Raw genomic sequence first — 144,179 nt, forward strand, 5'->3', positions numbered from 1 at the left:
GTCTACTTGTCTCGGACGTGATGCCTATATACATGATCATACCTAAATATTCTCATAACTATGCTCAATTCCGTCAATTGCTCAACAGTAATTTGTTCACCCACCGTAGAATACTTATGCTCTCGAGAGAAGCCACTAGTGAAACTATGACCCCCGGGTCTATCTTTATCATATTAATCTCCTACTAGTTAGTTATTTCCTTTACTTTTTACTTTGCCTTTAATTTAATTTGCATCTTTATCACAAAAATACCAAAAATATTATCGTATCATATCTATCAAATCTCACTCTCATAAGTGGACGTGTAGGGATTGACAACCCCTATTCGCGTTGGTTGCGAGGATTTATTTATTTTGTGCAAGTACGAGGGACTCGCGCATAGCCTCACTATTAGGAAAACGCTACCAGTAACGTAGGTTTTTTGTATAGCAGTAGCGCGCTACAGCTAAATTTTAGCAGTAGCATGTTTTTTACCCCGCGCTACCGCTAAAAAGTTAATAGTAGCGCGTGCAACCCACGCTACTACTATTCCTAACCCACGCTACTACTATTCCTAAGTACTAGGAATATGATTCTTCCCCCGCGCTACTGCTAAGTAATTAGAAATCCAAAAAATAAAATTTAGATGCAATATTCATGGATACAAATCAGGACACATCCATGGCAAAATAAATGAAGGTCACAGAACCATTTTAACACTTACATTCTTACTTAGCACTTGCAGCGTTCATGGATACAACATTGAACATCTCAATTCAAAGAGATCACGAGATCCCATTTATACTTCAGACGCACACAAACATCACCGAAAGGTAGGTACCTTCCCTAGCGTTCCACCACCAACCTAAGTAGACCACTTCTCTAGATGTATCTACCAAGGCGTCGAGGTCCTTCAGCTGGGCAACCTCCAGACAGTGGCGTCAAGGTACTCCACCTCGACGACTCCGTACGGTGGCGTCAAGGTCCTCCACCTCGGCGACCTCCGGCGCCGCAATCACCTGGACAATCATCTCTGACGCGGTCGCCGGGCTTCACAGCGAAGTCCGTCTCCGAGTGGTTGAAGAGCACGATGCCCACCAGGTCGCGGTAGTCCACGTCGATCACCCCTGCGCCCACGTCGGGAAAGTGAAAACTTGTTAGTTCGGGTACTTGTGCAGACCCAGTAGGGCATTTTCTTCATTTATCAGTCTCTTTTAGTCTATTATGAATCTTCGAAACGGAAAGACACCTACTAAATGCATACCCTAGCTATACGTGTTCATGCTATCTTGTTGTTTTGGTGTATACAAGAAATTAATACTTGTGTATTTGAGCTATATATGCTTGAAATATTTGACGGTTAACATTCTGTTCTACATTTATTGTTACATGGATAGGGAAATAGACAACCAAGGAATTCAGAAAATCAATTCCCACTGCTTTTCAAAACAGGGAATAGGCGAAGTCTATTTTGAATTTCGATATTCCATGCCAATTTCAAGTATATATGCTACCATGTAATCTTTGAACGTGGATCAAAATGAGATTTCAGGCTTTGTCAACCTTACCATGATCAGTACTAAATTCTCTAGGCTGCTCAACCTCTCCTTGTAGGCAGCATTTCTTTCACCTAGTATCCCGTTGTTAAGTTTGGAAAGAAACCTGCATACTTTCAGATAGTCATCCATATCCTGAAGAAAAAAACAGTATACATTTTCAGTGACTCACAATATATCATCGAATACTGCTTTGGTTTACTCTAAGAATAATTGCTACAAGACTCTCTACATACATACATACAGGCAAAGCAATTTTCACCAAGAATCAGCTAGCAGTCTAATATAATTCCCTTTCCAATTACTCAAGGAGGAACTGATGAAAAGACAAGTTAATTAGCTGGTACAAAAATTAAACCTTTTGAGATGGACGGATGCCCTCTTCACTCAGATCTGAAGATGGACGGATGCACCCAGTAGCTTTGTCGCAGACGACGACGGAGGAGAAGATCTCTGCACAAACCTTACCACTCCGTTGCTATCTTCTATCTGTAAATGAAAACAGACCTTACTTATCAGAGAAGCAAATGTGAAATTTTTTCAGATTAGATGTATTCAACAGAGACACTTCAATCACAGAGCTCAATATCTACTAGCTTAAATTCAAATGCTTTACTCAAGATTGAGATATCATACAGGACTCTGGCTGTACACTAACTACTCTGTGTGGTTTCCATCTAAGAAACTATCTACAGAGATAGTAAACGACTAGTCAGAATACGTAAACAACAAACTTTATACTAGAAGAGCTGCCGACAGTTACAGAGCCATTCTTCTTAAGTTAGTAGGAACCTTGCTGTTGCAGCGTATTTGGGGGCATTGGACATGGTATCCATGCCACCGGCGACGACGGCGTTGTTGATCCCCGGCTGAATCGACCACAAGCATGACAACTATAAGGAGCAGGCCAACAAGCAACAACATAAGTATAAGGTTGGTAGTCAACCATGTGGCTACTCTGTTGAAGGTAGAGAGCTACTACCTCTCTTGCACATGGAAGCACTAAGAAAAATAGCAAACGAACCCCACAACCAACCTGCACGTGGCAGGTATTTCTTTGTGTGAATCTACACGAACACACACATGCCTAGAAAAGCAACAAGTAAAAACCTAAGAATCAGAATCAGTACAAGAAGCATGGAAGGGCGTTTTCTCCTAATATAATCGACAAGATGAACACAAGCGCACTAAACCAGCAAGAAATTTACTGGGTTTCATGAGCCTTTTCCTCTTCACCCCGCATTATCGGTGACGATCTGTAGAACCACATGAATTGCTCCTACGCATCAGCGAGCCTGGGATCAACGCACTATGCAAAAAATAAACTAGGTGGCAGTGCACTAGATCCCTACCAATGCAGTAATAAAATAACACTGAACAGATCATGAACAAAACTAGTAATCTTTAGATGACACAGCGGAGCGAGCACATCATCAGGGGCTTGCAATCAATCGATCGGCGCTCGCCACCGTCAGGCCAAATCAGTTGTGACCCCACCCACCAAAGCGGGAACCGCAGTCCACTAGGCCGACTCCCCGCCGACGCCGACAAAGGGAATCGACGGAGATGGACGGGGAGAGAGGCAGGGGAGCAGCGGCGTGCGTGCTTGCGTGCTTACCGCTGCGGCGCGGAGGGCCGGACCGCGACGACGACGGTGACAGATGGCGACGGGGAAGGAAGAGACGACGCCGCGCAGAGGCCGGGAACCCGGCCTTGGCTGCTGGAGACGCCGAGCAGCAGTTTCCCGTGTGTGCGGGGGCCTCCGGTGGACAGCGCAGGAGAGGAGGTTGAGGAAGGGGGGACGGGAGGCCGCTGGTGCAGGGGGTCTCGATCTAGATCTGGCTCGGGGTGGGTGGCGTGGGAGTACGTGGAGTGGACGGTTGGTGGCATAGTAGCAGCGCGGTGTGTCTTACGCTGATCAATTTAGGAGTAACATCACATACTCCAATACAACTTTGCTTATGTGGCACATATTTAATAAAGAAAAATGTGCTTGTGGTAACTAGTTAAGTTACCGGAACATCACACATTTCAAAAAATAATGAGTCTATAACTTAATAAATACATTGTTGCATGACACTACATAGATGTTCCTACCCACTATGGAAGTAGTAACATAGTCTAAGGAAGCGTGTAAATTACTAGCTTATGTTCTTGCCCATTGTGACCAGCCTCACCTGCGCTACAACTATTCATATAGCAGTAGCGCAGGTTTTATACCCCACGCTATTACTATTATCTGATGAGGGGGCGGGTGGAAATCATTTAGTAGCAGCGCAGGTTTTTTATGCCCGCGCTACTACTAAGTCATACCAGTAGCGTGTTTTTTCTGCCGCGCTACTACTAAATAGCAGTAGCGCGGGCCAAAAAACTCACGCTACTACTAAATGTCTATCTATAGGGGTTTTTCTAGTAGTGCCTTCTACTGGATTGATACCTTGGTTCTCTAAAACTGAGGGAAATACTTACGCTACTTTGCTGCATCATCCCTTCCTCTTCGAGGAAAACCAACGCAGTGCTCAAGAAGTAGCAAGAAGGATTTCTGGCGCCGTTGCCAGGTCAGGTCTACGCAAAAGTCAACATATCAAGTACACATCACATACCCTTATCTCATGCATTACATTATTTGCCATTTGCCTCTCGTTTTCCTCTCCCCCACTTCACCCTTACCGTTTTATTCGCCCTCTCTCTCTATCCTCCCTCTCTTTCTCTATTTGCCTCTTTTTGCCCGCTTGCTTTTTGTTTGCTTGCGTGTTAGTTTGTTTGCTTGTCATGATGGCTCAAGATAATACTAAATTGTGTGACTTCACCAATACCAACAATAATGAATTTATTAGCACTCCGATTGCTCCTCTTACCGATGCTGAATCTTGTGAAATTAATACTGTTTTGCTGAATATTGTTTTGAAAAATCCGTTTTCCGACCTTCCTAGTGAAGATGTCGCTACCCATCTAAATAGCTTCGTTGCTTTGTGTGATATGCAAAAGAAGAAAGATGTGGATAATGTTATTGTTAAATTGAAGCTATTTCCTTTTTCGCTTAAAGATCGTGCTAAAACTTGGTTTTCGTCTTTGCCTAAAAATAGTATTGATTCATGAAACAAGTGCAAAGATGCATTTATCTCTAAGTATTTCCCTTGCGCTAAGATCAGCTCTCTTAGAAACGATATTATGAATTTTAAGCAACTTGATCATCAACATGTTGCACAAGCTTGGGAGAGAATGAAACTAATGATACGTAATTGCTTTACTCATGGTTTAAATTTATGGATGATTATACAAAACTTTTATGCCGGATTGAATTTTGCTTCTAGAAATCTTTTAGAATGGGCCGCGGGAGGAACTTTTATGGAAATCAATTTAGGAGAAGCTACTAAACTCCTAGATAATATTATGATTAATTATTCTCAATGGCATACTGAAAGATCCACTAATAAAAAGGTGCATGCGATAGAAGAAATTAATGTCTTGAGTGGAAAGATGGATGAACTTATGAAATTATTTACTAGTAAAAGTGTTTCTTCTGATCCTAATGATATGCCATTGTCTACTTTGATTGAGAATAATAATGAATCTATGGATGTGAATTTTGTTGGTAGGAACAATTTTGGTAACAACGCGTATATAGGAAATTTTAATCCTAGGCCTTATCCTAGTAATCCCTCTAATAATTACGGTAATTCCTACAACAATTCTTATGAAAATTATAATAAGATGCCCTCTGATTTTGAATCTAATATTAAAGAATTTATTACTTTGCAAAAGAATTTTAATGCTTTGATTGAAGAAAAATTGCTTAAGATTAATGATTTGGCTAGGAACATTGATAGAATTTCTCTTGATGTTGATTCTTTAAAACTTAGATCTATTCCACCTAAGCATGGTATCAATGAGTCTCTCAAAGCCATGAGAATTTCCATTGATGAGTGCAAAAAAAGAACCGCTAGGATGCGTGCTAAGAAAGATGTCTTTATAAGAGCGTGTTCTCCTAGTTCCTATGAAAATAAAGATGAAGATATTGATGTGTCCCCTTTTAAATCTTTGTTTTGCAATATGAATCTTGATAATGATGGGACTGAATATGATCCACCTTTACCTAGAAGGCGTTCCAAGAATTCAGAATTTGTTGATCTTGATGCTAAAATTGATAAAAGTGGGATTGATGGAATTAAAACCCTAGATGTTGCTAAACCCACTATTATGGATTTCAAGGAATTTAACTATGAAAATTGCTCTTTGATTGATTGTATTTCCTTGTTACAATCCGTGCTAAATTCTCCTCACGCTTACAGCCAAAATAAAGCGTTTACTAAACATATCATTGATGCCTTGATGCAATCTTATGAAGAAAAACTTGAATTGGAAGTTTCTATCCCTAGAAAACTTTATGCTAGTGTTTCCACGATTCCAAAAATTTTATGTGATTTGTTAGGTTTACGTGATTTTGATAATTTCTCTCTAAACTTGCACCTTGCGGATTTCACTATTAAGAAACCTATGGGAAGAATTAATGATGTTCTTATTGTTGCAAATAGGAATTATATGCCCGTAGATTTTATTGTTCTTGACATAGATTGCAATCCTTCATGTCCTATTATTTTTGGTAGACCTTTCCTTAGAATGATTGGTGCAATTATTGATATGAAGGAAGGAAATATTAGATTCCAATTTCCATTGAGGAAAGGCATGAAACACTTTCCTAAAAAGAAAATTAAATTACCTTATGAATCTATTATGAGAGCCACTTATGGATTGCCTACCAAAGATGGCAATACCTAGATCTATCCTTGCTTGTTATGCCTAGCTAGGGACGTTAAACGATAATGCTTGTTGGGAGGCAACCCAATTTTATTTTTATTCCTTGCTTTTTGCTCCTGTTTAGTAATAAATAATTTATCTAGCCTCTGTTTTGGTTGTGTTTTTTGTGTTTAATTAGTGTTTGTGCCAAGTAGAACCGTTGGGAAGACTTGGGAAAAGTCTTGTTAAACTTGCTGTAAAAAACAGAAACTTTAGCGCTCATGAGAACTACTGCCATTTTTATTTGGAAAGTGCTATTTAGTTAATTATTTTTGCAGATGATTAATGGATAAATTCCTCACGTCCAGAAATTTATTTTAGAAATTTTTGGGGTTCCAGATCTTGCGCTAGCTACAGATTACTATAGACTGTTCTGTTTTTGACAGATTCTGTTTTTCGTGTGTTGTTTGCTTATTTTTATGAATCTATGGCTAGTAAAATAGTTTATAAATCGTAGAGAAGTCGGAATACAGTAGGTATAACACCAATATAAATAAAGAATGAGTTCATTACAGTACCTTGAAGTGGTCTTTTGTTTTCTTTCGCTAACGGAGTTCACGAGATTTTCTACTTTAAGTTTTGTGTTGTGAAGTTTTCAAGTTTTGGCTAAAGATTTGATGGATTATGGAACAAGGAGTGGCAAGAGCCTAAGCTTGGGGATGCCCATGGCACCCCCAAGATAATCTAAGGACACCTAAAAGCCAAAGCTTGGGGATGCCCCGGAAGGCATCCCCTCTTTCGTCTACTTCTATCGGTAACTTTACTTGGAGCTATATTTTTATTCGCCACATGATATGTGTTTTGTTTGGAGCGTCTTGTATGATTTGAGTCTTTACTTTTTAGTTTACCACAATCATCCTTGCTGTACACACCTTTTGAGAGAGCCATACATGATTTAGAATTTGTTAGAATACTCTATGTGCTTCGCTTATATCTTTTGAGTTATATAGTTTTGCTCTAGTACTTCACTTATATCTTTTAGAGCACGGTGGTGTATTCGTTTTATAGAAACTATTGATCTCTCATGCTTCACTTAGATTATTTTGAGAGTCTTAAATAGCATGGTAATTTACTTAAAATCCTAATATGCTAGGTATACAAGATTAATAAGAAAATTTTCTTATAAGTGTTTTGAATACTAAGAGAAGTTTGATGCTTGATGATTGTTTTGAGATATGGAGGTAATAATATCAAAGTCATGCTAGTTGAGTAGTTGTGAAATTGAGAAATGCTTGTGTTGAAGTTTGCAAGTCCCGTAGCATGCACGTATGGTAAACGTTGTGTAACAAATTTGAAACATGAGGTGTTATTTGATTGTCCTCCTTATGAGTGGCGGTCGGGGACGAGCGATGGTCTTTTCCTACCAATCTATCCCCCTAGGAGGATGCGCATAGTGCCGAGGTTTTTGATGACTTGTAGATTTTTGGAATAAGTATGTGAGTTCCTTATGACTAATGTTGAATTCATGGATTATACGCACTCTCACCCTTCCATCATTGCTACCCTCTTTGGTACCGTGCATTGCCCTTTCTCACATTGAGAGTTGGCGCAAACTTCACCGGTGCATCCAAACCCCGTGATATGATACACTCTTTCACACAAAAACCTCCTTATATCTTTCTCAAAACAGCCACCATACCTACCTATTATGGCATTTCCATAGCCATTCCGAGATATATTGCCATGCAACTTTCCACCATTCCGTTTATAATGACACATTCATCATTGTCATATTGCTTAGCATGATCATGTAGTTGACATAGTATTTGTGGCAAAGCCACCGTTCATAATTCTTTCATACATGTCACTCTTGGTCCATTGCATATCCCGGTACACCGCCGGAGGCATTCATATAGAGTCATCTTTTGTTCTAGTATCGAGTTGTAATCATTGAGTTGTAAATAAATAGAAGTGTGATGATCATCATTTTCTAGAGCATTGTCCCAAGTGAGGAATTATAAAAAAGAGAAAGGCCAAAAAAAGAGAAGGCCCAAAAAAATGAGAGAAAAAGAGAGAAGGGACAATGTTACTATCATTTGCCACACTTGTGCTTCAAAGTAGCACCGTAATCTTCTTGATAGAGAGTCTCTTGTTTTATCACTTTCATATACTAGTGGGAATTTTCATTATAGAACTTGTCTTGTATATTCCAACAATGGGCCTCCTCAAGTGCCCTAGGTCTTCGTGAGCAAGCAAGTTGGATACACACCCACTTAGTTTCTTTTGTTGAGCTTTCATATATTTATAGCTCTAGTGCATCCGTTGCATGGCAATTCCTACTCCTTGTATTAACATCAATAGATGGGCATCTCCATAGCTCATTGATTAGCCTCGTTGATGTGAGACTTTCTCTTTTTTTGTCTTCTCCACATAACCCCCCTCATTATATTCTATTTCACCTATAGTGCTATGTCCATGGCTCGCGCTCATATATTGCGTGAAAGTTTATAGGTTTGAGATTACTAAAGTATGAAACAATTGCTTGGCTTGTCATCGGGGTTGTGCATGATGAGAGCATTTTTGTGTGACGAAAATGAAACATGACTAAACTATATGATTTTGTAGGGATGAACTTTCTTTGGCCATGTTATTTTGAGAAGACATAATTTCTTAGTTAGTATGCTTGAAGTATTATTATTTTTATGTCAATATGAACTTTTGTCTTGAATCTTTCGGATCTGAATATTCATGCTACAATTAAGAAGAATTACATTAAAATTATGCCAAGTAGCACTCCGCATCAAAAATTCTGTTTTTATCATTTACCTACTCGAGGACGAGCAGGAATTAAGCTTGGGGATGCTTGATACGTCTCCAACGTATCTATAATTTTTGATTGCTCCATGCTATATTATCTACTGTTTTGGACATTATTGGGCTTAATTATCCACTTTTATATTATTTTTGGGAATAATCTATTAACTGAAGGTCCAGTCCAGAATTGCTGTTTTTTGCCTGTTTTAGGGTTTCGAAGAAAAGGAATATCAAACGGAGTCCAAACGGAATGAAACCTTCGGGAACGTGATTTTCTCAACAAACAAGACCCGGGAGACTTGGACCCTACGTCAAGACACGAAAGAGGAGGCCACGAGGTAGGGGGGCGCGCCTACCCCCACCAGGCGCGCCCTCCACCCTCGTGGGCCCCCTATTGCTCCACCGACGTACTCCTTCCTCCTATATATACCTACGTACCCCCAAACGATCAGAGACGGAGCCAAAACCCTAATTCCACCACCGTAACTTTATGTATCCACGAGATCCCATCCTGGGGCCTGTTCCGGAGCTTCGCTGGAGGGGGCATCGATCACGGAGGGCTTCTACATCAACACCATAGCCCCTCCGATGAAGTGTGAGTAGTTTATCTCAGACCTACGGGTCCATAGTTATTAGCTAGATGGCTTCTTCTTTATTTTTGGATCTCAAAACAATGTTCTCCCCCTCTCTTGTGGAGAACTATTAGATATAATCTTCTTTTTGCGGTGTGTTTGTTGAGACCGATGAATTGTGGGTTTATGATCAAGTCTATCTATGAACAATATTTGAATCTTCTCTGAATTCTTTTATGTATGATTGGTTATCTTTGCAAGTCTCTTCGAATTATTAGTTTGGTTTGGCCTACTAGATTGATCTTTCTTGCAATGGGAGAAGTGCTTAGCTTTGGGTTCAATCTTGCGGTATCCTTTGCCAGTGATAGTAGGGGCAGCAAGGTACGTATTGTATTGTTGCCATCAAGGATAACAAGATGGGGTTTTTATCATATTGCATGAGTCTATCCCTCTACATCATGTCATCTTGCTTAAGGCGTTACTCTGTTTTTAACTTAATACTCTAGATGCATGATGGATAGCGGTCGATGAATGGAGTAATAGTAGTAGATGCAGGCAGGAGTCGGTCTACTTGTCTCGGACGTGATGCCTATATACATGATCATACCTAAATATTCTCATAACTATGCTCAATTCCGTCAATTGCTCAACAGTAATTTGTTCACCCACCGTAGAATACTTATGCTCTCGAGAGAAGCCACTAGTGAAACTATGACCCCCGGGTCTATCTTTATCATATTAATCTCCTACTACTTAGTTATTTCCTTTACTTTTTACTTTGCCTTTAATTTAATTTGCATCTTTATCACAAAAATACCAAAAATATTATCGTATCATATCTATCAAATCTCACTCTCATAAGTGGACGTGTAGGGATTGACAACCCCTATTCGCGTTGGTTGCGAGGATTTATTTATTTTGTGCAAGTACGAGGGACTCGCGCGTAGCCTCCTACTGGATTGATATCTTGGTTCTTAAAAACTAAGGGAAATACTTACGCTACTTTGCTGCATCATCCCTTCCTCTTCGGGGAAAACCAATGCAGTGCTCAAGAGGTAGCAAGGTTAGACATAACTGAAGACTAGAACGCGGACATGAAATTAATGAAAGAATGCTGGGAAAGGGAATGTCAGGGGTTCGTGCGACATATGCCAAAGGATAGCTTATCATGGAGGGGGCTAATAAGACGTCGCCGGTGCCAGGAAATGGGATGAGGCGAAGACATGCACGCCGACGGATCTTACCCAGGTTCGGGGCTCTGCTAGGAGATAACACCCCTAGTCCTGCTCTGCGGGGTCTCCGCATGATCACTAACTCAATAAGAGTGGATACAAGATTGCTCCTTGAGCTGTTTCTCTGGACAAGGAAGAAGAACAAGGCTAGCCCTAGCTCCCTCTCTCTCTATGTGTGTGTTTGTGTTTCTCTAAGAATCTGAACCCTTTGCATGGGTGCCTTGGGGGGTTTATATAGGCCTACCCCCAGGGGTACAATGGTAATCTGACCGGGCGTAGGCCCAGGCCATCAGTGTCTCTTGTGGCCGGCTTCTCCACTGGCAGCTGGGGCCTGCCGACTAGTGGGCCCCGCCGGCTGTCTTGTACTCGGCCAACAGGACGCGCCCACCGCTTGCGGGCCTTGCCGGCAGCTCATCACTATAGTTGTGCTTCTAATGACGCTTGCTTCGTCGGGGAAGGTGTGGCTACAGTCCCGCCGCGTGGTGGTCATTTACTGTAGCCATTCCCTATTTCTCCTGGCTGACGGTGCACAAACTCTTAAGAAGGGGAGGGCCGCCTGCTGGAAGCCGGCCTCTCCCCTAGACGGCTAGCTGAGCCTGCCACCTTCTGGCTTTCCATAGGATGGTAGGACCCGCCGCCTGCGGGCTGTACCGACAGCCCGTCGTGGGAGCTAGGCCCGTTCTATCTTGGGTAATGTCATGGGCGGAGGGGCTACAGTGCCGCACCGCGCGGGAGATCACCAGCCGGTACGACGCACTGTAGCCACGACCCGCCCTGGATTCGAGGGTGGCAGGCTTCTCTGTAGCCACGCCTCGTTTCATCGCATTCATGGTGGCTCAGACTTTGAGGGCGTTTGGGGCCGCCTGCTAGAAGCCGGCCCCTCTGGGTACAATTGCTTAGGTACAATTCCGCAACTCCTACCACCACTTTTCCACACTCGCTATACTAACTTAATTGTTTATTTATCTAAACAGCCCCTAGTTTTTATTTATGTTCTCTTTATTATCTTGCGAATCTATCCTACAACACCTACAAAGTAGTTCTAGTTTCATACTTGTTCTAGGTAAAGCGAATGTTAAGCGTGCGTAGAGTTGTATCGATGGTCGATAGAACTTGAGGGAATATTTGTTCTACCTTTAGCTCCTCGTTTGGTTCGACACTCTTACTGATCGAAAGAGGCTACAACTAATCCCCTGTACTTGTGGGTTATCACATATCTCCCCCAAGGCCGCCACCTCCCACGTGCCGCCAACACCATCTCGCCGCCGGGGCACCAAAGCTTCCCACCCCCACCTCCCCGACCCCCATCGCAAGAAGGAAGCCGCCTCGCCGCCCTGGCCAGCTCCTTCATCCTGACGTCGGCAAGCTCGTCGGACGCTGGCACGCTCGTCGGACGCCTACAGGCCAGCCACCTGGTCCAAGGGAGGCACGCCTCCCTTCGCCGGCCGGCTCCTTCATTGACGCCCAAACTGTCGGTACAAAATGGACTCGGCTGACGAGTTCTTTTTCCATAATTTCCTTTGTGACTCTGATGATTCCTCGTCCGATGAGGAGGAGGAGATCTTGGTTGTCGTGTTGGTCCATCGCCACCTTAACAACTAACGGCCATTCTTCTGTGGCTCCATCTCGGAGCACCTTCTGGCATTGAATCGCAACCGAGAGAGCGGTCATTTCCTTCTTTGGAAGGACTACTTTGACACAACCAACCCGCTGTTCAGACATTAGAAATTCCGGCGGCATTTTCGTATGAGTAGGCATCTTTTCAACTGCATTAGAGAGGGAGTGGTCGGATACGATGACTATTCCGAGTGCAAAGAGGATGTCGTTGGAAAGGTTGGCTTCTCATCTTATCAGAAATGCACTGCAGCCGTCCGGATGCTTGCATACGGGGTGCCCGGTGATCTCATTGATGAGTACGTCTGTATGAGCGAGACTACATGCCTAGACTCCATCTACAAGTTCTGCAAGGATGTGATTGATGTGCTTGGCCCTGAGTACTTGAGAGAGCCGACTCTCAAGATACAGTCCGCTTGTTGGCAATGAATGCCAACAGGGGCTTCCCAGGGATGCTTGGCAGCATAGACTGCATGCATTGGGAGTGGAAGAACTGTCCTTCTGCTTGACAAGGGCAGTATAAGGGCCATGTGAGGACTTGTACTGTCATACTTAAGGCCGTGGCATCACAAGATCTCAAGATCTGGCACTCTTTCTTTGGCATGACCGGATCACACAATGATATCAATGTGCTTCGGCGCTCGCCGGTGTTTGCAAGGCTTGCCGAGGGCAACAACTCGTCGTTGAATGTTACCATTAACATTCATAACTACGACAAAGGATACTACCTAGGTGACGGTATCTAACCTTAGTGGACCACTATTGTGAAGACAATCCCCAACCCTATCGGAGGGAAGAAGAAAAGATTTTTCCAAGAGCAAGAGAGTGCTAGGAAGGACGTCGAGCGTGCCTTTGGTGTTTTGCAATCTCGATGGGGCATCGTTCGGTATCCTACTAGGACTTGGAGCACGAAGAAGCTGTGGGAGGTGATGACTACTTGTGTGATCATGCACAATATGATCATAGAAGATGAGCGTACGGAACGTATGTATGATCAAGGACTTCAGTTTTAGGGTGAGAATTTTGTGCCTAAGCATAGAGGAGCGGCAACGTTTGAACAGTTCACCTAACTTCATCATTAAATGCATGATTGAGAAACTCACATGCAGCTGCAAAATGATTTGGCGAGCATACGTCAGCTCATGTTGACAACCAATAGATGAATTTTTTTATTTGGCATGTAAAACTATGAGACAATTTAATTTTTATTTGGCTTGTAAAACTATGCTTTATTTGGTTGTGAAACTATGCTTTATATTTGGTTGTGAAACTCTATATTTGCTTGTGAAATTGGTTGTGAAACTCTATATTTGCTTGTGAAATAATGCAAAATATGTGTGTATTTGTTGAAAGAGGGCGGCCAGCCGGCCATGCCGGCAAATATGGCTCGGCGCGTTGGACACACTGTCGACTCAAATCAAAAAGAAGACGGACACTGAGCGGGCGACTAATCCAAACAAACAAAAAGTGAATAAAAACGCCGTTCATTTAGATTGACACGTTGACGACGGCTTATTTTTTAAAACTGAAGAACGGCAGTTTATTTTTTAAGCTACCAAAAAAACCAGCCTAAAAAGCAGTTTGGCAGCGCCTAAAAAGAAGAAGCTTTAATACCACGCTAATTGCGTCGGGCATGCATCCATGGATGCGTGGGCTGGGTGGTGTGCTTGGCGCATGCATGCATGCATGGGTGCATGCGTGGGGCAGAGAGCGGGCACGTGAGAGCATCTTCAACAGCCGCGCGGTGCGAGCATCTTCAACAACCGCGCTATGCGCTGCGTGTAAAAAATTACTTTGCCGCGCGCTTTTGTTTTGTTTTGCGAGGCCGGCAGCGCTGGCTTCAACTGTCGTGTTAAAATGCAGCACGTAAAAAATGTAGCGCGCGTAACTCACTGGGGCATTGTATATGTTGCATTTCAGACACAAATTGAATTTGAAACCTTCAAAATGCAATGAACATGACATATAAATTTCACACAAACAAGTTGATGAATGAAAATTCATGCCCACAAGTTCATCCAACCAAATTCAAAATGCAAACCAAGTTCATGACACAAACGAAAGACACATCAAGCCTCGTCCTCTTCTTCGTCCTCATCTTTGGAAGACGATTCTTCCTCCTCCGAAGATGATTCTTCCTCCTCCTCCTCATCGCGCACTGCATCACGTGAAACTCCGACGGTGTTGGCAAGATTTTTGACAGCATTTTTGTGAGAATGTGTGTGAGGAGGCACACCGGAAGACATTCCTCCCATCGCGCCGGCGGGGGAGGGGTCGCGGCTATAGAATGGGGTGAGCGGGGTGCCGGCGCGTGCGTCCATCGGGTCAAGTTCGCCGGCGCCGGCGTGCGCGGGGCGAAGGCGGCGGGAAGGAGAGAGTGCGGCGCGAGCGCTCGTGTGTGCCGCACGCGGAAGCCCGCGCCCCAAATACACAGCGCGAGTTGACGTTTCGGACCGCGTGCCCAACTACATATGCCGCGCGCGCGGTTATTGCACGCCCGCTAGAGCTTGTCTACAGGTTGCGCGCATGCTAAAATGCAAAATTTGCGGCGCGATGCTTGTTTAGCGCGGCTGTTGGAGATTCTCTGAGAAGGTGAGCTGCTTGTCGTGTTTTGACTACAATGTGCCGTTAATTTATTGCAAAATAAATCGAACGTGTATTGGTTTTGCTACTTTGGTTCATAGGTCTAAGAGTAAGTATTATAGTAGGCTTATAACCAGTTTACATGACAATTTTACGTACGTGAAGAAGAGAGACATAAAAAGTGAGGGTAATGGGCTCTCATGTAAGACTATCCACAGTGGAAGTAACATAGGTAGTAATATCACACATATCTAAATAAAATAGATGATATAACAAGCAATAAATGGATAAAGAAAGAAAAGTGGTAACATAGCTAGTTACTAATAGTATGAGCAACATAACACATATCAAGGCAAGATGAGTATATAGCCTAATAAATGAAGTGTTGTATGTTACCACACTTATGTTACTCCTCACTATAGAGGTAGTAACATACTTCCTCCTTTCCGGTTTATAGGGCTCAATTCAAAAATCTCACTGTCGGTGTCAAAACCGGCGGATCTCGGGTAGGGGGTCCCGAACTGTGCGTCTAGGCCGGATGGTAACAGGAGGCAAGGGATACAAAGTTTTACCCAGGTTCGGGCCCTCTTGATGGAGGTAAAACCCTACGTCCTGCTTGATTAATATTGATGATATGGGTAGTACAAGAGTAGATCTACCACGAGATCGGAGAGGCTAAACCCTAGAAGCTAGCCTATGGTATGATTGTTGTGTATGTTGTCCTACGGACTAAAACCCTCCGGTTTATATAGACACCGGAGAGGGTTAGGGTTACACAAAGTCGGTTACAATGGTAGGAGATCTACATATCCGTATCGCCAACCTTGCCTTCCACGCCAAGGAAAGTCCCTCCCGGACACGGGACGAAGTCTTCAATCTTGTATCTTCATAGTCCTGGAGTCCGGCTGAAGGTATAGTCCGGCTATCCGGACACCCCCTAATCTAGGACTCCCTCAGTAACCCCCGAACCAGGCTTCAATGACGATTAGTCTGGCGCGCAGATTGTCTTCGGCATTGCAAGGCGGGTTCTCCTCCAAATTTCGTGTACCTGTTGAATAAAGTCCGGTTTCTTGTAAATGTTGCGCTCCTTGGTTTCTACGCCCAATAATGGCCGTCTCCCACGTGTCAAACGAATACGAAAAGTCTGAGTGTTTTTACATCCACACCCCTAGACGCATAAATGAGCCGCCTATTTAAGGGGACGAGGATTTAGATTCAAACCACACCTTCTTCCTTCCGCGAGTATTCATCAGAGCGTATCCGACAGAGGTCCATTCCATCATGGCCGGCCGCCGCATCTCCTCCTCTCGCCCTTCCAGCTCTCAGCTTGGAGATTGGAAGAGGTGTTCCGTCCCGCACAGCGAGCTAGTGGAGCTCCAGACCAAGGGATTTCTTGTTGGGGAACGTTGCAGAAAAACAAAAATTTTCCTACGGTTTGACCAAGATCCATCTAGGAGTTCATCTAGCAACGAGTGATTGGATTGCATCTACATACCTTTGTAGATCACGCGCGGAAGCGTTCAAAGAACGGGGATGAGGAAGTCGTACTCGACGTGATCCAAATCACCGGAGATCCTAGCGCCGAACGGACGGCACCTCCGCGTTCAACACACGTACGGTCGGCGTAACGTCTCCTTCTTCTTGATCTAGCAAGGGGGAAGGAGAGGTTGAGGAAGATGGCTCCAGCAGCAGCACGACGGCGTGGTGGTGATGGAGCTGCAGTACTCCGGCAGGGCTTCGCCAAGCTCTATGGAGGAGGAGGATGTGTTGGAGAGGGAGAGGGAGGCACCAAAGGCAAAGGTAAGAGGTCCTCCATCCCCCCACTATATATAGGGGGGCCTAGGGGGGGCACCGGCCCTAGGAGATGCAATCTTCTAGGGGGGCGGCGGCCAAGGGGTGGGGGGCTTGCCCCCCAAGCAAGGGGGCGCCCCCTTTAGGGTTTCCCCCACCCTAGGCGCATGGGCCCTAGAGGAAGTGGCGCCCCAGCCCACTTTGGGCTGGATCCCTTCCCACTTCAGCCCATGGGGCCCTCCGGGATAGGTGGCCCCACCCGGTGGACCCCCGGGACCGTTCCGGTGGTCCCGGTACAATACCGGTGACCCCGAAACTTGTCCCGACGGCCGAAATAGCACTTCCTATATATAATTCTTTACCTCCGGACCATTCCGGAACTCCTCGTGACGTCCGGGATCTCATTCGGGACTCCGAACAATATTCGGGTTACTGCATATACATATCCCTACAATCCTAGCGTCACCGAACCTTAAGTGTGTAGACCCTACGGGTTCAGGAGACATGTAGACATGACCGAGATCGCTCTCCGGTCAATAACCAACAGCCGGATCTGGATACCCATGCTGGCTCCCACATGCTCCTCGATGATCTCATCGGATGAACCACGATGTCGAGGATTCAAGCAACCCCGTATACAATTCCCTTCGTCAATCGGTATGCTACTTGCCCGAGATTCGATCGTCGGTATCCCAATACCTTGTTCAATCTCGTTACCGGCAAGTCACTTTACTCGTACCGTAATGCATGATCCCGTGACCAGACACTTGGTCACTTTGAGCTCATAATGATGATGCATTACCGAGTGGGCCCAGTGATACCTCTCCGTCATACGGAGTGACAAATCCCAGTCTTGATCCGTGTCAACCCAACAGACACTTTCGGAGATACCCGTAGTATACCTTTATAGTCACCCAGTTACGTTGTGACATTTGGTACACCCAAAGCACTCCTACGGTATCCGGGAGTTACACGATCTCATGGTCTAAGGAAAAGATACTTGACATTGGAAAACTCTAGCAAACGAACTATACGATCTTGTGCTATGTTTAGGATTGGGTCTTGTCCATCACATCATTCTCCTAATGATGTGATCTCGTTATCAATGACATCCAATGTCCATAGTCTGGAAACCATGACTATCTGTTGATCAACGAGCTAGTCAACTAGAGGCTTACTAGGGACATGTTGGTGTCTAAGTATTCACACATGTATTACGATTTCCGGATAACACAATTATAGCATGAATAAATACAATTATCATGAACAAGGAAATATAATAATAATGCTTTTATTATTGCCTCTAGGGCATATTTCCAACAGTCTCCCACTTGCACTAGAGTCAATAATCTAGTTACATTGTGATGAATCGAACACCCATGGAATTCTGGTATTGATCATGTTTTGCTCTAGGGAGAGGTTTAGTCAACGGATCTGCTACATTCAGGTCCGTATGTACTTTACAAATATCTATGTCTCCATCTTGAACATTTTCACGAATGGAGTTGAAGTGACGCTTGATGTGCCTTGTCTTCTTGTGAAACCTGGGCTCCTTGGCAAGTGCAATAGCTCCAGTGTTGTCACAGAAGAGTTTGATTGGCCCCGACGCATTGGGTATGACTCCTAGGTCGGTGATGAACTCCTTCACCCAAATTGCTTCATGCGCTGCCTCCGAGGCTGCCATGTACTCCGCTTCACATGTAGATCCCGCCACGACGCTCTGCTTGCAACTGCACCAGCTTACTGCCCCACCATTCAAAATATACACGTATCCGGTTTGTGACTTGGAGTCATCCAGATCTGTCTCGAAGCTAGCGTCGACGTAACCTTTTACGACGAGCTCTTCGTCACCTCCATAAACGAGAAACATTTCCTTAGTCCTTTTCAGGTATTTCAGGATATTCTTGACCGCTGTCCAGTGTTCCTTGCCGGGATTACTTTGGTACCTTCCTACCAAACTTACGGCAAGGTTTACATCAGGTCTGGTACACAGCATGGCATACATAATAGAACCTATGGCTGAGGCATAGGAGATGACACTCATCTCTTCTATATCTTCTGCTGTGGTCGGACATTGAGCTGAGCTCAATTTCACACCTTGTAACACAGGCAAGAACCCCTTCTTAGACTGATCCATATTGAATTTCTTCAATATCTTATCAAGGTATGTGCTTTGTGAAAGACCTATGAGGCGTCTTGATCTATCTCTATAGATCTTGATGCCTAATATATATGCAGCTTCTCCAAGGTCCTTCATTGAAAAACTCTTATTCAAGTAGGCCTTAATGCTGTTCAAGAGTTCTATATCATTTCCCATCAAAAGTATGTCATCTACATATAATATGAGAAATGCTAGAGAGCTCCCACTCACTTTCTTGTAAACACAGGCTTCTCCATAAGTCTGCGTAAACCCAAACGCTTTGATCATCTCATCAAAGCGAATGTTCCAACTCCGAGATGCTTGCACCAGCCCATAAATCGAGCGTTGGAGCTTGCACACCTTGTCAGCATTCTTAGGATCGACAAAACCTTCCGGCTGCATCATATACAATTCTTCCTTAAGGAAACCATTAAGGAATGTCGTTTTGACGTCCATTTGCCATATCTCATAATCATAGAATGCGGCAATTGCTAACATGATTCGGACAGACTTTAGCTTCGCTACCGGTGAGAAAGTCTCATCGTAGTCAACCCCTTGAACTTGTCAATAACCCTTAGCGACAAGCCGAGCTTTATAGATGGTCACATTACCATCCGCGTCTGTCTTCTTCTTAAAGATCCATTTATTTTCTATGGCTCGCCGCTCAACAGGCAAGTCAGTCAAAGTCCATACTTCGTTTTCATACATGGATCCTATCTCGGATTTCATGGCTTCTAGCTATTTTTCGGAATCCGGGCCCACCATCGCTTCTTCATAGTTCGAAGGTTCACCGTTGTCTAACAACATGATTTCCAAGACAGGGTTGCCGTACCACTCTGGTGCGGAACGTGTCCTTGTGGACCTACGAAGTTCAGTAGCAACTTGATCTGAAGTTTCATGATCATCATCATTAACTTCCTCTCTAGTCGGTGCAGGCACCTCAGGAACATTTTCTTGAGTTGCGCCATTTTCCGGTTCAAGAGGTAATACTTCATCAAGTTCTAATTTCCTCCCACTTACTTCTTTCGAGAGAAACTCTTTCTCTAGAAAGGATCCATTCTTGGCTACAAAGATCTTGCCTTCGGATCTGAGGTAGAAGGTATACCCAATAGTTTCTTTAGGGTATCCCATGAAGACGCATTGTTCCGACTTGGGTTCGAGATTTTCAGGTTGAAATTTCTTGACATAAGCATCGCATCCCCAAACTTTTAGAAACGACAGCTTAGGTTTCTTCCCAAACCATAATTCATACGGTGTCGTCTCAACGGATTTCGACGGAGCCCTATTTAAAGTGAATGCGGCAGTCTCTAAAGCATAGCCCCAAAAAGATAGCGATAAATCGGTAAGAGACATCATAGATCGCACCATATCTAATAGAGTGCGATTACGACGTTCGGACACACCATTACGCTGAGGTGTTCCAGGCGGCGTGAGTTGTGAAACTATTCCACATTTTCTTAAGTGTGTGCCAAACTCGTGACTCAAGTATTCTCCTCCACGATCTGATCGCGGGAACTTGATTTTCCTGCCACGTTGATTCTCAACCTCACTCTGAAATTCCTTGAACTTTTCAAAGGTCTCAGACTTGTGTTTCATTAAGTAGACATACCCATATCTACTCAAGTCATCAGTGAGGGTGAGAACATAACGATAGCCACCGCAAGCCTCAACACTCATTGGACCGCACACATCAGTATGTATGATTTCCAATAAGTTGGTTGCTTGCTCCATTGTTCCTGAGAACGGAGTCTCGGTCATTATACCCATGAGGCATGGTTCGCATGTGTCAAATGATTCGTAATCAAGAGACTCTAAAAGTCCATCAGCATGGAGCTTCTTCATGCGTTTGACACCTATGTGACCAAGGCAGCAGTGCCACAAGTATGTGGGACTATCATTATCAATCTTACATCTTTTGGTACTCACACTATGAACATGTGTAGCATTACGCTCGAGATTCATTAAGAATAAACCATTCACCATCGGAGCATGACCATAAAACATATCTCTCATATAAATAGAACAACCATTATTCTCGGATTTAAATGAGTAGCCATCTCGAATTAAACGAGATCCTGATACAATGTTCATGCTCAAAGCTGGCACTAAATAACAATTATTAAGGTTTAAAACTAATCCCGAAGGTAAATGTAGAGGTAGCGTGCCAACGGCGATCACATTGACCTTGGAACCATTCCCGACGCGCATCGTTACCTCGTCCTTCGCCAGTCTCCGCTTATTCCGCAGCTCCTGTTTTGAGTTACAAATGTGAGCAACCGCACCGGTATCAAATACCCAGGAGCTACTACGAGTACTGGTAAGGTACACATCAATTACATGTATATCACATATACCTTTCGTGATGCCGGCCTTCTTGTCCGCTAAGTATTTGGGGCAGTTCCGCTTCCAGTGACCACTTCCCTTGCAATAAAAGCACTCAGTCTCGGGCTTGGGTCCATTCTTTGGCTTCTTCCCGGCAGCTTGCTTGCCGGGCGCGGCAACTCCCTTGCCGTACTTCTTGAAGGCTTTCTTACCCTTGCCCTTGAACTTAGTGGTTTTATTCACCATCAACACTTGATGTTCCTTTTTGACTTCTACCTCTGCTGATTTCAGCATTGCAAATACTTCAGGAATGGTCTTTTCCATCCCCTGCATATTGAAGTTCATCACAAAGCTCTTGTAGCTCGGTGGAAGCGACTGAAGGATTCTGTCAATGACCGCGTCATCCGGGAGATTAACTCCCAACTGAGTCAAGCGGTTATGCAACCCAGACATAGTGAGTATGTTCTCACTGACAGAACTGTTTTCCTCCATCTTACAGCTGAAGAACTTGTCGGAGACTTGATATCTCTCGACCCGGGCATGAGCTTGGAAAACCATTTTCAGCTCTTCGAACATCTCATATGCTCCGTGTCTCTCAAAATGCTTTTGGAGCCCTGGCTCTAAGCTGTAAAGCATGCCGCACTGAACAGGGAGTAGTCATCAGTACGTGCCTGCCAAGCGTTCATAACGTCTTGTTCTGCAGGGAGAACAGGTGCGTCACCTAGCGGTGCTTGTAGGACATAATCTTTCTTGGCAGCTATGAGGATGATCTTCAGGTTCCGGACCCAGTCCGTGTAGTTGCTGCCATCGTCTTTCAGCTTGGTTTTCTCTAGGAACGCGTTGAAGTTGAGGACTACGTTGGCCATTTGATCTACAAGACATATTGTAAAAATTTTAGACTAAGTTCATGATAATTAAGTTCATCTAATCAAATTATTCAATGAACTCCCACTTAGATAGTCATCCCTTCAGTAATCTAAGTATAACATGATCCGAGTTAACTAGGCCGTGTCCGATCATCACGTGAGACGGTCTAGTCAACATCGGTGAACATCTTCATGTTGATCGTATCTTCTATACGACTCATGCTCGACCTTTCGGTCTTCTGTGTTCCGAGGCCATGTCTGTACATGCTAGGCTCGTCAAGTCAACCTAAGTGTTTGCATGTGTAAATCTGTCTTACACCCGTTGTATGTGAACGTTAGAATCTAACACCCGATCATCACGTGGTGCTTCGAAACAACGAACTGTCGCAACGGTGCACAGTTAGGGGGAACACTTTCTTGAAATTATTATGAGGGATCATCTTATTTACTACCGTCGTTCTAAGTAAACAAGATGCAGAAACATGCTAAACATCACATGCAATCAAACAATAATAGTGACATGATCTGGCCAATATCACATAGCTCCTTTGATCTCCATCTTGGGGCTCCATGATCATCTTGTCACCGGCATGACACCATGATCTCCATCATCATGATCTCCATCATCGTGTCTCCATGAAGTTGCTCGCCAACTATTACTTCTACTACCACGGCTAACGCGTTTAGCAATAAAGTAAAGTAATTTACATGGCGTTTCTCAATGACACGCGGGTCATACAAAAAATAAAGACAACTCCTATGGCTCCTGCCGGTTGTCATACTCATCGACATGCAAGTCGTGATTCCTATTACAATAGCATGAACATCTCATACATCACATATATATATATCATTCATCATTCATCACAACTTTGGCCATATCACATCACAGAACACTTGCTGCAAAAACAAGTTAGATGTCCTCTAATTGTTGTTGCAAGTTTTACGTGGCTGCAATAGGGTTCTAGCAAGAACGTTTTCTTACCTACGTGAAAGCCACAACGTGATTTGTCAACTTCTATTTACCATTCATAAGGACCCTTTTCATCGAATCCGCTCCAACTAAAGTGGGAGAGACAGACACCCGCCAGCCACCTTATGCAACTTGTGCATGTTAGTCGGTGGAACCAGTCTCATGTAAGCGTACGTGTAAGGTTGGTCCGGGCCGCTTCATCCCACAATACCACTGAAGCAAGATAAGACTAGTAGCGGCAAGAAAGTTGACAACATCTACGCCCACAACAAATTGTGTTCTACTCGTGCAAAGAGAACTACGCATAGACCTAGCTCATGATGCCACTGTTGGGGAACGTTGTAGAAAAACAAAAAATTTCCTACGGTTTCACCAAGATCCATCTAGGAGTTCATCTAGCAACGAGTGATTGGATTGCATCTACATACCTTTGTAGATCATGTGCGGAAGCGTTCAAAGAACGGGGATGAGGAAGTCGTACTCGACGTGATCCAAATCACCGGAGATCCTAGCGCCGAACGGACGGCACCTCCGCGTTCAACACACGTACGGTCAGCATAACGTCTCCTTCTTCTTGATCCAGCAAGGGGGAAGGAGAGGTTGAGGAAGATGGCTCCAGCAGCAGCACGACGACGTGGTGGTGATGGAGCTGCAGTACTCCGGCAGGGCTTCGCCAAGCTCTATGGAGGAGGAGGATGTGTTGGAGAGGGAGAGGGAGGCACCAAAGGCAAAGGTAAGAGGTCCTCCATCCCCCCCACTATATATAGGGGGGCCTAGGGGGGGCGCCGGCCCTAGGAGATGCAATCTCCTAGGGGGGCGGCGGCCAAGGGGTGGGGGGCTTGCCCCCAAGCAAGGGGGTGCCCCCCTTTAGGGTTTCCCCCACCCTAGGCGCATGGGCCCTAGAGGAAGTGGCGCCCCAGACCACTTTGGGCTGGATCCCTTCCCACTTCAGCCCATGGGGCCCTCCGGGATAGGTGGCCCCACCCGGTGGACCCCCGGGACCCTTCCGGTGGTCCCGGTACAATACCGGTGACCCCGAAACTTGTCCCGACGGCCGAAATAGCACTTCCTATATATAATTCTTTACCTCCGGACCATTCCGGAACTCCTCGTGACGTCCAGGATCTCATCCGGGACTCCGAACAACATTCGGGTTACTACGTATACATATCCCTACAATCCTAGCGTCATCGAACCTTAAGTGTGTAGACCCTACGGGTTCGGGAGACATGCAGACATGACCGAGATCGCTCTCCGGTCAATAACCAACAGCGGGATCTGGATACCCATGTTGGCTCCCACATGCTCCTCAATGATCTCATCGGATGAACCACGATGTCGAGGATTCAAGCAACCCCGTATACAATTCCCTTCGTCAATCGGTATGCTACTTGCCCGAGATTCGATCGTCGGTATCCCAATACCTTGTTCAATCTCGTTACCGGTAAGTCACTTTACTCGTACCGTAATGCATGATCCCGTGACCAGACACTTGGTTACTTTGAGCTCATAATGATGATGCATTACCGAGTGGGCCCAGTGATACCTCTCCGTCATACGGAGTGACAAATCCCAGTCTTGATCCGTGTCAACCCAACAGACACTTTCGGAGATACTCGTAGTATACCTTTATAGTCACCCAGTTACGTTGTGACGTTTGGTACACCCAAAGCACTCCTACGGTATCCGGGAGTTACACGATCTCATGGTCTAAGGAAAAGATACTTGACATTGGAAAACTCTAGCAAACGAACTATACGATCTTGTGCTATGTTTAGGATTGGGTCTTGTCCATCACATCATTCTCCTAATGATGTGATCTCGTTATCAATGACATCCAATGTCCATAGTCAGGAAACCATGACTATCTGTTGATCAACGAGCTAGTCAACTAGAGGCTTACTAGGGACATGTTGGTGTCTAAGTATTCACACATGTATTACGATTTTCGGATAACACAATTATAGCATGAATAAAGACAATTATCATGAACAAGGAAATATAATAATAATGCTTTTATTATTGCCTCTAGGTCATATTTCCAACATTTCTCCCCCGGCCTATATGGTCCCGGTTCGAGCTGGACTTGCCACCTATAATGGCGGAGAGCAAGCGGAGAGTGCCCCTAATCCTTCCAAAGGAGAGCGGGTATGCCTTGTCCCTTATTTAATAAGAGGGATCGGATTTCCAATCCATCCGTTTCTCCGGGGGCTACTGGAGTACTATGGCCTCCAACTACACAATCTTACGCCTGCCTCCGTATTGCATATCGCGGGCTTCGTAGCCCTTTGCGAGCTGTTTTTGGGTGTTGAGGCTCATTTCGGGCTGTGGAAAGAGCTATTCTGCCTTGTGCCCCGTTCTAAGAAGGGGTCAATATATCAAGTGGGCGGAGCCGAAGTGTGGCGCATCGCCGGGACCGGATACCTATCCGGAACCCCAAAGAAGGCGTCTGAGGACTGGCCTTCGGAATGGTTTTACATAGAGGACGTCCTGCTACCGGATCCTGTTCGGACCGGCCTCCCTGAGTTCAATAGTGCTCCACTAAAGAAGCACCTAAGTTGGCGTCCACGGAGCCCTCAGAGGGAAAGTGACAAGGACGTTATTTACCTAATGGGCCGGATAAGATTGTTAGCTCATTCCAGACTGACCATGATCGGGGTCATGGCCACATGCATCATGCGAGGGGTGCAGCCGCTACAGTATAGAGGCCACCCCATGTGGGACTTCAACGGGGAGGACGACACCACCCGCTATGGCCGTAAGGGGTCGGATTCGGCTGCGGCTCTAACAAAGACCTTGTCCGCTTTGTACAAGGGAGAAGAGGAGGATTTTCTCCGCGTCGACCCAAAGGGTGGATTTTCTATGTACAATCCTCCAAGCTGGGTAAGTGGTCACATCTTGCCCATCCGTTTTATATCCCCATTGTTAAATATTTAGTCTAGCGACTTCAACGCAGGAACTGCGCCAGGCTGTTAAAGAAATAAACAGCCCTCCTCCACAACCCGAGGACCCAGGACAGTCCCTCGACCCGGCCTCTCAAGAGGATCCAGACGTATCTGTGGAGCTGATTGATGGAGTGTTCCATTAATTGAGCAAGGACAACGCCTTGATGGCCAATACGTCCGATTACCCAGGGCTAATCCCGACCTCCCAGGTAACTGAGATTGAAGCCCCAGTACCCCGAATAGGGGTCCGCCCCCTCGTGTTTTCAGTTTTCTGATTACAACCGAGCTTTGCAGGGGAGGTTTCTGAGACGGGAGGCCGAACCTGCGGCGACAAGCCAACGAGGGGCCGCAGGGCCCCGTGGGCAGAAAAGAGGTGCAGTCCGGACCGAGGCGTCAGCGCAAAGGTATGACGCGCCTCCTTATCCCAGGTGTTATACCTTTAAGGCATATTAACACTCGTGCTCTCTTCAGGAAAAAGAGACCTCGCCGGACTATATTCGGAGAGGCTGCCAATCGTGCCTCCACCAGCTAGGCTCCAAAGCCTGGTCCGGAGGCGGAGGCGAACACAAGGCGCACACCGAACGCTCCTCCGACGGAGGATGTGGACAGGTTGTCTGCCACCAACTCTGAAGTGGAGAGTGCCATGAACCACAGGCGTCACCGGACAATTCTTCGCGACGCTTGTTTCTCCCAAGAGGCATTAGATGCCTTCAAGTCGGGAGATGCGTACCTCCGTGCCGCTCAAAATGGTCTAGCCAGATCCACGGAGCAATATGTAAAAGACATACGGGTAAGAAAATTTTGGTAATTATATATATATACCAGTAGCCCCCGAGACTTGAAACAGTTAGAATAACTGATTTAAGGATCATTTGTTATGCAGGTTCTTACAGAAAAGAATTCCCTACTGTCCCAGGAGCTGGAAGAGTGCAAAGCCCAACTTGAGACCGCACTAGCCGTGGCAGGGGAGCCCAAGGAGACCCCCTCTGGTAATATACACTTCGAAAGATAAGCATTTTGCGAAGCACGACATGGGTGCGAATCTGACAAATGAAATTGCAGATGGCGCCGGATTGAATCCGGAAAGGCAACACCTCCTACGCCAGCTGAAGGCTGGTGAGAAGGTGCTGACAAAGGTGAGGCGGGAGAAGAACGATCTCCAAGATGCCAACACCAAGCTGGGCGTTGAACTAAAGGATGTTCGTGACCAGCTGTTGGACTCCGTTAAGGAGAATCAGCGGCTTCGGCGCGGCATATTTAGTAAGTGCTTGAACGAACCTTTGAAAAAAAGTTCGGCAGGGAAGTCGACTAACAGAGTAATGTCTGTAGGTGTGCTAACAGGTCGTCCTGCAAAGGAGATGCCCGGTTCCATGGGTGACCTTCTTCCCAAGCTCTCGCAACTGCTCGAGCGAGTTCGGCAGGTGATGCAAGGCGTCACCCAGGCCTTGTGGCCATCCATCTCCATGCCCGAAGGTCTTGGAGAGCTTGCGGAGAATCTAAAGGGAGCACGGTGGCGCTTCCGACTGTGGAAGATATCGGCCTGCCGTCAAGGCGCTAGGGAGGCCTGGGCCATCGTGAAGACGCGGTACACAAAGGCTGACCCCAACCACATGGCCGAGGTCGGTCCTGTGGGGCCCGATGGGAAGGAGATCCCTGTAATCTTAGTATACAGCCAAGTAGAATTGGCCGCAAAGTATTCCCAGCAGGACTGTAGATTAGACAGCCTGTTAGATGGTATTGAAGAGGAATACAATCAGTCAGAATGACTATGTAATTTAATTGACATTTATAATGCCTTCTAGCCGGATTGTAGATTGTTTGTCATGGCCGACCTTTTCGCTTCAACCTCGGGACCTAACGGTCTGGAGTGTGTCCGAATTCCCATGCGGTTATATAAGAACTGAGGAATGCATGGAGACCAGGCGTAGGGGTCATTAGTGCGTGAACAGACAAGTGCCCAACTAGTTATGTTATATTACATGGCTAGTAAGAAACATCTTCCAGGGAGAATAGTTCCATTAGGGGTTCCTTTCCCTGGGAGGCATGCCCTAAAGTGCATGTCCATTCTGCGAAAAGAGGCGCAGGAAAAACATCTGGGGGCGTATAGATAATAAAAAAAGATCATCTTTAGTTCACCGACCGAATATTCCCTTAAGAACGCTAGCTTTCGGCTTCACCCAGTCTGAGGTACATATCCGGCTGACTCGGCAGTAACAATCATAGAGGTGCTCCCTTTACCACCTAGCCGAACAATCGGGAACATAGGGGTAAGCACAGGAGCCAGGCAACCCAGCTTGGCCAAAACTTAAGTCATATCGATGCATATCATGGAGAATAAAAGGTACATGCGAAGTGTGACACATGTGTTGGGCATGAAGCCCGTATAAATAAGCTTCTGTTTAAAGAAGCCCCCAGGTTTAATGAGCGCGGATAGCGCGTCGTTTTATGAGCCTTTAAAGGCTATAAGAGAGAGAGAGAGAGAGAGAGAGAGAGAGGAGAAGGAGAGAAATGTAAGACAGAAAGTATGTAAAAAATGGGCAGAGGAAGGAGACGAACACAGAGTCCGGCGCTAGGCATAGAATCTTCGGAGACGGGCTACGTTCCATGGGTTCGGCTCGAGTCGGTTGTCCAATGCATCTCGCAGGCGGTACGCTCCACCAGTCAGGACTTGGTCAATTATGAAGGGATCTTCCCACTTGGGCTTGAGTTTGTCCTTTTTCTTGTCCGGCAGGCGTAGAACTAATTCGCCAACGTTGTAATTTTTGGCCCGTACTTCTCTGCTTTGGTATCTTCGAGCCTGTTGTTGATAGAATGCGGGACGTGCTTTTGCCACGTCACGCTCCTCCTCCAATGCGTCCAAACTGTCCTGCCGATCGAGCTCGGCTTCTCTTTCTTCATACATGCGCACTCGAGGTGAGTCATGAATTATGTCGCAAGGCAAAACTGCCTCTGCGCCGTACACCATAAAGAATGGTGTGTATCCGGTGGTGCGATTCAGCGTGGTCCGCAGGCCCCCAGAGTACGGAGTCGAGCTCCTCTACCCAGTGCGTGTTAGATTCCTTGAGGGATCGCACTAATCTGGATTTGATGCCGCTCATGATAAGACCATTTGCACGTTCGACCTGGCCGTTAGTTTGTGGGTGATAGACGGAAGCATAATCGAGCTTGATGCCCATGTTTTTGCACCAGAGTTTTACCTCGTCGGCCGAAAGTTCGTGCCGTTATCAGTGATGATGCTGTGGGGGACGCCGTAACGGTGTACAACCCCGGATATAAAGTCTATCACCGGTCCGGATTCGGCCGTCTTAACAGGCTTGGCTTCTATCCATTTGGTGAACTTGTCCACCATGACCAGTAGGTATTTTTGCTTGTGGGTTCCGCCTTTAAGGGGTCCAACCATGTCAAGCCCCCAGACCGCGAAGGGCCAAGTGATGGGGATAGTTTGGAGGGCGGTGGGTGGCATATGGCTTTGGTTTGCAAAGAGCTAGCAACCGACACATCGTTGGACTAAGTCTTGGGCGTCTGCCTGGGCCATCGGCCAATAAAAGCCTGTACGGAAGGCCTTGCTTACAAGGACCGAGCTGTAGTGTGATGACCACCGAGTTCGGCATGAATTTCAGCCAAGAGGTTCCGCCCTTCCTCTTCAGAGATGCACCTTTGAAGGACTCCGGTAGTGCTTTTCTTATAAAGCTCTCCCTCGTGGACTTTGTAGGCTTTGGATCGCCGCACTATGCAGCGTGCCTCATTTTGGTCCTCGGGGAGTTCCTGCCTAGTAAGGTAGGCGAGGAATGGTTCTGTCCACGGGGCGATGACGGCCATTATTACATGGGCTAAAGGTGTTATTTCAATGGCAGAGTCTCCGATTGTGTCAGAATGTTCGGTGTCGGGCAGTGCGGCTGGGTCCGGGCTGTTATTGTTCGGCTCTCCTTCCCATACTATAGATGGCTTGAACAGCCTTTCCAAGAAGATGTTGGGGGGGACTACATCGCGTTTTGCACCGATGCGTGCCAGGACATCTGCCGCCTGATTATTTTCCCGAGCTATATGGTGAAATTCGAGCCCTTCGAACCGAGCTGACATTTTTAGGACGACGTTGCAGTAAGCTGCCATTTTTGGATCCTTGGCATCAAAGTCTCCATTTATTTGGGATATTGCGAGGTTCGAGTCCCCGCGCACCTCTAGGTGTTGAATGCCCATGGATACTGCCATCCGAAGACCATGCAAAAGGGCCTCATATTCGGCTGCATTATTGGAGTCAGTGTACATAATCTGGAGTATGTATTGAACTGTGTCTCCTGTGGGGGACGTCAAAACGACGCCAGCCCCTAGTCCGGCCAACATCTTGGAGCCGTCGAAATGCATGATCCAATTTGAATATGTGCCGTACTCTTTAGGGAGTTCGGCCTCCGTCCATTCTGCGACGAAGTCGGCCAAAACTTGCGACTTGATAGCTCGCTGTGGCTTATAAGTTATGTCGAACGGGAGGAGCTCAATGGCCCATTTTGCAATCCGACCCGTTGCGTCACAGTTTTTTATAATATCGTTAAGCGGTACTTCTGAGGCTACTGTTATTGAACACTCTTGAAAGTAGTGTCGTAGCTTCCGGGATGCCATGAATACCGCGTACGCAATCTTTTGATAATGCAGGTACCATGATTTGCACGGAGTGAGGACAGTGGACACATAATAGACCGGCTTTTGAAGGGGGAATTTGTGTCCGTCCGTTTCTCGTTCGACGACGAGCACTGCGCTTACAACCTGATGTGTTGCTGCAATGTATAATAGCATTGGTACGCCAATGTTTGGCGCGGCCAGGACTGGGTTTGTTGCCAATATGGCTTTTATTTCGTCGAGTCCGGCCGTGGCTGCATCCGTCCATTCGAAGTGTTCGGTGCGCCGAAGGAGGCGGTAAAGGGGTAGTGCCTTTTCTCCCAAGCGGGAGATAAAGCGGCTTAGAGCCGCCACGCATCCGGTTAACTTTTGTATTTGTTTGAGGTCCTTTGGGATATCCAATTGTGACAGAGCTCGGATCTTGGCTGGATTTGCTTCAATTCCTCTACCGGATACAATGAAGCCCAAGAGCTTTCCGGCTGGAACGCCGAAAACGCATTTTTCCGGCTTGAGCTTGATGTCGTATGTTCGGAGGTTATCAAATGTGAGCCTCAAGTCGTCTACTAGAGATTCGACATGTCTTGTTTTTACGACCACATCATCTACATATGCCTCCACTGTTTTGCCGATCTGGTTTGCCAGACATGTCTGAATCATGCGCTGATATGTTGCGCCGGTGTTTTTGAGCCCGAAGGGCATTGTGTTGAAGCAGAATGGGCCGTATGGTGTGATAAATGTCGTTGCGGCTTGGTCTGATTCTGCCATCTTGATTTGATGGTAGCCGGAATATGCGTCGAGGAAACACAACGAATCATGTCCTGCGGTAGCGTCGATAATTTGATCAATGCGGGGGAGGGGGAAGGGATCCTTTGGGCAAGCCCTGTTAAGGTCTTTAAAATCAACGCACAGGCGCCAAGATTTGTCCTTCTTTGGTACCATCACCAGGTTTGCTAGCCAGTCCAGATGTTTTATATCTCTGATGAATCCGGCCTCCAATAGCTTTGCTAGCTCTTCTCCCATGGCCTGTCTCTTAGGTTCGGAAAAACGCCGAAGAGCTTGTTTGATAGGTTTGAATCCTTTTAGGATATTTAAGCTGTGCTCGGCCAGCCTGCGTGGGATTCCTGGCATGTCTGAAGGGTGTCAGGCGAAAATGTCCCAGTTCTCTCGTAGGAACTTTCGCAGTGCGGCGTCTACATCAGGGTTTAACTGTGCCCCGATGGAAGCTGTTTTATTGGGGTCCGTTGATGGACCTGGAATTTGACTATTTCGTCCGCCGGTTTAAAGGAGGTGGACTTGGATCTTTTGTCGAGTACCACATCGCCCCTATTCACCGTGGAGCACAGCGCAGTCAGTTCCTCAGCCGCTAGGGCTTCGGATAGTGCCTCGAGGGCCAGTGCGGCTGTCTTGTTTTCGGCGCGGAGTGCTATGTCCGGATCACTAGTGAGAGTGATGATCCCGTTAGGCCCGGGCATCTTGAGCTTCATGTACCCGTAATGGGGTATTGCTTGGAAGATTGTAAACGCTTCCCTCCCTAGCAGAGCGTGATAACCTCTGCTGAACGGAGCCACATGGAACGTGACCTCTTCGGGCCTGTAATTATCCGGCGTGCCGAACACCACATCTAGTGTGATTTTTCCTGTACAGCGCGCTTCCCGACTAGGGATTATTCCTCTAAAGGTTGTGCTGCTTCGCTCAATGCGGTTCCAGTATATTTCCATTTTTTGAAGGGTTTCCTCGTAAATGAGGTTCAATCCGCTGCCGCCGTCCATGAGTACCTTGGTAAGACGAAAGCCGTCCACTATTGGACTGAGGACCAATGCGGCCGATGCTCGGGCTATTCGGAATTTAGGTTCATCACTGGCGTTGAAGGTAATAGGCGTGTCACTCCATGGGTTTATTGTTGCTACTTGGTAGACTTCGGCAAGGCTGCGGAGTGTCCTTTTTCGCATATTATTTGATGCGAAAGTCTCGAAGACTGTTAATACCGTATTGGTGTCTCTGGGGTGGCTTTTTGTGGCCTCCGGAATTAGGAGATCTTCGCCAATTTTGGCCACCTGCCGGAGTATCCAACATGCTCTAAGGCTGTGAGTTGGTGTGGCGTCCTCTGTACTGTGAATTTTACAGGGTCCATTAAGCCATCCTTCCAGTACGGTTCCATGCCCTGTAGAGGGTTTTTGCTTTTTGGTGTTTGACCCGAGTGTCTGGCGATGATGTACCCTTTTATTTCGGACTGAGTTTGTACTCATGGCCTGATCGTCCCAAAATTTTATTTCAGTTTTCCAGGCGCTTTCCATCGCACAGTACTTTCGTACAATGGACGCCAAGTCAGCGAAGCGTGTAATATCACGGCGACTTATGGCGTTGAGGATTCCCTTGTCCGTGCAATTATTGCAGAAGATTGAGATTGTGTCTTCCTCGCGGCAGTCCCTTATCCTGTTCCTAACCAGGAGGAATCTGGCCCAGTAATGATGTACTGTTTCTTCGGGCTCTTGCCTGATTTGGGATAGATCGCTTATGTTCGGGTGGGTGGGTGGAATTAAATCCGAAGCCTCACCCAATCTGAGGCTCAGAGGCTGAGGAATTTCCGAACTCAAAAATTTGGATTCCTGGATGTTGTCTAATGAATCCAGCCCGTCGCCTGACTCTAAGTTCAGGCCTTGAGTGATATCCTCCCCTCCGCGGGTATCCGGCTTGGACGGATCGGGAATCCGGATGTAGCTAGTCCTTAAGATAGATGAGGGGTCGCGGTACTGTCCCTCTACCACGGCAACGTGCTGGGTGACTTGAGGAGAGTTAATCTCTCTCAAATCGGGTTTAGGCCCAATCTGGTCGTAATCCGTAGCGACTCCCAGGGCGGCGATGCGATCCAAGAGCTCGTTTATGGAGGAGAGCTCCATTGGATCTAACTGCTCGGCGAGTTCCGAGCTGACATGAAGATTGTTTTCGATGGCTCGAGAGATCTGTTGGAAATATTCCCTAGAGGCAATAATAAAAGCATTATTATTATATTTCCTTGTTCATGATAATTGTCTTTATTCATGCTATAATTGTGTTATCCGGAAATCGTAATACATGTGTGAATAATAGACACCAACATGTCCCTAGTAAGCCTCTAGTTGACTAGCTCGATTGATCAACAGATAGTCATGGTTTCCTGACTATGGACATTGGATGTCATTGATAACGAGATCACATCATTAGGAGAATGATGTGATGGACAAGACCCAATCCTAAACATAGCACAAGATCGTATAGTTCGTTTGCTAGAGTTTTTCCAATGTCAAAGTATCTTTTCCTTAGACCATGAGATCGTGTAACTCCCGGATACCGTAGGAGTGCTTTGGGTATACCAAACGTCACAACGTAACTGGGTGACTATAAAGGTAGACTACGGGTATCTCCGAAAGTGTCTGTTGGGTTGACACGGATCAAGACTGGGATTTGTCACTCCGTATGACGGAGAGGTATCACCGGGCCCACTCGGTAATGCATCATCATAATGAGCTCAAAGTGACCAAGTGTCTGGTCACGGGATCATGCATTACGGTACGAGTAAAGTGACTTGCCGGTAACGAGATTGAACGAGGTATTGGGATACCGACGATAGAATCTCGGGCAAGTAACATATCGGTTGACAAAGGGAATTGTATACGGGGTTGCTTGAATCCTCGACATCGTGGTTCACCCGATGAGATCATCGTGGAGTATGTGGGAGCCAACATGGGTATCCAGATCCCGCTGTTGGTTATTGACCGGAGAGTCGTCTCGGTCATGTCTACATATCTCCCGAACCCGTAGGGTCTACACACTTAAGGTTCGGTGACGCTAGGGTTGTAGGGATATGTATATGCAGTAACCCGAATGTTGTTCGGAGTCCCGGATGAGATCCCGGACGTCACGAGGAGTTCCGGAATGGTCCGGAGGTAAAGATTTATATATGGGAAGTCCTGTTTCGGCCATCGGGACAAGTTTCGGGGTCATCGGTATTGTACCGGGACCACCGGAAGGGTCCCGGGGGTCCACCGGGTGGGGCCACCTGTCCCCGGGGGCCACATGGGCTGTAGGGGGTGCGCCTTGGCCTACATGGGCCAAGGGCACCAGCCCCAAGAGGCCCATGCGCCTAGGGTTTCAAGGAGGAAGAGTCCTAGGAGGGGAAGGCACCTCCTAGGTGCCTTGGGGGGGAGGGAAACCTCCCTTGGCCGCCGCCCCCCTAGGAGATTGGATCTCCTAGGGCCGGCGCCCCCCCTAGGCCCTCCTATATATAGTGGGGGAAGGAGGGCTTTTCATCCATGCCTTTGGTTGCCTCCTTCTCCCTCTCCAACACCTCCTCCTCCTCCATAGCGCTTGGCGAAGCCCTGACGGAGTACTGCAGCTCCATCACCACCACGCCGTTGTGCTGCTGCTGGAGCCATCTTCCTCAACCTCTCCTTCCCTCTTGCTGGATCAAGAAGAAGGAGACGTTACGCCGACCGTACGTGTGTTGAACGCGGAGGTGCCGTCCGTTCGGTGCTAGGATCTCCGGTGATTTGGATCACGTCGTGTTCGACTACCTCATCCCCATTCTTTGAACGCTTCCGCTCGCGATCTACAAAGGTATGTAGATGCATCTGATCACTCGTTGCTAGATGAACTCATAGATGGATCTTGGTGAAACCGTAGGAAAATTTTGTTTTCTGCAACGTTCCCCAACAGTGGCATCATGAGCTAGGTCTATGCGTAGTTCTCTTGCACGAGTAGAACACAATTTGTTGTGGGCGTTGATGTTGTCAACTTTCTTGCCGCTACTAGTCTTATCTTGCTTCAACGGTATTGTGGGATGAAGCGGCCCGGACCAACCTTACACGTACGCTTACGTGAGACCGGTTCCACCGACTAACATGAACAAGTTGCATAAGGTGGCTGGCGGGTGTCTGTCTCTCCTACTTTAGTTGGAGCGGATTCGATGAAAAGGGTCCTTATGAAGGGTAAATAGAAGTTGACAAATCACGTTGTGGTTTTCACGTAGGTAAGAAAACGTTCTTGCTAGAACCCTACTTCAGCCACGTAAAACCTGCAACAACAATTAGAGGACGTCTAACTTGTTTTTGCAGCAAGTGCTTTGTGATATGATATGGCCAAAGTTGTGATGAATGATGAATGATATATATGTGATGTATGAGTTGTTCATGCTATTGTAATAGGAATCACGACTTCCATGTCGATGAGTATGACAACCGGCAGGAGCCATAGGAGTTGTCTTTATTTTTGTATGACCTGCGTGTCATTGAGAAACGCCATATAAATTACTTTACTTTATTGCTAAACGCGTTAGCCATAGTAGTAGAAGTAATAGTTGGCGAGCAACTTCATGGAGACACAATGATGGAGATCATGGTGTCATGCCGGTGACAAGATGATCATGGAGCCCCAAGATGGAGATCAAAGGAGCTATGTGATAATGGCCATATCATGTCACTATTATTATTTGATTGCATGTGATGTTTATCATGTTTTGCATCTTGTTTACTTAGGAAGACGGTAGTAAATAAGATGATCCCTCATAATAATTTCAAGAAAGTGTTTCCCTAACTGTGCACCGTTGCCACAGTTCGTTGTTTCAAATCACCACGTGATGATCGGGTGTTTGATTCAGACGTTCACATACAACGGGTGTAAGACAGTTTACACATGCAAACACTTAGGTTGACTTGACGAGCCTAGCATGTACAGACATGGCCTCGGAACACAGAAGACCGAAAGGTCGAGCATGAGTCGTATAGAAGATACGATCAGCATGAAGATGTTCACCGATGTTGACTAAACCGTCTCACGTGATGATCGGACACGGCCTAGTCAACTCGGATCATGTTATACTTAGATGACTGGAGGGATGTCTATCTAAGTGGGAGTTCATTGAATAATTCGATTAGATGAACTTTATTATCATGAACTTAGTCTAAAATCTTTACAATATGTCTTGTAGATCAAATGGCCAACGTAGTCCTCAACTTCAACGCGTTCCTAGAGAAAACCAAGCTGAAAGACGATGGCAGCAACTACACGGACTGGGTCCGGAACCTGAGGATCATCCTCATAGCTGCCAAGAAAGATTATGTCCTACAAGCACCGCTAGGTGATCCACCCGTCCCACAGAACCAAGACGTTATGAACGCTTGGCAGACACGTGCTGATGACTACTCCCTCGTTCAGTGCGGCATGCTTTACAGCTTAGAGCCGGGGCTCCAAAAGCGTTTTGAGAGACACGGAGCATATGAGATGTTCGAAGAGCTGAAAATGGTTTTCCAAGCTCATGCCCGGGTCGAGAGATATGAAGTCTCCGACAAATTCTTTAGCTGTAAGATGGAGGAAAATAGTTCTGTCAGTGAGCACATACTCACTATGTCTGGGTTACATAACCGCTTGACTCAGCTGGGAGTTAATCTCCCGGATGATGCAGTCATTGACAGAATCCTCCAGTCGCTTCCACCAAGCTACAAGAGCTTTGTGATGAACTTCAATATGCAGGGGATGGAAAAGACCATTCCTGAGTTATTTTCAATGCCGAAATCAGCAGAGGTAGAAGTCAAGAAGGAACATCAAGTGTTGATGGTGAATAAAACCGCTAAGTTCAAGAAGGGCAAGGGTAAAAAAGAACTTCAAGAAGGATGGCAAGGTAGTTGCCACGCCCGGCAAGCAAGCTGCCGGGAAGAAGCCAAAGAATGGACCCAAGCCCGAGACTGAGTGCTTTTATTGCAAGGGAAGTGGTCACTGGAAGCGGAACTGCCCCAAATACTTAGCAGACAAGAAGGCCGGCAAAACAAAAGGTATATGTGATATACATGTAATTGATGTGTACCTTACCAGTATCCGTAGTAGCTCCTGGGTATTTGATACCGGTGCAGTTGCTCACATTTGTAACTCAAAGCAGGGGCTGCGGAATAAGCGGAGATTGGCAAAGGACGAGGTGACGTTGCGCGTCGGGAATGGTTCCAAGGTCAATGTGATCGCCGTCGGCACGCTACCTCTACATTTACCTTCGGGGTTAGTATTAAACCTTAATAATTGTTATTTAGTGCCAGCTTTGAGCATGAACATTGTATCGGGATCTTGTTTAATTCGAGATGGCTACTCATTTAAATCTGAGAATAATGGTTGTTCTATTTATATGAGAGATATGTTTTATGGTCATGCTCCGATGGTGAATGGTTTATTCTTAATGAATCTCGAGCGTAATGCTACACATATTCATAGTGTGAATGCCAAAAGATGTAAAGTTGATAATGATAGTCCCACATACTTGTGGCACTGCCGCCTTGGTCACATAGGTGTCAAACGCATGAAGAAGCTCCATGCAGATGGACTTTTAGAGTCTCTTGATTATGAATCATTTGACACGTGCGAACCATGCCTCATGGGTAAAATGACCAAGACTCCGTTCTCAGGAACAATGGAGCGAGCAACCAACTTATTGGAAATCATACATACTGATGTGTGCGGTCCAATGAGTGTTGAGGCTCGCGGTGGCTATCGTTATGTTCTCACCCTCACTGATGACCTGAGTAGATATGGGTATATCTACTTAATGAAACACAAGTCTGAGACCTTTGAAAAGTTCAAGGAATTTCAGAGTGAGGTTGAAAATCAACGTGACAGGAAAATCAAGTTTTTGCGATCAGATCGTGGAGGAGAATACTTGAGTTACGAATTTGGCACACACTTAAGGAAATGTGGAATAGTTTCACAACTCACGCCGCCTGGAACACCTCAGCGTAATGGTGTGTCCGAACGTCGTAATCGCACTCTATTAGATATGGTGCGATCTATGATGTCTCTTACCTATTTACCACTATCTTTTTGGGGCTATGCTTTAGAGACTGCCGCATTCACTTTAAATAGGGCTCCGTCGAAATCCGTTGAGACGACACCGTATGAATTATGGTTTGGGAAGAAACCTAAGCTGTCATTTCTAAAAGTTTGGGGATGCGATGCTTATGTCAAGAAACTTCAACCTGAAAAGCTCGAACCCAAGTCGGAAAAATGCGTCTTCATAGGATACCCTAAAGAAACTATTGGGTATACCTTCTACCCCAGATCCGAAGGCAAGATCTTTGTTGCCAAGAATGGATCCTTTCTAGAGAAGGAGTTTCTCTCGAAAGAAGTAAGTGGGAGGAAAGTAGAACTTGATGAAGTATTACCTCTTGAACCGGAAAATGGCGCAACTCAAGAAAATGTTCCTGAGGTGCCTGCACCGACTAGAGAGGAAGTTAATGATAATGATCAAGATACTTCTGATCAAGCTCCTACTGAAATTCGAAGGTCCACAAGGACACGTTCCGCACCAGAGTGGTACGGCAACCCTGTCTTGGAAATCATGTTGTTAGACAACGGTGAACCTTCGAACTATGAAGAAGCGATGGCGGGACCGGATTCCGACAAATGGCTAGAAGCCATGAAATCCGAGATAGGATCCATGTATGAAAACGAAGTATGGACTTTGACTGACTTGCCTGTTGAACGGCGAGCCATAGAAAATAAATGGATCTTTAAAAGGAAGACAGACGCGGATGGTAATGTGACCATCTATAAAGCTCGGCTTGTCGCTAAGGGTTATCGACAAGTTCAAGGGGTTGACTACGATGAGACTTTCTCACCGGTCGCGAAGCTGAAGTCCGTCCGAATCATGTTAGCGATTGCCGCATTCTATGATTATGAAATATGGCAAATGGACGTCAAAACGGCATTCCTTAATGGTTTCCTTAAGGAAGAATTGTATATGATGCAGCCGGAAGGTTTTGTCGATCCTAAGAATGCTGACAAGGTGTGCAAGCTCCAACGCTCGATTTATGGGCTGGTGCAAGCATCTCGGAGTTGGAACATTCGCTTTGATGAGATGATCAAAGCGTTTGGGTTTACACAGACTTATGGAGAAGCCTGTGTTTACAAGAAAGTGAGTGGGAGCTCTGTAGCATTTCTCATATTATATGTAGATGACATACTTTTGATGGGAAATGATATGGAACTCTTGGACAGCATTAAGGCCTACTTGAATAAGAGTTTTTCAATGAAGGACCTTGGAGAAGCTGCTTATATATTTGGCATCAAGATCTATAGAGACAGATCAAGACGCCTCATAGGTCTTTCACAAAGCACATACCTTGATAAGATATTGAAGAAGTTCAATATGGATCAGTCTAAGAAGGGGTTCTTGCCTGTGTTGCAAGGTGTGAAATTGAGCTCAGCTCAATGTCCGACCACGGCAGAAGATATAGAAGAGATGAGTGTCATCCCCTATGCCTCAGCCATAGGTTCTATTATGTATGCCATGCTGTGTACCAGACCTGATGTAAACCTTGCCGTAAGTTTGGTAGGAAGGTACCAAAGTAATCCCGGCAAGGAACACTGGACAGCGGTCAAGAATATCCTGAAGTACCTGAAAAGGACTAAGGAAATGTTTCTCGTTTATGGAGGTGACGAAGAGCTCGTTGTAAAGGGTTACGTCGACGCTAGCTTCGACACATATCTGGATGACTCTAAGTCACAAACCGGATACATGTATATTTTGAATGGTGGGGCAGTAAGCTGGTGCAGTTGCAAGCAGAGCGTCGTGGCGGGATCTACATGTGAAGCGGAGTACATGGCAGCCTCGGAGGCAGCACATGAAGCAATTTGGGTGAAGGAGTTCATCACCGACCTAGGAGTCATACCCAATGCGTCGGGGCCAATCAAACTCTTCTGTGACAACACTGGAGCTATTGCACTTGCCAAGGAGCCCAGGTTTCACAAGAAGACAAGGCACATCAAGCGTCGCTTCAACTCCATTCGTGAAAATGTTCAAGATGGAGACATAGATATTTGTAAAGTGCACACGGACCTGAATGTAGCAGATCCGTTGACTAAACCTCTCCCTAGAGCAAAACATGATCAACACCAGAATTCCATGGGTGTTCGATTCATCACAATGTAACTAGATTATTGACTCTAGTGCAAGTGGGAGACTGTTGGAAATATGCCCTAGAGGCAATAATAAAAGCATTATTATTATATTTCCTTGTTCATGATAATTGTCTTTATTCATGCTATAATTGTGTTATCCGGAAATCGTAATACATGTGTGAATAATAGACACCAACATGTCCCTAGTAAGCCTCTAGTTGACTAGCTCGATTGATCAACAGATAGTCATGGTTTCCTGACTATGGACATTGGATGTCATTGATAACGAGATCACATCATTAGGAGAATGATGTGATGGACAAGACCCAATCCTAAACATAGCACAAGATCGTATAGTTCGTTTGCTAGAGTTTTTCCAATGTCAAAGTATCTTTTCCTTAGACCATGAGATCGTGTAACTCCCGGATACCGTAGGAGTGCTTTGGGTATACCAAACGTCACAACGTAACTGGGTGACTATAAAGGTAGACTACGGGTATCTCCGAAAGTGTCTGTTGGGTTGACACGGATCAAGACTGGGATTTGTCACTCCGTATGACGGAGAGGTATCACTGGGCCCACTCGGTAATGCATCATCATAATGAGCTCAAAGTGACCAAGTGTCTGGTCACGGGATCATGCATTACGGTACGAGTAAAGTGACTTGCCGGTAACGAGATTGAACGAGGTATTGGGATACCGACGATCGAATCTCGGGCAAGTAACATATCGATTGACAAAGGGAATTGTATACGGGGTTGCTTGAATCCTCGACATCGTGGTTCATCCGATGAGATCATCGTGGAGTATGTGGGAGCCAACATGGGTATCCAGATCCCGCTGTTGGTTATTGACCGGAGAGTCGTCTCGGTCATGTCTACATATCTCCCGAACCCGTAGGGTCTACACACTTAAGGTTCGGTGATGCTAGGGTTGTAGGGATATGTATATGCAGTAACCCGAATGTTGTTCGGAGTCCCGGATGAGATCCCGGACGTCACGAGGAATTCCGGAATGGTCCGGAGGTAAAGATTTATATATGGGAAGTCCTATTTCGGCCATCGGGACAAGTTTCGGGGTCATCGGTATTGTACCGGGACCACCGGAAGGGTCCCGGGGGTCCACCGGGTGGGGCCACCTGTCCCCGGGGGCCACATGGGCTGTAGGGGGTGCGCCTTGGCCTACATGGGCCAAGGGCACCAGCCTCAAGAGGCCCATGCGCCTAGGGTTTCAAGGAGGAAGAGTCCTAGGAGGGGAAGGCACCTCCTAGGTGCCTTGGGGGGGAGGGAAACCTCCCTTGGCCGCCGCCCCCCCTAGGAGATTAGATCTCCTAGGGCCGGCGCCCCCCCTAGGCCCTCCTATATATAGTGGGGGAAGGAGGGCTTTTCATCCATGCCTTTGGTTGCCTCCTTCTCCCTCTCCAACACCTCCTCCTCCTCCTCCATAGCGCTTGGCGAAGCCCTGACGGAGTACTGCAGCTCCATCACCATCATGCCGTCGTGCTGCTGCTGGAGCCATCTTCCTCAACCTCTCCTTCCCTCTTGCTGGATCAAGAAGAAGGAGACGTTACGCCGACCGTACGTGTGTTGAACGCGGAGGTGCCGTCCGTTCGGTGCTAGGATCTCCGGTGATTTGGATCACGTCGTGTTCGACTACCTCATCCCCGTTCTTTGAACGCTTCCGCTCGCGATCTACAAAGGTATGTAGATGCATCCGATCACTCGTTGCTAGATGAACTCATAGATGGATCTTGGTGAAACCGTAGGAAAATTTTGTTTTCTGCAACGTTCCCCAACAAGATCATCGTCGGCGTAGAAGCCGAACATGTGGTCATAAGAAAACCACCTAGCCGGAGGTTTGGCCGACAGCCAAAGCTCCCTTAGCAACGGTGCCGTCTTTAAAGACGGGGCGAGGCATCCTTCCTGATGGCGACGACACAGAGGAACTCTCAATGAAAGCACCAATGTCGGTGTCAAAACCGGCGGATCTCGGGTAGGGGGTCCCGAACTGTGCGTCTAGGCCGGATGGTAACAGGAGGCAAGGGACACGAAGTTTTACCCAGGTTCGGGCCCTCTTGATGGAGGTAAAACCCTACGTCCTGCTTGATTAATATTGATGATATGGGTAGTACAAGAGTAGATCTACCACGAGATCGGAGAGGCTAAACCCTAGAAGCTAGCCTATGGTATGATTGTTGTGTATGTTGTCCTACAGACTAAAACCCTCCGGTTTATATAGACACCGGAGAGGGTTAGGGTTACACAAAGTCGGTTACAATGGTAGGAGATCTACATATCCATATCGCCGACCTTGCCTTCCACGCCAAGGAAAGTCTCTCCCGGACACGGGACGAAGTCTTCAATCTTGTATCTTCATAGTCCTGGAGTCCGGCTGAAGGTATAGTCCGGCTATCCGGACACCCCCTAATCCAGGACTCCCTCACTCACCAACCAAGATAGATGGTGAGTGATGAAATAATTTTTGTACTTTGCAAAACCACTCAATTAATGCGCTTGTTTTCCTCAAACAATTGTGTTTACCAATACATTAATTGCAGTGCATGTATACATGAAGCACATGCATTGGTCAATTTTTTTAATACTTGCATGTAATGATTTAATGCACCTTGAAATTTGAACATGTGATGGGAAACAACCAAATTGAGCCTTATAAAACGGAAAAACTAAAATTTTGAGATAAACCTTATAAACCGGAAAGAAGGGAGTAGACTAGTAACATAACACAATGTTACTAGTCTATGTTACTGCCCATTGTGGCTAGTCTAAGAGCGTAGCTATATGTGAATTCCTAGGTCAATACAATAAATATGAAAAAAAAATAGAGCGAAGATGAGAAAAAGTAGTACTTTTATAACCAACCATATAGTTAACCCTATTGTATTAGTGACTATAAGTGATGGCTATATATGATATGGCAATATCATGTAGCCAGCAGTTGGTTGTACTATTAACCGTGCTCTAATAAACTTGGATGAGGAGTACTCTTTTTGTGGTCACTATTCAGATTGTCCGCTACAAAAAACTACTAGTTCTATGAAGTTGTTTTTCAAAAAATTAGAATATATTTCAAAGCTTCTGAAAATTTCTACATGTTCATATGTATTTATTCTGTAAGTGTATAACGTTTCACAAGGAAATGCAGTAACATGCGGTCGACACAAAAAGGACAAATATGTGATTTTGAAAATGATGAACAGTGCACAGAAATGTCAAATTTGTGCTTTTTTGTAGTGAACAGTATGAGCATTTTTCATCTTTTTTAAAAATCACATTTATATATTTTTTAGATCTCACCTTCAGTCCTTTTTTGACACAAGATTTAAAAATTGTTATGTCAGCTTTGTGTCATCCTTGTATTAATTTTAATCAAGTCTTTAAATCAATTTAATTAGCTTGGTCGTGGGACCGGTACTTTGCAAATTTGACAATTTTAACATGTGGATGAAATCATTTCACAAAATGAACTGCCTCTAAAAAAATCACCCAGCTGACCTTTTTTAGTGACGCCCGACACGAAGGCGCCACACTACACTGTGCAACGCCTCACAGATAGGCGCTACACGCCTGGCCAGCGTCGCACTCCGTGTGATCCGAAAACTACTAAGTTAGTGTGCAGCGCCCGAGAGCTAGGCGCCACACTATACAGTGTAGTGCCTAGCCTCTAGGGGTTGCACTAGTGGGTTGCGGTGTGAATGCTAGTCTTTCACATCTCGTTTTTGAGATACTAGGACACTGCATGATTTTTAGCTTTCACATCTCGTTTTTCATTTATATTTTCAAAACTTACTGATTTTCCTTTGCAGAAAGTGCCATGCAGACCTGGGTATACTTTGTACTCCAACAGATGTGAATGCTAGTCTTGTTACCGGCTTTCCGCTTAGTAAGTTACTGAACTGACAAAAACTCCCAGCACTATTAGTTGAATTTTATGATCCTAACATATTATATTCTCAGGTTTGGTTCATGCTTATCTAGCACTCCATAAGAAGCAATGAAGGTTATGGACCAGTCTGCAATGGATCTCAAGTTTGTCGACGTCTGCAAGGCAAGCTCTCTGCAAAGCACGTCTCTCATGATTTTATTTTGTATGTATTCCCTCAATAGTAGTGCCGTTTGGCAAACTATTAATTTATTTTTCCTTATTTGCAGGCAAGTAAGCTGTATGAATCTGCCATTTGTCTTGAACCTGAAATTGTAAGAGCTGCATTGCCATTGGGTCATTGCCAGTTGGTGAATGCCAGAACAAGGATGCAATTTACTTGGAAGATATCTACCAAGATAATTTGCCACGCAGCAAATTAGCTCAACTATTTGCAGCAACAAAGCGAAGAAGCAATAAAAAGGCTTCCATTTCCAAAAAGAAGTGATTTCCAACTATCAGCCTGCCCTATGGTAATCGCTCTTTCCGTCTTGTTGATTTGAAACAGGAAAAGATTCTAGGAGAAAGTGTTAAAATAAAATTTAATGTTAGTTCCTGGAGTCAGGTCTGGGTATGATGTAAAAAATGAAAATTACTAAATCGCCAGAGATACTCATACTAAAATGCATATTATTTTGTACCAATGTAGGTTAGGAAATGACTGAAGAACAGAATGCGGAGATGAAGTTAGTGAAAGAATGCTGGGTCAAGGAATGGTACAACATTTTCTCACTTTATTCAAATGCGAGTTTACCTTGGATCGTGCATATAATATATTTGGTCACATTCTAGCCCTCACAGTTTCACTGCTTCGATGATATTTGGTGACCTAGATTGCTATTTTTCTCAGTATCTCCTAATCAAAACCCCAAGAGTTGAGTGAAGTAAGTTGGTGTCACTTAGATTGGTTTAGACTATTTTTTTGTCCCACCAGAGCCATACATAACAAAACTGAACCATCATTTGTGCAATCTAAATATTTGGTGAGCTTTGTTAACTCTGTATCCATCTAGTCAGAAGCTCTTGAAAGCCAGTCATTCTCCTTTCCTTCGATTGCTGCCCTCTCTGACACTTGTGACTGCAATTCGTACACTGCAATCTTGCATACTTTCCTTCGATTGCTGCCCTCTCTGACACTTCATCATTCACACTGCAATCCCGTGTTACTTATTTTCACCCTTGTGATGAGACAAAATGCAACACAAAGTGCGTCAGATGGAAACATCGTCTCTCGTCAATAATTTCGTTTCTACATTATCATGATTTCTGGCTGATCATAAATTATCACGAAGCTACTGATTGCCCTGCTTCATCTGTGTGACGCCCAGCATTTTGCCCAGGTTTTATGATCCTGTGAGGGCATCTCAAACATGGATGACCAAATTTTCGCCTCCAAATGTCCGCAGACATCCGGGCGCCGGCCATCCAATCCTGATCAATAAATGTCCCCCATTTCAAATGATGGAGCACAAAATACGTATCACTAAATTTCCAAGTGTGGCACATCACATGGAGTAAAAACCTGTCCTCTCGCCCTCGCTGTCCGCCCTGCGGGCGGCTCGGGCTGCGCCGCCACCCCCCATCCCTAGCCTCCTTTTTCTCCCTTCTCCCCGTCGCCGCCGGCCAGAGCCGCGGGGACAAAGCCCATGGTGGTGGCTGGCGGCGGGGGCTCCTTCCTCTTTCGCACGGTCGCGGGCGGCGCTGGGCGGCCTGCCCGTCGGAGGCTTCAGGCGTGCACGGGGCCTGGCGGCGCCGCGGTGGTAGCTCCGGCCGGCGGCGTGCGGGCGGCGGTGGCGTGGTTGGTTGTGTGGTTGCGGGACGTGCGCGTGGTGACGGGGGGAGTCTGCTCCGGATCTCTGTCCCGTTTCCCATGGGCGACGAGGGCTGCGGCGGCGCGGGTCGTGGGCTGCTGCCCTTGCTATGGCCTACTGGTGGGGGTGGCGCGCAGCAGCGGTGGAGGTGGCGCGCGGTGATGGAGCGTGCCAGCCGGATCTGGCGCAGTTTCTCCGGCAGGCGGCGCGGGTTGGGGCACCGGCCCGGCATGGCTGCTGCTTCACGCTTGCGGTGCAGACACGCGGCCACCTCCTCCGCCTTGCGTCGCATGTTCTCGGCTTGGAGGAGGTTTGTGCGCTCGAACTCGGCTAGCCTGACGTGGGGGCGCTGGATGTTTAACTCGCGCTGGCGATGAGCACTAGCTCCAGTGTGATTTTTGACAGATCGAGGGCCCAAGCCTCTACGAGTGTGTCCGTGAGGACACAGGGTGGTGTCACCTGGGTCTTGGCGAATGACGCTGAGCGTTGTGCCCAGCACCGTCGGGGGCGGTGCGCCTCCGCCTCGATTTGGGACCATTATGTGGGGAAATACCCCCTTGGCTCTTGGGTGTATATACACCTGATATGAAAAAAGATAGTATCTTTTTTAGAAGAAAAGTCAAAAATTCCGAAACTTTGTTTAGATAAACTTGATCTTCTGCTGTACTCTTATAAAAGTTTCGCCAAGGAAATGCCAAACATCTTTGTACGAATACAACAAAAGGTTTATTCAAAAAAAAAGTTTCAGATTTTTTTATCTTTTCAATGAGCACTAATTTAGTACTCCCTCCGAGCACTTTATGTACCATATATGTTGAAGCTTTATTTTCTCTTGATGGTTTATTTTTTGGAAAAAGCTTATGTTCACCCCACCGACCACGCGCGCCACGTCCGCCGGCTCCGCATCCGTTGGATCGTATGTTGATCGGACGGATGAGAGCCTTCCTGTTTGCGCGTCACGCATGTCCGTTTTCTAAAACATACCCGTTGTTTCAGAAAAACGACCCTGCAGCTGGAAGCTGTCATTCCCGCAGCAACGTGTGCTCATAGGGCTGGGAGGGCGACGACTATATCTGGGAGGGCAGCGGCGCGACCGGGGCTAACCCATTGCCGTGACGACGACGACGTCTTCGGGACCGGCGGCGGCCGGCGGCAACCCAAGCAGGTACCGAGATCTGTCCGCCGCGCACACTGGTGTGAGACGGGCCAAATCCCGGAGCCCGGCCACCGCTCTTCATGGATCCCTCGCCGAGATCCGTCCACTGCCCCAATGCACAAGTCGTTGTCGCCGAGCACCACTGCCTGTAAGCGCCACCACTTGTAGGTCGTCCTCGCCGAGCACCACCGCAGGTCGTCGTCACGAGCGCATCCATGCCGGATCTCCGCCGCCAAATGCCTCCCGGCAACCGGATCAATGGATCCGGCGAGATCCGCCACGCCGGCCTGGAGCACCATCAACCTCACCGCCGTTCTGGCACCACCGGAACTAGCAGCAGCCACATCACGGCGATGTACGTTCACGTTCATTCCAAGTTTCTGCAACAACAACGTTGTTGCGGAATGACGACGACATGTTACTGCGCGGTGTGGCCGTAGTGTTGTTGCAATTTTTTGGTAACAAAGATGTGTTTCTAATTTTTGCAACAAGAGTTTTGTTGCAGAAAATTAGAGGTGAACAAGTTTTGCAACGAAGGACTTGTTGCAGGAAATTAGAAAAAAAAGGTTTGGCAGCGAAGGTCTGGAATTTTTACAACAAGAGTTTTGTTATAGAAAATTAGAAAAGAATAGGTTTTGCAACAAAGAACTTGTTGCAGGAAATTACAAGAAAAAAGGTTTCACAACAAAGGTCTTATTGCAGAAAATTAGAGAATGATTAGTTTTGCAACAAAGGTATTGTTTCAGGAAATTAGAGAAGAGGGACCGGGAGCTCATATCACTTAATCAGACGGCTCGCGAGGCGGCGGATCTTTTGAAAAGATCCGCCGGCCGACGCCTAGCACTGCCCTCTTATTTTTTTTATCTCTTGCTATTAAGTACTAGTCTAAATAAACCACCTATTATCAACATTTTGAATGGAATAATATATAATGATTTTTTATGTTGTGTTGTAGCTTATCTTGTTTGGAAAATGCCTTAGATCATTAAAAAAAATCATGTTATTTAGCTCGAACTAGGTCGAGACTGACTCAAGATCATTACAAGAGTCATTTTGTACAACTCATTTTCTATATCTTGATCTTGAGCTTTGCAGTTTAATCTTGCTTACATTTTAGTATAAGTTGAGCTATGTTGGTTCGACTCACTTGATCTTTATCTTGACTCCTTTGCAGCCATACACACAGGTTCCCCTGTGCTTTTAACTCCACGTAGAAATTCTACGCAAAAAAAGAAAACCCTCCACGTAGAGATGCATTGATGCGATGCGAAGTGATAGGTCACGGCCTCAGCTGGAAAAGCCTATTTTTTCGCTCAAGAAAAAGGCTGGAAAAGGCTTTGCAGCGGTCGCCGCGCCGGGTCGGACGCCGGTGGCAGAGACGCTGCAGTATCCAGCGTGTTTCAGAGTTAACGCAGGCAGGCGGTGGGGGCCAAGCATTGACGCCTCCTCCTGGGTCCTCGCCGTCGTCGGCCTGGTCGCCGGTGGAGAACTTCTATATGCATCACCCCATCCGAGTGCGGGCTTATGGCGGCCGAGCACCAGGCAGGCCGGAATCATGGTCATTCGAATGGGCTTTGGGATCTGAAATCAGCCACGTCGTTGGCAGGTTGCTGTCAGCCTAGGCCCGCATATACGGTCCGGGATACAGCTAGTTGCAGCGTAGGCGTACATGTTTGGCCCATTGTTCTTCGTTCGAATCGGCATACGAAAGAGAATCGCAAAGAACACTTCACTTTTTCAGATCGTGACAAGTGGTGCACATGCAGCGTGCCATTTATCGCAACCTAGGAGTTTTCCCTTTTTTCATAGATCTATTTATTTAAAATGTTTTATCTCTTAAATCGTGCGTCCAAATCTCGAACCATTTTTACCATTTGATTCTTCGCGTCGAGATCTTCAAAACTAGATCCCATGTTGATAGGTTTTGACGAACTTTTTTTTCACGAAAAAAACCGGGCGAAAAAACCGAACCGGGAGCACGGTTTTTTTCCCTTTCCGAAAGAGGCACGACCGTGCCTCTCGTGTAAGCAAAACCGTGACTCTCGTGTAAGTAAAAAAACAGAAAACACGTTTTTTTCCGTTTCCGAGAGGCACGGCCGTGACTTTCACGTAAGCACAACCGTGCCTCTCGCGAAAAGCAAAACTGCGACTCTCATGAACGAAAAAAACAGAAAACGCATTTTGTTTTTCCCTTTCCGAGAGGCACGGCCGTGACTCTCGCGAAAGCACAACCGTACCTCTCGCGAAAGCAAAACCGTGACTCTCGCGAAAGAAAAAAAAACAAAAAACGTGTTTTTTTCATTTCCGAGAGGCACGGCCGTGACTCTCGCAAAAGCACAACCGTAGCTCTCGCGGAAGAAAAACCGTGACTTTCATGAAAAAAAGAAAACGCGTTTTTTCGTGAAAAAAATTCGAAATTTTTTATTGATCGAAAAGCTAAGAAAGACCGGGGAAAAACCAAAACGTCAAAAAAAACCGAACGCGTGCGGAAAAATAAAAAAACAAAATTCGAAGGGAGCGTCCAGAGCGCGACACGTGCGAATGGCTGAAAACGCGCCAAGCTGATCATTGCGAGTCTTCTGAAGAAGCGCTCGTTAACTAGTTGCTCCCGAATCTCATCCTCCTCCCCCTGATGTTATCCTGAACCCCGTGGGAGAAGCGGCAGCCACAGAACAGCCCTGCCTCTCAACCCCATTCACTCTCCGCCGGACGACGGCGGCGCCGGTGCTGTGCCGCGAGATGTCCAACAATGGTGTTGACTGCAATGGGTATGTGTATTCCGCCGCCCCCCTTTTTCCTTCCGCCCCCCTCCTTTTCTTCAGGTCATGGCCTGCTTAATCCCCATGGCGGATTTGGATAGAGTTGACTGAGGAGCTCGATTTTGTACAGAATCCTTGGTGTTTACTGCTTCTCTCCAACCTGTGGAATCGCAGGACTCCATGAGTGTCGTCAATGGCCAGATGGGCGACGGCGGCGCGACCGCACATCCACGTATAGATCCTCGTCTCTTTCCATTGATCTGAGTTCGTTTTGCTGTGTCAAACCCTTTTCTGCAGGATGCGTGTTCATGCGGCGGTGCTGATTGGTGTTGTCCTACCGGTGAAGTCGCAGGATTCCATGGCATCTCAGATGACCAGATGGGCCGCGGTGGCGAGGGCATAGAGATGTATGGGAACACCGGCTTTGCGGCGTGATCAGAAGCTATAAGTGGCTGGACAAGGAGGTAATTATGGATTAAAAATTCTCTCATCTAGCACAGGAAATGGTTTAATTTTCGGGATAATGCTAGACTGTCATGGTTTTCTAGTCAAAGACGCTTCTTGTTCAAACCAGAAGCATCCGAATTTGCAAAACAGATAGCCTCTTTTGTGCCTTGAATTGCGAAGCTAACTGAGATTTCCTGGTTGTTTGTGTATAGCATACCTTTTTTTGGTCCTGAATTCTGAAGTCTGAACCTTACTGAATTTTAAGGTTGTGTGTTATGAGTGTAGTATACATTTTTGGCCTGATTTCTTAACCATATCCCGGTATTGATTTTCCACAATCAGTGATGCACTCATGGTCATGTGTATTTGTTTGTCTACGTTACTTAATAGATTTAGTTATTTTTATCTGTATGCACCCATCAGTTAGTTAACTGAAATTTGCTGACAGTGGTGCATTATGTTCTTTAACTGCTATACTGAAGCAGCGGATCGAAACATTTAAAAACAATCAGCTCATAAGTAATTAACTAGGACTTGGTGGTTATTTTATTATTATAGTATTACATTTTTGGGCCTGAATTATGAATGTGACTGAAATATCCTTGTTTTGTGTTATTAGTAGAATAGTTCCCCCCCCCCCCCCCCCCCCCCCTTAATTCTTAACCTAACTGAAATTTATTTGCTAGGGTCGGAAAAACACCTGTCGAGCATGAGTGGGGTTTCACTCTGATTTGGTATTGAACATTTCCTTTTCTTTTTTGCAGAGTGAAGTTTCATTGAGAGCTAACCTGCCAATCGAGAGGCATGCCAATAATGTTTACATCCGGGCGACTTTTGATCAATTTAGCTTAGTTATGTACATAGCTGGTGCATATGTGCTGGACGAACTAGAACTGAACATATGTTAGCATTTGGATTTTACAGTGTCCAATTGCTAGTAATGTACATATTTGCTGCAGGTTAATTAGTTGGTCTATAGTACGCGGTGGTAACTTGGTTATCTGCCGCTGACTAATTATCTGATTTGGTTAATTAGTTGGTCTATAGTGCATATCTATTTCTTTTCATCTGATTTGTTTCTATGCCCTTGGCACGACACTGAACATCTTTGGGGAGTAATTTGTTTAGTATGAGGGACACTTTAGACTGCAGATTGGTTTTTGGGGAGGCAGGCGATGATTAGCCAAACGAAGTGTGATTTGTGATGGTAGAATAAATTTTTGGGGAGACACTTGTGGTTTTGGGGATACAGTCAATGGCAATGGTGGACTGAACTTTCTGAACATATTGTTCACCAGGTTGTTATTCAATTTTCATTTAGTGTTAGTGTGATTTTAATCATGTCCCAAGGTGATACCAATTGGATTTTAGCGTAGTGCAGATGCGGAAGTTGCCATCTGGGAATGCAGATTACGAGATGAATGCTAGCCTGCATTTTGGTTTTGGGAGACAGTAAATAGTTAGCCAAACTAGTGTATTTTTCCTGTGATTTTAATTTGTCGTTTTGTCTCTCTTAAGACTGGAAATTCCCCTGTAACTTGATTAAGATCCATTGGAGGATATTTTGGGACTAGGGGATGAATTGACTTTTATATCTGTGGGAGAAAAATGTTAGCTTTGATGTGTACTGCTTAATATTAATTTGTTCAAACTGGGACACTTGGTCATGGATTTGCCTTTGCTAGGATCAGAATGTATGAGTATGACCCTTGTTGTAGGATCTGATGCATGCGATCTGGTGTTATTTAGGATTCCATATCTTGCAGCACGGTTATTTCCTTTCACTTGGATTCACACCATAGTTCTACAAATGTTGCAGGATTAGGATACGGAGGAGAGGGAGATCCCAACTGCTCTAGAGCATATCCAGAGAAGAGTGATGGGCCAGTTGTGGATCCCTGAATGTTGTTCTGTACTATTGTTGTGAACTGTCAATGGTGGTGTGTGTGGATTTGTCCTAGCTCAACAATCTCTGTCGTGTGGATTTGTTGTAGCTCAGCAAATGCTTGTTTGGTGGCTAATATAATTAGTTGCAGTCATTGTTTTCCATGTACGTAGATTGCGTGTTGTGACTCTTATTTGCATGGATTGTGTTTTATTTCTTTAGAACTTTTTTATTTTCTTAAACTTGAATTCAGAAGTGTTGCATTCCCATCAGTCTTGAATCTTGTGTGGACTTGTTGGTCCTCAACTTAATATATGCATTTGGCTTGATCTGAGTTGGCATGCGTGGAGTACTACAGTTTTGTTGTTGACAGATTTTCTTAGATTGATACCATAACTGTTGGTGTGTTTGCTTTACATGCACTGCATAGTTTGGTTTGCACAGTTTCGGGCGTGTAATGTGATGCCTAGGTTAGTGACGAGGTCTAGTGAAGTGACAGCAAATGCCCTGGAGCCTCCCCTGTGACGTGCAGGTGTTCCTGAATGATATGCAAGAAGCAGTGAGCGGCATGGGCTCAGGGAGTGCTCACGCAGTTCCCACCTTTGCAAATGTATCCCCACGGCATGGGCAAACGAGAAACTGATGAGTGGTCGGTTATGTTCTCCAGCAACAATTAATGATCATCTTGGAGGTGTGGTTGAATAATCTAACAATGATGGTTGGTTTGAGTACTTAGACAAAACACCAATACTACTGACCAGCGCTCGGCCACGAGTAAATCAAAACTGACTGTTGTAACGACGGTACAGTAATGTTAAACCCATGTTAATTATAGTACATATTGTCGTCTTTGAACTACTTTGTTTACGTACTTTATTATGGGCATTCACTAACATGAAGATTGGTGCATGTGAAACTTTCACTACGCATGCTGGTTAATTTGCTACTCCCTTTATCCCAAAATATAAGAACGTTTTTAACACTACATTAGTAGATAAAAAACATTCTTATATTATGGGATGGAGGGAGTAGTAATTTTAAAAACTTCAACTACGGCCAATCTCAATTTCGTAAAGTGCACCGGCTTGCAATTCTGTTTTAACTGAGCGGTGTTGTTGTGCACTCGCGTAAACCGAAATGCACAACGTGCAATTAGCATGGTGCTGCCGCTGAGGCATCTTAAGTGCAAGCTACCATTTGTAAATACAAGTGTTTCTTCTGTAAACATGATTAGTTAGGCTCAAAAACACCGGTTGGCTGGATTTTCTATAGGCCTATAGCATGTCAAACTGAAAAAAACTCATTAACAAATGAATCATAATCGTTTTAGCACAAAAAAATCTAACCATGACACGTTTTGTTAATAAAGAAGCATAGCTCACAACCATTTGGAGCTAAGTGAGGAGGGGGAGGTAGATGACAACAGGGGTGGGTGATGTGAAGGCGTAGTTAATTCCAAGACGTGACTTGAGTGTAGAAAGAGAACCACGCTGCACGGCAAAAAGCTGACACACGGCAGTGGGCATCACGTGGAAAACCTAAACTCGCTGATGCTAATTAATGGTTAATATGCGTCAGCGTGCCAATATCGCGTGGTTGTGATGGACTTGACCTTGATGGGCCTAAACCAACACATGTTTCAGAATTATAAAAATTCTTAAGATAACAAATCACGTGCCAGTCTGGTGGTAGTGTATTGTAAACAAAGAAAAAGATGTTAATCATGTTGTAATCCATGGTGAAAGCTGGCAATAAAAACAACAATCGAAGAAGTTGAGCATGCTTAATCCTTGATAACTACTGCGAACCAACGTGCGTGTTCGCTGGACCTGGACGGGAGTGATCCACGTCGACACCTGTGAGAACTTGTGGTGGTCCCTGTGCAACGTCGCTCCACAGCATGCATGCACGACGTACAGGGCTCCGCCCGCAAGGTCCAAAGCGTCGGACGCCAGCAGCTGCTCGTACATGTCTGCTTCGAGTCAGAGCCCTATGGGCTTTTGCATGTGGGTGGGTCCTGACTGCTTCAATACGGACCTAGAAAAAATCAAATACGTGATATATACACTAAAAGCGCAGCTCCACATGAGGGTGTGACGGCCTGGATAGCGGCCTGCCTGGTGCGCGGCCGCTGTTTGCATTTTCCGCACCCCATCCTCTCTTCCCACAACTCAACGACACATCTCCGGCTCGCAACCGCAACCACCTTCGAAGACATCGCGTAGTCAGAGCATCTTTAGCCATTCAGCCCCTAGGGCGTCGAAAAAAAGCTGTCTGGGGCGAGCCGGCGCTAGATTGGCCCTTGGAGACGACCTAGCTTCCAGTCGTCGGTCCACAGGTCCGACGATGTCCGTACAAAATATATGAAAGCTCGGCATTTTTTGCACGAACTCGGCGAAACTTCATTAAAATTTGTAGCGCAGCTCGAAATGCCCCACCACTCACGCCGCCCGTCGGCGTTGTGGTGGCCCAGCAGGATGACGCCGTTGGTGGAGGCAATCTGCTCCTCGCGGCGGCGCTCGAAGTACATCGTCCAGAAGGCGTGGCTGTCGGCGGCATAGCGTGGCTCGTTCCGCTTTTCCTCCGTCAAGGAGGAGCGAATGCGGGCGATCACGCCGTGCCGCCCCTTCGGGCACCGGTGGCACCGGGACGCCGCCGGCGCTCAGCCTCCACGTCCCCGGCACACGCATGTCCGGAGGCGGCGGCCGAAGCCGTTCGCCGCCGCGCCGTCGCCTAAGTATCTCTCGGCCATCTTTCTTGTCGGCAGGAAGAGGGAAAAGTGTTGCTTTCTGCGCCGTAGAGGGGGAAAATGAAAGTTGTGGCGTCCACCGGCGGGGAGGTCGCCTTTTATAGCCGTAGCTGGGCGGCGTCGGGCTGCATGCCCGGCGACGCGTGGCTGGACGCGCCGCGATCACTGCGCCGTCTGTGAGGCATCAATGGAGGCTGAGCGACGCGGCAGCCTTCGCATTGATTCCCGCAGGAACCGAGATAATGAGGGCGACGAAGCGGCGTGTCGCTGACTCGACGAGCCCATCCACTTTCGCGCCAAAACGTCTCGCCCCGGCGCCCCGGGTGTCCCCCAGCACGCCAGGTTCTGCCTGGGTCGGCCAGCGATAATTTCGGCCCAAGCCGGCGAGGAGGTGCGACTGGCCGATTTTTGCGCGCCGGCGCGGGAAAAACGTGTGGGCCCTAGTGGAGATGCTCCGAGCAACACAGCTCCGATGGAGGCGCTCCTGTCAGAGAGGGCGGCGCCGAGAAGCAAGAAAAGTAGCCAGCCAGCCTCCGCCGATGGAGTCCGCCGCCATCCGCGGGGTGCAATGGGTGGTGGGGAAGGCGCTGAGCCTGCTGTCCGACGGCCTGGTGGAGGCGTGGGCGGCCGCCACGGAGCTCGAGCCCAACATCGAGGCCCTCAAGACGGAGCTCCTCTACGCGCAGGCCATGCTCCACAACGCCCGGGGGAGGGAGATCCGCAACCCCGCGCTCGAGGAGCTGCTGCACAAGCTGCGCCGCCTAGCGTACGGCGCCGACGACGTGCTGGACGAGGTCGACTACTTCCGCATCCAGGACGAGTTGGAGGGCACCTTCGAGGCCATCGACGACGACCGTGGGTGCGCCCGCAACCTCGTCCGCGAGGACCGCGATGCTCGACATGCCGTCAGGCAGCTCTGGTGCGCCTCCTGCTTGTCGACTGATCGCGGTTCCGACGGCCGCGCGGACGAGGCGTCCTGCAAATGCGCGCGCCGGCTCGCTTCCCGTGCCCGCACCACCGCTCACGCCGGCGGTGCCGCCGCCAAGCAGCTCTGTTGCGCCTCCTTCTTGTCGAATGCTCGTGGGTCCGAGTCCGACGACGAGAACTCCTGCAAGCACTGCGCGCGCCGGCTCGCTCCCCGTGCCCGTGCCACTGCTCACGCTGCCAAGCAGCTCGGTTGCGCCTCCTGCTCGTCCAGTGCCAGTGGGTCAGACGAGGAATCTGACAACGCGTCCTGTAAGTGCGTGCGCCGCCTAGCCTCCCGTGCTCGTACCACCACCCATGCCTTCGGTAAACGACTCCTCTGCTCTTCTTTTCTATCTGTTCGTGAAGATGATAGTGAGCATGCCCTAGTGAACCAAAGTTGAAATTTGATAGGGTAGACGTCTCTAGGAGAGTGAAATCTATCACAGACGAACTTAAGCCCCTGTGTGCTAAGGTGTCCACCATTCTTGACATGGAACTGTTGGGCTCTGTCATTGCCGAGCTGCGGTTACTGGGTTCTGGCCGTGGCATTGGTAGTGTTACCTCTACAAGTAGGCCCATAACTACCTCGCAAGCTTTAGAGCCTACATTATATGGGAGGGAACCCCAGAAGAACACTATTGTCGAGCACATTACAAAGGAGGAATACATTCATAGTGATCTCGCCGTCATTCCTATAGTTGGCCCCGGTGGCATAGGAAAGACAACTCTCACTCAGTACATATACAACAGCCAAGAAGTGCAAGATCATTTCAAAATAAGAGTTTGGGTGTGTGTATCTACCGACTTTAGTGTGTATAAGTTGACACAAGAGATTGTGCGCTCCATCCCTAAAGCTCAAGACGAACAAAATGACATAGCAGGTAATGAGGCACAAAACTTGGACCAACTTCAGAAATTAATTGAAAAAAGACTGAAAAATAGAAGATTTTTACTTGTTTTGGATGATATATGGAAATGTGGCTGTGAAGATGAGTGGAAAAGATTTCTAGCTCCCTTTAGAAAGGAGCAAGGAAATGGTGACACAGTTCTAGTCACAACTCGATTCCTTGAAGTAGCTGAAATGGTAAAGAGAGGAAATAAATTGTTAGAACTAGAAGGTTTGGACCCAAAAGAATATTGGAGCCTTTTTTTAGCATCTGTGTTTGATGAAACTAATCAACAACGTAATGATAAAAACTTGCTTGGAATTGGGGTGAAAATAGTGGACAAATTGAAGGGTTCTCCTCTTGCAGCAAAAACCGTTGGTAAATTGCTGAGAAAAAACACATCTGTAGAACATTGGACAACAGTTCTTGAAAGCAAAGAATGGGATTCACAGACCAATGATCATGATATTATGCCCGCATTGAAGCTTAGCTATGATTACCTCCCTTTTCACCTGCAACAATGTTTTTCCTCTTGTGCATTATTTCCAGAAGATTACAAGTTTGACTGTGAGGAGTTAATTCACTTCTGGATAGGACTTGACATTCTACGCCCAGATCATAAAATCAAAAGAATTGAAGATATAGGGCGTAACAACTTGAATGACTTAGTTAATTGTGGTTTTTTCAAAAAAGAAACAGGTGATTCAGATAAACACTATGTTATGCATGACCTACTGCATGATTTAGCGTTGAAGGTTTCCTCGCAAGAATGTCTACATATAGCTTCGTCTAGTCCAAGAACTGTAGAAATCCCACCGTCTGTTTATCACTTGTCCATTAGTATGAGTGATCCGGCCAATAGTGAGGATGGAGTTGTCGAAGAAAATTTTATTAAAGAATTGAATAAAATAAGGAACATACTGAAAACTGAGAACCTGCGCACTTTGATGTTATTTGGAGATTACAATGCAAGCTTTGTTCGCATATTCAGTGATTTATTCAAAGATGCAAAATCTTTGGGTGTTGTCCATTTGTCAACCATGTTCTGCCCTGTGGAGTTTCTATTGCACAACTTCTCGAAACTTGTCCATCTTCGCTACCTACGGCTTGTGTCAGAGTATGGTAGTGAAGAACATGTACCAAAGTGTATACCAAGATTTTATCAGTTAAGGGTGCTAGACATAAGTGACTGGAAGGGTGCTCATGGTTCACTTGGAGATACCGCTAACCTTGTAAAATTGCGCCATTTCCTTGTCCCGTCTTATAAATTCCATTCGAATATTAGTAATGTGGGAAAACTACATAACTTACAAGAGCTACAGAGATTTGAAGTTAGAAAAGAACGTAATGGGTTTGAATTAATGGAGCTGGGGAAACTAGAAGAGATAGGAGGATCTCTTGACATTTGTAATCTTGAAAATGCACTAGTAAACGAAGCACATGAGGCAAAACTCTTGTGCAAAAACCGCTTGCAAAAATTAACACTAAGTTGGAACAAAGGCCAGTCTAATATGAGTCTTGAAGCAGAAGATCAATTACTTGAGAGCCTACGGCCACATAACAATCTTCATGAGCTGTGCATTGATGGGCATGGAGGCTCTACTTGCCCTACATGGCTGGGTATAAATATGTCGACCAAAGGTCTGGAGGCTCTCCGCCTTCACAACGTAGCTTGGAAACTCCTTCCACCACTTGGAGAGTTATATCTGATCGGCGAGTCTGGAGAAAAGCATCTCAGTTGCATCACAGGCTCGTGCTTTCTTAACTTGAAAAGACTAGAATTCATTGGGTTGCCAAGATTTAGTAGATGGGTATCAAATGAAGGTTGCCCTCGGTACTTCTCACTTATGGAAGTACTCATTGTGAAGGATTGCCCTGAACTAACTGAGTTACCATTTTCATCTTATACTTGCTGCCCTTTGGAAAAAGATTTGAATATGACCTGGTTTCCTAGGCTAAGAGAGATTGAAATTGAGAATTGCCCAAATCTATTGTCACTGCCTCCTTTTCCTTATAGTCACACTTTGTGCTCTGTTACATTGAGACGTGCAGGAAGAGGTCTGAAGGAGTTACGTTATTCAAGCAAGTCAGACCACTCTTTGAGCATAGTAGGAAATGGTGCTCTGCATAGCCTAGATGAGATGGTCCTGGCCTTCCATAATTTAACCCAACTACAAGTATTGCGTATCCAAAATTGCCCACCTCTGTCTGAAAAACACCTTCAAATGCTAACCTCGTTGAAGACCCTTAAAATAAGTGATTCAAGCATTATGTTTTTTTTTTCCGAAAAGGGGGCTTCCCGGCCTCTGCATCAGAGTGATGCATACGGCCATCTTAACCAAATAACAAAAGGTGTCAATATGGTTCCAAAGTGCCGTTAGCAAAAAGTGATGTGAAATGGCAGCTTCCGGTTAACCATCTTGAGATATGGAGATGGAGTGCTACCGGGAAGGAACTGACACGTCTACTCACTCATCTCCCTGAGCTTTCTAACTTGACTATCTGGAGCTGTCACAAGATAACAGAGTTGGGTGTGGAGGTCGAGCAACAAGATACAGCATCATCGGTATCACTGCCAGCTTCTTCATCTGTCGAAGCTGTCGAACTGCAGGATACACATGGAACGGATCAACAGCAGGAACTAGTGCAGGAGGTGGAGGAAGAGATAGTATCAGAGGAGGTGGAAGAAGAAGAAGATGCTGCTGCTGCTGATAGGCGGCTGTTCTTACCGGCTCATCTCTGCGACTCTGCAGTTAGCTATCAAGTACTGTTCAGAGCTTATCCTGACTGCCCAGAATCGAGAGACAAGAGTAGGAGGTCTGCAAGCCATGGGCTTCCTCACGACAATAAACATAGATGAATGCCCCAAGTTCCTCTCCGCGCCCTTTCCCATCGTCCCTTCAATTCCTTATACTTGGAGGGTGCACGGAGGGCATGCACACGCTTGCAGGCCTCTCAGACCTCACCTCTCTCGAGACCTTACGCATTTGTGATTTTAATATGAAGCATGATCTTTTAAGGTGCGAGGGCCTGTTGCCTCTCCTTACCCAGGGCAAGCTCAAGTCATTACTCGTCCGCGACAGATCCAAATTCTTCGCCGGCCTGGTTCCCGCACAGGCGCTGCATGGTGGTGAACAAGAGCAGCTGCTCCTTTCCCATTCCTCCAAACTGCAGGACCTCTCGATGGACGACATCGCAGGAGTCCTTGCTGCGCCTGTCTGCCGCCTCCTCTCTTCCTCCCTCACCAAACTACGCATTGAATCCAACGACGAGGCCCTTTCCCTCATCGTTTCCGTCCAGGAGCTCGAAATTTTGTGTTGCGGCGAGCTGTGCTGCCTCCCAGCGTGTCTAAACAAGCTCACCAACCTCAGGAGATTAAGTTTCTGGAGAATAGGCATCCGGTCGATGCGCAATGATGTCCTCCCCAGTTCTCTGCAGTTGTTATCTCTCAGCGAGTGCATCAAGCTGCGGTGTCTCCCAGCAGGCCTGCACAAGCTTACCAACCTCAAGAGACTAGATATCATTTCGTGTCCAGCCATCCGGTCGCTGCCCAAGAATGGCTTCCCCAGCTCGCTGCAGGAGTTACATGTCAGACATTGCGAAAACGCCGAGCTAGCACAACAATGCAGACGGTTATTGGGTACCATCCCAATAATCAGACTATAGACCAATCCAAGGTAACAAGCACTTCCTTATTTTTTTTACCGTGTCTTCAATTCCCACCACAATCCATGCTTCTCCTTCACACAAGTCACTTCCTTTGTTATATTATATTTTGAACAGTGTGTGCTTCGATCTACTGTGCAGGGCTTCTTGGGGTTGTAAATTCTTCTAGCCTTGTAGGACTCTCTCCATCCATGCACTGTTTGCACGCAAGAGGGTCTCCTTTGTGGTGTCCTCTTCCAGTACATAAATCTGGTAAGTACGTTCAAAATGGAACTTTATCCCCCACAAAGAAATATTTGAGGAAATCATGTAATCCTCGGTTACTGGCATTGCAGAGTGTCTTTGTTTTGGTCATGTATTCACCATTTATTTTTCCTTTTGTGCAGGTGTTTTTATGCTTGTTCTCTTAGCCCTCTAAATACTTCATGTTTACACTTCTGTCGTGACTTCTGAAGACTTGGTGCTCTAGTTGGCAGGCTCGCATGCCGATTGCTGCTGATGTTACTGTGAGGTTCACACTCCTTAGTAAGTTCCTGAATCGACCCTAATTTTGAGATACTAGGACACAACATGGTCTTTAGCTATCACATCTCATTTTTCATTTACATTTTCAAATCGTACTGATTTTCCTAAAAAATGCCATGCAGACTGGGGTACACTTTTGTATTCCAACAGATGTGAATGCTAGCATTACCAACTTACCATTTGGTAAGTTACTGAACTCACCAAAACTTTCTGTAGTACTAGTTGACGTCACTGTTCATGATCCATTTTGAGCTATAAGTTCCATTTTTCTTCCTTCCCGTTTTGATACATATTTAGCAATTACCTTTATTAACTTTGGCATCCCCTTTCCCAGGTCCAGGAAACATTGTCAGAAATGTGTCTTGTTCCCAGTCCAAGAGGGTCATCTCCATTATCACACCTAATAAGGTTATTTCACAAATTTGCATTTCTTGTTCCCTATCGGCAAGCTCGCAATCAGAATTCACTTCTGCCTAGTCTTCTGTTTAGATGCTACCCAACTGCACGTGTGCAAACTTACCAAACTGCAATGCCTCCCAGCAGGGCTGCACAGGCATACCAACTTTGAGAGATTAAGGATCATGGGTATGTGTGGAGCCCATGTAGTCAGCTGCCCAAGGAGAGACATCCCCAGTTCACTGAAAGAGTTGTGGCAACAAGGAGTTCAAACAGCAATACAGAAAGTAAATGGAAGCCAATCTAAAGCCATATTATCGACTAATTCAAACCAAGGTAACATATACATCCTTGTTTGTTCTTGTCTCCAATACCCTTGCCATTGATTTTTCTCAACCCCATGGGAAGTCTTATGTCTTTCTTCAAGCTTCATGTTGTTTTGTTCCTTTCTGTATGTAGTAGTACTTGGTAAAGTCTAAGCATTAAGATTTTATCTGGTGTTTCCTTGTTTATATATTTCTTTAATTTTGCTTCTTTTCTGCAGTATATAGTTCATCTTCCCACTTTGCCGTGGTTGATCTAGTTACTTTTCTCCAGGTGTTCATCCTGATTTTTACGCTTTTTATCCAAGCCTGAAACCATCATGGGCAGGAGAGATGAATCTGTCAGGAACTTTGAGAAGGTAAATGAACTAGTATAGACTTGGAGCCTTGGAATTCCTGCCAAAGAAATGCATGCTAAAATCATTTGCTGCTTTGTAAATTGATCCTAACATAATATATTCTCAGGTTTGGTTCGTGCTTATCTAGCACTTATCGGGCTGTGTGCATCAATTGACGCAGAGGCTGAGGGTACAACCTCCTTTTCGGAAAAAATCTAACACTTTTGCATTATTCCCTACTGCACACGAAGCAATGGAGATTATGGACCAGTCTGCAATGGATCTCAAATTTGTTGACATCTCGGTGATGTGCAAGGTAAGCTTTCTGCAAAGGAAGTCTCACTATTTATTTGGTATGCTTTCTACCAATACTAGCCCTTTGGAAGCTATAAATATATTTTCCTTCTTTGCAGGCAAGGAAGCTGTATGAATCTGCCATTTGTCTTGAACCTGAAATTCTCAGAGCTGCATTGCCATTGCGTGATTTGCGTGTTGGTGAATGCCCGATCAATGATGCAATTTTGCTACTTGAAAGATATCAGCACAATGGCCAAATGATTCTCAACGCAATGTGCTTCCCCCTTTGGTGCTTTGTATAACTAGATACTTCGTGAAGAGTCAATAGAAAGGCTTCCATTTCCCCCCCTCCCCCCCAAAAAAAACTTTCCCACTCAATCTCCCCAAAGGTAATTGCTCTTTTCTAGTATCGTTTTTTTAGGAATATCTTGTTGATTTGAAACCAGAGGACTCTAGGATAAACTGTAAAAATAAATTTTAATGCTAGTTCCTGAAGTCAGAGTCAGGTCTGGGTATCATGTACAAAATGCAGATTACTAGATTGTCCGAGGCCCTCATACTAAAACATAAATTATGTTGTACCAACGCAGGTTACGAAATAACTGAAGACCAGAACGTGGACATGTAGTTGCTGAAAGGATGCTAGGGCAAGGAAAGTACAAAATTTTCTCGGTTTATGCAAATGCTAGTTTACCTTGGATCGTGCATATAATTTATTTGGTCACATTCTAGCCCTCACAGTTTTTTTTTTTGAGAAAATGCAAAAGGCTTGCGTTTCTTTGTATTGAAAAGAAAGAGAGTTCGTTACAGCCTCCTAGGAGGAATCATTATAGGCATGAATCAGTGTACGTCCCAGGTTTGAGGGAGAATGGCATGCAGGCCACGGGCTCCAGCCGTTGCCCAGAGTTTGGCTTCGTCTTTGATCCGGGCGGTCAGGGTATTGGTCGACGGGGTTGCGCCGTTGAACACGCAGTCGTTGCGATGCTTCCAGGTCATCCAAGGGATCAGCAGGGTTGCGGTGGCAAGGCCTTTCTTCATGGGTTGCGGTGTGTTTCGCCGCGCCGAGCTCCACCATTCTGATAGAGATCCCTCAGTGGAGGGCACGCTGCATGTCAAGCGCAGCCAGGACAGTATCTCTTGCCATACTTGCTTGGAGAAGGGGCATTCTAGCATTAGGCGTTGGATTGATTCAGGCGCTTGGTCGTGAAGCGGGCAGCGAGGGGGGTGCGGCAGTCCGCGACGAGCAAAGCGGTCGGCCGTCCAGCAACGTCCTAATTGGGCAAGCCAGTGGAAGAATCTCACACGCGGGAGCGCCCAGCTCTTCCAGGTAAGCTTCCAAGCAGGGCAAGAGGTCGAGCCATGGAAGGTGGCGAGGTAGGCAGACTGGGCTGTGTAGGTACCTGCCGTGCTCCACTTCTAGAGCAGGCGATCCGGCTCGGCAGTGAGAGTGGTGTGCTCGATCGCCTGCCAAGTGAGCAGGTATTGGCCAATCTCGTGGATGCCAAGGGTGCCCTGAATGTCCGAAGCCCATTGGTGTGCATGCAGTCCGTCCGCCACCGTCCTGCTCTTGCGGCGATGTTTGGGGATGAGGGCATGCAGCTGTGGCGCAAGCTCCGAGATGGCGCGCCCGTTGAGCCAACGGTCCTCCCAGAACAGCGCGCGCTGGCTGTCGCCGAGGAGCATGGTGGTGGATGCGAAGAAGAAGGTGGGCTCCACAGCAGTGAATTGGAGGTCGAGATCAGACCCATGCCCTGGTGTCGTCCGTGCGGGCGAACCACAGCCATCTAGTGCGCAAGGCCAAGCCCGTGCGCTCCAGGTCATGCACCCCGAGTCCTCCGAGCCGGGTCGGGCGGCAGACGCGCTGCCAGTTGACGTGACAGTTGCCGCCGTTCGCCTCGGCGCGGCCAGCCCAAAGGAATCCTCGCTGGATTTTTTCGAGGAGCTTGAGGATCTTTTTCGGCGGCGCGAGCACCAGAAGTTGGTGAATGGGGATCGCAATTTTTTTGAGGAGCTTGAGGATCTTTTTCGGCGGCGGCGTGCCATTTTTAACCTAGAGTTTGCATACTGCTCTCCATAAAGTTCTTTGAGAGATTTCATTTATGCCGCTCAGCATGCATTGAATACTCCCCACTGTCCTTATAAACAGAGCCATCCATCCAGATCTTGTCGGCAACTCTAAGAAAATACTTATTAAAAAGAGGAAAAAGGAGTATTGGCAATCTAGAGCCAAAAGAGAAAAAAGAAAAGGAAAAAAAGAGTGAGCTGGTAAGAAAAAAAAGGAGTGCTGACAATAAAATTTTAAGAGGTTCTGATATTTTGTTAAGTGGGAGGAGTCAACTAGCGCATACTTCCATATCCTTGCCCACTTCTCCTGATATATCCGTATCCAATAACGATGGGACATCACTATTTCTAGAGATCACCTTGTGCTGTGCCTCTCAGATAGGGATGAAAACAGAGTGGAAACGGACGGAACTGAGTGCTATCATATTTGTTTTCATATTTTTTTATAGAAGTGGAAACGAATACAGAAACCCCGGAAATGAATACGAAAACAGATACTATCGGAAATGGACACGGAGCAAATACAAAGCGGATACGGAAACAGAAATAGGCATTGACCGGAACTTAAAAACCCCTTGAATCATAGAGAAATACACACAAAAACAAACAAATTTAATGAGTTTTTAACATGGCTACAAAATAATCTCATTATGTTAGCAACTTTGCGTAGTATTGTAGTAGTATCGGACAATTGTGTATAGGGTCAAGCTGAGTACATGTGTGGTAGTAGAAGTTGGGCCTTAGATCCATTCTACTAATTGTGTCATTGTGTTCTCTTTGGTGTTTAGGCTACAAAGCAACTATAGGTTTACTAGTAGAGTGCCCGTGCGTTGCCACGGGCTCTTGAAATAGTTTATCAGAGTTACATGTTAAAATGCACACATACAAACAATATAACACAAACTGAAGTCCATTATTGCAATGTAACAAGCTGAGTGATGTTACAACTTAACATCTATTACAAAAAATAATAATATCTAGATGATGCGCTTAAGAAATTCTTTCACAATATCAGGAAAGTTTCCTCTAGCTTCATTCCCGCGATGTTTTAGCAAGTATAATAAAAATTGCTTCCTCAATTCATACCCATCCTGCAGAAAAAATAAATGTAGTTAGTATGAAAAAATCACAGAGAAGGTCTTAAAAAATGTAACCCACAATACTCACCGCGCAAACCGGCTTGACCAATTCTTTACCATTCCACCAGAGCATAAAATGAAAAACAAAATAGCCAGACACATTCCTGGAAAACTTTCAATTAATATTATAAATAATATAATGATACGAAAAGTAAATATTCTTATTATGAATTCATTACCCGTCTATACTCGTTGGAACACCGGCCGGAAACAAACGATGCCATTTAGATATATCAGAATTCCACCCAGGCAGCTTTATTTCGAGTGCTTCTTTGAAATCTCTTGAAAAACTTTTTAATTTCAGTGAATGCCTCAAGTTTTTATCCTCTGACAATTGTGATGATTGAATAGGATCCATAATATGTAGACGACGTGCCTCTTTGTCGATGATGTATAGGATGTATCGGCCGATGGATGCATAGGGAAGATAAATCTACAAGTGGAGCTATTAGAAACAAAAACAAACCATGATAACAATGGTCAAAATATTTTATTTACCTTATTGCAAGATGAGATGTCGGTCTCCATCCCAGACCAGCTATCAAATAATGTTGCCAACGTCTGGATAGTTTCCTTCTCACAAAACTTCTGACCTCGTGTTGAATCTAGCAGCATGGACTAAGTAGAAGAAAAAAATATTGTTTCAACATGTTGATACTAATGGCACCTAGAATGAAGAGTTATGGTAACTTACACAAAATCGTAGATCCATGTAGTGTATAGGAGGGTCTGTGAACAATACTCCCTCGTCACATGCCAGCATAAGCACGGCGGTGTTGAAGCAATCATTGTCCATGGGCTGCTCCATGTTAAGTATGCACTGAAGTTTCTTAAGACTTAAACTCATTGGATCGGGTGTGGAGCTCCGGACCCACACCTTCCTGTAATTTGGATGGTAAGAAGAACAATAATATACATCCGCATATTAAATATTGATACATGATACTTACTCCAAACATCCAGCATCATTGATCGACATGATGTAGCTACAGAGGCCGGCAAGTATTTCGCGTTGGTCCGTGGGAATGATAGTGATTGGGGCGGGACGTTTCTCTTCGACAACGTCAGATGGATTATCCAGGATCTCAAGATCAGAATTAGCATGGAGCAGACAAGTTTCTTCGCTAAGAGGTTGATGGTACACGGGACATCCTTTTAACTTATTAAGCTCTGAATCGAGCAAAATAATTGCTAATTTTTGTCGAAAATGTTTCATATCCTCCTACAAAAAAATTTTGAAAACAATTTATAAGATATTTTGATAAAACATTATGAGATAATGTATAAAACCTAAATACCTGCGTAAACTGGTCTGACAGTCCATGTGGTGTCCAGTATTCCAGATAATTTAGCATAAACAATCCACATGATACGCTATAATATTATTATAAAATAATGCTTTAGAATATCACACAGATGAATCTAAAAACAAAGTATTGAAACAACTGCTTACCCATCGGTTTGTATTGCCTCCTGAATTTGCTCTACAACCGTCCATTTTGTAACATTGAGATCAGGCCACTTATGACCTTTGATAAACTCCGGACTATGCTCTGCAAGTTTCAGCCATTTCTCGAGCCCTAATAACTTTTATGTATATACGAGAAATGTTAAGGATAAAGTCAAACAAAATAAATGCTAAGATGAGAAAAGAAATAGATAGTTACCATAGTAGAAAGGTCATTGCGTTTGACATTCTCACCAAGTGAGTCCAATACTTGGATCTCTCGTTGTTTGGCGTTGGCAACTGCTAGATACCAATGGTAGCCCGGCATGTTAATCGGAATGAACAACTGGTGTAAATAAGATACAAGTCACAGTCACAATTAGATATAGTTATTAATAAATCATTAAACATATGAACTAAATAAAAACAATCCATAATTATATGCATGGATTACGAGACAAAAACTAACCATATCTTGTTGTAGATAACTATTAACATGACGCACGATGCGACGATATTTTGATGGGTCTATGTCTCTTTCCCCGTCTTCTTTTATCTGGCCGGATACAAACGTGCTAATAATGTGTACCTTTTCACCTGCCCTGTCTTGTAAATTCTCATGAGCAAGCATGCAATATATGTAAGCATTTATCACCTGCAAACAATATTTAAATTATATTTATACATTATGATATTATATATAATCAACTAATTACAAAGATTGTGCAATTGGTCTTACACCATCATGTAAGAACATGTCATTTTTAATAAGGCATTCCAAATCGTCAGTTGCTAACATGACATCTCCAATGTCCACAAACTGGGTATTCTTAGGGGCAGACTTGATTGATTCGATGACTGTAATATCTCTAGGGGTACAAACATAGTCTATGAAATTCATAAAAAAGTGAGCTAGCTTATTAAACAATAAAAGCCAAATTAGTTGAATACAAAAGACAATATCACAAATAAATGTTGATAATAATATAAAAAAAATACCTTGTGGGATAACATGTAAATTAGCATCCTTTTTTGGTTTATTATGAGATATAACCTCTTTAACGTGATTATGTTGTGAATTTCCGGCCCCTTGCAGCGACATTGCATCTGAACCCTCAATGGATTCTTTCCGTGCATCTCCAGAGTCCATATCCATGTATACTATATCCTGAAAAAACAAAAATATAAATACACCATTCATTTTATCGTATATAACATAGACACAGAGTAAGGTTAGCTATATGCACCTCTTCTCGTGGTGTTTCAGTGCGGTCTGTCATCGTTGCATCCGTGCGTATGTCGGAACCCATCAATTTATATCTATGCTAAAATATATTTAATATTTTTTACTACATCATAAAACTATATATAATATATAATACAAAACAACTGTTTTATCTGATAATAAGAAAAGCATTTGGTTATATTAGAAAACAATGCTTGTTAAATCATTTTACAAGCAGAACAATTTGGGGAAAACAAAAATCTATAATGTTCATATAAGTTAGTAGGCGTTTAAAATTGCTTAAACTATTTTAAATTAAATGATAGGCTATGGAAAATTGACAAACAGAAACTAAAACAAACAACCCAACATTAACAAAGTTTATTTGTTTCATCTATATTTTTTTGTGATACCCTTAATATATGTAACAAGCATAAAAATATTTATTTTCATGAACCAGGTTTATATATATAGAATTTTGTTTATTTACAAATCAATAATTACGATTTTTTGTTTAATATCATTTTGTGAGGTACAAAAAAAATTACAAACAAAATCATCCCAGCATTAATAACAAGAATACCATGATGAATTATATATGATGAAATATAAATGATATTTCCTACTGCATCATATTATTATATGTAGTATATAATAAACCATTTTGATATTATTATAATTATATGTAACACAACTTATTCGTATGCAAAAATGTTGTTTAAATAAATATTATGAGAAGCCAAATTTATTTTATATTATATTTCCTAATAAAAAATATTTGTAACACAACTTATTGGTATGCAAAAAATAAAACCAATTTCATATTATTAGAAATATATGTTGTTTAAATAAATGTCATACGCCATGTTCCTAATTTTTTTTCATAGTTTTCAAAAAATGTTCATGATATTTGAAAAATATTTTTGCTTTTTACATAAATGTTCTTGATATTTTGATTATTCATAATGTTTTTTTCAAATTATGCAGGTGTTATTGTATTTTAAATAAAACTGATGTATATTATCAAAAAATGTTAGGTATTTTCAAAAATTCTTCCTCAAATTCGAAAAAATTTAATTGCTTTTTAGAAATTTTTTATGGATTTACCTATAAAGGTTCTGACTTTTCAAAAATTGACTTGGATTTTTAAAAATAGTTATTTTTTATTGAAATTAGTTCTCAAATTCAATACAATGTTAATATCTTAAAAACTTGTTCACGTTTATGAAAATATTATGGAATTTTTAAAATGGTTACGATTTTCAAAGTTTGTTCTTAATATTCAAAAAATGTTTGTGCTTCTAAAGAACTGTTCACACTTCCGAAATTGTTCATTTTAAAAAATAAGGATGTCATTTTCCAATGTTTTTGAAATATTTATAAACTGTTTGTTGTCAAAAAAACCTTTCAAATTTATAAATTTTTTTATTTGTTAAAAAGTTTTTTCTCAAAATTCATAAAAAAATAGGTTTGGAAAATTTGTTTGCTTTTTCATTTTTGCTATCTACTTTCAAAAGCATTCATGTTTTCAAGAGAGAAATAAGGTGATGAAGCAGAAAAGAAAGAAAAATAAAATAAAAAGGAAAATATTTTGGGCCGGCCGAGTCGGGACGAAGCCTTTGCGTGCCCAGCCGCCCGCCGCGCGACGGCCCACCTCCCCCGCTGCGGCCGCGCTTGGCGTTCCACCTACCCGCCCGTCGGCCCACCTCCCCGCCTCTCCACCTACCCCGCCGCCCACCTTATCCAATCCCTCCGCTCCACTCCCCTCCACTCGCTCCTCTTCCCTCCACTCACTCCCCCGTCGCCCCAGTTTCCCCTCCGCCGCCGCGTCGCCGCGTGCGTCCACGGGCTGGCGTCCGCGCGGCTCCGCCCGGCGACCGCCGCATCAGGCCCTCTCCTCTCCAATCAGTGGCAACCTATCGCCCTCTCACCTCACCCCCGACACATCACCGCGCACCTCGCCGAGAACGCAACCACCAAGACTCCGCCCGGCGACAGCTGCGTCTCCGGCGAGCCGTGTGTGGCTGAGGGGACACACGCATAGAGCTTCATCGCGCATGCGCGGGTGCTGGATCCGGTGGCGGTCCGTTCAGATCTGCCACGTTGCTGGTCTCCGGCGATGTCAAGGTCGAACCGAGGCGGGGTGCATCGATCTGCAACGACATTAGCTACGGTACGCGCGTCCGAACCATTTCCTCCTCTACTTCTTCCATTTGTGGAATCCCTGGCCTGATCTCCTCCTCGCCTTCTGTTTCGAGGCGGCTCCCCGACGGCCAAGCCATGGCCAAAGTGGTGCATCCTGTCGTCTTCATCGCCGGCAAGAAGCAACACCACGAGGTGCAGTCACGGTGGTCTACCACTCCGCCGTCTTCCGCAACCCATCCCCACTTCCGTGGCAAGGTGAGACAAACGGCCCCTCCCCCGTCCTCCGTCCCCACTAATGGCCGTAGGTCCGCGGTTTGCTGTAGTTTAGGGCTAGCTACGTGATCGTGTACTGCTAGAAAGTTAGCTTTAGGAGAAGAGAGAGGGATTTGAGACAACAGATCGAGTGTTGCCGTGTGGAGTGTTGGGTATCTTTTGCACTTGCTCCATCAGCATAGTGCTACTATTTCATATCATTGATTGATGATTTGTTTTTTCATAATTGAATTGGCGAATGATGAAAAGGTGTAATGTTCAGGGATTTTTGCTGGATGATTTGTTGATCCAGTTTAATTTTAGTAGGCATCTGGGTACTGTTTATGAATTGATAGTGCACCTTGCTTAAATCCTACAGTATTATTTATACTTTTCTGAAACAATCTTCTCTGGATTTCATACAAACAAGTGGATTGGTTCGAGTCCACAACAATGTGCCTTGCTTAAATCCTACAGTATTATTTATATATTGCTTTTGGTTTTAGTTAAGCTAACATCACCAATCTTTTAATGATAGCCGGGCTTGGGCTAGTGCACAAGTTATGGCCCAGTTTTTTTACTTAGTATTTTTGGTTTCTTAATGTTATTAGGAGACCCATTTATTCCAGCTGCACTTTATGGAAATATAATAAACTAAATAGCAGACAGTGCTATGATGTCAATAGTCATCTGGTTATGAAGCTGTCATTTTAATCATGAAATAGTCACTATTAGATCTTTCTTTCAATTACTGGAAAGAATTTTGTGTCTTACCACCCCATATTGAATTTGTGCTAACTATACACAAATTGGGCTGAACTGGGATCATGGTATTTAACCATGATAAGCTAAAGGTAGTTTAAACATGTTTAATAAAGTCACTTTTGCTTCTTCTTGTTGTGATATATTGTACTATTATATGGTCAGCTAGAATATGAAAACTATATTTGTTGGAGTTGAGCTTAAACTAATTTCTTCATGTTGTTGATGTTTTTTGTGGTTTCATGCACTTTTGTTCGTGAACTTGGAGACAACTTGGAGACTATGCTTATTGGACATGCTGCTTCTTGGCAGTGCAAAGTAAGCAGAACAACCCACACAACCAAGCAATCAAAGTAAGTAAAAGCAGCACAATATGTATGCATTTTATGTACATAGGTATGATACGCTCATTTACTCACATTGATTTTGACTAAACTTTATTGTGCAGTAGGAGTAGTTGCTAGAAGAAAACTTTGTTGAAAGCTCATCGATGTGCCAACTTTTGATAGTCAAGGTATTGTTTCTGAAAATAGTTTGCTTAGCTTCAGTGTTGTTGGATTCAATATATATTGAGCTATGTTTTTGGTGCTACAAGGAAATCCTGGACACTTACAATCAAGTTGGGCATACATGTCAACTCATTTTTGAGGAACCACATATATATATATATATATCAATTATGTGAGGTGAGGGGATAGAGTTGTCAAGGCAAATTATAAGTAAAACTACTTGACCTAAAAACTTCTTATCTACTGCTTGCTATCAAAACTCAGTGTCTACTGTTTGCCATAAAAACTTCTTGTCTACTGCTTTGTCATGTTTCGTTTTTTAGTACATATGTACATGTGTGTGGTGAGCTTCATGTCTGAAATTTGCATTGTGCTTACAAGTCAATAAGGCATCTAATGCCAAATAATATTATTTATCTTCACTTGTACATTAGAGTCATCTAATAACAGAGGTCAATGATGTGACCATATCTTCATGAGTTAGAGACACTACAAGTTCTTAGAGTCATCTAATGACAATAATTATTTTGGTAATCTTTGCCAAAGGATGGGTTTTTCTGGTGGAAGTTTGCTTGGCTATGAAAATAGTTTGCTTGCCTATGCAGTCCAGAATATATGATGAATCTATTTTTCTTCAGTTGTAGCTCACCTAATAGGACATGATCATAATAAAATAACTATTATACTTTTTGAGAAGATACAGATCAAGAAATCTTCATACCTAGATGAACTCGCCTTCTTGATCCTCCTCTGGAATTTTTCCTCTAGGACTGGCTAATTTGATCTTTTGCTATCTGTGATGGGCGAAGGGAGAGAAAGGAGGGGGAGGAGGGATGGCATAGGTTAACATATATAGATAGGCCATGCGCCGGATAACTGGGTAGGAAATCATGGCTTGTTATAGTCCCACCTTATATTACTGTATGGTGCAGATCTATTTCCTTTCGAGATCAAACGCCAACCTGTTAATATATTAGAAAAGATGTCAATAATTATAACTTTCTAAATAGGTAAATTGTTATTGTATTCATTAATTAATCAACTTATCATTGATTTGCATGCCAAGATTACCTTTAACTGGCCACACATTTTACATTGTATCTACTTAAATAATAACAAAATTAATATATATCCCTGCCAGTGGCATCAAAACATATAAATTCCCAATTTTCGTATGAGTAAAATAATATTGTAACATGTATATACCGTTGCAGGAAGTGTTTAAGCACTTTGGGGCTGGTGGCTAGTTAAATTCTGATAATGCATTCAAAGACGAGTAAGAAGTTAAACTACATCAGAGATTGGAAAAACTTTACTTATCCACTCGTGCTGCCAAAGTATGAGTAACACAATTTCATCGTCTCTTTTCTTTCTACATTGTTTCCTTTGGATTTAAAACATTGACATCTTTTGCCAGCATTTTTCAAAGGGAAGTTGTTCGGGGTGTGGAGGGCTACATAGTGACAGTACCTAAGCAAGTGGAAATAGGTATGTTGCTCCACTTGTATATTAGCTCCAATTTTACTTACCACATATGTCTATTCTGTTTAAATATAGTTCATACATAGAACACATTATATTTTGAATTATATCATATTCGAATGAGATGTGACTCCCTTAGGGTAACTTTATAATAATTTTCTTCCTCACCAAATATAATTGGAAAATGTTGGTAAAGAATAATAATTGTCGGAACATCCTGGGACAGACTTGTACTCTATGTATTCAATCCATAACAAAACTGTAGAAGAAATTTATTCGCGACATTTGATTATGCATCAGTACATAGTCAGTCGTCCAAAACCCTCAAGGATGATCTAATTGCAGCTATGATACTTCTGACGTCCATTGTTCCTACCTTGAACAACACGATTGACGTACGCACGTGTTTCATCAAGTGTCGTCAGACTGGCTTCATGGATATCTACGAAAACAATAAGTGTTATATATAGTGACATAGTATTACAGAAAAATTCTATTGAAAACAACTTAAAAATAGAACGCATACCCTACCTTGTAGATAATGATGATCATAATTAATGTTGGGAGAGAAGAAGAATGTGCTCTCCATCATAGTTTGCAAGCAACGATGCCTCTGATTTACCTGTATATAAGTTACAGCAAACTTCTCGAACAGGTTGTCAGTGCATTGCAAATGCCAGAAGTTAGGCCCAACGTGTTCTTCACGTACACGTAAGAAAATTATCTGTCGTCTGTAAACAAATACAAATGTGAGTATCATTGCAGAAATAGAATTGCATAAATAAGCACATGATAAACTCATATTATAATTGGCGCTTACTGAAAGTTCATGAGGCCAATCTCGAGAGAAGGGACGCGGAGCCTATATATTGCATCCCACTTAAATTCTATCTGACCAACATAGGCAAGGATAGCAACCACATCTGCAAAATTTAAATCACAATGAGACTCTGAGTTGTACGGACTAATATGCACAATCAACAAACTAAATGATGCACCCGTGATGGTTTTGTCCCGTAGCTCAAATATTTTTGCGAACTGTGGAAAGCACGGTGGGCAAATTGTCGCCATTATCTGCTGCGCCGACATCGTAACCTCGGTCGTAGAACTTAGCGTGGCGACAAAGTCCATGGCTAGGTACCAGAAATGACCATCTGGCATTTCTGTGGGGTTAAAACCGACGCGATTGAAATCATAGGTCCTACCGGTTTCTAGAACGATGTTGAAACGGATTGCCTGGTTGTTGTATGCAATCGCTTCCATCTTTGTTCCCTAGCATATTATCATGACACATAACAACAATGAGCAAATAAACATGTATATCAAAATTGTATTTACAATATATGGGCTATAAAGTATTCTTACATGCCGATCGAGTAGTATGCACTGAAGGTACAAGTTTCCCATTCCATTCTCTTTGATGTGAGCCTTCCACACGACCCTAGCTTGAATAATCCAGCAATTATGATAAATGTGTTCCATTTGGACGTGATGAAAATTGATGTTCCTGTGCGTATAAAAAAACAAAAGGATCAGGTAAAATGCATTTCCATGTAGATCACAAAATTTAGCAGACAAGCAGCATAACATTCTAGTGGCCAAACACTAATCATGTGAAATTTATACATATTATTCATGTTCTGTCCAGGTGCATTCTTTGCAATCAGTACTATTGCACATGGGATAAATATGGATTTGAAAACATGCAGTACCCAGTGGTTATAAGAAACAACCCCAATGAGATTACAGCCACACCATCAATCTAATAACTTATGGAACTATATAAATGAATGCTAATAAAATAGTAATATACTCAGGTGATTGTGTTAGTGCTTGCTACATCTGGTTTTAACAAATATACAAGATGAAAACAAGCCGACAATAGATGTTTTGATGGCCAAGCCTATTAATATGTTATAGTGTATCCCATGTGATCCATCTTTTTAGATAAAAGAACAAGTTGCAAAACAATGGTGATGATTTAAATAGAAAAAACCGTTATATAGTGATGGCAAATAGACGTACGAAAAGATTATTATATCTTGCCTGTTCATCGGAGGGGAGATGAGTGTACTGGTGACAGGAGCTGGCGCCGGCGCCACCACCCTCTTAGATGTGATCGATCCGTATGAGATCACCATGGTCGTCGTGGAGGAGATGACTTTTGCTGTACAGACAATTAGTGGGCAGCGGGGGTTATTTATATAAGCATGGTGGGCGGCGGGAAAATGAAGAAGTGATGAAAATCCGATTTTGGCTGGCTAGGCCCCCATGGGTGAAATATCTATATTCAGATATGTAATATTCGGCAACCTATTAAATCGGGATGTATTAATCAAGGAAACGTACATAACAAAATCGGTCCATGATATTCGGTACGATTAAAATTATGATCACTTGCCTATGAAAACGCATGTGATTTATCACTTGCCTTTGATAAACATACTTTCATTTTTATGGATATTTATTAACCTTTCTTATATTCACATAAATATATTAATTAAATATAATATATTAATTTTTTTCATTAACTTGATGATATATAAAATTTTGATATAGGTATCTGCCCGTGCGTAGCTATGGGACAAATGATATATCGTGCCTAACACATAACTTTACAATCATCATCTATATCAAATAATATAATTGCACAACGGGAGAAACCAGTTTATTATTTTTCATCACGACTGTCTAAATGACAAATGAAGGTACAAATGAAGGTGCCGATAGAGAGACGGGAGAGATAGTGTGCATGCCTACGATTATGACTTTCGGCTAAGAGTTAGCGTGACAAATTATATTATGAAATTAAGCTGTTTTTTTGGTCAGGCTATCGTCGTGTATAATTAGTTTAAGAAATTAGAGCGTAATCAGGGAATTATAAATAAGAATTAAGGGAAAATCAGATTGTCATTGAGCATAGTTAGGACACACGTAGCATCCATAAATGAACTGAAAAGCAAACTTTATTATTGTTCAAGTCCGAAGGGTTACACGGGATGATAAAAGAAACAATCTATCATGTCAACATTACTGTAAATTTGCTTATGCTTCGTCCTTGTCAGCTGGTCCTGGCTTCTTGTCCCTCTCTTGAATAAGCTTCTCGACCAACTTCGTCAGAAGATTTATGTGTTCAATCAAAACCTGCACCAACATGCTAGTATGCTTCTGTGCCTGTAGAATCTCATAGTTGTTGGATCCCCAAACGTCTTTCCTCGCTGCACTTGACCCTGTGTTACGCTGGATATCCCAGCCTGAGGGGAGATGTGCATGAGGGATGTGATGCACCTCACGACGTCGGATTAGGTTAGAAAAATGGTTCGACGAAAGCATGGATGGGAATTGCACAGGAAGGATATGCTCATTCTTCTTTAGTTTCTTACATCTCGGTGCAGATCCCTCACCAACATTCCCATCTCTGCTCGGTTCTTCATCAGGGTGCAGCTCCTTATCTTCTTGTTCTTGTTGATGATCATCAGCACCATCGATGTTGTTGGATGATGACATGTCAAAGATAGGTGTAGTGGCAAGGGTGCAAGAGCGGTATGGTTTGGGTTTGGCTGTTTAAAGGGTGAAGGATTTTATAGATGTTTATAAGGAAACAATAACTACATAATCAAAAAATGAATCAACTAATATGATTACAATTACTATATATTCACTGGAATCATGTTTGTGATTCTGCATGATCAACCAAGTATTAGATTACAATGAAAAATTTTAAACATGCCATTTTGTAAAGACCGGATATGATCACATGCCGTAATTAATACTAAGTATGCCGATAATATATTATTTGTTTCCGGAAATTATATCTAGACATCGACATCTTATATTTTGGATATATATTAATAAGTCCGCGTCTTGTAAAATTAATTTATTTCTAATTTTGGTTTGAGGCTATGTTTTAAACATGCCAATAAAAAATAACCTGCATGCTAAATAACAGGTCACAAAGTATTAGCAACATAAAAAATCCATCAAAAAGTCCTCCAATGTTATCCTTTAGGCTTTATATAAATAACTATAGTAATTTCTTTCATAGTTTCATGTTGCTGTGGTTTAATTATCTATCATGGACTTGGAGCTCCATATAAATCTAGTGCATGCTCTCATCAAAAGCTATAAAGAGATTCCTAAAGGATAATATGTAACTTGAATTGAAATGTTAGTTAATTAGTATAGCTGGGTGAAAGTACTGGTAACATAACTTTTGACGAAAATTGCACACTTCAGCAAACAGACATTTGCATTGCCACAAACTACAGAGTCTAATGGGTATTTAAACTTATTAGAAAATGGGATTACACGCACTTTATTAATTATTAAAAGTACATATGCAAAATATAATTTCAAAAGTTGGACAAACTTCCCTTATTCGTGTGTTGGTCTTATAATTCAAACCGTTCTGAATCTTTTAGTTGTGACATATCAGAATAATATGTAAATTTATAGTCAAGCATAGTATCAAATAACCAAAATAAATAAGAACAGGTACGATAACTTGCCTTAATTAAAAAAGACCCTTTGCATGTGCAATGAATTTAGCAGGCCAATCATTAAATTTGGATTACAGCTAACACACTAAATAGTACGCTGTGTGACATGTACACCGACATAAAAACAACAATAGTAGAAAAAACATAACAGCGATGATGGTGACAATATGACGGCTGATTATTGAACTGCAGTGCGTATCTTGCGATGATCGAATATACCTCCGGCTATCAAAATAACATATTAAAAAATACATGTAGAAAAATGAATTACATCATGTCTAGACAATCGCATGAGTAATTGCTCTGTCATTACAAAACCTGCCTTGATATTAACGGGTCTTCAACCTGTAAGGACTTCCTTGTAGACGATGTTCTTCATCGAGGTCAGTAAGGACACGCTAGTTCTTTTACGCTTTTTTGGATTGTCCTTATGCTTGTTGGTCTTCTCCTTCGGCTTCTCCTTCTGAATGAGTATCTTTATGTTTCTCTTCGCGGTGGCTCGAGACGAAGCAACATAGAGCTGACCATGTGAGAACACGGGATTGGGTAGGTAGACACCAACAATCGGGATGGTCTGCCCTTGAGCCTTGTTAATGGTCATAGCAAAGCTAAGCCTTATAGGAAATTGTTTTCTCTTAAACTTGAACGGAAACATATCATTTTCAGATGGGCAGAGAGGTATTCGAGGAAGGAAGACCCTCCTGCCAGCGTGTTGTCCAATCACGATTTCTGCATCAATGGTGTTCCTCTCAAAACCTCTAACAACAAGCCTAGTGCCATTACAAAGCCCATTAGCTGGATCAATGTTCCTTAGAAGTATCATAGGGCAGTTCAGCTTTAGTTTTAGAGCATGCGGAGGAAGCCCGTTAGGAGTCAATCCATTAAGAAACTCCTGAGCATAGTACCCATATGGGTCATCCTCCGCACTATCAAAACTATGGTAGATTACTTCATCTCCATGAAAACGCTCTATCATGCGGATGTTTATTTTGTCTACATTGTCGTTAGTTGTGGAAAGGATTGCTCGAGATGTCATGTAACTCGAATCAGCCATGTTGTCCTCTAGACTCGGAAATACATGCTCAATAAGCTTATCCAGGTCGTCAACCTCGCCTGTAGACAGCAGACAAATATCTTCAGGGAGTACTATGTTGCCTTGATCATCAACTTCCTTAGTGCCATTGCCGACCCTTAGCAAGTAATCGGCAAACCACGTGTCATTATGAGCCCTCATGTTGGTGATGAGCCGAAGCTGACGCATGCCCTTCCATAGATGAGAGCTTCGGAGGGTTGCATCAATTATCTGGCCCCGCGACCCCCTTCTGATGACCGGAAGAACCTGCCTAAAGTCCCCGCCAAAAACAACAGTCTTTCCTCCAAAGGGTCGGTCGCGTATTCCCATTATGTCGCGCATGCTATTATCCAATGCCTCAACCGCTTGTCGCTTTGTCATGCTGGCCTCGTCCCATATGATCAAGGAGGCCATCCGTAGCAGCTTGGCGGTCCCACTCTGCTTGGTGAAGCTGCACGAGGCTCCATCCTCGCAACTCAATGGGATCTTGAACCTGGAGTGGGCAGTCCTGCCGCCAGGCATGATAGAAGCGGCGATGCCGGACGTCGCGGTAGCAATACCAATCTTGCCCTGACTTCTCACCTTGGCAAGCATCGCCCTATATAGGAAGGTCTTACCTGTACCTCCAGGGCCATCAACAAAGAAAACACCCCCATCACCGCGTTCAACAGCCCCTAGTATCTCATCGTATGCGGCCCTCTGCTCCATGTTGAGTGAAGATGCCAATTTTGTGTCATCCATGTCAAACTCAATGGTTGATTCCTCGATAACCTCTCTTGCCTCGCCCTCTGTAGGGTCAAACGCATCATCTATGTTTGGAAGAGAGAAATCAACAATGTCTTTACCCATTGACTGCAACATTCCCCTAATGTCAAGCAACACCATCTGCTCCACCTCGTCAGTGCACGTGCGTGATCGACGATAGTCATCTGACATAGCCTCGAAGTGCCGATCCCATAATCCACGCACATCGCCTGGCTCGCAGTGAACCAAGATGGTTGCGAAGAGCCTCCTAAGTGAACATGGCATCGCCCACTGCTCAGCCTCATTAAGACAGTCGTCGAGCGTGTTGTCTGCCTCGATGAGTCCCAACCTTTCAGCAGCCTCTCTAAAGCTCCCACATAGCACGCCATCCACGGTGAGCAAGTCGTCGAAGGATGTTTTGCCCGTAACATGGTTAAGCAACACCCGCAGGTAGTATCGCTCCCCCTTGGCAGGATTGGCTGACACTATGCGCCCAATTTGAAAACGCTCGACCCGCGGCTTCCAATACTTATTTTTCTTCTGCCATGTAAAGCTTCCGGGAAAATCCTTGTACAATATATGCCTAGCCCAAGGGTGTTCTAGGTTAGCCTTGAAATACTCCGTTAACATGGATTTTGAAGCATTTTCGGAGGCTACAACATTCTTCAAGTCAGCCTGCGCATTGAACGCAACCCTGTGCATATTAGGGAGATGAAGGGGCAACTGCAAGACAGGCGGGTAATTGGCGCAAAGTGGGAAGCCAAATATCCTCCACATAGCCTCCGGAGGTGTGACCCACCTAGCGTCAACGTACCTCTTGATCTCATCAATGTTACCATCAGCGTCGGGCTGATCGATGCTGAAAGAAGCCTTATCATGGCCCTTGTAAATGTACTTGTAAAGATATTTCACAGCCTTAATGCTAGAGCAGACCTCAACGTTGATGTGGCAATTGAACATCCGCAGTAGGTATGGGTTATAAGGCACAACCCATCTGTTGTCCAGCATCTTCCCTCTGACCTTAGCACGTCTTCCATCGTCTCTCCGTCGATACACTGGGTATGAGTCCTTCCCCTGTGCTGTGTTCTCATTGAATGCCCGTGGATATCTGCACTTGCAACCGTTTTCTTGCATGCAAACATTCTTCGGGTTGAGAGCACCACATGGTCCGTGCATCATATGCTTTACCACCATTGCATACAATTCCGGATACTTATGCTTGTCTGGGAGCTCCGCGGAAATGAGTCGGTCATACTGTTCCGGGACGATAAGCTTATATGTTGAGTCCATGATCAACAAAAAATGTGTGTGGGGGAGGCCCCTTTTTTGGAACTCGACTACGTATACGTAAGCAACTACAACACCCAGGATATGCTTCTTGAACAACATGTACTTCATGTGCTCTAGTTTGCCATAGAACACACGAGCCACAATATCAGGTCGGTCTTGCGCCGTCTGACCAGGCAGCAACTCGTTTGTTATCTCGTCCCATTTAGGATTGCAAGTCATGGTGAGGAAGATGTCTGGCTTCCCGTATGTATGGACAATTGCCATGGCATCCATATGTCTCTTCTTCATGTCGCGGTCGCCACCAGGGTATGTACCAGGGAGCACTATTCTAACCCCAACAGCGCTTGCCCGTGTCTCCCCTGAAGTGATGGCATCAACCACTCCTTTATACAAGTCGGCACGAATCTGCATCTGGTTCTTCCTGTACCACCTCAATTGACAGCTCTCAATCTTAACGTACATGTCAACAGCCCATTGTTGCAGCAGTCGTGCTCCACAGAGTATGGGATTGAAGATTGTAGGCCGTGTCTGCAGCATATAACAGTAGTAGTCTCTGACGGAGACGCACAACCTGTTATTTCCCTCTGCACACGATAGTATATGATCAAAACAATGCTTACCTTTAGAAATAATTCATGTATTGAAACAAAAAGGTACACAGATGTCATACCTGCATCCTCATCATCATCTTGGACAAGTTGAGGATGTAGTACAGCCTCCCAAGGAACATTACGTTTAGGTAGTTTCGGATGCCAACCTAGTTCGCCCCTTGGATAGAATAGGGGATAAGACAACGGGTCATATGCTTCGGATGACACGCGTATGCTATGCCTTTCATTGTTGTTACCATAAAGTGTTATCCTACGGTCAAACCTTTTTGCCAGGTCGCTGCCCTCAACCCAAATTGCAGCAACCTCAGATGACAAAGGTCTATTATATTTTCTTTGATCAAGCCTCTTATCGGTGTTTAGGTCTATCCTATAATCATCAAGGTTCCCCTTGTGTGCACCCAAACTCCTAAATTGCTGGGAGTAAGGGTTCTCTTTAAGTATGTCTACTAACTTCTTCACGACCTCTTGATCTAATTGATTTGTGGCCACCTTACGATGGGTTATGGTTGGGTCGTCATCATAGAAGTACAACTGCAGATGTTCTGGACGTGAGCTAGGCCCGAACGAATGCACATTGTGATAGATGGTTCCGTGTACCCGGAATGTGTATACCCCAGACTTCATGTTCGTGTAGTTCTCATCAAGGCTGACGCCAAGGGTTGTGAAGGCGAAATGCCCATTGAAGAACCGTATGTTCTCACGAAAATGTCTGGAATCAGCATCCATGCTGGACCATAGCCTCATAAGCTCTGGGATTGGTTCCGGTTGTTTAAGCTCGATCTGTCCATTGCGACAGCAGAATCCGTCAGTCTCAGAAACAAACTTTATGGCCTTGCAGTGTTTGCAGTTTGTGTCGAGCTTCAGGATGTGGGTGTGGTCTGGTATGTTTGTGTACACACAGTCTAATGGATCAACCTCGCCAGATATAAAAGACGTCATGCTAGCTTCCTCGTCATCCTCGAATGCATCATTATCGGATCCTATAGGCATTCGTTGAAACATGATCATGAAAATAATATTGACATATATATATATATACAACTACAATGAAGATCCTAGCCTTCCTAAAACAGACTTGACCATACCTTGGTCACGATACAAGTAGTACTCCTCATCCATCATTTCGGCTGGTGTCGGCTCATCGCCCATGATGGGCTCTCGGAACACATTGATGTCGTCTGCATTATAGTTGAACAGTCAGGGACAAAGACCTGATCCGGTCAGTATAAGGTTGCTGAGAAGTTGCATCAGAATAGAAGAAAATCGATTACATACCAGGGGTGCAAACACCGTAATTCGGCATGACCGGGGGAGGGTCGCCATCCGATGAACCATCGTCGGCAGCCCGAGAGAGGGGGATTGCGAGACTATCAGCTGTTGAGTTAGTAATGTCTGGACGAGGGAGTGCGAGAGATTCTTTGCACGGGGTATTTTTCCTTTTAGCATAACAGGCCTTCCTTTGAGCACTTGACTGCCCCTTCTCAATATCCGACCTGCTTTTGCGGCGCTGCACGCGCTTCCCTCGTATCTTTTCATTCAAATCATCTCTATCATCAACCGTTAGTTCCTCATTTTTCTTGTGATAAAATGCTCGGCTACGAGAGTTTCTCTGTATCCTCTTAGATCCCTCGTTGTCATGGGTAACACCGGAGGCGTCTAATGACGGAGGGGGTAATGTTGCATCATCGTGGAATGTGTCTGCATATTTAGGGATATCAGCCGTGGAATTTTTAAAATAATGTGTGCAAGCATCATTAGTGAGGCGGTAATATTGTAATTGGAAAATATTGTTTTAGTGAGAAATGAATACCAGAACATTCTTCTCGGACCCAACAATGATAAATTTGCATTAAGATCAAGCATATGACGCTAGGGTATTTGCATCGACTACATTAAGTTATGTTCTTAAACGCCGTGAATTAATAACATAAATATTTACCTAAATTAGATAGCATCCGTAGATTTTCACTTGATTCTAACTTATCCTTTCTCCTCCGATAAGCTGCCCTCCTAAGTGCATTTATATGATCTCTTTTGCAATCTTCCTCGGTTACCAGACATGTTTCTTCAAGTATATTCTCGTCAATGTCTGGTGTCATTGAAACCATACTTTAAATGTAGAAAGTAAAAAATAATATTCCCACATTGATGAATCCATTATTAACAAGTCAATTACCATTTTGATCATTGTCGTTAACCAGACCATATGTCTCTGTCGATGTAGCAGTATATGCTGAATCAGGATGCGATAATAATGTTGTATAGGCAGAGCTAGTTGCGTTGTCTGGTTGAACATGGTTAATAAATGTTACACAAAAATTAATTGGTAATGGTTAGAACACTTGATTCTTACCAGACAAATTAATGGCGCGGAGTTTATCTTCTTCAAGAGCAAGTTCTTTTTTCCTACGATAAGAAGCTCTCCTCAGGGCGTTTCTATGGGCTCTTTTGCGTTCTTCTTCCATTAGTGCAGCATTATCTTTTGTGACATTGAAGTCATCTGATTCAGAACGATGGGTTAGTATTATACGATGGTATACCAAGGGGAAGCCACGCATACAAATAGATAAACAATGACTACCCGATGTCACAAGCTTAGGTTGACGAACATTCGTGATATCACCTAGGGCACGACGTTGAACGATGTGGCCATCGACTTGTTGTATTTTCAAACCCTGTTTTTTGCTAATGCGATAAGTTTCCCACCTCAAGGCTTTGTTAAGTTCCTTAGGGTCTACAACGCATATTAAACATACGGTAGTTAGTGAATAAAAACAGCCATTGCATATAGCAAAATACCTGAAAACATGTCCACAAGTTAAATGCCTTCACAAATTACCAGATTTCGACAAGCAGCGCTGTTGATCCTCTATTTGTAACACGACATCTTGGATTTTTTTTATATCCTTAGCTGAAAGCATTTGTGTGTTGTCAGGTTCCTTTGATATATGACTTTGATTCCCGCATCTGATTTCGTCTGCAGCATGTCAAAAATATCAAACAGAAAGATGGTAATGCTTTTTCACAACATCTGTACATAAGGTCATATTCGATGTTAGACAAGCATCCGTGGGAGTACCTGATAGATTTGTCCCACCGTTGATATATTCGTCTGGAGGTTCACCCTCTGTAGAACACCAATATATGCAGCATAGGCACATGTTGTTAATGAAAATGACCAATAGTAGGGTGACTATCAAGAATTAGATGGTTGGAACCCAACAACGAACCATCATGAAGGTCTTTAATCCGTGGTGAACTTGTTCCACCTGTATAGTGATACCCAGTAAATAACAAAAAATCAATGAAATATACACTACAAAAATATGGTTATAACAATCTTGACATTTGTAATGAGGCTGAGAGAGTACCATATTCATCTAAACTAAAATCCAAAGCATTGGTATTCGGAGCTGTGAATGAATCCTCTTTATGCTCTCCATCTGTAGGATGACAACCAACATGAATATAAGGACAATGTTATAAACGTCGTACCTACATGGCAACATTCCCAACAATAGTCACACAAGCTCTATACCTGTAACAGTAGCTGAATTGTCCACACCAGTCTCCGCTATGGGTAAGATGCTTGCATTGTTATCTTCAACTATTGTACATCTTGTAAGGACTGAAAAGCATTATGCATTAATTATGTGAATACGAAAAGTGCACATAACTCATGCGTAGCAGATTATGATAGGTTAAAGCATGCCCGTAGATTTAACTTCAACAGTTATCACGCTATGAAAGCTTGCGAATGTTCGTTAACACATGTGTAGTAATTTCTCATAGAAATGCTGCACACCTGTAGAAACTTCCTCTTCTGGTAGCTGATCAACCGCCCTGCTTCTTGAATTACCCATGTGTACCTATGAAATTAATTGCTATACATCAGTTAAATGCTGTATTGGCATAAGACCGTTGACTTTTTTCAGATGGCATAGACTGCTAGATTGTTTATTATTGCATGGAACCTATTAGATTAAAGTGTTATAACTACCTTATGTTTGTGTCACTTTTTGCATGTGATGCTGTTTCGAGGATGGAAAATGGAGATCCTCTGAACCTGTGAGATGCAAACTCGATGACACCGTCCCCGATGCCTGTTGCCACTTGATGATTCACCACCTGTGTGCACATACTGTCAAATAGTGATAAACAGGTATGGCTGTCAAATAGTGACAAACATTTCCCATTCAAAACGGTGGTTCATATGGGAGGATGACATTATTTCCCACTCTGAACAATTTTATTCATCCAGCCTGTACCTATTCATGCCAGCTTACAGTATATTCTCATTGCCTATACAGCAGTTAACTGATGTATAGCAATTAATTTCATAGGTACACATGGGTAATTCAAGAAGCAGGGCGGTTGATCAGCTACCAGAAGAGGACGTTTCTACAGGTATGCAGCATTTCCATGAGAAAGTACTACACATGTGTTAACGAACATTCGCAAGCTTTCATAGCGTGATAACTGTTGAAGTTAATTCTACGAGCATGCTTTAACCTATCATAATCTGCTACGCATGAGTTATGTGCACTTTTCGTATTCACATAATTATGTGCACTATTAGATTAAAGTGTTATAACTACCTTATGTTTGTGACACTTTTTGCATGTGATGCTGTTTCGAGGATGGAAAATGGAGATCCTCTGCAGTTGTGAGATGCAAACTCGATGACACCGTCACCGATGCCTGTTGCCACTTGATGATTCACCACCTGCAAGCATTTGGGGCTGTCAAATAGTGATAAACAGGTATGGCTGTCAATTAGTGACAAACATTTCCCATTCAAAACGGTGGTTCATATGGAAGGATGACATTATTTCCCACTCTGAACGATTTTGTTCATCCAGCATCTACCTGCACTCAATCATTTTCAACCATCTGACTATTTCCTGTTGGCATAGAAACCTTAACTTTTGCATGTCACCAATTAGAGTCAAGCCTCTTACCTACCTTATGTTTGTGTCAACTAACCTCCAGATGCTGCTGCTGATGACACCCCACCCTGGGGCCGGCACCAGGCCCAAACTCCTGTCAGTTATGTGCACGAAAACTGAGTTCCTTGCAATGAGATGATTCAATTTAGGGCTGATAAAATGAGAGCAAGAGGTATGGCACAGTTGAGGATGTTGAACCGAGATCACAATACCAGTACGACCACGGAACCGATCAGAGATGCAGATTTGTAAGAGTAGTAATTGTAAAGGTAGGAATATGTAAACGCCACACCTGACACCTGATTTTGCAATCGCCACTCCGGCAGCGACTGGATCCACGGAACCGATCAGAGATGCAGATTTGTAAGAGTAGTAATTGTAAAGGTAGGAATATGTAAACGCCACACCTGACACCTGATTTTGCAATCGCCACTCCGGCGGCGACTGGATCGCACGCATGTCCGCTGAAGAGCGACGGATCGGGGACGTGAGCCTGTCTTTGCACCCGGACGGCGTCGTCGCCGGGGTAAGACTGCACGCTATGAAAGAGACCTACGGTATGAGCGCTTGTGGCGGCGGACAAGGGTTTCAGGGTTTGTGATGGCGGCCAAGGGTTTGAGGGGCGGGGACGAATGACCGCGGCTCGCAATGGGATCGAGGTCAAGACGATCAGATCGATCAGCCCGTCATTTCGTAGGTTAACCGTGATTGATCGTTGTAGGGGTTTTTTCTAGCTGTGAACCGGCGCGGTTCAGAATGGGCGTAGTTGTATCTTGACGTTTTTTTTATTGGTTGGGAGGTAAGATGCGGGGGAACGGTGGAAAGCCGGAGGTGGGACGAAGTACCAAAAAAAACCAGGGAAGGTGGGACGAAAATTGACCGGCGGAGACTACCAACTGCTCCATTAGGAGTAGAGATAGTAAAAACAGAAATTCCATATTCACGGAAACGGAAAGTTCCATTTCCATGCATGTTCCACTGGAAAACATCGTTCCATTTTTGTTTCCGTTTCCGCATAAAAAAATTCCATTTCCACTTTCGTTTTGCAAATTTCCGTTTCCGTTTCCATTTTTTCTCCGGAAAAACGGAAAGTTTCCACTCCATTTTCATCCCTACTCTCAGATAATTCTTTTCCTTTTTGCACACTTTCCCATCAATCTTCCTGTGACTGGAATGACAAGGCTTCATTGTACTACCTCCGTTTCAGTTTACAAGTCTTGCGCGTATATCTAGATTGCCAATTTTATCACCCTAATATAAACTATATAACACAAAAATTATACCTTTTGAAAGTAAAAACTCCAAAGTTTATGTTAGTATATTTTTTGTAATATATGACTTGTATTAGGTTGGTCAAATTGACGACCTAGGGGTACGTGCACGTCCTGTAAACTGAGAGAGAGGTAGTACTAGTTTTGGATGCTTATTTAACTTTGCAATAACTGAAATTAAGATTTGCTTACTCCATTTACCCCACCAAACCACACATAAGCCTCCACATATGCATATATATTGTAGTGGTAGGAGATCAGGCCAACAGCCAGTGATGAGCCACTATACATGTCACAGAGAATTCTAGATCATGACGAGTAACTCCACACTGAAAAGCTCACTCTTGGGACAACTTTGAGCACTTGTGCTTATTAATGGGGATCAAATTCAAGCAATGTGACTTGGTGTTTAAACAAATCAAACGGTGCATGGCTGTGAGGGCATTAGGATGCGACCATGTGAAATTTTTGCATTATCTATTGTAAGCTTGCAGGTTAACAAAGCTCGAGAACAACCAAAGACCCTTCTTCGTCTGCTCCGCTTCGTGCATTATCCTATCGAAAGTGTTCCAAGTTCCAATTCATGGTAGTGGAGGCCACACAACCAAGTTTCCAGAATCGTAGGAGAAAGAATGGTCGAATCATATTGATGAGAATTCCTCCTAAACTGATGAGAATTCCTCCTAAACCGCCAGTCAGCCGCAGGTTAAGATAGGGGTTTTATTTGATGAGCTTGTTCCCTACTGCAAGTCAGCAGCAGGCCCTGTAGTTTTAGTCGATAAATTTGAGCCGTACAATCTTTCATCTCGCGTCAATTAGAGATCTGTCAAACTAATATTTGTAATCGAAGAGTGAATTTCACTATTTATCATATCTGTCTTCATATCCATAATGTGTTGCTAGTCTGCAAAGATGATTCAGTGTCATTTTCCCCCCTTGTGATGAGACAAAAATCTGCCCAAGCAACACCAGCTACGGCAGAGGGGGAACATCGACTCTCGTCAACAGTTTCGTTTCTAAGCATAGAAGATTTCACTTAGTGGTGGGCCCGTCAACAAACATTTCACTTAGTGGTGGGCCCGTCAACAAACACTGCGGGCACCCTCTCCATCCCTAGCCCTGGCCTTGGGTTCAGAAAGTACAGGGTTGGGGCTTCAGGAAGTGTAACACTCGAGAGATCAAAGAGACCTCATGTGCACCTGCACCTGATGACCTTGTAGCACGTCGAACCTTATACACCTCCCGACTATTATGAAAGGGAAGGAATGGGATATTAGAAAATGGAAGGGAAGGAATGGGATATTAGAAAATGGCTGTGAGAAAATGCTTTTCTCCCAAGTGTATGAATTCTCCGGGAACCATGAAATGCCAGTGACCATAGAGAAATAATAACAGATGTACATGATTTGCTAGACGAATTGCTACGCTAAAGCAAGCACGGGTAACAGTTGACTAAAAGATACGTCAAACGTTGCTAATCATAAAACTATTGTTGCTCTGGCAACTGCCACCTCCCGACTATTGTTGCCTTGGACTTGAGCGTCGGCGAGGCTCCCCTCTACGCCTCCCCCCGCGGTGTCCATGGCCGGTGTCGCAGGGTGTTCGGCGAAATGGCCAAAGGTTACTTTTATCTCTTTTTCCTTGTCCTTTTCTTTTTTCTACAATGATATGAAAATATAGTTGAGATTCATATTTCATGCAAAAGGGGGTGTGAACTAGCAAAAGAAATTAAGTTTAGATGATCCGCTAGTTCACAGCCTCCTAATAAACAGAATTTTCTTGGGAGCCTCCCAATAAGTTGTTTTTGGGGGGTAAGTATTGGGAATGTGATAGAGATGCTCTGAAGTGGTTTGGTACCTTATGCAAAAGATGCGTTACAAAAAGAAGTTATATAATGATGGAAATCAAAGGATTTGTTCATTACTTTTAGGCTACCAAGAAACATCACGGACAAATACAATATCAGGATTTCTGGCTGATCACAAACGTCGACTGACATAAGGGATTTTAATGTGGACATTATTGGGAAGCTACTGATGAATCGGGAAGTTGGAATTCCAGTGCTCTCTGAATGTCTAATAATAGGAGACACATGACAAAACAATATCCTTATTTATGGCACTTGCGTAAAACATCGAAGTGTAAATATCGGTGGAAATAGATATTTATTTACCACCAATACTGCAGCTGTTAGATGCACGGTCTCACAATAAAACCCTGTAATTATCCTAGTTCTTCTTTGGGTATTCTCTTGCACCAAATATGGTTGATCCAACCCTGACATTTGTGCTGCCCATTTCAATCTGCATAAACGCACACAAAATAAAAGTACATGTCATTAGACATTATATTCAGTTTGTATATCTCTGAGTTATCTTCTTGTAACATGTTCCTTACCGCCTGCTCAAAATCAGCAGACATGCCCATTGACAGCTCGCACTGCTCTTCTGGTATTCCAAGTTCATCGCATACCTCCTTCCGGCAACTAGTCAATGCCTAAGCATTCAGCAAGCAGCACAAATTAGCCCTATGAAGCATATCAGTCCAATTAAGTTTGTGCTTCAGAATATACCTTGAAATTCTCTGGAGTTGAGGAGTAATCAAGCATTCCAATTGTCATCAAACCAGAAAATACAAGATTTGGGCAGCTTGACTTGACATGTTTTGCTAATCCCACACACCCTGAGGGATCTACTCCAAATTTTGCTGCAAAATAGTAACAGGGTCTGAGGACCACATATCTTCAGCCTAGCAATCCTCGGACAGGTATAATATGCCGTCATCTAGCAAAGCTCATTACTAACAAACACCTAACAGTAGCTACAAACAATGTGCTGCGTACCAGTGCTCAGAACTAAAGACACAGGTTCTCATATTGAGAAATTGCGTATCAAGCCAGCATGTTCACAACTGTATTAAAGAAGAGAACTAGAGTACCCACATTCTTCTCCACTTGTGTTAACTTGGACCAAGACCTTAAGAGGTTTTCTCCCCAAATCAGCTACCACCCGATCAAGACGATTTGCGATCTGAAAAAAGAAACAAATATTAGATTCAACCTCGTTGCAGATGCACAATCGAGAATCTGGTCTTGCAACAAGATGAATGGAGAGAGACAAGCTTTGCATTTTTATTGAGAGAAAAAAAACCCAGAAAGATGCCAACACATTTCAAGGCCTAGTGGCGCAATAAAATATTATTATGGAAAATACAATAAGAATAAAGCTAAGCCTGGAAAACATACTTTTTCTTGACTAGGCAAAAATATACCCTTAAGAAGGCAACATAAACTAGAACAAAATTGCAGTCGAATAAACCACAAGACAACATAAACTGTTCATATACCTTCTCGTCGTCTACGCTCTCAACCATGTCAAGACTTGGTACACCAGCTGTAGGTTAAGAAGAATAAAATTAGCTCAATAGTGAGCAATAAAGTAGAGAAGATATCAGGTATGAACTTGTGTACAGAAGTGAACACATATATTAAGTAAAATAGGAATATCTCTAACTTTTTATAGATGAAACATGAGCTCTGTCATTCATTAATGAAGAAACAGTTTACAAACAGAGATCGCACACCGCAATACGAAACGAAACCAGCCAATTATTCTAGAATAAAGTAACTAGTACTTAACCATCTCTTGAGCCAAGACACCAGACTCAAGCATTTGTCAACACCAAGCCACATTATTCTGTAAATACTCCTAATTTATTGCATTTGTTACCTATCTAAAACCTTATTTAGGACAAATCATACAGGGCAAGATAAAAATAAGTGGTGTGAGTAATATATAACTATTTAAGAGCGGCAAACCTAAGCAACTGAAAATCGAAAGTTAAGAAGACTTGTATCTGCCAGAATATCCAAACAAGAATGAAGACACTAACCTAGCAGGGCTTTGGCTTTGTTGCTCTGCAGGTTCCCAATGAAGTGCCACTCAATATCCTCTGGAAGCTGCAACAAGAAGAACACTTGCTCAGACAACTCAATGACTGAAAAGAATTAGGTCACTGATTTTACGGACTATGAAACATAGTTCTCAAGCCCTGCACTACCATGCAAGTATAGCAATTTAACTGTTTGGAATATTTCCGAAATCATTAAGAGTGGAAAACTTTCAATTGCTGGGAAAATATGGCCAAATCTTCGAATATTGGTTGGTTATATGAAGTAATGTCTGATGTTCGGCATACACCTCTATACGGGATATGTTTGTACCCTCTGGTGCGAACCAAGCTTCCTGCATAACATTGCCAGAAGATAGCGGGTGCGAACCAAGCTTCCTGCGTAACATTGACAGAGGATAGCAAACAAAGCGAACATGGACATTCGGATGGTCTTTATATATTTGGGGCCTATTTGAATCACAGGAATTTTGTAGGATTTCAATCCTTATAAATTTTCCTCCAAAGGTGGTTATTTGTTTTTTAGGACCATAAACCTTAGAATTTCTCCCACGGATCACATAGTACAGGATTCCAATAGAATATCTACATTGAATTTAACCAGTTGGCAAAATTCCTATTGCTCATCAATTCATATGTTTTCTGGCATGGCCTAATTCATCTGTGGTGTACAGGGCGTACGAATAATGAGCACCTATTGAAACCCCAGCTCAAATGCTAACTGAACATAGGTGATAACTCTGGAATGAAATCACTAAGCGACTTGTTCTCCATTCACGTTCCAAATCAGCAGTTCATTCACGCGGCCAGAAAGGGGGATAAAAATTTCGAGCTTCTCAGCTGGGGGTACAACCTGGGGGGCCTTGTCGATGAGCTCCTGGACGTAGTTCTCGCCGAAGCAGCGGTGGCCGGCGTCGTACACGCCGCGGATGACGCCCACGGGCTTCGTCTTGCTCACGGCCACCACGCGCACCGACTCCGGCGCGCGCCCCGCCCGCGCCGCCGCCTGCTGCGCGCGCGACAGCACCGACCGGAGCGCCGCGGCCGCGCCCTCCACCGCCGCCACGTACGCCATCGCCGGCGCCGCTGATCCGCCGCCCTCCTCCGTGGCCGCTGCCGCCGTCGCCGTGGTTGGTGGGAGCCGCCTATATGTGTTACAGTCGTGTGTGGCTCCTCGTGTGGTTAACCTTTTTTCCCCTGATCTATTTTTGAGGAAATGAGAGCTCCAGGTTGGAATTCTGGACGGTTCGCTCATTTCTTTTTCTTTTTCGTTTTGAAATAAATACCTACCAATTTAATATACAAGTGTCTCGTATTTTTCCACCGTTGCATGTATCACTGGATTGTCCGTAAGAAAATGGTGTAACTCTAGGTGCTTAGCAGATGCTGGGCTAAGCTTAAAAGTCAATTTTAATTAGTTCATTTAAACTGTACCCATTTGTACTGCGAATGATACAGTTTGAGATGCGAGGACACAGAAAACTGATTTGCCCATCAGCAGTTCATGTTTTTGACACGAATATTCATTGAACAAATTCTATAAACTAACACCCATAGTTCCAAAACTCAAAATTATTATTCATCACAAAAGACTCCCAGATTCGTAACAAATACTTCCAAACGTCTTACATTATAGGACGGAGGGAGTAGTATTCACGGGCATAAATCTTTATTTGAATACTTCGATATCTAACAACCACATTATGTTCTACTAGTTCTTTTCGGCAGTAGATTATGAGAATGTGTACACGGAATCACTTGTGTGCAGAATCCCCGAGAAGCTACAGTCCGATTCTTTCGACAAACCTTCCATTCCATACAACACGGAGATGCGCACTGATCATGCATTCATGCTTACTCATATACAACATCCGAACATGAGCTCATGTTAACCCCAGGGTGAAAACAAGTTAGATATTCCCACACTAATCAGAAAAAAAACAGGAAACTCACACATCAATTTAGCAGAAGAAAAGTACTACCTTCGTCTCAAATTATAAGACGTTTTGTTAGGCTATTTTAGCCTACCAAAACATCTGATAATTTGGAACAAAGGAAGTAATTATTTAAGAATCAAGGCACTGGAGATAATGGTGGACTAATTACTGCGCATAACATACTACATGACCATATGATTACATATATCTATGGTCGCTTTGTTAAAAGGAATAAAAGATCATCATCTACCATATCAACAAAAGTATTCTCTCTATTCCAGAACATAAGGTTTTTTTAAGTCAAACTTTTCTATATTTGACCAAGTTTTTCGAATAAAATGTCGATATCCCAAATTAACATCATTAGACCCATCATTAAATATTTTCTCATATTTTATTTATTTGGTATTGTAGGTTCTGTAAACTTGGTCAGACATAGACAGGTTTGACTTCTAAAAAACTTAACACACATTATCTTTTGGAACAGAGGAGTAATAAAAAAACAAAAATGCCCTAGAATAAAATCATATCAATGATGTAATTTCAAAATATCACGGTTATTGACCACACCCAGGCATGCATGAGCATGATACTAGATGACAAGCCAATATGGCCAGTTCTTGAGGAGGTCGTTTGCAACTCTAACTGGCAAAGTAATAGTATGATCGATCTCCAGGTCACAAATGGCAGATGGTACGGAGAGATGGAGATAGTTTATTTTCTTTGGGACTAAAAGTGGACATAGATAAATCCGAATCCCATAGTCAATTTACGCCCAGTGCTTACTTGGGATTTACATAAGACTCGACAGTAAGGACGGTCTGTGCAATGGTGCAGAAAAGCACAATAACACCAGCCAACGCTGCGACAACCAACCATGGATTGCTCAAATGGTTGTGCCTCAGCCACGCAACCCACCTGTGCAGACGGTTTTGATAATATGCCTCCAGGGCTAAACACATGTGATTTAGGTAATAGTTCCCATAGAAATCGAAGACAACACCTTTTGTCAGCCTGGTAAAGAGCTGCGATACATCTCTGTCGCTGCGCATATGATGTGCGATGACCCCCTTTCGAGCCAGCAGTGCTACATCATCTGGCATGCTCATCAGCTTAGCCAGGAAGATAATGTAAGCAGTCACATCATTTCCGACTTGCGGACATGTTTGCTCTAGTGCAATGAAGTTTCTGAAAAGGACACTGGTTTGGTCATCCACAAACAAGAAGGGGAATTCCAGGATACCATTTCTGAGTTTTATATCCAGGAGTGAATGGGGATTATGCTCAGAATATGTTCTCCTCTTAAACTCAATGCCAGCTTCATGATACTGTGTTGCTCGGCGCCATCGATTAGGAAAATGGTCATCCTACGACGAACCTAAATGGCTGAGATAACCCTGTCCCAGCTGAAGGAACTGATGAATGTAGTGTTGCGCTGTGAGGTCCTTGTGCTCTTGCTCGTTAGAACTGGGTCTGAAATACATATGACACAGGTGAAGCAAATGATCAAAATCTATTGGGCGACTGGATTCTCGTATTGCTGTTGGATAGAATGGCAGGGTCATTTATATAAATCTAGCAACACCTGATTTACACGTTGGTGTCATCTTGTTTGAACTTACTACCTCATATATTGCCTCAACTATGAAAAAGGGAATTTGGTTCTCCAGCAAGAGTAGATCATGTATAACAAAGATATCATACCACTGTCCGATCTGTCTAGTATTATCCTGATATACACATTGCTCTGTTTGATGGTCACTGATTTCCAAACATAACTCGATCTCAGGCACTGTATTTTCTTCTACTACAGTGTTTATTATGTCATTCTGGTTCCTGGTGTTTATTTGTTGAATATCAATTCTCTCTGTTAAGTTTGGCTGTCCAGAAGTCATTTCTTCCTCAACTATTTCGGCATGTGATGAACTAGCCGTGGCTCTTTGGGGTCCAGCACTTATAAATTCATTGAGTCCTCCGAGTGAAACAAGGACAAAACATCCATCAAGCAAGAGAGTCTGCAAGAACTTCCTCTTATTCATTTTAATATCCCCAGAATAACACATCCTTGCTCTTTTCTCTAGTCTGTTTATGATGGTCAAGTAATCTTTCAGACCCTTCTCACAGTTCAACTTAAGGATGTAGTCCAAGCGGTTCCATTTTTCACTCTCCATAGAAGAAAGTGCTGAAGATCCATTGTTATAAGGGCCAATTGACAACATTATTGGGTCATAAGAATTTCTATCTATCATACGAATGTGCGGATGTATTCTTGGTATCAAGCAGAATTCAGAACCACTGTCATAATCAATATGTGATGAAATACAGCTTATCAGCTCACTCTTCATTGAATTACCCAGTTCCTCTATCTCTACGTCAGGCATAATGTGCTCCACTTTGGCCATTTCTTGTCTTCAGCTACTGGGTCACATACGAAAGAAAAAGAACATCAGTGATGACACTTGTGGCCCAATAAAAAACTCTAGCACAGGGGTTTGTGTGCTGATAATCATAATTGAAAGGCTCTCAACTCCATTATCTGAAACAAGAGTAGTTTGAAGGAAAAATTGACTAAAATAACGTCTATGACAACTGTGGCCCCAGTGCCAGATACTACTAGATACCAGATATCCGTTATTATATATTGGTGTAACTAGAAAATACTATATTTGAATTCTAACTTGTTCTTTAAGAGTGTACTCCTTTCTATATTGCCATTTAGTACTTAACATTAAACTCAAGAGTTCACTTTTACCTTATATAGATGTTAAGAAACTCCAACACACATCCCGTTTTATGTATATTAACTCTAACACAGTTCAAAAACCATCCTCCCCGATCATGGAAGGGCGGCAAGTTGCAAGCCCTTCCCAAACTCACTTCTCATGGCCCATGGCTGGTGAAGAAAGATGAATCAGGAAAAAGGAGGGTATGAAAGGAAGAGTACGATCATTTCATAAGGGTAACAAAATAATATCAATTGAATTTTTTGGCTGCCGTCACCATTGGTGGCATCGTAATAGTGGCACCAACTTGACGTTCTCCTCTTCTAATACAAAATATATGCACTTAGGTGTGGAGTTTGAAGAAAAAATAGTAATTGATATTTGCAAATAATCAATGGAATGTTCAGCGTCTTCACACTCTGTTGATCCTAATAATGAAGAAAACGCTGGTGGGTACAACAGGACAGCCAATGTACATTGCAAATAGTTAAAGGAACAAAATTCCAGGATTGTGATACTAATTCTTTCGAAAGGTATGATGATAAAGATACTGTGTCATTGATGAGGATTACACTGGTCCTGACGCCTCTTGTACAAGTGTGTCCAAGAGTTTGTGTGTGTGGTGGTGGGTAGCATTATATTAAGCCATCGGATGTATCAGCGAAGGTGAACATCAATGAAATTAGCCAAAGGATGTTCACCATTTTTATGTCAGCCAGCTTCTTCCTAACCCCACATTTCCCTCCCTCCCTCCCATTCCCAAATTCCCTTCTTCGCAATTTCAATCACTTCATCGCAGAATAACAACAAATGGTACCCTGGGAACTTTGCTGAAGGTAGGAAAGAATGACGTACCGGGGACAAGAGTTCCGTTGGCCGCAGCAGGAAATGCGAATGCTGCGTGGGCGCCTATATCCGACAGGAAAGTTTATCGGGAAGAGGGAGGTGGCAGAGATCATCAGGATGTTGACCAGATATGTGATCCTGAGATGGAGACCGGTGACGCCGCCTCTCTAGAACGGGTTCGCCGCCCCTCACCACTACTTCTTGTAGACAGAGGCTGGGGGCGACGGTGGCCCCGCGCTGTGCAGCGGTGGAGGAGGATAATTGCCGACTGAAGCGGATCGGGACTGGGGACAAGGAGGCGGGACGGCCAAGCCGCTGTGGAGAAGCACTCTGAGGCTGCGTGTTAACAAATGACAGTTCGGACTATAGACATTGAGAGCATGGATACTGTTAGATGTCTATAGCCCTTTTTGGTTCATCCCCGTTGTATAAGGGGTCTCTTACACTTTGCCATACACATGTATATGTACTGGCCTTTGGCCCTTCTGTGAAGTCAGTTGCTCACTTATCCAACATGGTATCAGTTGCCAGGTTCCTCTTTCTCTCCCGCACGCTGCAGCTCCGTGCCTAGCTTCCCCGTCGCCGGCCATCTCCTTCCTCGCTGCCGGCCACCTTCTCCACGCCCGGCCGCCCCTGCCCGTGCCCGCCGAGCTCACCCGCTCCCAGGCCACGACCTCCCTGCCCGGCTGCGCCCAGGCCTCGCCCTGGCCGCGCCCCTCGCCCCTGCCGCGTCCTGGCCCCACCCCAGCCGCGCTTTAGGCCGCGCCCCGGCCGCGTCCAGGCCTCACCCTGGCCGTGCCCCGGCCGCGTCCAGGCCTTGCCCTGGCCGTAACCTCCCCAGGCTGCGCCCCAACTGTTGGGTAACGTAGCATAAATTAAAAATTTTCCTACGTGTCACCAAGATCTATCTATGGAGTCATCTAGCAACGAGGGAGGAGTGGATCTACATACCCTTGTAGATTGCGCGCGGAAGCGTTCAAGGGAACGGGGTTGATGGAGTCGTACTCGTCGTGATTCAAATCACCGATGATCCTAGCGCCGAACGGACGGCACCTCCGCGTTCAACACACGTACGGAGAAGTGACGTCTCCTCCTTCTTGATCCAGCAAGGGGGAAGGAGAGGTTGATGGAGATCCAGCAGCACGACGGCGTGGTGGTGGAAGTAGCGGGATTCCAACAGGGCTTCGCCAAGCTCTGCGGGAGGAGGGAGATGTGTCATGGGAGGGAGAGGGAGGCGCCAGGGCTTAGGTATGGTTGCCCTCCCTTCCCCCCCACTATATATAGGGCCAAGGGAGAGGGGGGGCGCAGCCTTGGCCCTTCCTCCAAGGAAGGGTGCGGCCAAGGGAGGAGTCCATCCCCCCCAAGGCACCTAGGAGGTGCCTTCCCCCTTTAGGACTCTTCCTTTCTTGCTCTCTTGGCGCATGGGCCTCTTGGGGCTGGTGCCCTTGGCCCATGTAGGCCAAGGCGCACACCCCTACAGCCCATGTGCCCCCCCGAGGCAGGTGGCCCCACCCGGTGGACCCCGGGACCCTTCCAGTGGTCCCGGTACAATACCGGTGACCCCGAAACTTGTCCCGATGACCGAAATAGCACTTTCTATATATAATTCTTTACCTCCGGACCATTCCGGAACTCCTCGTGACATCCGGGATCTCATCCGGGACTCCGAACAACTTCCGGGTTACCGCATACTAATATCTCTATAACCCTAGCGTCAGCGAACCTTAAGTGTGTAGACCCTACGGGTTCGGGAGACATGCAGACATGACCGAGACGTTCTCCGGTCAATACCCAACAGCGGGATCTGGATACCCATATTGGCTCCCACATGTTCCACGATGATCTCATCGGATGAACCACGATGTTGAGGATTCAATCAATCCCGTATACAATTCCCTTTGTCTAGCGGTACGATACTTGCCCGAGATTCGATCGTCGGTATCCCGATACCTTGTTCAATCTCGTTACTGGCAAGTCTCTTTACTCGTTCCGTAACACATCATCCCGTGATCAACTCCTTGATCACATTGTGCACATTATGATGATGTTCTACCGAGTGGGCCCAGAGATACCTCTCCGTCACACGGAGTGACAAATCCCAGTCTCGATTCGTGCCAACCCAACAGACACTTTCGGAGATACCTGTAGTGTACCTTTATAGCCACCCAGTTACGCTGTGACGTTTGGCACACCCAAAGCACTCCTACGGTATCCGGGAGTTGCACAATCTCATGGTCTAAGGAAATGATACTTGACATTAGAAAAGCTTTAGCATACGAACTACACGATCTTTGAGCTAAGCTTAGGATTGGGTCTTGTCCATCACATCATTCTCCTAATGATGTGATCCCGTTATCAGTGACATCCAATGTCCATGGTTAGGAAACCGTAACCATCTATTGATCAACGAGCTAGTCAACTAGAGGCTTACTAGGGACATGGTGTTGTCTATGTATCCACACATGTATCTGAGTTTCCTATCAATACAATTCTAGCATGGATAATAAACGATTTATCATGAACAAGGAAATATAATAATAACTATTTATTGTTGCCTCTAGGGCATATTTCCAACACCAACCACGTCTCTGGTTGCCCAGGCTGCCTCCTTTGCATCTAGCTGCAGCTGCCGCTGCTTCCTCTACTGCTGCGCGTCTCTGGTTGCCCAGGCCGCCTCCTTTGCATCTAGCTGCAGCTGCCGCTGCTTCCTCTGCTGTTGCAGGTGCGGCCCAGGGCCGGCGCTCCTCCAGGCCTCCCGATTCCCCACTCGGGGCTACCGTGAGTTTCTCCGCCCCGATCCAGATCGGGAAGCGTTGACCAAAAAAATAGAGAGGAGAAAAACAGAGTTCCCTCATGTCTTCTTCGGGCTATGTTGCAGTTCCTAGGTGCTTCGTGATCTTCGATGGCACCAACTATGCTGAGTTTGTGGGGTTCATGCGTATCCATATGCGTGGCCTTCTTCTGTGGGGTGTTCTTTCTAGCGAGGTCCCCTGCCCGCCATGCCCTGTTGCGCCCATGGCCCCAATCCCACCGGTGCCACCGGTACTTGCTGCTGAGGCCTCTCAGGCTGACCGGGATGCCGCCAAGGCCCTTGATGATGCTGCAGTTGATACTTATGATCAGCAGGTATCTGCTTAATCCGATGCTCTTTCGGTGTACCGCGATGACCTCTGTGCTTACACTCAGTGGTGCAATGATGATGCTCGTGCTGCTGCTGTTCTCACTGCCAGTGTCCTCCCTCAGTTTGCTTCAGAGTTCATGGGACTTGGCACAGTTGTAGCGATGTGGGCTTATCTTTGTCAGCGCTATCAGCCCTCTGGTGATGCTCTCTACCTATCTGTGGTGCGTCAGGAGCACGCCCTTCAGCAAGGTGATTCCTCTGTCGATGAGTTCTATTCACAGTGCTCTGCCATCTGGCGTTAGCTTGACTCTCTTCGGACAGTTGTTTGTGGCACCTATCGTTGCTGTCAGACTACTCGGTCTGATCTGGAGTTTCAGCGGGTCCATGAGTTCTTATCTCGTCTCCGCTCTGAGTTTGAGCCGCGACGTGCTCACTTGCTTGCTCGTGGCCGTGTTCCTATCTCGGAGGTGCTTGCTGAGCTTTGTGCTGAAGAGACCCGCCTTCACTCTGCTGGTTTGCTGGTGGTCCCGTCTATGTTGGCTGCTCGGGCTCTTGTGTCATCAGCTCGGCTCACCGCTCCACCGCTCCTTCCCACACCTTCCGGGGGGGTCGGTCGCCCTGCTTATACTGAGAGGGGCACGTCGCGCCGTGACACCGTCTGTGGTTACTGCTCCCGGCCAGGTCACCCAGAGTTTGATTGTCGCCAGAAGAAGCGAGATCAGAGGCGCTCCAGCGAGCGGGACTCCTGTGTCTTCCTCGACTCCGTCACTCACTGACCAGGACATTGTTCGCCTCAAGCGTCTTCTTGCTTCCTCGGGATCCTCGTCGACTGACTATCACCGGCATCTACACAGTCAGGTACATCCTCGTGGGTTCTGGATTCTGGAGCCTCTTTTCATATGTCTTCTGATTCTTCCGCGTTGTCTTCTCTCCGACCTCTTGATTCGCCTGATAATGTTCGTACTGCCGATGGCACATCTCTTCCTGTTGCTAGTCGTGGTATTCTTTCCACTCCCTCCTTTTCTGTTCCGAGTGTTTCACATGTTCTTCATCTTACCATGAATCTTTTTTCCGCTGCCCAACTTACTGATTCTGGTTGTCATGTCATTCTTGACACCGACTCTTGCTCCATTCAGGATCGTCGCACCAAGGCTTTGGTTGGTGCTGGCCCTCGGCGCCGTGAGTCAGAGGGCCTTTGGGAGGTTGACTGGCTTTGTGTTCCTTCCGCTGCCACCAATTCTGCCAGCTCTCATGCTCTTGCTGCCTCTTCGTCCGCGTCCTTCCAGCAGTGGCATCATCGCCTTGGTCACATCTGTGGCTCTCGCTTATCTTCTTTAGTTCGTCAGGGCCTCTTAGGGTCTATATCTGGAGATGTCTCCTTACATTGTAATGGTTGCAGACTTGGCAAACAGACTCAGTTACCTTATCCTACCAGTGAGTCTGTATCTCATCGTCCTTTTGACTTAGTTCATTCTGATGTCTGGGGTCCTGCTCCCTTTGATTCGAAAGGTGGTCATCGCTATTATGTTTTGTTTATTGATGATTTCTCTCGCTACACTTGGCTCTACTTCATAAAATCTCGTACCGAGGTTCTCCCTATATACAAACGTTTTGCTGCAATGGTTCACACCCAGTTTGCCACGCCCATTCGCACTTTTCGTGCTAACTCCGCTGGAGAGTATATCTCTCAGCTATTGCGCGGTTTTCTCGTGAAACAGGGTACTCTTGCCCAGTTCTCGTGTCTTGGTGCTCATACTCAGAATGGCGTTGCCGAACGAAAGCATCGTCATTTGCTTGAGACGGCTCGTGCGCTGATGATTGCTACTTCCCTTCCACCCCATTTTTGGGCTGATGCTGTTTCCGCATCCACCTATCTCATCAACATTCAGCCCTCGTCTGCTCTGCAGGGTGGTATTCCTATGGAGTGTCTCACTGGTCGCTCTCCTGACTATTCTGCTCTTCGTATGTTTGGCTGCGTGTGCTATGTTCTTCTTGCCCCCCGAGAATGCACCAAACTGACTGCTCAGTCGGTTGAGTGTGTTTTCCTTGGCTATAGTGATGAGCACAAGGGATATCGATGTTGGGATCATGTGGGTCGTCGCTTGCGCATCTCCCGTGATGTGACTTTTGACGAGTCTCGTTCTTACTACCCACGTTCTTGTTCCTCGATTTTCTCGGTGGCCGACCTCTCTTTCCTTCTCCTTCCCGATACACCCTGCTATGTGCCTCATGTTGGGGAACGTAGCAGAAATTCAAAATTTTCCTACGTGTCACCAAGATCTATCTATGGAGAAACCAGCAACGAGGGGAAGGAGAGTGCATCTACATACCCTTGTAGATCGCTACACGAAAGCGTTCAAGTGAACGGGGTTGATGGAGTCGTACTCGTCGTGATTCAAATCACCGATGATCCTAGTGCCGAACGGACGGCACCTCCGTGTTCAACACACGTACAGCCCGGTGACGTCTCCTACGCCTTGATCCAGTAAGGGGAGAAGGAGAGGTTGGGGAAGACTCCATCCAGCAGCAGCACGACGGCGTGGTGGTGGTGGAGGAGCGTGGTACTCCAGCAAGGCTTCGCCAAGCACCGCGAGATATGAGGAGAAAGAGAGGTAGGGCTGCGCCAGGGAGAGGTCAAGAACTCATGTGTGTTGGGCAACCCAAACCTCAAGTATATATAGGGGGAGGGGAGGGGCTGCGCCCCCACCTAGGGTTCCCTCCCTAGGGGTGGCGGCAGCCCCCAGATCCCATCTGGGTGGCGGCCACAAGGGGGAGAGGGGGAGGCGCACCTGGGGTGGGCCTTAGGGCCCATCTGCCCTAGGGTTTGCCCCCCTTCCCTCTTGGAGGCGCCTTGGGCCCTTGTGGGGGGGCGCACCAGCCCACCTGGGGCTGGTCCCCTCCCACACTTGGCCCATGTAGCCCTCCGGGGCTTGTGGCCCCACTTGGTGGACCCCCGGGACCCTCCCGGTGGTCCCGGTACGTTACCGATAAACCCCGAAACTTTTCCGGCGACCAAAACAGGACTTCCCATATATAAATCTTTACCTCCGGACCATTCCGGAACTCCTCGTGACGTCCGGGATCTCATCCGGGACTCCGAACAATATTCGATAACCACGTATATCTATTCCCTATAACCCTAGCGTCATCGAACCTTAAGTGTGTAGACCCTACGGGTTCGGGAAACATGCAGACATGACCGAGATAACTCTCTGGTCAATAATCAACAGCGGGATCTGGATACCCATGTTGGCTCCCACATGCTCCACGATGATCTCATCGGATGAACCACGATGTCATGGACTTAATCAATCCCGTATACAATTCCCTTTGTCTAGCGGTACGATACTTGCCCGAGATTCGATCATCGGTATCCCGATACCTTGTTCAATCTCGTTACTGGCAAGTCTATTTACTCGTTCCGTAACACATCATCCTATGATCAACTCCTTGATCACATTGTGCACATTATGATGATGTCCTACCGAGTGGGCCCAGAGATACCTCTCCGTTTACACGGAGTGACAAATCCCAGTCTCGATTCGTGCCAACCCAACAGACACTTTCGGAGATACCTGTAGTGTACCTTTATAGCCACCCAGTTACGTTGTGACGTTTGGCACACCCAAAGCACTCCTACGGTATCCGGGAGTTGCACAATCTCATGGTCTAAGGAAATGATACTTGACATTAGAAAAGCTTTAGCATACGAACTACATGATCTTGTGCTAGGCTTAGGATTGGGTCTTGTCCATCAGATCATTCTCCTAATGATGTGATCCCGTTATCAATGACATCCAATGTCCATGGTCAGGAAACCGTAACCATCTATTGATCAACGAGCTAGTCAACTAGAGGCTTACTAGGACATGGTGTTGTCTATGTATCCACACATGTATCTGAGTTTCCCATCAATACAATTCTAGCATGGATAATAAACGATTATCATGAACAAGGAAATAAAATAATAATCAATTTATTATTGCCTCTAGGGCATATTTCCAACAGTCTCCCACTTGCACTAGAGTCAATAATCCAGTTCACATCGATATGTGATTAACACTCAAGGTCACATCCCCATGTGACTAACACCCAAAGAGTTTACTAGAGTCAATAATCTAGTTCACATTACCATGTGATTAACACTCGATGAGTTCTGGGTTTGATCATGTTATGCTTGTGAGAGATGTTATGGTCAACGGGTCTGAATCTTTCAGATCCGTGTGTGCTTTACAAATCTCTATGTCATCTCCTAGATGCAGCTACCACGTTCTATTTGGAGCTATTCCAAATAACTGTTCTACTATACGAATCCAGTTTACTACTCAGAATAATCTGGATTAGTGTCAAAGTTTGCATCGGCGTAACCCTTTACGACGAACTCTTTTACCACCTCCATAATCGAGAAAATTCCTTAGTCCACTAGTTATTAAGGATAACTTTGACCGCTGTCCTGTGATCCATTCTTGGATCACTCTTGTACCCCTTGACTGACTCATGGCAAGGCACACTTCAGGTGCGGCACATAGCATAGCATACTGTAGAGAGCCTATCACAAAAGCATAGGGGACGACCTTCGTCCTTCCTCTTTCTTCTGCCGTGGTCGAGCTTTAAGTCTTAACTTCATACCTTACAACTCAGGCAAGAACTCCTTCTTTGACTGATCCATCTTGAACACCTTCAAGATCATGTCAAGGTATGTGCTCATTTGAAAGTACCATTAAGCTTTTTGATCTATCCTTATAGATCTTGATGCTCAATGTTCAAGTAGCTTAATCCAGGCTTTCCATTGAAAAACACTTTTCAAATAACTCTGCATGCTTTCCAGAAATTCTACAACATTTTCGATTAACAATATGTTAACAACATATACTCATCAGAAATTCTATAGTGCTCCCACTCACTTCTTTGGAAATACAAGTTTCTCATAAACTTTGTATACACCCAAAACTTTGATCATCTCATCAAAGCATACATTCCAACTCTGAGATGCTTACTCCAGTCCTTAGAAGGATTGCTGGAGCTTTGCATACTTGTTAGCATCTTTCAGGATTGACAAAACCTTCCGGTTGTATCACATACAACCTTTCCTCAAAAATCGTCGAGGAAACAATGTTTTGACATCCTATCTGCAAGATTTCATAAATAATGCAGTAATTGCTAATATAATTCCAACAGACTCTTAGCATCGCTACGAGTGAGAAAGTCTCATCGTAGTCAACTCCTTGAACTTGTCGGAAAACATCTTAATGACAAGTCGAGCTTTCTTAATGGTGATACTTGCCATCATTGTCCGTCTTCCTTTTAAAAATCCATCTGTACTCAACAGCCTTACGACCATCGAGCCGTTCCGCCAAAGTCTACACTTTGTTTTCATATATGGATCCTCTCTCGGATTTTATGGCCTCGAGCCATTTATCGGAATCCGGGCCCACCATCGCTTCTCCATAGCTCGTAGGTTCATTGTTGTCTAGCAACATGACTTCCAAGATAGGATTACGTACCACTCTGAAGTAGTACGCATCCTTGTCATCCTACGAGGTTTGAGAGTGACTTGATCCAAAGTTTCATGATCACTATCATAAGCTTCCACTTCAATTGGTGTAGGTGGCACAGGAACAACTCCCTATGCCCTGCCACACACTAGTTGAAGAGACGGTTCAATAACCTCATCAAGTCTCCACCATCCTCCCACTCAATTCTTTCGAGAGAAACTTTTCCTCGAGAAAGGACCCGATTCTAGAAACAATCCCTTATTGCTTTCGGATCTGAGACAGGAGGTATACCCAACTGTTTTGGGTGTCCCATGAAGATGCATTTATCCGCTTTGGGTTCGAGCTTATCAGCCTGAAACTTTTTCACATAAGCGTCGCTGCCCCAAACTTTTAAGAAATGACAGCTTAGGTTTCTCTAAACCATAGTTCATACGGTGTCATCTCATCGGAATTACGTGGTGCCCTATTTAAAGTGAATGTGGTTGTCTCTAATGCCTAACCCATAAACTATCGTGGTAATTCGATAAGAGACATCATGGTATGCATCATATCCAATAGGGTGCAGTTATGATGTTCGGACACACCATCACACTATGGTGTTCCAAGCTGTATTAGTTGTGAAACAATTCCCACAATGTCTTAATTCTGTGCCAAACTCGTAATTCAGATATTCATCTCTATGATCATATCATAGATATTTTATCCTCTTGTCACGACGATCTTTCAACTTCTCCCCGAAATTACTTGAACCATTCAATAATTTAGACTTGTGTTTCACCAAGTAAATATACTCAGTATCTACTTAAATCATCTGTGAAGTAAGAATATAACGATATCCACTGCGTGCCTCAACACTCATTGGACTGCACACATCAAAATGTATTACTTCCAATGAGTTGCTTTCTTGTTCCATCTTACTAAAAACGAGGCTTTTCAGTCATCTTGCCCATGTGGTATGATTTGCATGTCTCAAGTGATTCAAAATCAAGTGAGTCCAAACGATCCATCTGTATAGAGTTTCTTCATGCATATCTACCAACAAACATGGTTCGCATGTCTCAATCCTTTCAAAAATGAGTGAGTCCAAAGATCCATCAACATGGAGCTTCTTCATGCGTTTTATACCAATATGACTTCAAATTGCAGTACCACATTTGTGTGGTACTATCATTACTATCTTATACCTTTGGCATGAAAATGTGTATCACTACGATCGGGATGGTATTATTCAAATAAACAGAGTAACCATTATTCTCCTTAAATGAACAACCATATCACGATAGACATAATCCAATCATGTCTATGCTCAACGCAAACACCAAATAACAATTATTTAGGTTTTAATACCAATCTCGATGGTAGAGGGAGCGTACGATATTTGATCAACCTTGGAAATGCTTCCAACACATATCGTCATCTCACCTTTTAGCTAGTCTCCGTTTATTCCGTAGCCTTTTGTTTCGAGTTACTAACACTTAGCAACCGAACCGGTATCTAATACCCTGGTGCTACTAGGAGTACTAGTAAAGTACACATTATAATGCATATCCAATATACTTCTGTCGACCTTGCCAGCCTTCTCATCTACCAAGTATCTAGGGTGGTTCTGCTTCAGTGACTGTTCCCCTTATTACAGAAGCACTTAGTCTCGGGCTTGGGTTCAACTTTGGGTTTCTTCACTAGAACAACAGCTGATTTTCCGTTTCATGAAGTATCCCTTCTTGCCCTTGCCCTTCTTGAAACTAGTGGTTTCACCAACCATCAACAATTGATGCTCCTTCTTGATTTCTACTTTTGTGGTGTCAAACATCGCGAATATCTCAAGGATCATCATATATGTCCCTGATATATTATAGTTCATCACGAAGCTCTAGCAGCTTGGTGGTAATGACTTCGGAGAACCATCACCATTTCATCTGGAAGATCAACTCCCACTCGATTCAAGCGATTGTTGTACTCAGACAATCTAAGCACAAGCTCAAGATTGAGCTTTTCTCCCTTATTATGCAGGCTAAGAAAATCGTCGGAGGTCTTACACCTCTTGACGTGGGCTCGAGCCTGAAATCCCAATTTCAGTCCTTGGAACATCTCATATGTTCTGCGATGTTTCAAAAACGTCTTTTGAAAGCACAAGTGCTCCCTAGGTGGTTTTGATAATTGATGACAACATATCTCTTGTTGGACTAACATTTCGATCTAGCATGTTTCAGATAAGTTCAACAATGGAGTGGCATGAACTAAAGGTTGTGGGAACTCCTTCAAGATGCTAAGGACAAGGGATTGGCTAAAGCTTCAAGCTCAACACTCTTCATTTTATATTTTAGTGATCCAAGATCACATTGAGTCTTTAGGAAAAGCCAATACTATCAAGGAGGGATGAGGTGTTGCTTAATGAGCCTCTTGCTTCATGTGCTTAATGATATGCTCCAAAACCCTCAACTACTTTCCCATATCCACATATGACCTAAACCCTAAGCCAAACTCGGTCCTACCGATTCTTCCTATCCGGCGCCACCGAGTTTCACTTGTCATTAGCCACTGCCAAACCCTAGCAATTCGGTCCTACCGATAGGGATCTCGGTCTCACCGAGATGGGGTTGCAAACTCTCTGTTTCCCTTTCGTAACTTTTCGGTCCCACCGAAAGAGCGAATCGGTCCCACCGAGATTGCAATGTAAACTCAGTGTTTCCCCTTTGTAACTTTTCGGTCTCACCGAGTTCCACTCGGTCTCACCGAAAGAGCAAATCGGTCCCACCGAGTTTGCCTGACCAACTCTCTGGTTAGCTAATTACCAAATTCGGTCTCACCGAGTTTGTGTAATCGGTCTCACCGAGATTACGTTATGCCCAAACCCTAACCATATCGGTCCTACCGAGTTGCATGTCAGTCCCACCGAAAATCACTAACGGTCACTAGGTTTACATTTTCGGTCCGACCGAGTTTATTGATTTGGTCCCACCGAGATTGGAAAACTGTGTAACGGTTGGATTTTGTGTGGAGGCTATATATACCCCTCCACCTCCTTCTCATTTAATGAGAGAGCCATCAGAACACACATATCATTCCAACTCATATGTTCTGAGAGAGAACCACCTACTCATGTGTTGAGACCAAGACATTCCATTCCTACCATATGAATCTTGATCTCTAGCCTTCCCAAGTTGCTTTCCACTCAAATCTTCTTTCCACCAAATCCAAATCCTATGAGAGAGAGAGTTGAGTGTTGGGGAGACTATCATTTGAAGCACAAGAGCAAGGAGTTCATTACCTACACACCATTTGTTACTTCTTGGAGAGTGGTGTCTCCTAGATTGGCTAGGTGTCACTTGGGAGCCTCCGACAAGATTGTGGAGTTGAACCAAGGAGTTTGTAAGGGCAAGGAGATCGCCTACTTCGTGAAGATCTACCACTAGTGAGGCAAGTCCTGTGTGGGCGATGGCCATGGTGGGATAGACAAGGTTGCTTCTTCGTGGACCCTTTGTGGGTGGTTGCTTCTTTGTGGACCCTTCGTGGATGGAGCCCTGTGTGGACTCGCGCAACCGTTACCCTTGGGTGGAGCCCTGTGTGGACTCGCGCAACCGTTACCCTTCGTGGGTTGAAGTCTCCATCAACGTGGATGTAGGATAGCACCACCTATCCGAACCACGGGAAAAACATCCGTGTCTCCAATTGCGTTTGATCTCTCCAAACCCTTCCCTTTACATTCTTGCAAGTTGCATGCTTTACATTCCGCTTCTCATATACTCTTTGCATGCTTGGTTGATATGCATTATGTGTGTTGAAATTGTGCCTAAACTCCACTTAAACCGAAAAAGCTTAAAAATTGCAACTTGAGCATTATGTGTCTAATCACCCCCCTCTAGACACATCTACTTCTAGATCCTACAAGTGGTATCAGAGCCTTGGTCTCCATTGCCTTGGTTTAATCACCATTGGAGGAAGATGGATGTGTCTACATTAGGGAGTCTTAGGCATAGAGTGCCTATTCTTGATGGAGAGTACTTTCATGAGTGGAAAAATGAGATGCTTGTAATCTTCAATCAATATCATTTGAACAAGTACATTGCTAGCCCTTGTGCACCCCATATTGATCCCTTGCATCCTACCCTAGATGAAGATATTGACATGATTCGCAATCTTAGAACTATTGAGCTCATCATTAGAGGATTGCCCAAAAATTTGATTGCTAGTTTGCCTACTCAAAATTGCGCCTATACTATATGGAAATTTCTTGAGGAACGATTTCCCAATAATTCCTTGAAAACTTTGGATGAAATTCTCCATAAATCTATTGCCTTGAGTAAGATGAACTCTAGTGATCCTAGTTTTGGTAAATGTCTTCTTGAACTTGCCAATCTTAAGCATGCTAAAGGAGATGTTGGAATCATTAATGATATCATATTCAAAGCTATAAGAATTCATAAAAGTAACCACTTTGATCATTTATCTAATGAATTACCCTCTCTAGGAAATGATGAATCACAAGATCAGGATGAACATGAATATTACGATGAGGATGACAGTGACTTCGATCTTGATGATGCAATGAGACATTTTGGTCTTATGGCAAATCTTCGGGGATATGAATCAGGAGGAAAGGAATGGGTTCTTGATAGTGGATGCACTGATCATATGACCGGAGATGAAGAGATGTTTCGTGAGCTTGCTGAAAACAACGGCCCTCGAAAATATGTCACCTTTGGTGATAATTCAAAGGGTAAAGTGGTTGGCCTTGGTAAGGTGGCCATCTCACATGATAGTTCCATTCAAAATGTCATGCTCATTGAATCTCTTGGCTACAACTTACTTTCAGTATCTAGACTTGCTGATTTCGGTTTGAATGTCCTATTTACTGAGGTAGATTGCCAAGTATTTCGTCGAGACAATCATAAAATGGTCTTTACGGGTATGCGTAGAGGTGATCTTTACATTGTCGATTTCTCTAAAAAGGCACAACCTAAAACTTGCTTTGTTGCTAAATCCTCAAAAGGTTGGTTATGGCATAGACGACTAGGTCACGTTGGCATGACAAACCTTGACAAGCTTATTAAAGGAAATCATATCCTTGGAGTTAACGATGTCATATTTGATAAGGATAGACTTTGCAGTGCTTGTCAAGCAGGTAAACAGGTTGGAGGAAGACATCCCGTGAAGAACATCATGACCACAAGGAGGCCACTCGAGCTACTTCACATGGATCTTTTTGGTCCCAACGCCTACAAGAGTCTCGGTGGAAATTCTTTTGGTCTAGTTATAGTTGATGATTTTTCAAGATTTACGTGGGTGTTCTTTCTTAATGACAAGTCGCAGGTCCAGAAGATCTTCAGAAACTTCGCTAGGAAAGCCCAAAATCAGTTTGATGTGAAGATCAAGAAGGTTCGGAGTGACAACGGAACGGAGTTCAAGAACGCAAATGTGGACACCTTTCTCGACGAAGAAGGGATTTCACACGAGTTCTCGGCTACGTACACACCTCAACAAAATGGAGTTGTTGAGAGGAAGAACCGGACGCTCATCGAAATGGCAAGAACGATGCTTGATGAATACAAGACGCCAAAGCACTTTTGGGCAGAAGCGGTTGAGACAGCTTGTCACGCAACAAATCGCTTATATCTTCACAAGCTACTCGGCAAGACGGCATACGAGCTCCTCACCGGTAACAAGCCTCAAGTTGGATACTTTTGAGTATTCGGCTCAAAGTGCTACATTCTTGATAAGCATCGTCGATCAAAGTTTGCTCCTAAATCTCATGAAGGTTTTCTACTTGGTTATGGATCAAACTCTCACACTTACCGTGTCTACAACAATTTCACCCGAAAGGTTGAAGAGACGGTAGATGTGAAGTTTGATGAATCTAATGGCTCGCAAATAGAGCAATTGCCAATTGATGTAGGAGACAAAGACCCTTCAGAAGCAATTCAAGACTTGTCCATTGGCAAAATTCGTCCAACGGAGGTGAAGGAGAGTACTTCATCCGTCCAAGTGGAAGCTTCTACTTCACGACAAGGTGAACCAAGAATCGACACGGAAGCATCCACAAGTGGGACACATCAAGACGAAGAAAACGAGGAAATACGTCAAGACGAACATCAACAACCTCCTTCTCCACCACGACAAGAGAACGATGACGTCAACAATGAAGAAGGCCAAGAAGAAGAACAAGATGAAGAAGATGTTCAACGAAGACCCAAGCAAAAGCTCTCATGTGTTCGAGCAAGAATTGCCAAAGATCATCCCGTCGAGAAAATCCTAAATGATATACAAACCGGGAGAATCACTCACTCAAAAACTCGTTTAGCTAACTTTTGTGAAAACTATTCATTCATCTCTAGCATTGAACCAATGAAGGTTGAAGAAGCATTGGAAGATCCAGATTGGATAAACGCTATGCATGAAGAGCTACATAATTTTGAGAGAAACCAAGTTTGGACATTGGTCGAGAAGCCCGACAACAACCACAACATCATTGGTACCAAATGGGTGTTTCGCAACAAGCAAGATGAAGATGGACAAGTGGTTCGCAACAAAGCACGTCTCGTCGCCCAAGGGTACACACAAGTCGAAGGTATGGACTATGGTGAGACGTATGCTCCCGTTGCTAGACTTGAGTCCATTCGCATCTTACTTGCCTATGCTAATCACCATAATATCACCTTGTACCAAATGGACATTAAAAGTGCTTTTCTAAATGGTGAAATAGAGGAGGAAGTTTATGTTAAACAACCTCCCGGCTTTATCAATCCCAAGAAACCAAATCATGTTTACAAACTTCACAAAGCTCTTTATGGTCTTAAACAAGCTCCTAAAGCATGGTATAAATGCTTGACCAAGTTCCTTACTACAAGTGGTTTTGAAATTGGTAAAATTGATTCTACTCTTTTTACAAAAAGGGTTAATGGAGAACTATTTGTATGCCAAATTTATGTTGATGATATCATATTTGGTTCAACTAACCCTCTCTTCAGTGAAAAGTTTGGAAAGCTAATGTCAGAGAAGTTTGAGATGTCTATGATGAGTGAACTCAAATTCTTTCTTGGGTTGCAAATCAAGCAAACTAAGGAAGGTACATTTGTCTCTCAAACAAAGTACACCAAGGACTTATTCAAGAAGTTCAATATGCAAGAATGCAAAGGTATGTCTACACCCATGCCTACTAGTGGACATAATGATTTGACCAAAGATGGTGAACCAATTGATCAAAAGGTTTATCGCTCTATGATTGGTTCACTGTTATACCTATGTGCTTCACGTCCTGATATTATGCTAAGTGTGTGCATGTGTGCACGATATCAAGCTGCTCCTAAAGACTGTCATATTAAGGCTGTGAAAAGGATAGTGAGATATTTAATCCATACACCAAATTTTGGCATTTGGTATCCTAAGAGGTCTTCTTTTGATCTTGTTGGCTATTCCGACTCGGATTATGCCGGAGACAAGGTTGATAGAAAGTCCACTTCGGGTACTTGTCAATTTCTTGGTAGATCTCTTGTGTCTTGGTCTTCCAAGAAACAAAACTCGGTATCCTTATCCACCGCCGAAGCTGAATACATTGCCGCTGGTTCATGTTGTGCTCAATTACTTTGGATGACCCAAACTCTTAAAGATTATGGGATTTATGTGAAACATGTTCCACTGCTTTGTGACAATGAAAGTGCTATCAAAATTGGTCATAATCCTGTACAACATTCTCGGACTAAGCATATTGAAGTTCATCATCATTTCATTCGAGATCATGTTGCTAAGGGTGACATCAATCTTAAGCATGTTCGCACCGATAAACAATTAGCGGATATATTCACTAAACCGCTTGATGAGAAAGCATTTTGCAGGTTGAGAGGAGAATTGAACATCATTGATGCCTCGAACTTGGAGTAGAAACTCCATTGGATACATGCAAGACATGAGCTTATAACTAATCCATGATATATCTCTTATGATAACTATCTTATGTCTTGGATATATTTGCACCTTGCATGTTGTCTAACCCATGTAGGTGCTTGGTTGAATCTAATTCCATGAGATTGCGACTCACTCATATCTTGAGCAATCTCTACATCACCAAGACTCTACACAATAGTGGTTGAAGACAAGGAAGCACAAAACCACTCAAACATATCCTTTGACAAATTCTATGTTAAGCTTCATGATTGTCATTTTTGGATACACAAGTGCTCTTCCTTGCAAGAACTAACCCATGTAGGTAGATGAACTCAAACTCCAAGTGGTGCTCCCAACTCTTGATGAACTACATCAACCTTGAGCACCCACACAAGTTCAACTACATGAGCAAGAACCACATCACCACCCAAGGTATGTCATTCCATCTTAGAGAAGCTTTACTTCAAGACATGAGTCAAAGCAACTCAACAAGATGTGAATACATCAAGATGCTTAAACGAAAAATGGTAACCCCATTTTGAGCTTAAACGATGAGTATGACCTATGATCAAGTTTTCTCACTTGACTCCTAAGTCAATATACTCTAACATAGGTGACTATGTCACCGCCCAATTCTAGATGAAGTTCTCTTGTGTTCTTTTCCGAGTTATTGCATTTGTCCCTTGCATATTTGTTTCCTTCTCTTTCAAACAAAAAAAACTTCATCCAGAAACTTTCACTCTTTTCCTTTTTGTTCTTGTTCTGCATATTTCTGCACCAAATTCCTTGCAAATCTTTCAGCTAATTCATTGCAAATCTTTGTGAGATCTTACTTGTCTAGTGAGCTGAGGTGACAAGTGTTTTTTCTCTGTGTAAACTCGGTTTCACCGACTTGCAATTTTCGGTCCAACCGAATCTTTTCGGTACCACCGAAATATGCCACTCGGTGCCACCGACTTTGCAATCAGAAAAACAGATTGCCACTTGTTTTACATTTCTTCTGATCCAGCTCCACTCAATGAATCTTGTCCCCTACAAGCATCACAATTTTATCCTCTGCCTTGTGCTGAATCTCAAGGACCAAACCTATTCGACGAATTCCAAGAGAAACCTTCTTGGAAATTGATGTCAAAGGGGGAGAGAGAGATCACATCAAAGCTTGTAGGAGAGAGAGACCTCAAGGGGGGAGAGAAAATCTCAAGGATCCCAGATGTTGTTAAGGGGGAGAGAGAAAATACTCAAGGATCCCAGATGCTTGACGTTCAAGAGGAGAGATGTCACATGTCTTTTTGGGGGAAAGACATGTATTTGCATTAAGCTCTATCCATTTGTACCCTTCAGCTCTGATTTTCCCTTTCCTATCTTCTCCCAATATCCCATGTAAGATTCAGGGGGAGCAAGACACCTAGGGGAAAGAAATCAGTCAAATTCATTGCATATCTTTATTCTTGGGGACATGGTAATTTCAATGTGGTACCTTGTACTCACTCTCTACATGTCATCCCAGTCTTGGTATTCTTGTGGTTTCTTTTGTTTGCTCTGGCTAGTGGATGTACCTGTGTTATCTAACTTTGTTTGTGCAGGTTCATTCCATCCTAAGCCAACTCAAGACCACAAGGTAAGTATATGCATCAAAATCATGAGTATGAGGAGTTCTTGCTTATGTACATACTGTTTGCAAGAAGGACTCATGAGCATGAAGGTATTTTCCTTGATAATCTTTTACTCTGATGCATATGGCCAAGATGCATGTAACACATTGCCTACTCTATCATGATTATGCTCTCACATGTCTCTATATTTCATATTTACATGAGTGCATACATGTAGGGGGAGCCTATGCTTGTTACATATCCTTCCAAAGCTTTACTTGCTGTTCTTTATATCTTTATCTAAAGCTTTGATGTATGTTGCCATCAATTACCAAAAAGGGGGAGATTGAAAGCACAAGTGCTCCCTAGGTGGTTTTTTTTGACCATGAAGACTGCAGGGCTTACACCCCACAACATTTTATTAAATAAAAAACAAACACATACAGGGTTTCCTCAAGGTGAGGAAAGAAAAAACTATACAGGGTATGAGAGCACTAAATCTATGAATTACAAAGAAGACAGGAACTCTTCTCAAGGAGGAAGAAAATCAATCCACTTAAGAAGGGTGTCTCTAAATTTCCGTTTTATTCGGTGGGAGAGCAGAGTGATATCATGAATGAAGCTATTCCTCCACGCCCTGAAAGAGGGCTGAATGTTCCTGAAAGTTCTATCATTCCTGATCTTCCAAATATTCCACCAGGCCACGAAAACCACCTCCCCAAAAAAAGGTTTGTTGAAATCCTTCCTTGCATGATGAGCAATTTCCACCATATCGTCACTATTTTTCCATTCAATTTGCAGGTAATTCCAGACTCGAGCACTGAAATTGCACTGGAAGAACAGGTGATTTCTGTCCTCCAGAGCTCTAGTCAGACAAAGAACACATTCAGGCCCTTCATTGATTCTCCAATGTCTCCTCTGAATCATGTCCTTGGTGTTAATCCTGTCCATGATGACAAGCCAGGCAAACATCTTGATCGACATAGTGCAGCAACTTTTCCATATCCATCCCAGGATGGGGTTTGATACCATTGGTTGATAGACAAAATCATAAAACTTTTTTGCTGTATACTCTGATTTGTTGCCATGCCTCCATCCCCAGTGGTCATTAGATTGATTATCCAAATGGAAAGACCCCATTAACGAGGAGAGCTGTTGCATTTCTTGGAAGGCTTGTTCAGTCATGGGTAGGTAGAAAAGTTCCTGAAAAGAACTAGCCTGAAAAACTTCCTTGACTGAGAGGTTTTTGTGAAGACAAAATGAAAACAGCCGAGGAAATCGCTGTTGCAGAGGAACCGAGCTGTTCCCAATTTGCCAGTAGTCTGACCAGAACTGCACCGTATCTCCACTATGAACATCAACCGACGTAACGGCTCTGAAATTATCCATCAACTTGCATACATCTTTCCACCAAAAGGACCCACAGAGAATAGTATCATGTGGAATCCTTTCAAAGTAGTAAGAGTCCCAAACTAATTGCACCCAGGGCACATCCATCTTGTTATAAAATTTGTTGAGGTGCTTCAATAAGAGAGCATCATTCTGCAGCCCAAGGTTTAAAATCCCAAGCCCCCCTTTGGACTTAGGCCTGCAAACAAGTTGCCAAGCCGCAAGTGAGTGACCCTTTTCCTGACCATATTTCCTCCATAAACACTGCCTTTGGATTCTTTCCAATTGTTTTAAAATACCCTGAGGAATGGACAGGCTACAGAGGAAAAAAATAGGCAATGAAGAGATCACAGAGTTGACTAATTGCAGTCTGCTCCCTTGTGGCAAGAACCATGAACTTGCTGTCAATCTTCGCTCCATACAATCCACAAGAGGAAGGAGGTCAACCATTTTAGGCCTGGTGGTCCCCACTGGCAGCCCTAAATATGTAAAAGGCATAGTGCCTAACTTGCAACCAAAAAAGGTAGCCAGGTCATAAGCTTCCTGCTCAACTACGTTGATAGGATACATGGAGGATTTATGGAAATTGATCTGCAGTCCAGTTGCCTATGAGAAGGAATGTAAAACTGATTTCAGAGCCCTCAATTGACTTAGATCAGCATTTAGGAACAACAGTGTGTCATCTGCATATTGCACCACTGGGTAATCTGGATCATGGGTAAGCAGGGGCCTGCTTATTAAACCTTGTTGGAGAAGATTGTTCACTAAAGTCTGTAAAAGATCAGCCACAATAACAAATAATAAGGGGGAAATTGGGTCCCCTTGTTTGACTCCACATTTGCATTTGAAATGAGTACCAGGGACTCCATTCAATAGTACAGAAGAAGTGCCAGAAGACAGCAACTGCTTAATCCAAACAATCCACCTTTCATCAAAACCTTTTGCAATTAAGATCTTTATGATTGCCTCATGCTGGATAGAGTCAAAAGCCTTTTCAAAGTCCAACTTAAGCAAAAGGATGGGCCTTTTAGACTGATTGCACTGATGGACATACTCAAATGTCCAAGCAAGACAATCCTGGATTGTTCTTGATTTGATGAAACCATATTGGTTTTTATGCACACATTTGGTAATCTCCAGTTGAAATCTGTTAGCAGCAAGCTTTGTGAGAAACTTTAGGGCAACAGAGGTTAGAGAGATTGGTCGAAAATCTCCCACACCCTCAGGTGTCTGCTTCTTTGGGACCAGGGTAATGAATGCATCATTCAGATTTTCTAGTTGCACTGTTCCAGCATGAAACTCCTTAACCAGCTGTATGAAATCAACAGAAATTATATGCCAACACTTTTTTAAAAATAGTCCGTTGAAGCCATCAGGTCCAGGGGCCTTATCAATAGGCAAGTCCTTGATAACCTGCTCAATTTCTTTTAATTCAAAAGGTTTTGTGAGCACCTCCAAACCCTGGACCCTGGGTATTAAGGACAATGGTTGCATCCAAAGAAATTGACTTAACTGTCCCCATTCTGCTTTTGAAGGTTGTCAGGAATTCTCTGGCCATTTCCTCATGGTTAGATGTTACTGTTCCATCTGACAGCAACAAGCTTGCCACAGAGTTTTTTCTAAATCTTTCAGTGGCCATGGCCTGAAAGAATTTGGAGTTTTCCTCTCCCACTTTGATATACCTAATTGTACATCTTTTCCTCCAGTACAAGTACTGCATGTGGAGCAGGTGTTCATGGTGCAATTTAATTATTTTCCTGAAATTAAACTCAGGCCTGGATAGAGATCTCCTATCTTCAAGATTGTCCAACCAAAGAATTACCCAGTTACACTTCTCAATCAACCTTTTGATGTGTGATAAACCTTTCTACCATTTCTTGAGAGCAAACCTCAAAGCTTTCAGTTTGTCCACAATTATTGCCGAAATATGAGTCTTACGACTGGGGCGAGCCCACACCTCCTGCACACATTCCATAAAGCCTGCCTGATGAATCCAAAAGTTTTCAAACCTGAAGATATGTGCTTTGGGAATTGCTGTACTGATGGTCACCAGACAAGGAACATGATCAGATGCAGTCTTTGCCAAAGGGGTCAGTTGGGTCATGGGATATATATTAATCCAACTTGCAGAAGTAAAAACCCAGTCCAACTGTTCCAGGAGTGGCCTGTCTTGCATGTTAGACCATGTGAATTTACGTCCTTTTAGAGGAAGTTCTAACAATCCCAAATGGCCAATTATTTCATTGAAAATGAACATATCTTTAATATCACCCCCGGGGAGATTTCTATTATCAATGGAATGGATGAAGTTGAAGTCCCCCATTAACATCCACATTTCATTCGGATCAATTTCCAAATTGTAAATCCAGGAGACAAATTCATCTCGCAACTCACCCTGGCATGGACCATACACATTAACCAGAAACCATTGTTCATTATTATGGACCGAGGTAAAATGCACCACAATAGCGTATGGTTTAACTATGAGAAGGGTGCCACGAAACATATCAGATCGCCACGCTGTTAATAGGCCCCCAGATGCTCCGCTAGAGGGAGACTCTACAAATTGATCAAATCCTTGAGGAAAAATGCTTTTCATGATAGAGTGCGAGCAAGAGGATAACTTAGTTTCCTGCAAACAAAGCACTGAGCACTGACTCTCTATCACTTTCTCCCTGACAGAGCGTTGTCTAGCATCTGAATTCAGACCACGAACATTCCAGCATAAAACTTTCCAACTACGCGTTGTGACACGATTCATGGATAACCATTGCATATAGAAGTAATAAAAGTGTGGCACATAATGCCGCACCCTCCAAAATAAAGCTAAATTCAGTACCCCAGAGTGCCACTTCCCAGCCCGGACTTAGTTCAACAGTAATAAAAATAGACACATCCAGCACCATCAGACTTGGCATATAAAGTAACATAAAAACTAATTGGAAGATGCAGATGAGTTCTCCTGAGGATTAGCCATAAGCTTGTCCACCGTTAGGAGCGCAGGATCAACCTCCAACTGCGCCCCCACAGCTTGAAGAACATGAAGCGGGGTGTGAGGTGGTGCAGTGGGCCGAGCGTCTTTAGTACCATCCGCAGAAGTGGACTGGGCCTTGTCCTCCATGGGCTTTGCACGGGGGCGCTTTTTAGATGGCTACAGAGAAAGTTTCTCAAAGACCACGTTTTTGTACCCATCCAACTTTGCCGCGCTCCGAGTGCAACGCCTAAGTGCCGTATCAACAACAGGAGTCTTCTTCTTGTGTCACCGCTTGCGAGCAGAGGACTGCTCCACAGAGAACAAAGGCGTTGATTGAACTGAAACTGGCAGCGCAGAACTAGCAGACTCAATTTCTTCAGAAACAGACTCCGAAACAGCAGACACCGCCTCAAATAAAGCTCTGGCCACAGGGCGCTTTTGCATGATAGGTTTTCTGACAGCAGGAACAAGTGGCAGTGAAGCAGTCAAACAACTAACCATCCTTGATTCATCAAAGGCAATGGACCATGACCTCTTGGAGTAGATGATTGTGCCCATCGGCTTGAAGTAGATAGATCTTGGCACTTCCTTGACAGAGAAATCAAACATAAGGTTTTGGAAGGACCTTTGCCAAATCATCTCCGGGGGCAGAGGAGGTCCTGCCACAATGCGTGCCATGCCAATAAAAATCTGATGTTGCTGAATCATAGGGGGATGGTAGGGCACAATGGCTAACTGGTTCTCCTCAAGTACAGGGTTAAGGGGCTCATGTTGTTGCTAGATTTCACCTTCTTGTTCTTGCTGCTCTACAGAAACAGATCCTTCTGGCTGATCAATAACTATTGAAACCTGATCTTGTTCGGGAACAGCAGGTGGCATATTGTCAGCTTCATCTCCCCACAGGGCGTTGCCCCAACCAGGTGCAGGCGCTTCATTATTGACCAATGGAGGCGGCGGAGCGAGAGGTGCATCATTCCAACCCAGCATTGGGTATGGAGGTAAGGCAAACATCAGATTATCAGGCACCAGATTGCCAGGCAAAGGGTGAGGGTTTCCATCGAGAGGCATAGGGTCTTCGTCATTTGGCATCTGGTCTGCAAAATCTGCGCCAAGAACATAACAAGCGGCCGTCCAAGATACTTGAGCACCTCCATACTCTGCATAATCACCAAAAACCACATCCCTTGGAACCAGAGGTGTATCTGGGAAACTAGCTTCAACCAAAGTGCGGACAAGATAAGGGTCTTCACTGTCCCAAGAAATAAACTTTTCGAAGGTGCCTACTGCCTGCGAGATGTATTCAGTGGTGCGGTAATCCAGGGGAATTCCAATGAACATTAACCAACCCTTACGAAAGCCATGTGTTCCTTTGAAATTATCTCCCTCATCATGCTTCATAAATCTGACAAAACGGTCATTGCCCAAAGGAAAAGGTGCATGCTGAACTAGGGTATATCGAACAGTCGGATCTCTGACTTGAAGCAGACCTATCCCATGAAACCACGGCTGAGCAGATCGAACCATAATACCTCTATCTTGCAGAAACTGGACGACTTTGTTCCGCACCGGGCCGAACGGCCCCTCCGGCGTCAGCATCACCTCTGCAACCATGTAATCCTCATGCCTGCGGGGCGGACGCGTTGCGGGCGTGAAGAAGGTGCGTGGAAGCCGACGATCGCCGCCATCAATGATGAGATGCCCAGGGGGCACAAAGCACTGTGGGTCGAGCTCGTAATTCGCCATAGAAGAGCTCGGAGCTTGCTGGGGGTTTTCGTTGATTTGGGGAAGGGGAAGATGCAATGGAGGCGGCGGCGATGGGACTGGACAGTCTATCCCAATAACTCCTGCTCTGTTCCCATGAGTAGCAGCAGACTCCAATAAACTCGTTTTTTGTTGAACCGAAATTGGTCTCCAAACCAATCCATTGGAGCGTGCGAAATCATTACAGGCCTGGCTAGAGTGACCAGGACGGGAGCAAGCCGTGCAGACTACTCGCCTTCCACAAGTCGTTGACATGTGGCCCTTCTGAGAGCAAATAGTACAGGTGATCACGCGGTCCACCATGTCATCGACCATGGCATCAAACTGTCTGGCTGCCTCCTGAGATGAGGGGATATCCGGACGGTGAGAAGGAGATGGGCTCGAAGGCCCCGAGGCAGATGGGCCAAATATTGAAGGTGAGGTAGAATCCCGACTGGTCTCCAAAGCCTCTGGGCCAGAATCCGGGCAAATATTTTGAACTGGCGACAATCCCGCCTCTACGCAACTGTCGAGTGAGAATTCTGCATGCACAGGGGAAGGCCCCTCCAAAACCGGATCAATTACCGGCGAAGCAGATTCCGGCCGGCTCAACGCCGGCAAGGGAGTAACTGTTCCAAAAACAATAGGTGGACGTTCCACCGTCCAACACAAATCCATGGGTGGTGAGGGATGTATGACTACACGTTCATGTGCAGGAAGATTATACCCCACATCTGTCATGAAATCAATGCATTCTTGCATAGCCGGATATCTATATCCCTTGCAAGCAGAGTATCGCTCAAACATGGCAAAAGAAAGCTTTTTACGAGCAGAAGTAGCAGTCTTAAGAGCTGATCTAACCGGAGGCTTATTCATGGCCAAAAGACCTAAAGATGAACGACGCTTAGTAGGACTAACTAGAATCCATTCGGCGTCACATTCCTTCCTCCAGATCCGGAGCTCTCTAATCCAATTTGGCCCCCCATTTCCCCACAGATGAAAATAGCATTTGAACAGATTGCATGCATAGGAACGGAGATCCATAATAAGAAAACCAACTTGCTTGCAAGAGACATGAAAGGAGTAAACCTTATCCTTGATGTGAAGAACCTGGAGATCAATTGCCGAACCTCCAATTACTGCCTCCAGAACCGCAGCCACAGAATCCTCCGAGAGACGAAAAGTATGGCGGCTGAACGACACCACTAATATGAATGACCTCCTGTGCCCAGCGGGGTGGACCGTATGTCCAGTAGATCTGAAAACCTCCTCTGCAAAAACCCTACCCTTGGAGAAATCCAAGCCAAGGGTAGATCCACCAGGCGAACCCATACTAGATGGGTATTACCTTGATCCTAGAAGAACGCCGGATCAGATGATCGGAGAGAATCCAGAAGTTAGTGGAGGATGAGACAGATCGCCGGAGAGGGTGGGGGAGCCGAGGTGGAGGGTGGCGACATCGGAAAGAAGATCAGCGACGGCAAGGATCCTTCTGGAGCCCCTAGGTGGTTTTGATAATTGATGACAACATATCTCTTGTTGGACTAACATTTCGATCTAGCATGTTTCAGATAAGTTCAACAATGGAGTGGCATGAACTAAAGGTTGTGGGAACTCCTTCAAGATGCTAAGGACAAGGGATTGGCTAAAGCTTCAAGCTCAAGACTCTTCATTTTATATTTTAGTGATCCAAGATCACATTGAGTCTTTAGGAAAAGCCAATACTATCAAGGAGGGATGAGGTGTTGCTTAATGAGCCTCTTGCTTCATGTGCTTAATGATATGCTCCAAAACCCTCAACTACTTTCCCATATCCACATATGACCTAAACCCTAAGCCAAACTCGGTCCTACCGATTCTTCCTATCCGGCGCCACCGAGTTTCACTTGTCATTAGCCACTGCCAAACCCTAGCAATTCGGTTCTACTGATAGGGATCTCGGTCTCACCGAGATGGGGTTGCAAACTCTCTGTTTCCCTTTCGTAACTTTTCGGTCCCACCGAAAGAGCGAATCGGTCCCACCGAGATTGCAATGTAAACTCAGTGTTTCCCCTTTGTAACTTTTCGGTCTCACCGAGTTCCACTCGGTCTCACCGAAAGAGCAAATCGGTCCCACCGAGTTTGCCTGACCAACTCTCTGGTTAGCTAATTACCAAATTCGGTCTCACCGAGTTTGTGTAATCGGTCTCACCGAGATTACGTTATGCCCAAACCCTAACCATATCGGTCCTACCGAGTTGCATGTCAGTCCCACCGAAAATCACTAACGGTCACTAGGTTTACATTTTCGGTCCGACCGAGTTTATTGATTCGGTCCCACCGAGATTGGAAAACTGTGTAACGGTTGGATTTTGTGTGGAGGCTATATATACCCCTCCACCTCCTTCTCATTTAATGAGAGAGCCATCAGAACACACATATCATTCCAACTCATATGTTCTGAGAGAGAACCACCTACTCATGTGTTGAGACCAAGACATTCCATTCCTACCATATGAATCTTGATCTCTAGCCTTCCCAAGTTGCTTTCCACTCAAATCTTCTTTCCACCAAATCCAAATCCTATGAGAGAGAGTTGAGTGTTGGGGAGACTATCATTTGAAGCACAAGAGCAAGGAGTTCATTACCTACACACCATTTGTTACTTCTTGGAGAGTGGTGTCTCCTAGATTGGCTAGGTGTCACTTGGGAGCCTCCGACAAGATTGTGGAGTTGAACCAAGGAGTTTGTAAGGGCAAGGAGATCGCCTACTTCGTGAAGATCTACCGCTAGTGAGGCAAGTCCTGTGTGGGCGATGGCCATGGTGGGATAGACAAGGTTGCTTCTTCGTGGACCCTTTGTGGGTGGTTGCTTCTTCGTGGACCCTTCGTGGGTGGAGCCCTGTGTGGACTCGCGCAACCGTTACCCTTGGGTGGAGCCCTGTGTGGACTCGCACAACCGTTACCCTTCGTGGGTTGAAGTCTCCATCAACGTGGATGTAGGATAGCACCACCTATCCGAACCATGGGAAAAACATCCGTGTCTCCAATTGCGTTTTATCTCTCCAAACCCTTCCCTTTACATTCTTGCAAGTTGCATGCTTTACATTCCGCTGCTCATATACTCTTTGCATGCTTGCTTGATATGTATTATGTGTGTTGAAATTGTGCCTAAACTCCACTTAAATCGAAAAAGCTTAAAAATTGCAACTTGAGCATTATGTGTCTAATCACCCCCCTCTAGACACATCTACTTCTAGATCCTACATCTTTGGTGCCTCAATTCTAAACCATTTAACTGAACTATCACGTAGTTATCAGAATGTGTATGTCAGATGTTCGCAACATCCACATGCGACGTTCGAGGTTCAGCACACTGAGCGGTGCATTAAGGACATAAGCCTTCTATGAAGCAATGAGGGCAATCCTCAGTTTACGGACCTAGTCCGCATAATTGCTACTATCAACTTTCAACTAAATTTTCTCTAGGAACATATCTAAATAGTAGAACTGAAGCGCGAGCCACGACATAATTTGCGAAGACCTTTTGACTATGTTCAGGATAATTAAGTTCATCTTATGAAGTCCCACTCAGATAGACATCCCTCTAGTCATCTAAGTGATTACATGATCCGAGTCAACTAGGCCGTGTCCGATCATCACGTGAGACGGATTAGTCAACATCGGTGAACATCTTCATGTTGATCATATCTACCATACGACTCATGCTCGACCTTTCGGTCTCTTGTGTTCCGAGGCCATGTCTGTACATGCTAGGCTCGTTAAGTTAACCTAAGTGTTTCGCATGTGTTCCGAGGCCATGTCTGTACATGCTAGGCTCGTCAACACCCGTTGTATTCGAACGTAAGAATCTATCACACCCGATCATCACGTGGTGCTTCGAAACGACGAACTTTCACAATGGTGCACAGTTAGGGAGAACACTTTCTTGAAATTTTAATGAGGGATCATCTTATTTACTACCGTCGTTCTAAGCAAATAAGATGCAAAAACATGATAAACATCACATGCAATCAAATAGTGACATGATATGGCCAATATCGTATTGCTCCTTTTGATCTCCATCTTCAGGGCTCCATGATCATCATCATCACCGGCATGACACCATGATCTCCATCATTGTGTCTCCATGAAGTTGTCTCGCCAACTTATTACTTCTACTACTACAGCTAACGGTTAGCAATAAAGTAAAGTAATTACATGACGTTTATGTTGACACGCAGGTCATAAATAAATTAAGACAACTCCTATGGCTCCTGCCGGTTGTCATACTCATCGACATGCAAGTCGTGATTCCTATTACAAGAACATGATCATCTCATACATCACATATATCATTCATCACATCCTTTGGCCATATCACATCACATAGCATACCCTGCAAAAACAAGTTAGACGTCCTCTAATTGTTGTTTGCATGTTTTACGTGGCTGCTATGGGTTTCTAGCAAGAACGTTTCTTACCTACGCAAAAACCACAACGTGATATGCCAATTGCTATTTACCCTTCATAAGGACCCTTTTCATCGAATCCGATCCGACTAAAGTGGGAGAGACAGACACCCGCTAGCCACCTTATGCAACCAGTGCATGTCAGTCGGTGGAACCAGTCTCACGTAAGAGTACGTGTAAGGTCGGTCCGGGCCGCTTCATCCCACAATGCCGCCGAATCAAGATTGGACTAGTAACGGTAAGCATATTGAACAAAATCAACGCCCACAACTACTTTGTGTTCTACTCGTGCATAGAAACTACGCATAGACCTAGCTCATGATGCCACTGTTGGGGAACGTAGCATAAATTCAAAATTTTCCTACGTGTCACCAAGATCTATCTATGGAGAAACCAGCAACGAGGGGAAGGAGAGTGCATCTACATACCCTTGTAGATCGCTACGCGGAAGCGTTCAAGTGAACGGGGTTGATGGAGTCGTACTCATCGTGATTCAAATCACCGATGATCCTAGTGCCGAACGGACGGCACCTCCGTGTTCAACACACGTACAGCCCGGTGACGTCTCCTACGCCTTGATCCAGCAAGGGGAGAAGGAGAGGTTGGGGAAGACTCCATCCAGCAGCAGCACGACGGCGTGGTGGTGGTGGAGGAGCGTGGTACTCCAGCAGGGCTTCGCCAAGCACCGCGAGATATGAGGAGAAAGAGAGGTAGGGCTGCGCCAGGGAGAGGTCAAGAACTCATGTGTGTTGGGCAGCCCAAACCTCAAGTATATATAGGGGGAGGGGAGGGCCTGCGCCCCCACCTAGGGTTCCCTCCCTAGGGGTGGAGGCAGCCCCCAGATCCCATCTGGGTGGCGGCCACAAGGGGGAGAGGGGGAGGCGCACCTGGGGTGGGCCTTAGGGCCCATCTGCCCTAGGGTTTGCCCCCCCTTCCCTCTTGGAGGCGCCTTGGGCCCTTGTGGGGGGGCACACCAGCCCACCTGGGGCTGGTCCCCTCCCACACTTGGCCCATGTAGCCCTCCGGGGCTTGTGGCCCCACTTGGTGGACCCCCGGGACCCTCCCGGTGGTCCCGGTACGTTACCGATAAACCCCGAAACTTTTCCGGCGACCAAAACAGGACTTCCCATATATAAATATTTACCTCCGGACCATTCCGGAACTCCTCGTGACGTCCGGGATCTCATCCGGGACTCCGAACAATATTCGGTAACCACGTATATCTATTCCCTATAACCCTAGCGTCATCGAACCTTAAGTGTGTAGACCCTACGGGTTCGGGAAACATGCAGACATGACCGAGATAACTCTCTGGTTAATAACCAACAACGGGATCTGGATACCCATGTTGGCTCCCACATGCTCCACGATGTCATGGACTTAATCAATCCCGTATACAATTCCCTTTGTCTAGCGGTATGATACTTGCCCGAGATTCGATCGTCGGTATCCCGATACCTTGTTTAATCTCGTTACCGGCAAGTCTCTTTACTCGTTCCATAACACATCATCCCGTGATCAACTCCTTGATCACATTGTGCACATTATGATGATGTCCTACCGAGTGGGCCCAGAGATACCTCTCCGTTTACACGGAGTGACAAATCTCAGTCTCGATTCGTGCCAACCCAACAGACACTTTCGGAGATACCTGTAGTGTACCTTTATAGCCACCCAGTTACGTTGTGACGTTTGGCACACCCAAAGCACTCCTACGGTATCCGGGAGTTGCACAATCTCATGGTCTAAGGAAATGATACTTGACATTAGAAAAGCTTTAGCATACGAACTACATGATCTTGTGCTAGGCTTAGGATTGGGTCTTGTCCATCACATCATTCTCCTAATGATGTGATCCCGTTATCAATGACATCCAATGTCCATGGTTAGGAAACCGTAACCATCTATTGATCAACGAGCTAGTCAACTAGAGGCTTACTAGGGACATGGTGTTGTCTATGTATCCACACATGTATCTGAGTTTCCCATCACAATTCTAGCATGGATAATAAACGATTATCATGAACAAGGAAATATAATAATAATAAATTTATTATTGCCTCTAGGGCATATTTCATCATCCTTTTGACTTAGTTCATTCTGATGTCTGGGGTCCTGCTCCCTTTGATCCAAAAGGTGGTCATCGCTATTATGTTTTGCTCTACTTCATAAAATCTCGTAGCGAGGTTCTCCCTATATACAAACGTTTTGCTGCAATGGTTCACACCCAGTTTGCCACACCCATTCGCACTTTTCGTGCTAACTCCGCTGGAGAGTATATCTCTCAGCTATTGCGCGGTTTTCTCGCGAAACAGGGTACTCTTGCCCAGTTCTCGTGTCTTGGTGCTCATACTCAGAATGGCGTTGCCGAACGAAAGCATCGTCATTTGCTTGAGACGGCTCGTGCGCTAATGATTGCTGCTCCCCTTCCACCCCATTTTTGGGCTGAGGCTGTTTCCGCATCCACCTATCTCATCAACATTCAGCCCTCGTCTGCTCTGCAGGGTGGTATTCCTATGGAGTGTCTCACTGGTCGCTCTCCTGACTATTTTGCTCTTCGTATGTTTGGCTGCGTGTGCTATGTTCTTCTTGCCCCCCGAGAACGCACCAGACTGACTGCTCAGTCAGTTGAGTGTGTTTTCCTTGGCTATAGTGATGAGCACAAGGGATATCGATGTTGGGATCATGTGGGTCGTCGCTTGCGCATCTCGCGTGATGTGACTTTTGACGAGTCTCGTTCTTACTACCCACGTTCTTGTTCCTCGATTTTCTCGGTGGCCGACCTCTCTTTCCTTCTCCTTCCCGATACACCCTGCTATGTGCCTCATGTGTCACCTCTTTCTCTAGCACCTCCCATTCTTTCTCCTTCACCACCGATCCCGTCTTCTCCATCCTCCTCCTCCACCTATCCTCCATCATCTCTAGTCCGTCACCCTCTCTCTCCGTTTCCTCTCCACTATACTCGCCGCTCTCGTCCTGAGGATGTCTCCTCTGACGAGCCTTCCACCTCTAGTGCGCCTCCTCTCACACCTCCCCCGGTTCACAACCTCCGTGCTCGGCCTCGCCCCCCGCCTGATCGCTACTCCCCTGATCGGTACAGTCTCTCTGTTATTGCTGAGCCCACTTCCTACCGAACTGCCATGACTCAGCCTGAATGGCAGCTTGCGATGGCCGAAGAGCTTGTTGCTCTTGAGTGCTCTGGCACATGGGATCTGGTTCGCCTTCCTTCTGGTGTTCGTCCCATCACCTGCAAGTGGGTTTACAAGATTAAGACTCGCTCCGATGGTTCTCTTGAGCGCTACAAAGCTCGTCTTGTGGCCCGTGGTTTTCAGCAGGAGCAAGGGCGCGATTATGATGAGACATTCTCCCCTGTGGCCCACATGACCACGGTCCGCACTCTTCTTGCTGTGGCCTTTGTTCGTTAGTGGTCTATCTCTCAACTTGATGTTCAGAACGCTTTTCTCAATGGTGAGTTGCGTGAGGAGGTTTATATGCAGCCACCACCGGGGTACTATGCTCCTGATAATATGGTCTGTAGGCTTCGCCGCTCCCTCTATGGTCTCAAACAGGCCCCTCGCGCCTGGTTTGAGCACTTCGCCTTTGTGGTGACTGCCGCTGGTTTCTTGCCCAGTGATCATGATCCCGTGTTGTTTATTCACACGTCTCCTCGTGGTCGGACTCTTCTCCTTCTCTATTTTGATGACATGATCATCACTAGCGATGACTCTGATTACATTGCCTTTGTTAAGGCTCGCCTTCGCGACCAGTTTCTCATGACTGATCTTGGTCCACTTCGCTATTTTCTTGGGATTGAGATATCCTCCACCTCTGATGGCTTCTACATCTCCCAAGAAAAATATATTCAGGATCTTCTTGCTCGCGCTGCTCTCGGTGATGAGCGCACTGTTGTGACTCCCATGGAGCTCAACGTTCAGCTTCGTGCATCTGATGGTGACCCTCTTCCTAATCCCACTCGCTATCGTCACCTTGTCGGCAGTCTTGTCTACCTTGCTGTTACACGTCCTGACATCTCCTATCCTGTCCACATTTTGAGTCAGTTCGTTTCAGCCCCCACCTCTGTTCACTATAGTCATCTCCTCCGTGTCCTACGATATCTTCGTGGCACGATCTCTCAGTGCCTTTTCTTTCCCCGCTCCAGCTCTCTTGAGCTCCAGGCCTACTCTGATGCTACCTGGGCTAGTGATCCCTCTGATCGATGGTCGCTGTCTGCTTATTGTGTCTTTCTTGGTGGCTCTCTTATTGCCTATAAGACAAAGAAACAGACTGCGGTTTCTCGCTCGAGTACAGAGGCTGAGTTGCGAGCCATGGCCATGCTGACGGCTGAGGTGATCTGGTTACGGTGGCTGCTTGAGGATTTTGGTGTGTCTGCTACTACCTCGACTCCCTTATTGTCAGATAGTACTAGTGCTATCAGTATTGCGCGTGACCTGGTGAAGCATGAGCTCACCAAGCACATCGGTGTGGATGCCCACTTTGTGCGTGTTGCTGTGCAGTATCAGACTCTCGCTCTTCACTATGTGCCCTCTGAGCTCCAGTTGGCGGACTTCTTCACGAAGGCACAGACTCGAGCGCAACACAGTTTTCTTCTCTCCAAACTCAGTGTTGTCGATCCACCCTGAGTTTGAGGGGGGGTGTTAGATGTGTATAGCCCTTTTCGGTTCATCCCCATTGTATAAGGGGTCTCTTGGACTTTACCATACACATGTATATGTACTGGCCTTTGGCCCTCCAGTGAAGTCAGTTGCTCACTTATCCAACAGATACAACCGGAATTGACAAATCCGACCCCTCAAAACCAATCACGTCTTAAATAATACCACAGTCGGATACCTCAAATTCATATTATTAGATACAACGTGAAACCTAATCTAAGCGAAGCTCGTTCGGCTCCGCTGTGCCTATGTCCGGCGGCCGACTGTGCTCCCCAGAGTGTTGGTCTGGTCACCGACAAGGTAGAGTAGGGCATGAGACACGAGCCAGCTCACAAGACTCAAGGCACCGTCATCTTTCATGTCCTACTCGTTTTCATCGGAGCCCGGAACCCTAACGATGCCGGTGGACACTAGATCGGTGATGGATATCGTGATCTGTCCTGGGACGAGCCGGCGACATCCACGACGACGCGGTTATGGCGCCCGCATTGGTGCATACAGGGCGCCGGAGAATGCGACTCCGCCTCGCCGACGTCCATCGCCTAGAGGGCTGCCGCTGCCTCCCGCGCCCGCTGCCTTGCACAGTGGCCACGCCGCATCATGTTTGCGTTGGATGACGCCCATGGTGTGTCCTACTGCTCCGCACGACAACGGACGGGTTGCGCGTCCGCCACCGTGTTCAGAAGCCAAACAGACCCCACCGCCTCTGGTGAGGCAACAACGACACACCTAGCGTCGGATCCATGTGCCATTTGGGCACACACAATTGATTCCCGACGGAAGGAGTTTGCACGCTGCCTTGCACGGGCCTCGTCCCGGGAGAGGCGGAGCACAAGCCGAACGGCCATCTCCTCCTTGAGGCTGCGTGGGATGAGCTCGGGGTAGACATATCTGAAGGTGAAGAACTCGAATCTGTTTCCCGCCATGTCGGAGAAGGCTGGAGATCGCCATACGGGAGTTTGGGTGGCAGAGGGGAGTGAAATGAAGTGGCTAGGATTTAGTCCGACAAACGGATGGTGAGGAATATATGCGGGGCCGGGTGGGTCATTATGGGCCGGGTCCGACGTGGCGGATGCGCCTGGGCGCCATCATATCCGTTTCATATTTGGGCTAAATATAATGAGTGCCGGTCAGCCCGGGCGTTTAAAGCCCGTTTGAGATGCCCGTCGAGATCGAATTTTTGTGACCGGTTAATGATCGGGCAATCCACTCAAGTATTTGAGACAAGTTTGGGATACCCATTTTGTAGATGCTCTAAGAGCTTCTGCAACCAGAGTACGTCCGTGGACGTGTCATGAAATGTGGCCGGGCACACATCAAAAGTCCGTTTCCACAACCGATCCTTCAAACAAAATCCTCAAATACATATTAGTCTCACGCAACGTACATGCCTAGCTGAAAATATGTCATCAGACTATCTAAAATTGACATGTACTACTGACTAGGACAATGGAAGAAGTCCATCCACGACCGCTTTTTCCATTGTCGTCTTTCGTGCGGTAGTACTGGTCGAAGACACTAAACGGGTCGAGGCGAATCTGATCCATTGTTGTCCTCCTACCTCTCCTCTTGGGAGGGAGGGGGAGTCCGGCCATGGCACAGACCGTCCTGCTTTGCTCTCTTGCCATGGCACGGACCCTCTCCTTTGCTGCTTCTCGCGATGCAGGCACTGAGGGCTTCTTCGCCCCTATCCAAATAGGCGTGCGATTCCGATGGCTCCGCCTCCACATCAAGGCCATTGTGGCATCCCATGCCCTCTGCCTCGCGCGGCGGGCATGCCGCGCCTCCTGGCCGTTTGGCCATAAACCATGGCGGTGTTGGCCTCCGTTTCGGCGCCTGGTGCCGCGAGAACGAGGAGCGACCTAAACGGTTGCGTCGTCGGAGTGGGGTTGCACCGCCATATGGTGGACACCACTTCTGGCTAGGCTGTGGTCACGCGCCTTGAACCATCGGCCTCGGCGGATCCTAGCGCCATTTGAGCAACCGCATGCAGGCGCACTCCTCTCTGGAGTGTTAGTGAGCCATGCGAGCAGCCATCTACTCTTCAAGATCGCAAGGGACGAGGTCCGAGTCGATGGATCCAGACTTCTCAGAGTCAAGTCCATTGCCCGCCATGCCGGAGTAGGCCGGAGATTGCCGGAGAGGAGCTAGGGGTGGAAGGGAGTTGATTGGCTAGGATTTGGTCCAAAGTGCGGATAGGGGTGAATTTATGTGGGGTTGGACGAGCCATAGTGGGCCGGATCCGACATGGCAGATGCACCCGAGCGCGTCTGCGTCCCATATCCTCGCACATATGGGCTGGGTATGGTGATTGCCAGTCAGCCCGGGAGTTTGAGCTGCTTTTGGGGTGGCCAGTTGGGTGGCAATTTTTGTGTTCGGGGGGTGACCAGACATGCCTCCCGTGCGTTAGGCGTGGATATGGAGCGTTCGGTTGTAGACGTGGGGCAAATATGAGCAAATGTGCATGTGCGTTGCGATGTGACAAACACATTTTTGCATGCCCCTAATACACATCTATGTCACCACTTTCCCTATTCGCCACCATCATTGATGGTGGTCATGTTGTCCACCTACTCACTTCGAATATGATCAATCCTAAGATGATGAGCTTTGTCATCACACTCTAGCACGCTACATTCATGAGCCCCTCTGCACCGACTTTGTAATGTCGGTGGACTTCACCCGTTCTCATCTTCACTTGATGTATGCATCGTACCCACACTTATGCATCCTAGTCCAAGACCCACCCGCGTCGTCGGTCTTCCTCATTAGTGAGGACCCCTCTACACACATACTTGTATTTAACCCTGGGAATAGTTTGGACTGAAACTTTAGTTTCAGTTTGTTTTTTCGATTGTTTGTCTTGGATTGGATTGAATGGGTTGACTATTGGGGAACATAGCATGAAAATAAAATAAAAATCCTACAAACACCCAAGATCTATCTAGGAGAAGCATAGCAACGAGAGGGAAGAGTGTGTATACGTACCCTCGTAGACCATTAAGCAGAAGCATATATCACGCAATTGATGTAGTCGTACTCGTCACGATCCAATCGTGATCCAAACCCATGAAGTACCGAATGGACAGCACCTCCACGTTCAGCACACATACGGCTCGATGATGTCTCCTCCTCCTTAATCCAGCAAGTGAGGGAGGAGAAGTAGATGGGATCGCCGACAACATGACAACGTTACGGTGATGGTGGTGGAGTGATTTCGACAAGGCTACGCCAAGAGCTACCGAAACAACAAAGACGGAGGAGTTACGAAGTAACGAGAGAGAGAGAGAGAGAGAGAGAGAGAGAGAGGAGGGCCAAGGGCTTGTGTGTCCTCTTGGGGGCGTCCTTCCCCTCCATATATAGGTGGAGGGGCGTGGCATTCATCAAGTGAGCTAATGTCAAATGACCTCTTTTCACCGACAAGTTTGAAATCATAGTTGAGCTCTTTAATTTCACAATAAGCTTTATGTTCTAATTCAAGAGGTATGCGACATGCTTTTCCATAAACCATTTTATATGGATACATACCCATAGGATTTTTATAAGCAGTTCTATAAGCCCATAATGCATAATCGAGTTTCTTAGACCAATTTTTCCTAGATCTATTAATAGTCTTTTGCAAGATTAATTTTATTTCTCTATTACTTAATTGTAATTGACCACTAGACTGAGGGTGATATGGAGATGCAATTCTATGGTTACTTAGCAAGCAATTTACGGAAAGCAATTTACGGTCATTAAATATCTAGGGACTCCAAACCTCAGGTAAATAACTTCTTTAAGCATTTTAATAGAAGTGTTGTGATCAACACTACTAGCTGGAGTAACTTCTACCCACTTAGTAACACAATCAACAACAACCAAAATATGAGTATACCCATTAGAGGAAGGAAAAGGTCCCATATAGTCAAATCTCCAAACATCAAATGGTTCAATAACAAGTGAGTAATTCATAGGCATTTCCTTACATCTACTAATGTTATCAATTCTTTGACATTCATCATAAGACAAGACGAATTTATGAGCATCTTTGAAAAGAGTAGGACAATAAAAACCAGATTGTAATACCTTGTGTGCAGTTCTATCTGCAGCATGGTGTCCTCCATAAGCCTTAGAGTGACACTTACGTAGGATTTGTTCATGTTCATGCTCAGGTACACAACATCTAATAGCACAATCTACTCCTTCTTTATAAAGATGTGGGTCATCCCATAAGTAATGTCTTAAAACATAGAATTTTTTCTTTTGTTGGTATGTGAAGTTAGGTGGTATAAATTTAGCAACTATATAATTACCATAGTCTGCATACCATGAGGTGCTACGAGAAGCATTTATGACAACTAGTTGTTCATCAGGAAAACTATCATCAATAGGTAGTGGGTCATCAAGAATATTTTCTAACCTAGACAAGTTGTCTGCTACGGTGTTCTCAGCTCATTTCCTATCAGTAATATGTAAATCAAATTCTTGTAGCAAGTTAACCCACCTAATGAGTCTAGGTTTAGCATCCTTCTTTTCCATAAGGTACTTAATAGCAGCGTGATCAGTGTGAAGAATTACTTTTGAATCAACAATGTAAGATCTGAATTTATCACAAGTAAACACAAATGCTAAGAATTCTTTTTCAGTGGTAACATAATTTTTTTGGGCACTGTCTAGAGTTTTACTAGCATAATGGGTAACATTTAATTTGTTATCAACTCTTTGTCCTAGAACAACACCAACAACATTATTGCTAGCATCACACATAATTTCAAAGGGTAGGTTCCAATCAGGTGGTTGAACAATAGTTGCAGAGATTAAGGCTTTCTTAAGTATTTCAAAGGCTTCTAAATAATCATAATAAAAAATGAATGGAACATATTTTTTCAAAAGATTAGTAAGAGGCATAGAAATTTTAGAGATATCTTTAATAAATCTTCTATAGAAACCAACATGACCAAGGAAACTTCTTATACCTTTGATATCTTTAGGACACGTCATTGTTTCAATTGCATCAACATTAGCTTTATCAACTTCAATACCTCGTTTGGAGATTTTATGCCCCAAGAAAATACCTTCATTAACCATAAAGTGGCACTTCTCCCAATCTTAATAACAAGACAAGATTAGTTTCTTCACATCTCTACAAAACTCAATCAAGGTTTCTTAAGTCATCATCAAAAAAAGTTACGTAAACGAAAAAATCATCCATGAAAACCTCAACAATCTTTTCAAAAAAGTCAGAGAATATAGCAGTCATACATATTTGAAAGGTAGCAGGTGCATTGCATAAAACAAAAGGCATACGTCTATAAGCAAAAGTACCGAAAGGGCATGTAAAAGTAATTTTTTCCTGATCCCCTTGTGACACAGGTATTTGGGAAAAACTAGAGTATCCATCTAGAAAGCAAAAATGTGTATGTTTTGATAATCTTTCTAGCATTTGATCAATGAAAGGTAGAGGATAATGATCCTTCCTAGTAGCTTTGTTTAATTTCCTAAAATCAATTACCATTCTATAACCTGTAATAATTCTTTGTGGAATAAGTTCATTGTTACCATTAGGAACAATAGTAATACCTCCCTTCTTAGGGACACAATGAACATGACTGGCCCATCTACTATCAGCTATAGGATAGATTATACCTGCTTCCAGAAGCTTTAATATTTCATTTCTTACCACTTCTTTCATCTTAGGATTTAACCATTGCTGGTGATCAACAACTTAGCATCAGGTTTCATATTAATTTTATGCTGACATAGAGTGGGACTAATTCCCTTAAGGTCATCAAGAGTATATCCAATAGGGGCAGGGTGCTTCCTCGGAGTTTTCAATAATCTCTTTTCTTCATGCTCCGAAGGGTTAGCACTAATAATAACATGATATATCTTCTTTTCATCAAGATAAGCATATTTCAAAGTATCAGGTAATTGTTTAAGCTCAAACATAGGATCACTCTTGGGTGGAAGAGGATCTCCAAGGGTCTCAACAGGTAAATTGTGTTTCAAAACTAGCATTTGTTTAAAGAACATCCCATCTATTTCATTTCTTTCATTCATATGCATATCGTTTTCATGGTCTAGCAAATATTGTTCTAAAGGATCAGTAGGAGGCACAACAATAGAAGCGAGACCAATAATTTCATCCTTACTAGGCAATTCTTTATCACGAGGTTGTTGATACATCTCCAACGTATCTATAATTTTTGATTGTTCCATGATATTATATTATCCATTTTGGATGTTTTATATGCATTAATATGATATTTTATATCATTTTTGGGACTAACCTATTAACCTAGTGCCTAGTGTCAGTTGATGTTTTTTACTTGTTTTTGTCTTGTACAAAAATCAATATCAAACGGAGTCCAAATGGAATAAAACTTTACGGTGATTTTTCTTGGACCGGAAGAAACCTAGGAAGCTACAGGAGAAGTATAGAAGACCTACGAGGTGGCCACAAGCCCTAGGGGCGCGCCCCCAGGCTTGTCGGCCCCTCTTAGATCTCCTAAACCTAATTCTTGCTCCACAAATATAATATTCCCCCTACACCAGATATATACCACAAATAATTTTCTGTCGCCGTAAGCTTCTGTTCTCATGAGATCCCATCTTGGGGCCTTTTTCGGCACTCTGTCGGAGGGGGATTCGATCATGGAGTGATATGTGTCCAACGTATCTATAATTTTTGATCGTTCCATGCTATTATATTATGTGTTTTGGATGTTTAATGGGCTTTAATATGCTCTTTTATATTATTTTTGGGACTAACCTATTAACCGGAGGCCCAGTGCCAGTTGCTGTTTTTTTGCCTATTTCAGTGTTTCGCAGAAAAGGAATATCAAACGGAATCCAAACGGAACGAAACCTTCGCGATGATCTTTCTTGGAATGAATGCAATCCAGGAGACTTGGAGTGGAAGTCAGAGATGCAATGAGGCGGCCACGAGGCAGGAGGGCGCGCCCAGGGGGTAGGCGCGCCCCCACCCTCGTGGACCCCTCGTAGCTCCACGGACCTACTTCTTTCGCCTATATATACTCTTATACCCTGAAAACATCCAGGGGAGCCACGAAACCACTTTTCCACCGCCGCAACCTTCTGTACCCATGAGATCCCATCTTGGGGCCTTTTCCGGCGATCTGCCGGAGGGGAATTTGATCACGGAGGGATTCTACATCAACACCATAGCCTCTCTGATGAAGCGTCAGTAGTTTACCACAGACCTTCGGGTCCATAGTTATTAGCTAGATGGCTTCTTCTCTCTCTCTGGTTCTCAATACAAAGTTCCCATTGATGTTCTTGGAGATCTATTCGATGTAATACTTTTTGCGGTGTGTTTGCTAAGATCCGATGAATTGTGGGTTTATGATCAAGATTATCTATGAACAATATTTGATTATTCTCTGAATTCTTATATGCATGATTTGATATCTTTGCAAGTCTCTTCAAATTATCAGTTTGGTTTGGCCTACTAGATTGATCTTTCTTGCAATGGGAGAAGTGCTTAGCTTTGGGTTCAATCTTGCGGTGCTCGATCCCAGTGACAGAAAGGGAACCGACACGTATTGTATTGTATTGTTGCCATCGAGGATAAAAAGATGGGGTTTATATCATATTGCTTGAGTTTATCCCTCTACATCATGTCATCTTGCTTAATGCGTTACTCTGTTCTTATGAACTTAATACTCTAGATGCATGCTGGATAGCGGTCGATGTGTGGAGTAATAGTAGTAGATGCAGCATCGTTTCGGTCTACTTGACACAGACGTGATGCCTATGTTCATGATCATGCCTAGATGTTCTCATAACTATGCGCTATTCTATCAATTGCTTGGCAGTAATTTGTTCACCCACCGTAATATATGCTATCATGAGAGACGCCACTAGTGAAACCTATGGCCCCCGGGTCTACTTTACATCATATAAGTTTCCGATCTATAATTCTAGTTTACTATTTATTTTGCAATCTATACAACAAAAATACCAAAAAAATTTATCTTATTATCTTTATCAGATCTCACTTTTGCAAGTGGCCGTGAAGGGATTCACAACCCCTTTATCGTGTTGGTTGCAAGGTTCTTGATTGTTTGTGTAGGTACTAGGTGATTTGTGTGTAGTCTCCTACTGGATTGATACCTTGGTTCTCAAAAACTGAGGGAAATACTTACGCTACTTTGCTGCATCACCTTTTCCTCTTCAAGGGAAAACCAACGCATGCTCAATACGTAGCAAGAAGGATTAGTGGCGCCGTTGTCGGGGAGATCTACGCTCAAGTCAAGACATACCAAGCACCCATCACAAACTCTTCTCCCTCGCATTACATTATTTTCCATTCGCCTCTCGTTTTCCTCTCCCCCACTTCACCTTTGCCATTTTATTCGCCCTCTTCTGTTCGTCCTTCTGTTTGCTCGTGTTACCATGTACCTTCTATTAGCTTGCATCTTCGCTTGCTAAATATCTATTGTTATGGATCCTCATCCTCTTGCTAATCTTTTTAAAAGATCCAATTATGATGAACCAATTGCTAGTGAGTTGAGTGCACTAGATTATCTTTATGGAGTTTTGCTTGAAATCCGTGAATCTGAAAATTGTGAGGAAGTGCTTTATAAAGTGATTCACGATAGATCTTTGAATAAAAAGCATGATTGCAATGATTTTATTATAAATTCTATTGATGTAAATTGTGCTAATAATATGCAAAACTCTAATCTTGGGGATGCTAGTTTTGCTATGTCCTCTACTTGTTGCAATGATCATGATTGGGGTGATAGTGCTTCTTATGATCTTGAAAATTTATATAATCCCCATGATGAACATGATATTGATAATAATGTTTGCAATAATATTGAAAGTGGGTTTGGAAGAGTGTCAACTTTTGATCCCACGTATTTGGAGAATGTTCAATCTTATGCAATTTTCGATAAAAGTCGGTTTGGAGAGGCCATGCCTTTAGTTAATGTTAATCCCACTATTTTGGAAGAGTGTCAACTTTGCATGCATGTGGATCATGTTGAAAATATTTTATGTGATAGCTATTTTGTTGAATTTGCTTATGATCTCACATGTAATTATTATGAGAGAGGAAAATATGATTGTAGAAATTTTCATGTTACTAAATTACCTCTCGTTATGTTGAGATTGCTATTGTTTCTTTCCGCTTCCTTGCATATGCTAGTTTTTTCTTGCTATGATAATTTGTTTGCCTATAAGATTCCTATGCATAGGAAGTATGTTAGACTCAGGTGTGTTTGTCACATGTTTCATGATGCTCTCTTTGTGCTTCAATTCTTGTCTTTCATATGATATCATTGAAATTATCAATGCCTAGCTAGGGGCATTAAACGATAGCGCTTGTTGGGAGGCAACCCAACTTAATTTTTGTTCCTGTTTAGTAATAAATAATTCATCTATCCTCTGTTATGATTGCATTTTTTTGTGTTTTAGTTAGTGTTTGTGCCAAGTAAAGCCTTTAGGATCTTCTTGGGTGATTGTTGTTTGATCTTGCTGAAAAAAACAGAAAGTATGCGCTCACGAAAATAATTTTCATATTTTACCAGAGAGCGATAAAATACCAATTCCAATTTCAGTAGATCAATATACAAATTATTTTGGCCGTCCTAATTTTTCAGAATTTTTGGAGTTACAGAAGTATACGAAACCTCCAGATTGCTACAGACTCTTCTGTTTTGACAGATTCTGTTTTTCGTGTGTTGTTTGCTTATTTTGATGAATCTGTGGGTAGTATCGGGGGGTATGAACCATAAAGAAGTTGGAATAAAGTAGGTTTAACACCAATATAAATAAAAATGAGTTCATTACAATACCTTAAAGTGGTGGTTTGTTTTCTTACACTAACGGAGCTCATGAGATTTTCTGTTTAAGTTTTGTGTTGTGAAGTTTTCAATTTTTGGGTAAAGATTTGATGGATTTTGGAATAAGGAGTGGCAAGAGCCTAAGCTTGGGGATGCCCAAGGCACCCCAAGGTAAATTCAAGGACAACCAAAAGCCTAAGCTTGGGGATGCCCCAGAAGGCATCCCCTCTTTCGTCTTCGTCTATCGGTAACTTTACTTGAGGCTATATTTTTATTCACCACATGATATGTGTTTTGCTTGGAGCGTTGTCGGTGTCAAAACCGGAGAATCTCGGGTAGGGGGCCCCGAACTGTGCGTCTAAGGCGGATGGTAACAGGTGGCAGGGGACACGATGTTTTACCCAGGTTCGGGCCCTCTTGATGGAGGTAAAACCCTACGTCCTGCTTGATTATTCTTGATAATATGAGTAGTACAAGAGTTGATCTACCACAAGATCAGAGAGGCTAAACCCTAGAAACTAGCCTATGGTATGATTGTATGTTGTCCTACGGACTAAAACCCTCCGGTTTATATAGACACCAGAGGAGGCTAGGGTTACACAAGGTCAGTTACAAAGGAGGAGATATGCATATCCGTATCGCCTAGCTTGCCTTCCACGCCAAGTAGAGTCCCATCCGGACACGGGACGAAGTCTTCAATCTCGTATATTCATAGTCCAACAGTCCGGCCAAAGGATATAGTCCGGCTGTCCGGAGACCCCCTAATCCAGGACTCCCTCAGTAGCCCCTGAACCAGGCTTCAATGACGATGAGTCTGGCGCGCAGTATTGTCTTCGGCATTGCAAGGCGGGTTCCTCCTCCGAATACACCACGAAAGAGTTTGAATACAAGGATAGTGTCTGACCCTGCAAAATAAGTTCCACATACCACCGTAGAGAGAATAGTATTTCCACAAATCTAATCTGCTGACACGTTTTGGTAGCATGACATCACGCCACGGCCCGGTAATTATTTGAACCGTTTTTCTTTAACTAGCCCCGCACATAACGCGAGGCGGTTTCTTGACACATCTTGTCAAAGCAGAGATCGTGTTCCCCTTATTACGGGATTCTCATCAATACAAACGTGGGTAACCCGACCGTGCCTGTTGGTAAGACTCCTAGATCTTAGGTAAGTCTCGAACGGCCACGAGGAGGACACCTGATATTCACACCCTTTATAAAGGGACAAGGCTTTTTCTTTTTTCCCTCCCGTGCTCAATCGAATCCTTCCCCCACCCCGAGTTCTAACACCCAAAGCCTAGGTCAGGTGCTTCAGACCTTCAATCATGTCCGGATCCAGCCTTCAAGGCCGGTGGATGCCTTCCTCCATCACGGAGGAGGACATCAAGAAGTTGAGGGGAGGCCAGATATCTGACCGCCGAAATTTCGCATAGGCTGCCCGCCCGAGGGCAGGTCATCCCTACTCCTGAACCCAACGAGAGCGTTGTGTTCATCTCCCACTTCCTCCGAGGAGTAGGACTCGCTCTGGATCCCTTTGTTAGGGGTCTTATGTTCTATTACGGGCTGGATTTTCACGATCTGGCCCCGGATTCCCTTCTTCACATCTCATCATTTATTGTCGTTTGTGAGGCCTTCCTCCACATTACCCCTCACTTCGGCCTGTGGCTCAAGACCTTCGATGTGAAGCCGAAGATGGTCGAGGGGCAGTACGCAGTGTGTAGAGGTGCTCTAATAAGAAAAATTGCTGACGCTCCATGGCCAAGGGGTTCCTTTCCCGAGGTGTCCGGATTGTGGCAACGAGAGTGGTTTTACGTCACAGCTCCCTGAAGTGCCAAGTGGGTAGCTGCCCCCACCTTTTGCTCGGGCCCTCCACCACAACTGATGTCATGGATCAGCAGGGGGCTGAGCTGGGGTCCAGCCAAGGACGTGCCAATACTGCAGAGCCGTATCCGAGATCTCTTCGAGGGAGACTTCAGTCTGGTTATGGTAATGCAAGTTATGCTGGTTCGTTGAGTCCAGCCTTGCAAACGCCGGCCCCTCCGCATGTGGGAATTCAACCCGGAAGGACCGCACACTATTCAGAATTTCCTCGGCATGACACATGAGGAGATGTACAAATCGTTCTTCGGACCCCAAATAGAGTGTCCGGACACTACCGAGGACGTGGGCCTGAGCTGCAACCGCCCCGCTGCCCAAGTAAGTAATCCCATGGCCGAACACACTATCCTTTTATTTATCATGACATCATTCTGAAGAATCGCTCTTTGACCAGGACTGGATAACAAAGGCGAAGATGATTCGGTGTTCGGCCCCCCTTCCTGAAGGCTTGGACAATCCGGTGCTGGAAAAGATGCTCGAGCCAGCACCTTGTCTAGTGCCCTCCAAGGAAGATGAAGGGGGGAATAAAGAGGGCGAAAGTGAGCCTCCATCGCTACCTATTCCAATCGAGGGAATGAGCGCCTCCGCGAGGGAGGATAACCAAGGGGAAGAATCTGACATTCTCTCTCCCCGGGGAAGGAAGAGTACTACCTCTGAAGATTCGGAAACTAAGGTTTCAAAACGGGAGAAGAAATCTCTGCCAGAGGGTCCTGCCTCGGAGGGTATTCTTGCCGCACAATGTCCGCGCGGGGATCAGCCCTCTACCGAGCTGTAAGTAATCAAAAAGTACTTAATAGTGAAGATATTCTACCTTACTTCCGAAGACAATAATCGATGCTTGTAAATTGTAGTCCGGATCGCAGCCCTTCTCGACAGAGTTCATCTTTGGGGGATCTTCTTCCGGAGATGATGGAGAGCGAAACGCCTCCTCCGGACTCCCCAGCTCAAGAAGCGGGCGACCTTGAAGTGTCGTCGCGAAGGGTATCTCCGGATCCAATATCGCCAGAGGATAACCCTTTGGCTACCCGGCATCCCCAGTATCCGCTCCTGAGGAGAGCGACAGCAAGGGTCTGTACTGTGTGCGGTCGGACGCGCTGAAGGGTCTTCTGGGGAAAGCTGTCATCTCGGAAGCGCATCGTACGCTAATGGGTACGGTAATTGAAAGGATTTCATCCATCGAAAGCGGTTTGCATGAAGCTTTTATGAGTCTGCTGAAAGGCTTCGAGGTACGTAAAATAATGTATGCCTTTAATAGTACTGCATATGTTAGGTATGCCCATGCAGATAGTAGCCCCTGAGACTCTGGTTGTCGTCGAGGATGGCGGCAAACAGAGGATCATAGTCCCAGGTAATAACCAGACCGCCTTTATGTGCAGGTGGTTGAAGCTCCGGTGGCTAGCCGGACTGATGGGTTTGCCGAACTAAAGTGGCAATTGGATGCGGCAGATGCCGACATCGTGCTTGTCAACAAGCGGCTTGACGAGGCACAGGGTGAGTGGTTTTTTTGGTGATCATCACATAATAAG

General features: G+C 44.7%; 4 protein-coding genes, 3 long non-coding RNA genes and 3 pseudogenes across 11 annotated transcripts; 4 read left to right on the plus strand and 6 right to left on the minus strand.

The window, feature by feature from the left end:
- Positions 1-673: 673 nt before the first annotated feature.
- On the minus strand, positions 674-3,415 carry LOC125532728 (uncharacterized). The gene is made up of 4 exons (XR_015599222.1): positions 3,154-3,415; positions 1,894-2,024; positions 1,548-1,670; positions 674-1,106 (listed from the first exon to the last, which is right to left on the minus strand). It is a non-coding gene; the product is annotated as an uncharacterized LOC125532728 (long non-coding RNA).
- Positions 3,416-50,150: 46,735 nt separating this feature from the next.
- LOC125549319 (uncharacterized) lies at positions 50,151-52,916 on the plus strand. Of its 3 annotated transcripts, none has more exons than XR_007301314.2 (4): positions 50,162-50,321; positions 50,443-50,544; positions 50,610-50,776; positions 51,524-52,916. It is a non-coding gene; the product is annotated as an uncharacterized LOC125549319 (long non-coding RNA). The 3 variants fall into 3 exon arrangements; XR_007301312.2 differs by having other exon boundaries at positions 50,165-50,321; positions 50,659-50,776; positions 51,524-52,812; XR_015599224.1 differs by having other exon boundaries at positions 50,151-50,321; positions 50,443-50,776.
- A 2,856-nt stretch (positions 52,917-55,772) lies between these two features.
- On the plus strand, positions 55,773-63,674 carry LOC125549334 (uncharacterized; annotated as a pseudogene). The gene is made up of 11 exons (XR_015599225.1): positions 55,773-59,523; positions 59,619-60,923; positions 61,054-61,164; positions 61,299-61,437; positions 61,560-61,620; positions 61,772-61,845; positions 61,981-62,169; positions 62,431-62,515; positions 62,622-62,810; positions 62,908-63,180; positions 63,382-63,674. The product of XR_015599225.1 is annotated as an uncharacterized LOC125549334 (transcript).
- A 2,256-nt stretch (positions 63,675-65,930) lies between these two features.
- LOC147990215 (uncharacterized) lies at positions 65,931-67,210 on the minus strand. The gene is made up of 6 exons (XM_087537521.1): positions 66,945-67,210; positions 66,689-66,875; positions 66,493-66,612; positions 66,371-66,427; positions 66,052-66,098; positions 65,931-65,946 (listed from the first exon to the last, which is right to left on the minus strand). Exons 1-6 carry the CDS (start codon positions 67,208-67,210, stop codon positions 65,931-65,933), a joined length of 693 nt encoding a protein of 230 aa, XP_087393647.1.
- Positions 67,211-72,104: 4,894 nt separating this feature from the next.
- On the plus strand, positions 72,105-73,824 carry LOC147990216 (uncharacterized). The gene is made up of 4 exons (XR_015603849.1): positions 72,105-72,178; positions 72,274-72,339; positions 73,549-73,671; positions 73,752-73,824. It is a non-coding gene; the product is annotated as an uncharacterized LOC147990216 (long non-coding RNA).
- Positions 73,825-78,655: 4,831 nt separating this feature from the next.
- Positions 78,656-81,832, minus strand: LOC147990217 (uncharacterized). The gene has a single exon (XM_087537530.1). The coding sequence runs from the start codon at positions 81,830-81,832 to the stop codon at positions 78,656-78,658; it is 3,177 nt and encodes a 1,058-aa protein (XP_087393656.1).
- Positions 81,833-81,852: 20 nt separating this feature from the next.
- LOC125553301 (uncharacterized) lies at positions 81,853-86,754 on the minus strand. Its single transcript, XM_087514455.1, has 15 exons — positions 86,631-86,754; positions 86,033-86,160; positions 85,838-85,901; positions 85,571-85,660; positions 85,404-85,475; positions 85,263-85,301; positions 85,112-85,159; positions 84,872-85,009; positions 84,614-84,766; positions 84,386-84,532; positions 84,209-84,316; positions 83,972-84,121; positions 83,308-83,730; positions 83,118-83,210; positions 81,853-83,012 (listed from the first exon to the last, which is right to left on the minus strand). The coding sequence occupies exons 3-15, from the start codon at positions 85,893-85,895 to the stop codon at positions 81,853-81,855; spliced, it is 2,679 nt and encodes an 892-aa protein (XP_087370581.1). The 5' UTR covers positions 85,896-85,901; positions 86,033-86,160; positions 86,631-86,754.
- Positions 86,755-90,150: 3,396 nt separating this feature from the next.
- Positions 90,151-93,355, minus strand: LOC125549379 (Putative pyridoxal phosphate-dependent enzyme, YBL036C type). The gene is made up of 7 exons (XM_048712813.2): positions 93,015-93,355; positions 92,144-92,210; positions 91,598-91,644; positions 91,194-91,281; positions 90,825-90,958; positions 90,650-90,748; positions 90,151-90,555 (listed from the first exon to the last, which is right to left on the minus strand). Exons 1-7 carry the CDS (start codon positions 93,234-93,236, stop codon positions 90,481-90,483), a joined length of 732 nt encoding a protein of 243 aa, XP_048568770.2. The 5' UTR covers positions 93,237-93,355; the 3' UTR covers positions 90,151-90,480.
- Positions 93,356-93,499: 144 nt separating this feature from the next.
- On the minus strand, positions 93,500-98,002 carry LOC147990218 (UPF0481 protein At3g47200-like; annotated as a pseudogene). The gene is made up of 2 exons (XR_015599232.1): positions 97,677-98,002; positions 93,500-96,516 (listed from the first exon to the last, which is right to left on the minus strand). The product of XR_015599232.1 is annotated as a UPF0481 protein At3g47200-like (transcript).
- A 2,518-nt stretch (positions 98,003-100,520) lies between these two features.
- Positions 100,521-101,698, plus strand: LOC147990219 (uncharacterized; annotated as a pseudogene).
- The last annotated feature ends 42,481 nt before the right edge of the window (positions 101,699-144,179 follow it).

Source organism: Triticum urartu, chromosome 1A (assembly GCF_056163025.1).
Source record: "Triticum urartu cultivar PI428250 chromosome 1A, HENAU_Tu73, whole genome shotgun sequence".
Lineage (NCBI taxonomy): Eukaryota > Viridiplantae > Streptophyta > Magnoliopsida > Poales > Poaceae > Triticum > Triticum urartu.

Bases quoted from the DNA above. Each gene is read 5' to 3' on its own strand.
- LOC147990215 (XM_087537521.1), bottom strand. From the start codon at position 67,210: ATGAAACATTTTCGACAAAAATTAGCAATTATTTTGCTCGATTCAGAG. The intron at 66,613-66,688 runs GTAAGTTACCAT...TCTTCTACTTAG, and splicing joins ACATGGATCTACGATTTTGT to TCCATGCTGCTAGATTCAAC. The intron at 66,428-66,492 runs GTAAATAAAATA...CTCCACTTGTAG, and splicing joins ACATCTCATCTTGCAATAAG to ATTTATCTTCCCTATGCATC.
- LOC147990217 (XM_087537530.1), bottom strand. From the start codon at position 81,832: ATGCAGATTCGTGCCGACTTGTATAAAGGAGTGGTTGATGCCATCACT.
- LOC125553301 (XM_087514455.1), bottom strand. From the start codon at position 85,895: ATGGGTAATTCAAGAAGCAGGGCGGTTGATCAGCTACCAGAAGAGGAA. The intron at 83,211-83,307 runs GTATGTAATCGA...ACTATAATGCAG, and splicing joins TTACGGTGTTTGCACCCCTG to ACGACATCAATGTGTTCCGA. The intron at 83,013-83,117 runs GTATGGTCAAGT...GAATGCCTATAG, and splicing joins CTACTTGTATCGTGACCAAG to GATCCGATAATGATGCATTC.
- LOC125549379 (XM_048712813.2), bottom strand. From the start codon at position 93,236: ATGGCGTACGTGGCGGCGGTGGAGGGCGCGGCCGCGGCGCTCCGGTCG. The intron at 91,645-92,143 runs GTTAGTGTCTTC...CTTAACCTACAG, and splicing joins CAAAGCCAAAGCCCTGCTAG to CTGGTGTACCAAGTCTTGAC. The intron at 90,959-91,193 runs GTGGGTACTCTA...ACTATTTTGCAG, and splicing joins TAACACAAGTGGAGAAGAAT to CAAAATTTGGAGTAGATCCC.